Below are 124,135 nucleotides of genomic sequence, written 5' to 3' on the forward strand. Positions count from 1 at the left end.
CAAGTCAATATCTTTATTCGTTTTTTAGTGATTGCCCGGACAAGCTGACCCTCTTAAAATCAGAAAATCGTCCATATCTCATGACCGGAAGTGACGACGTACATATAAAAAAATTCCAATAAGGTTCAGACCAATATCTATAAGATCTGAAAGTTTCGTGAAAATCGGCAGAGCCGTTTCCGAGAATTCGCTTGCACAAAAATCGGTAAGAAAAAAAATAATAATAACTAGATGCGATCTCGTTGCAAGCAACGAGTAGGTCTTCCGTCCGAATTTTCGATAAGATGAGATATGACTTTGACTATGATCTTTGATAATACATCATGGAATAATGCCTATTCTCTTTCGATTAAATCCTTTTGATTTAGATAATATCATCAATGCGTACTTAATTTGCACATTAATTCTTTTCTTTTTTCTACTTTGAGAAACAACCAAAACCAATTAAAGAAAACTTGTAAGGAGACCTTGGATTATGAATGTAGTTTGACACAGAATTGCAACGAACCTACGACGTGACAATCCAAGTATCCCTACACATTTCATTGCTCCTTATGTTACTTTCGTTCAAGCAAACGCTCGGCTGCCTCTGTTAACCGCTATTGCGAAATGTCGGAATTGACAGAGACCGCCGCCATTTAGTTCCCGCTTCAGATTTTTGAATGTTAATATCTCGAGTTTGAATTTATAAATTTACAAACGAATTATATATTCAGCCTAATAAGAAATGTTTCTATCAACTATACTAATATAATTTGAAAATATTGTAAAACAAAAAAGTTAAAGACGAGAGACTTTTGGCCCCTCTTTGCCCCTAATTTGAAGGACTAACCCCTTTTACTTGATATCAAATGAAAGGTCGTACTATATTGCACATTTTTTATTATATATGTCTTAACAAAATATTAACAGGTAAAAAGATATCAAAGAAAACGTGTCAATTTTTGCGAGATGAGTATGAGGCTTTTTTTCGATCCCAGGCGAGCGTCGATGCCTTCTTACCTTGAAAGCTCTATATGCAAAATGTCACATCTACTATCCTTCCTCTACCTTCACTGAATATATCAAGTCGATATCTTAAGTCGTTTAGGAGGAGATCTCAGGACAAGCTGACCCTCTAAAAATCAGTATATCGTCCATATCTCACGACCGGAAGTGACGACGTACTTACGAAAAATTTCCGACAAGGTTCAGATAAATATCTATCAGATCTGAAAATTTGGTGAGAATCGGTCCAGCCGTTTCTGAGAAATCGCGTGCACAAAATCGGTAAGAAAAATAATAATAATAACTAGATGCGATCTCGTTGCAAGCAACGAGTAGGTCTTCCGTCCGATATCTGATGGAATAAGATCCGTGTTGGGATAATTCCACTGATAGGATGAAAAATGTCAAAAAAGCACAAGAATTTTTCAAAATATCTTTAGAAATACAAAAAAATGTAGGATCTATCAAATCCAATCAACTTCTTCTTATTCACTTCCAGTGCGATCGTATGTGCTCAAGACGACTTTCAACTCTACATCAAGCGTGCAGTAATCATCCCTGAAAGTTTCGATGGAAAATACTCATTTTTAGACAATTTCCGATTTGAACAAGCCGTACTTCCGGTGGAAATATTAATATGCTACGCATTCTTTAAATCTCTATAATGAACAATTACATTCATTAGAAAATGACAAAAAATCGCTATACATGTACATGTATTTAAATTACATGTACTTCCCGTTTACAACGGTAGTGTCGACGGAAAAAATGAACAAATTAAAAGTATGTATATTGTTGGGAACATTATTTTGACCATCTTTTGTTCAATATTGCTTATCAAAATATTCACGCTTTTCGAAATACAAAGCGTCAAAGACTCAGCATTCTAGCCCCCTGTGACCCTTTATTACGTAACATATGATCAAGTTTTTAGTATATATTGTTGCCAATAGATAAGTTAAATATCTTTGCTTCAGTAATGTATCACAAAATATTGATCATTAAAGAGTTAAAGACGAGAGACTTTTGGCCCCTCTATGCCCCTAATTTGAAGGGCTAGCCCCATTTTCTTCATATCAAATGAAAGTTCTTACTATATTGCACAAGTTTTATTATATATGTCTTAACAAAATATTAACCAGTAAAAAGATATAAAAGAAAACATATCAATATTTGCGAGATGCGTATGAGCCTATTTTTTGAGCCCAGGCGAGCGCCGATGCCTTTTACCTGGAAAGCTCTATATGCAAAATGTCACATCTAATATCCCTCCTCTACCTTCACTGAAAATCTCAAGTCGATATCTTCGGTCGTTTAGGAGGAGATCTCTGGACAAGCCGACCCTCTAAAAATCAGAAAATCGTCCATATCTCACGACCGGAAGTGACGTCATCAACGACGAAAATTTCCGACAAGTTTCAGATGAATATCTATCAGATCTGAAAGTTTCGTGAAAATCGGGCGAGCCGTTTCCGAAAAATCGCGTGCACAAAATCGGTAAGAAAAATAATAATAGGGAAAAAGAAACCGAACGAAAACAATAAGGTCTTCCGTTGGAGACGGAAGATCTTAATAATAGGGAAAAAGAAACCGAACGAAAACAATAAGGTCTTCCGTTGGAGACGGAAGACCTTAATAATAATAATAGGGAAAAAGAAACCGAACGAAAACAATAAGGTCTTCCGTTGGAAACGGAAGACCTTAATAATCAATCGCAAAGCTTAAACTAAGTTTATTTACTTGCTTGCACTCTCCCCCAAATCTAACTTTCATGACGATAGTCATTCTCGTCTTATTTCCTTATATATTGGCTTCTTTTGGTCTTTGAAGAACAAAGAAGAGATATTAACCTCGTATTTAGTTGTCTGTTATTTACAAGTTAAAATGCCCATTATAATCAAACTTATATACTTTTTGTATTTATCACATGACGCCCTGATGGCATCCTTTAGTTCTTCTCTTGCTTTAGGAGTATATTCTTTTTCAAATTCGCGCTCTTGTTTGGCTTGCTTGATATGATCAATCAGACTGTGTGCGAGTTCCAACTTTGTATCATTGTCAAATTCCCCAACAATATTTTCGAGGATACGGAGGTCCTGGCAGATCTTGTTTGTTTGTTTGTTTGTTTGTTTGGGTTTCATAAACTGTTTGAAAGGCACGCATGAATTCCAGGCTTCTTTGAATGTAGTTAGCTGAATGTACGGACTACTGACTACTGGATTCCAGACAAGCATCTTTATATTTTGCATGAACCACTGCTTTACTTTTTAAATACATAACATGGAAAGGTTTGATAATCCTGCAAAGTGGGAGGGGGTGTTACGCTTTTCAATACATATTTTCAAATGTCAAGGAAAAAGTGTGCTAAAAGGGGGTCAAGATTACTGAGTCTTCGTTAATTTTAAAAGAGCTCACAATCCGCTATGCTAAAATGATCATTGAGAATTTTTTTTAAATGAATAAAATCGCCTGCACAATATCCAACTGTATAACTATCAGTTATGGGAAACGGTGAGAAGTAAAAAAAAAAATTCATTAAATGATCCACCGTTTTGAGCCTCTTTTTCTGTCAATGGGAAGCAACTCGTGTATTTTCGTATTAAGTTGTTATTCGTTCATGTATGTTCCCTTAAAACTAAAAGCCAAATATGAAATAGCTTTTAAAGGAATCATTATCTTGGTCAATATTTTCTAAATAAACAGCAGGAAGGGCAGATATTTTGGAACTATATCGGGTATTAAGTAGATCTATAAATCGTGTCGGTAAACTTTGGTTTTTAAAACTTAATTAAGTTCATTTTTTCGCTTTTGCGTAATTGCTTTCTTTTTTATTTTATTAAATTCGTATATTTTACTATATCCCTAACAAAAAAATACTATAGTTAACTATAGTTAACTATAGTTTACTATAGTTAACTATAGTAAATCAAAGTGTCAAAGTTTTCGTCAAAGTTTTTCAAAGTGTCAAAGTTTTCGCCAAAGTTTTTCAAAGTGTCAAAGTTTTCGCCAAAGTTTTTCAAAGTGTCAAAGTTTTCGACAAAGTTTTTCAAAGTGTCAAAGTTTTCGACAAAGTGTTTCAAAGTGGCAAAGTTTTCGATAAAGTTTTTCAAAGTATCAAAGTTTTCGATAAAGTTTTTCAAAGTGTCAAAGTTTTCGATAAAGTTTTTCAAAGTGTCAAAGTTTTCGCCAAAGTTTATCAAAGTGTCAAAGTTTTCGATAAAGTTTTTCAAAGTGTCAAAGTTTTCGCCAAAGTTTTTCAAAGTGTCAAAGTTTTCGATAAAGTTTTTCAAAGTGTCAAAGTTTTCAATAAACTTTTTCAAAATTTCAAAGTTTTCGATTAAGTTTTTGGAAGTGTTAAATTATCCAAGTTTTCGATAAAGTTTTTCAAAGTGTCAAAGTTTTTGTCAAAGTTATTCAAAGTGTCAAAGTTTTCGTCAAAGTTTTTAAAGTGTCAAAGTTTTCGTCAAAGTTTTTGTCAAAGTTTTTCAAAGAGTTTTTGTCAAAGTTTTTGTCAAAGTTTTTCAAAGTGTCAAAGTTAACTATTTGACCACAACTTTTGAACGGTAGATACTACATTGTAAGACTTTCATATTTGACATATGTATTTTTTGTGGCAAGACGTTTCATTGGATACCATCAACTTTGACCTTTTGACCTTTACGATTTTCGTACTTACAACAAAACCTGAACCTTGGCCATATCTTTGGAACGGTAAGATCTAGTCATTTCATACTTCATTATGCACATGCTCTCCTTGTGAGAAGACCTTTTATAGGATACCAAGAACTTTGACCTTGTAGTTTGAAATATATAAACAAAAACAACCTTGACCATAATTTTTTTAAGGCTCGGAGCTAGGGCTTTCATACTTCACTTATTCAATCCTTTTGACAAGATCGTTCATTTGATATCAAGAACTTTGAACTTGACCTGAAAGTTACAAAAAACTTGTGAAAAACTTTAACCTTGGCGATAACTTTTGAATGGTAAGGGCTAGGCCTTTCATACTTCTCATTTGCAATCCTTGCGAGAAGACCTTTCATTGGAAACCAAGGATTTTGACCTGTACCTTAGAGTTTGACTTATTTTAAAAAACAAACCTTGGCCATAACTTTTGAACGGTAAAAGCCATGACTTTCATACTTCAAATATGCAATCCTTGTGAAAAGACCTTTCTTTAAAAAACGACCTTTACCCTTTGACTTGGACCCTGGAGTTAAACATCACTCTTAAAAACTATCCTTGGCCATAACTTTTGAACAGATGGTGCTAGGGCTTTTATATTTCACAATTATTGTACAGTATTTCTTGTGACAAGACCATACCTTAGGTATACCAACATAATTTAATTTGCATTTATGAAAAGTTTAATCTCCACTATGTTGCCATACGGGGGCATCAGTGTTTCACAAACACATCTTCATCATTGTTCAAAATACCCACGTGTCTTCTGCTGTTTGATAAATAAAAATGGACTCGGTCTTCATTTTGAATCTGTTTAAATTAAGCCATAATTTTAATTTAAACGAGCTGGGTTCTATGAAGGAAAAATTTATTTAAGATTACTATATTATCTGAAAATTATTGCAGCCCGGTGGACTGGGCTGCTCTATACATATAAATTTAAGTTTTGGTACATGGGGAATTGAGGCTGGAGAGATATTCAGAATTAAGGGTTAGCTATACATTAAAAAAATTCTACATAAGAATGTCCTTTCCCTTTTTAAATTACAAGATACACATTATATTAACATCCATAGCGCGCATCTTAAAAAAAATATATTTATTTTTCATTTTTAGTATATAAAGTTGCCTTTCATTTACTACAAAAAAAAGGACAGGTACCCTTTTTTAAAATATTGCATAAAAACATACGTTACACAATTCGTGTTTTACATTCATTAAATCAAATACATTTTTGAAAGTAGATAATGCATGAGTCTGATTTTAATTTATATTTTATGCAGCCAACAATTACTTGAGGAATTGATAAAGTTTATAAGGGTATCGTTTTTGTTTGTTTTTCATCCGACTAAAAAGCTTGTCAAATCTTTTGCATTGTCGTCTCCGTCATTTAAACGCATGACTGTCTTTATCAAGCACAGATCTTTCGAAGCAGTTTGATGTTCAAGACTATTTTCTATTGTTTACTTCATTTATTTCCCGGGCGACAATCGATGATTACATGTACAGCAATGTTATCTTGTTTTAAAACTGTTGAAAATGTTTTGACGATGCTCAATCGTGTTGATTATACGCAGAAAGTGAAAACCGCGTGAAGAAAAAAATGCCGAGAAAACAATTTTTTATGTTATTCGCCTTTCATTTGTTTCTCATTATGACGTTAATACGATAAGGTCGATTTCTATCCGTCGAGACTCAAACATTTTTTTAAATTTTTTTCCAAGGAAGATGAAATCGTGGCTTTTAAGCCTTGTTTCGCTATAGAAATATTCATTCCAAAATATTTTTTTTTGCGTGAAGAAATCGTCCATTTGCAATCGTGAAAGATCGTTTAACATGTAAAATCATGTGCGTGAATGATTGTTCGTGTAACAGGTCTAATCGTGTTGAATTCATAAGCGTCTGAACCGGGGGGGGGGGGGGGGCTCTACTTCTTTTGCAAAGATATACGTATTATATGCAATGGAAATTGGGATTTATCTTTTTTTTTTATCCCCCCACCCACTTTAAATTAACCCCCCCCCACTTTCAAATTGCTCATGCAACGTTCATGCAACGTGATCGTTCGAGTAAGTAGTCCAAAAAAAAAAAAAAAACAATTGCAACTACTACTGTTCTCTTGCTCACCATAACTATATTCCTTTACACCAAGGAGCAGAGACGACAGTTTCAATGAAATGATGTACTTCCACATCAAAATCAATAGAGCACAATCCCTTAAGAACCACTGATCCTCGGGTCATCAACTTCCAAAATTTTGTTAGAGACAGCATTGGCCGAGCTGTTCCAGAGAAGAAGTTAAAAATGATCAAATTGTTTACTGACGACTGCCTTACGACGTACAGCGAATAATGGACGACGCACAATAACGGACAAATGAAAAAAACAAAACATGTCGCCTGAATCTCATAGGTGACCTTAAATCTAAACATAATTTTCAAATTATAAATAATACATATTAAATAACTTACGATTTTCCTTAAACCAAAATTTCCATCCAGATTCAACATATGTCCTATCTTTTAATCTTTTATTCAGGTAACACTTTAAAAGTTTACAAGACAAGAGTCTTTTGTTGTACAACATCCCTGCACATGCAGAATTAAATAGAATGCATTGCAAACCACATTCTATCAAACTGACGTCCTCGTAAAATGTTATATAATAGAAAGTTTGCGAAGGCTTGGTGTTGTCAAAAGGAACATTTCGCACCAGGTGTCCTTCATAGGATAAAGAATACGACAAATTTCTGAAGACGCTAAGAAAAAGGCATAGAACACAAATATTGAACATTTTCTCAAACGAATACTATTTAGAGGTATATGCGTATCTCAGTTTACAATCTAGCCAAGTGAAATTGAGGAATTAAATATTTATAAAGAATAAAAAGAAATTGGTTATATCGACAAGGGATTTTTTTATCTGGATTACATAACAGGGTAACATCAATAAAAATACGCTCAAATAGCAATTTCTTGCACTTTTCTGATGTATTAAAATGGGAAAATTAATAATGCATAAAAGTAATCAAAATATATAAACAACTTTATAATTAATTTTCCACTAAGAGTGTTGGATCAGAAGAGAAAATAACTACTTACAGTTTTCTTGAAAATAAATTAAAAATTAATTACAGAATTTAGAGTAACTAGACACCGATTTCAATTATATGTCTAACAAGATGAGTGTTCTAAGAAATTAGGCTTTAAAAAACTGGCTAAAATGGGTGCAACATATCGGCATTTTAGACTATTGTATTATTTTCTTTACTTGATAGTAAAATATTTCTTTAATTCTTTTTTGTACAAAAAAACCTATATTTTATATTATAAAACAAGCTGCATCAATTCCTTATCAATGTATGACTAAAAAACTTAACTTAAGAGGGCTGAATGGTTGTGGCCACTTTAAGCCATTTTTTAAATTTCCTTTAGAAGAGGAGCTCCATGTAGAGATGTACAAAATTGATCAAATTTAAAGCCTAAAATGTATGAAATTTTCTTTGCCAAATGACAGCTTAGGATACAAATAGCCTATCTAAAAATGTGATTTATATGTGGTTAATTTGCTGACCCCAAAGTCACCCGCGTGGCGCAGTGGTCAGAGCGTCTGCTCTAGAGTCGCAAAGAAAGGAGTCAATCCTTACGTCGCGGGTTCGAATCCCACTGTGGGATGTGAAGACCGGTCCTTCGGATGAGACCGTGTAAACCGAGGTCCCGTGACGCAGTAGGTGCTGGCACGAAAAAGATCCCGCCCTGCTCAATAGCCCTGAGTGCCGGGTATAGGAAAAAAATTTGCAGCTCTCCACCGGCAAGTGGTGGCGTCTCCATATGAGTGAGAAATTATCGAGAGGGACGTTAAACAATATACAATCAATCAATCTACATTAAGTTAAAAAAGTAATGCAAAATAAGTGAAATATGAGAAGATAACAAACAGTATTGGATATCAAAGTCCATAAAACATTACAAAATAGGAGCGAAGCAAACACGGACCTCCAAAACATTAGAGATGTGATCAAATGCGACGGAGGACTGAGCATCCCCTGCTGACCATTCACATCCGTCGTGTGATCCCTGTCAAAATCGGGAAATATCGGGAAAATCCGTCGTCAATTATTTGTGTGTTCTTAATGGATTAACGATTAATATGAATTTGCTGACAAGGTCATTATAACGACCATAGAACTTAAGAAATGAATACTTGACGAGACTGCTGATATAATTTGCATCAGGATGGATGTGTAATGCTGTCTTGATTTTATTTTCAGATGAGCTTTTTTGTAAGGGATTCTCCACCTTGTGGTGACCTATGCTTCATATAGTGATAACTTAATAAAAGATGATACAAAAAATCCCTGGATTGGTGTATATTTTTGTTGCAAATGATGTAAATTGTATTTTCAAAATTCTAAGAAATTGTAATCATAATGTCTCATAATGTTCGACTTTATATCTATCTACAACCATCCCTATTAATCTTTACAAACATTTTTCACTTAAAATCTTATTATTGTGAAAATTTGAACGAAGAATTAAAAACTACGCAGTGAAACTTGTTCAGTTTACTCATTAAAGCATGAATCGAAATGTATCTTTTAAAGTTTTTGACAAGACTTAGTTTGAATCATCCGTCCTTCAATAACACATTATTTTCCCGAGATGTCCGTAACAAACCTATTATTTCCCCACAACTGCGAAATTCACACAGCTGAGTGGTTCAAGAACTACATCATGCATAAATAATTAGCAAATGATTTTTAATACAAGTGATCTTGACAGGAAAAGCCTTGCATTTGCCTGTATATATTTTTTGACGCTTGGCTTACAGTACTTTAAGCAGTTCCAAATAATTTTTATTAAATTATTAAAATTTTGCGAACAGAAATGTTTCTGTTTCTAATGATTCTTTACATAATTGAAGCTTAATGTATTGTCCAAACTGTGAACGAAATAGCGAGATCAAGAACTCCGTCTTTCTTACCGTGCCCAGGCTTTATGTTTACAACCGCAAGCGCTTTAGTGACCTTAATTAACAATAAACACGTGCTATCTTGAGAGTAACGACGTGTGTTGAAACTGTTGTAAGGTATGTATTTTATTAACGATATGTGAATGAAACACTGATGTATCTTCTATCTCATGAAATTTTGGTTTCGTTAAAAATACGACATCACTGTATACAAAGTGCTAATCGAAAATCTACTTGATTTGGATCACTAGCTATATTGATTTGGGTACTCTGATGCATTATGGGTAAAAAAGAAAATTCTGCAGGTAAAATATGGATAAAAGTACATTTAAGAAATTAAAAAAGTTATTAAACCTTTATAGAATCAATGTAAATTTATTTTAGAAAATTTTAAGTTGAAACAAGTTAGAAATTCGATACCATTCTCATTTACTAAGTTAAAATGGGAATTTCGCTCATTTCGCATTATTTCAATTGTTTTTAATTTTTTCAAACTATATTCTGTTGTAAAAGTTATTGTAACTTAGTTTTCGCCTCAATTCATCCACCAAACATCATCTGATTTCTATAAATTACGTTTTTTAGAGAAATTGGACTATTCTTGGTTTGAGTGAATGCTATGCTATGTTTGCAACATATTTTTGCGATGGCTATACTTTTTTCGGATCCTTTTTGTGATTTGCATGAAATTAAGATTTATTGTTTTTTGTTAAAATTATCGCGATTTAAACAGTTTTGTAAAAGGTATTGGCATTTATTATCACAAGAGAAACATTTATCAGTCGAAAGAAGTGAAACAGAAATAAATAAATATAGAATTTGATGAAATGTGCTACCAGTGCTAGTGTTTGTGCGATACTTGATTTGCGTTTTGTCAAGATTGATACAGAAATGCTATGTTTGATTTGAGTAAAATACTTCTTCAAGAATGAAGCCGTATATAGGGGGACTATAATCCAAGACACTGTCTCAAGTTTATTTCATTAAATAACTTATTGATAAATACACGTAAAATATTTTTACTTATGTTTTAAAGGTATGTAAAAAAGGCAAAAAGGGCTTCACAAACTAATCGAATTTTTTCCAAAGCTCATGATAGGCGTAAGACTGAATGCGTTAACCACAATATGCTACGGTGTCTTCTTCTTGTTTGTGTGTCAGTTTGCTTAAAAAAGAAACTAATTTGTTGAGATAGATAAGGTTAAAATAAAAAGATACTAATCTGTTGAGACAAATAAGGGTTTTCAACCTATCATTTAATTTGTCTTGGTTCGGTTTTTTTTTTTTTTTGGCTTACTTCTCTCACCAAACTGTTAGACCTTTGTTTTTATACGTAATTTAATTACGAAATGTATTTAATTTATTTTTTTAAAAGAGCAATAAGTAACGTCAGGTGTGTGTGTTTGTACTCTCCTAAGTAACTTACTAAGAGGTCACACTACTTTTTCTATAATTCATATAAATACATATCTATCACACTCACCGATTGAACATAAAATGCTCAAGATGAGCATATGACACATGGACCTGTAGTCCTACGGACTGGGCCATTGTTGAAATGTAAGAGGAGTGTGGGGAAGAAACTATTGTACAGTACTGCTGTAAACACAACGTAACGTCAATAAATTATTTTACTAATTGCACCAGGCCTAAATGCTATATGTATACTCGAAAAAAGTATAGCTGTCATGACAACAAAGATAGCTTTCTGGATATTTTCTACGCAAACATAATATAGCTCTGGAAAAGTTGGGTAGGTGCATATTTGATGTAATTGCCAGATTATTAAGAAGACCTTGTCGTCGAATTTGATAGCTTACGTTTGATAATGATTCATATTAAACATTACAATAAATGTTTTATTGAAATAATGTCAACAGTCCATTCCAGAGGATGATTAGTCGAAAAATGACCATTAGATGCGTGAAAAACGCGTGCTACCGATGTTTATGGAGGGGTAGATGAAACAAAAATATGATTATCTTTAAATATACCAAGAAGAAGTCTCATATTGTTTGAAGTAGTTTTATTATCAGTAAGAAAACGAATATAAAAGCACATTTTTTGTCTAAATGTGCAGACAGAAACTTCGAATGACCCAAACAAATATAGCTAGTGATCCAAATCAAGTAGATTTTCGATTAGCACTTTGTATACAGTGGACATAAATCCAAAAAAAGAGCAATATTCACAACATCCCATTTTAAGCAGTTCCGAATATTAAGCATGGAAGGGGTTTTCTCTAAAGAACTGGTACAAACGAACAAGAGAAGCATAAACAAAAAGTCAGAAACATGAATTCATTTTACATTCAGAGTTTTATGATAAATTATGTTGATTTGAAAAGGCTGAGAAAGTATTATAGTTTTCAAAGTCTTGGCTTTAACTATCCCCCCTCGAGTCTCTCTCTCGCTCTCTTTCTCTCTCTCTCTCAGTTCAATAAAATTGAAGAAAAAAACTGTATAGAATGAACAATATCATTAAATTAAACAGTTAAGATTGAGTGCATTTATTAATTTTCAGTGTTTGCAGCAATTGCTATATATCAGCCATGGGAAGAAAAAAGAAAACTGTTTCAAATCAAAAGGCAATAAGAATTAGTCCTGCAGCTAAGGCAGCAGAAACTGTCACCAGAAAATATAAAGCTGGTAGAAAATATCCTAAATCTCCATCAAAGAGGACAAAGAGTGAGAAGAGCACTCTATGATATCAAAACAAATAAGGTAACCATTACTCATTCTGCTGCGAAACACAAGTTATCTTATGGGTTTTTAAGAAGAAGAATATCTGGTGAAGTTGAATTAGACAGTAGAGTAGAAATGGACCATCAACAGTGTTCAGTGCAAAGGAGGAAGAAGCTACGGCAAAATGGCTTAGTGAAATGGCTGAGAGGGGCATGGGCTTTAAACCAAGTGAATTTTTGGATTTTGTTGAAACTGTAGTCAGAAGAGAAAATAGAAAGACACCATTTAAAAACAACAGGCCGAGCTATGACTGGTATTACAAATTTATGTCAAGAAATTCTCACATAGTAAAGACTAGAAAAGAAACTCCACTAGAGACATGTAGAGCAAAATTAACAAAGGAGAAAACTGATAATTGGTATTCTAAATTCAAGATTTTTCTTACTGAGAAAGGACTGATTGACAACCCAGGGCGAGTATGGAATGCTGATGAGACTGGTTTTAGTGTAGGCAGCATAGCTGGGAAAATCATAGGCCCTAACAAGAAAAGCCAAGTCCCACATGTGGCTGGTGGACACAGCAAACAGAGGTTTACTGTTATGTTCTGTGGTGCAGCTAATGGGCAAATGATACCACCTTTTATCATTTTTCCGGAACCAAAACCCAATGGGTATAATCCTTTGACAGGGGCTGTGAAAGACAGTGCAATTGCATACACCAAGAAGGGTTTGATGGATTCTGCAACATTCAGAATTTTCCTAGAGCATTTCAACACTTATGCAGGAAGTGAACGACCTGTAGTGCTTTTATTTGATAGTGTTAGTAGTCACATTGACATGGCAACTTTTGAACATGCTAAAAAATGTGGAATAGAGTTATATCGTCTATTGCCAAATGCAACCCATGTCATGCAACCTCTTGACAAGGGTGTGTTTGGCCCATTTAAGGCAAGATGGCATCAAGTAGTGAGAACGCACACTCGTGAAAATCCAGGGTAACCAGTTGGAAAAGACAACTTAGCTGAAAAAAACTTAAAGAAGCATTTCTACTCTTCTACAAGCCCTTAACTGTTATAAACAGTTTTAAATCCTCTGGAATTTATCCTGTAGATGGAAATGTCATCTCAGAGGACCAGCTGAAGAGTGGTTTAACATTTGACAATACAATGACTGATCATACCTCACCTACAACAGCAATACCTGAACAATTGGCAACCCAAGAAAAACAATTCACAACAAAGGAGATTACAGAAGATGAAAAGATGAAGATTTCATTTGAGGCCTTTCAGAGTGTGTTAAACACACCAGTTCGAGAAAAGTATGAAAGACGGATGAAAAAGGGATATGACATACAAGAAAAATCACCAGGTTTTGATGCATATCAGAAATTGTATAAGAAATCACATCTACTTAACAGTCCCAATGAGGAGTCTCATCCTGAGATACTATCAGGACTAGAATTGCTAGTAGTGAGGATCACACAGACCAGTGTTGTACTAGTATTAGTACAAGTACTGGTATATCTCCCGTGTTAAAGGACATGTTAACATTTCCTCATGTTCAGGACTCTAATAAGAGAAAGAGAATATCTATTCAATCCATTTTGCCAGACAATTTAACATCATCTGAATCCCTCCGATTGATGGATTTAAAAGATTTGGAGAAGATTGGAAATTTTGCAACAAAGGGAAAAAAAAGCTAATGCCATTTTCATAAAGAAGAAATTGTCAGTGAAAACAAAAAGCCGTAAAAAGTCTTAGATTTCAAGCAAAATCAAGACTGCAGAAAATGACGATGTCCAATGCATTGGATGCCATATGTCGTGGAAAGAGGATCAGGAAATTGGAGCTGGAAATATCTGGATCCAGTGCGATGTGTGTCAGAGCTGGATACATACTGAATGTTGTGGAACCACCATTTCCGATTCAGAGTCGGTTCTTTTCCTTTGTCCCGCATGTACCTAAATACATAGAATGTTTTTATACCTTCATATACATTTATAAAAACTTAATCTTAATCATGGATAAAACAACATGTATATATCTGCGTGTTTGTTATGAAATGATTGCAAAGTAATTTTTGAAAATTAATTTTTCAGAAGACGATTCCAAAAGAAAGATCAGAAGTGGACGTTAATTTGAATTTATCACAACAATGTAAGGATGTTCAAAGTGAAAAGAAACATTTTTTATTAGAAAACTGTGTGATAAAGGGTTATCATCATTTCCAGATTAGACCACCTGATAGGGATCCTTGCACAATGCTGCCAGTGGACAGAGAGTATACAAATGTCCACGATCCTAATGCATGTCTCATTTGGATACATGTACCACCACTTGATGGTTTCAAGCAAGAACTTTATGAAACCACCACTGATCCCAAAAGAGGGTTGCTACTGAAAGATGTAGCAGGCCTTCCGATAGGTCATGTGCCGAAAGGTTTGTCCACTTCTTTCGGATAATTCTGGATGAAAATGGAGAAATTTATGCAGAGGTTACGGATGATCCAATGCCTAGTTTTACCCCATGGCCAGCTCCATCAGAATGTGGTGGAGGTGTTGTGATTCATTGTACATTTCATATTTATCATGCCAAGAAAACATTTGTAATGAATTTGTTAAGAGAATCATTAATAAATATGCCAGAGGGTGAGTACATAAGAGTACAAGAATTGTAAATTTATTAGCATGAAACCAAACATGGAATCAAACAGAAAATCTCCTTTATTATCCTTATATCTACTAAAGAAAGTTGTTATCTGTTTAATCATATCAAAATATTGTTTTCCACTGCATCACGTAAGCAAATTAAATATTTGATATGAAGATATATGAGCCTCTAATTTTCATTAGTGCACCTCTATGGACAAACTTACATTTTAAATTCCCCATCATAAATATGGCTGGGGCATATTATATGTATAGTTTTATCATGTCCGTCATCTGTCCTCCCGTCTGCATGTCAATCTGTGACACTTTGTGTTTAAAGCTCAGTTTTAAAGAATTTTTTCAAACATTTTTATCAAACTTAATTCATTTGCTGACACATATAGTAATAGGTATTTAACTGCATCATTATACCCCCCGCTTGAAAAGCGGGAGGGTATATAGTAATCGTTAATTCCGTCCGTCCGTCCGTCTGTTACCTGCAAGTGTTATCTGCAACTCCTCTTATACCATTGAATGAAATTTGATGAAACTTTCACAGAATCTTTATTACATACTGACATTGTGCACCTCCTATTTTACTTTTTGATCCGACACATATTTTGGGTTTTCCAGCCACAGCAGAACATGGACTTTACCATTATTACTATATGGAGGCGGGGGGTATCATTTAGTGAGCTCATCGCTCACAGTACCTCTAGTTTTTTTTTACCTTGACCTTTTTTTCTTAAATTTGCAGCTTTCTAATTAACTTTCAAACAAAAAAAACCTATTCAATCAAGATATTTTTATGTAACTTAACATAATTTGGTGAGAATTTTTCAACTGTGTACATTTTTTTTTTACATTGACTTTCCCTATGGGCTTCAATTTTCTCATCTATTGTGTATACAACTGAGTTATATAGAAAGTATTCAAGTTAGACCTTTTTTTAAAACTTAACTCACTATATATTAAAAGCAAAGTTTCATGTTGCATTCAAATACAAGTGCATGAACTTCACTTGTATTTGAATGCAACATGAAACTTTGCTAACTTAACTGATGAACCATGTAAGGGGCATTTTTCTCCTAAGGACATACATATATGTATTTGTATTTTTTTTGTATGAAATGAACAACAATCCTGTGATTATATTTTTTATTGTGATGATTTTTTTCTAGTCTTTTTCAATGCAATTTTTTGATTTTTATTGTGCCAACTGCCAAGATATGGTTTTTCCTATTTTTTTTTAAATTTTAGGTTTTTTTTATCCTTAATAAAGTTGTTGAAATATGATCTTTTCTTCTTTTTAAATAATATTCCATTTTCGAGCTCAGGACTAAGAAATTATTGTCCATATAACTTAGATCTGATTGTTAAAAATGAATTTTGAGACGATCCTTGTTGTTACAACTATAAATAACACCGATAGGTGGCGAAAACTGGAACTACTTGAAATCTTCTAAACTGCTTGAACTCCAGTATATTTTAATTGGAAAACTTTGATAATTAAGTATAACATTTTAAACAAACTATTAATATGGCTTGAAAGAGTAAATAAAGGACTATTTAATTCAGTGTAGAAATCAAACACAATCCTACATAAATAATTTTCCCGTTACAATCCGGAACTGCTTGAATCACTGTATCTAACTTCCAAAGGCGTGGTAAGATTTTTGGAAATATCCCCTCAGAACAAATCCTAGCAATGCCAACATCTCGACTTTGGGCTAGGCAGTGCGATGTCAAATTCCGAGATGATAGACATTAAGGAAATACGCTTGTTGTGTATTGGGACACACTAGTAATGAAGTGTAACAACACGTGTGCAGGAACTATTTTTTTAATTGAATGAACATATAACAGTGAGAACCAATAACGTACACATAATATAGTTCCGGAATACATGGACATAACAACGCTACCCATTGAATACTTAACGAGGTATCACCCTTTGTCTACTTCTCACTATATTTTTGAAACTTTCTAGAAATCAGACAAAAAGTCCGCTCAAACGTTTCCATTTTCGCAACATTGTTCATCAAAATCAAAAACCGATGCACTCGTGTATGAATCTTTGTGTCGTCTACTTTTCTGCCAGTTCATTTACAGTAAAACTCGTGTATTACGAACAAGGATATAGCGAATTCACGGCTATAGCGAAGTTTTTCTGGGTACCCGGCAAAATTTCTTTACAAATCTTTGTAAAATTTTACGGTTATAACGAACTCTGATATAACGAATTCACGGATATAGCGAACTGATTTTGAGTCCCGTTGAGGTTAAATATAATGAAATTTACATCCTTTATAACAAACACCCAAAGATTATAAAAAATTGGTAAATTAAACTGACTCTAGTTCTGTTTAGCATTTGTATATAAAATCCAATTCATAATATAACCTTAGTTATCGAAAATATGTTTTTTAATATTTGCTTTCCTAACATAATTGGTAGTAATACCTGAAGGAAAACATTCATATTGCGAATTCGCTATAATGGTTATACGAATTCGTTATACGGATATAACGAACTATGGATATAGCGAATTAAATTCACAGATCCCCGGGACTTCGCTATAACCGAGTTTTACTGTATAATGTCAATGAAATCAGACCAAAACTGTAGCAGGAGTAGCATTTTAAATGAATTTCACATAAATTTCTTATTTTTTCGTTACCGTGTCAATAAAATTCACCGAAATCAGTTGCACTAGTTTATGAATCATACTGTAATCTACTTGTTTGCCAAATTATATTTAAATCGATGAAAAAAAAGAATATTACAGAAATTTTATTTTTAGGAAGAATGGCAACATCGTTTTTCGAAATTAAAGAAACGATGCGGTGTGTTATGTATCTTAATGTACCCCCCTTTTTTCAAGCGCGGGGCATACTAGTAATCATAGTTACATGTATACATGTACAACCTATAGAAGAAATTGGACAATTTTTATACATAAATGGTACCCCAAGTTATTCTATTTACTTGGATCATTTTACAATGCAGTGTATATAGATGTTCCTATTATTGCAAACACACACACATACACGGAAAAAATCAATTCTTATTTCATATTATGTTAATTAACATTGATATTTATGATTTGATTAAAATAATCTCAATTTCTTTAATTACTTATCATTAAAACACGTTGGGGCTAAAGTTCCGACTTTTAATACGACCTTTCGTAGAACTTTAAAGAATCTTGAAGCACATTGAGATGTATACAATGAAAATTGTTGTAAGACAACAAATTTCAAGCTTCATTTTGATAATTTTTGAGTTAAATTATACAGTTAAGTTATCCTTCCTGGCTGAGGATCGGAATACCTTAATCAACACATGTATGAAAAAGAAATTAAGCTGAATTATCAAATATAATCGGCCCTGTATTGACTCTTCGGTAGATTTGTGATTAATAATTCAGCTGCCCTGAAAATAAAAAAAAAAAAGATAGAAAGAATAATTACCCCCAGGGTTCACAAGCATTTTTATTCCGCTTTATATTCAATGAGTTCAATCAGTCAATATTATTTGATTAATATTTTAACTGCTCTATATCTGAAAAATAAAATTAAAGGATCGACAAACTATGGTTAATAAGCAATTCATCCCTCTAACTACCAATCATGAGTTCCCTCTCTGTTCAGCCTAGGAGCTCAGTATATAGTGTGCCAATGTACCTGTTGTCTATGTTTAGAATGAGGCCTTTGTTCCTAGTCTGTTTATTTCCTTACATGTCGGACTTACTGGGAGCATTACCGTGTCCTCCTTCAGGCTATTGTGAAATCAAATTAGAAAGAGTCATAGACTTCGACAATGCTATCATCACCGAATCCCCCTTTATCAGGGAAGAAATTTTGGACCTCGACCTACCATTATGTGCACAGAAATGTCTCACGTATGGATGTGAATGTTCAGCTATTTTACATAGCAGATTGAAACGATCATGTAAAGTGTTTAGTGTCACGTCGGGTTCACAGTCTCTTGGATCTCTTCCTGTTGAGGAGGAATGGAAATATTATACCACTACAAAGGGTAGAATTCAGATTATTTCTAAGTTTAAAAATTATACATTTTTACCTCACTTGAGCTAAAAGCTTAAGTGAGCTCTTCTGATCATCCCTTTTCGTCGTCCATCTGCCTGTCCGTCCGTTTCTTAACTTTTTCACATTTTCAACTTCTCCTCAATAACTCATGGGACAATTTTTACCAAACTTGTTACACAGCACCATTGAGTAAAGGGGTGTTGAAATTGTTAAAATGAAGAGCCGAATCCCTGTGAAAGGGGAGATAATAAAGAAAAGACAAATATAGGTTGATGTCCTAAAAAATCTTTTTCACAAGAACCACTAGGCCAGAAAAGCGGAAACTTATGTGGAAGCATCCCATGGTAGAGTAGAGTCTACATTTTTTCAAATCATGACCCCAGGCGTTGGGCGGGCCACAAAAGGGAATCAAAGCTTTACAAAGAAATATATAGGGTAAACATTTTAAAAATCTCCTCAAGAACCACTGGGCCAGAAAAGCTGAAACTTATTTGAAAGCATCCTGGGTAGTGTAAATTCTAAATTGTTTAAACCATGACTCCTGGGGGTAGGGCGGGGTCACTATAGGAAACAAAGTTTTACATTGAAATATATAGGGGAATACTTTGAAAATCTTCTTCTCAGGAATCACTAGGCCAGTAGAACTTATTTTGAAGCATCCATGAGTAATGAAGTTCTAAATTGTTAAAAAAAAAATCTTGACCCCCTAATAGAAGGTCGGGGCTACAATAAGGAATCCAAGTTTAAAATTGAAAAATATGAAAAAAAAAATCTTTAAAAATCTTCTTCTCAAGAACTTCTGTGCCAGAAAAGCTAAAACTTATGTGGAAATATTCTGGGGTAGTGTCGATTCTAAGTTGTTAAAATCACGACCCGCGGGGGTAAGACTGGGCCACAATAGGGAATCCAAGATTAACATTGAAAAATACAGGAAAAATCTTTGAAACTCTTCCTCTCAAGAACTATAGGGCTGGAAAAGTGTATACTTATGAAAGCAGCTTGTGGTAGTGTATATTCTATGTCCAAATAACGACCTCTGAGAGAGAAGGGGGGGGGGGGGGTTCACAATCGGTATTACAAGGGGGAAATCTGTTAAATAACAACATGACAAGTTACAAAAAAATGTACTCAGGTAAGCGATGTGGCCCATGGGCCTCTTGTTTTTCAATATAACTTGGCACAAAAGTAAACGACACTAAGAGACATAATTCTTTGTATCGGTTTTTGATTTCAATGAACGATGTTGCCTTGGTTACTTAAATACTAAAATAGAAATACTTTGAAAATGCTAGTCCAAATACAGTTTAAGTCTGATTTTAAAATAATTTGGCATGCAAGTAGACTACACTGAGATTCTTAGTTATCGGTCTTGTGTTTTTTGATTTGGATGATTGATATTGCCATCATGGTAACAAAAATTGTAAATTCTGTAAAGTTTAATTAAATCCTACTATTGTAATCTTATTGCAATCTTCTCATAACAAGAGACTTAATCAAGGATCACTATTTTATTTATTGCTTTTGTAAAGTTCTAAGCCCCAAGTCCCAACTGCTACTTTACTCTTCCTTTATTATAAGTACAAACCAGTGGAGCTACAGTCTCGAAAGAGATTTCTGGTTTGTTTATACGAACATATACGGTTGCAATCCTTATTTAAAAAAAAAATCGCGTAAACTTTATGTTTATTCACTTTATTAAATTTGTATACAATAACTAAATTTATTTCTATGTTTTCCCTGCAATTTTAAAACCAGTCATCTCAATCTGATTAAAATGAGAATTTTAGTACAATTCTCTGTTATCCTTGGACTTGTGTGACTTGTATTCTTGACGTTACATAATTAGCGTCGGAACTTTACACAGCCTTTCATTTTATGTGAAACATACAAAGGATAATATTTCTGGCGAAAGTCAACGAGAGTAGCAAGGATCCAGTGATAGCGTTCGTGTGGCCAAGAGGAACTCACCTCATCGATGTCAATCAACATTGTTGATGTCATTAATTTCTTAATCAATAAGAATCTTTTCTTTATTTGAGAAACGCTAATTACGAAGTGTTGAGAAAGCAACACCCAACTGAAAGTCCAAGGATGAGCAGAGAATTGTACTAGTTATTTTTACATGTAAATAATCACTTACAGGTTGTGAGGCGGGATGGCTGGAATATAGGACTCATTGCTACTTCTTTGGCAACTCGGAGGTCACGTGGATGGAGGCAAAGGTATGACGTCATGTGGAAACAATCAATTGAAAAAGAGGCTTACGAATACATTTTCCGATTTAGGATTTGTGTTAAATTGCATGCTAAGTTGTCAAATCTATAAAAAAAAAGATTTCAATTCAATGTGTTTAATGTTCAAAGAAAAAAAGTATGTAGAACATTTTAAAAATCTAACGATGCGGTAACGTTAACGATATAGGCGAATTGCTAAGCTGTCTGCATAACGCAGTGGTTAGAGCGTCTGCTCTAGAGTCACGGAGTAAAATTGTAATATAAATGTTACCGGGTTCGATTTCGAATCCCCTGTGGATAGTGGACACCAGTTCTTCGGACAAGACCGTATAAACCAACAGGTGCTTGGGACCCCTCCCCCTTCGACTTTTTAAAAAAATAAACTAGAGGTACTCATGAGAGCAATGAGCTCACTAAATGGTACCCCGCCTCCCATATAGATATAATGGCAATGCCTATGTTTTGCTATAGGAAACCCAAAATATGTGTCGGATCAAAAAGTAAAATAGATGTGCACAATGGCAAATATGTAAAAAAGATTCTTTGAAAGTCTCAATAAATTTCATTTAGTCGTATGAGAAGAATTGCGAATAAGCGATGAGTACCACCAAAGCATAACAGACGGACGGAATGTACAGACGGACGGACATCCCGAATACTACATATCCTTACGCTTTCCAAGCGAGGGGGGTGTATGATTATTTTTCTATGACACATTCACGGAATATAACAACTGAAAAAACTCTGTATTTAAGCTAAAATAGTCAGTTTCCATTCCTCATCTTTCATGCTTGTTAATTAATTGTATACTGTTTAACGTCCCTCTCCAGAATATTTCACTGATATGGAGACGTCACCATTGCCAGTGAAGGGCTGCAAATTTAGGCCTATGCTCGGCACTCAGGGCCTTTGAGCAGGGAGGGATCTTTATCGTGCCACACCTGCTGTGACACGGGGCCTCGGTTTATACGGTCTCATCCGAAGGACCGCCCCATTTAGTCGCCTTTTACGACAAGCAAGGGGGTACTGAGGACCTATTCTAACCCGGATCCCCACGGGGTGTCATCCTTGTTAAGGAGCGACTATAAATATTAGTATAGTGTACACTGTATATGTCCATCCGTCATCTCTCTTCTCATTGTTTAAAAGCGATGAACAATACAAGTTGACAGTCGGAAATTTCTAATCTATGACTACCTTTTCAGCCTTTTTATACACAGGTCACGTGCTACCACAAAAGCTTGATTACGCACCCTATATGTACAATGTGATCGGAATCGTAACACCCTCAAGACAGAAATATAATCACGTTCACCATTCATACTTTGTTAATCGTAAAGCCGTTCCTTTTCAAAATTAATGTTTCAGAAGAAAAACCAAAATATCTTTTTAAATTATTGAATAAAACTATAAAAGCAATTAAATGTTTCTTGAAAAGAATATAGATTAGTAGAATATACTGTAAATGCACATATTTTCATGGGATCAAATTTTCGAGGTTTCAGGAACAATATTGGTTCGTTGGGACTTGATAAATTAATAGGTTGAAGAATGTAAAGTAGTAACATTATTTTAGATTTCGTGGTGGTCATAAATTGTGGCTCTCTCCATGCCTCAAAGACAACGAAAATGAAACCATGAAATTAGATATTTCACAGTAAATATTTCATTTCTAGTCTGAATGTGAAGCAAGATGTTCCCATCTGGTGGAAATAGAAAATAAAGAAGAATCTGATTGGCTGGCTGGGACATTTCTCTTGAAAGGTAGGTCAAAGGACACTAAAGAAGAATCCGATTGGCTACCTCAGGCATTTCTATTGAAAAGTAGGTGAAAAACCACTGAAGAAGAATCTGATAGGCTGGCTGAAACATTTCTCTTCAAAAGGTAGGTCAAAGGTCACTAAAGAGGAATCTGTTTGGCTGACTGAGGCAATTCTCTTTAAATGTAAGTCGAAAGCCTTTAAAAATATTGCAAATCCTTTACAGTAAAAATAAATACCAAAAAAGGTACAGCATAAACTGGACAACGCCTGGATCTGAGCTTTCTGCTTTATCTTTACAAATTCCAAAGCTGGGAGCTACAGTTTTGTTATTAGAATTGAGATACTTATCTATTGGGCTGTACTATCCACCCCTACCCAGGGACATAATGTTAATCTTATATGGTGCAACTTTGATGTATCAGATGCGCATTTTGACAAATTTTGTCAATGATATTCATGCTTTGGTTTATTTTGAATATCTCATGAGCATCATGACCATATATTTGAAATAAAAATATAGAGTGCATTGAAATGAAAAACACTTTTTGTTCTCCGTGGGGCGTTTTGACCATGAAGTCATTTGAAAGAAATTAAATAGTTGAGTAGGCCTATCAAATATGAAGTCTCTATTTCTCATTGTTCAAAAATTATGGCGAAGATGAAAATTGACAACAGACTTAGAAACAGACTGACAGGACAAAAACAATATGCACCACATCCATGGGCATAAAACTTGTTTTTATGTTAAACTCTAATGGTAAATGATTTTCCCTATTTTGTTCGTTGTTTTCATCTCGTAATTGGTGTTTAAAGTCTTTGAAGATAAGCACTTTACGTAAGTATTGCGCACCATGGTCGAATTTAAAAATAATGGCAAAACTTTATACTATGAAAAAGACTACCTTGGAATATCGAAAACTGGGTTTAATTTTATTATTGATAAATTTTTACAGCCATGTTACATTGTTCATATATTCTAGACACGTGTGAACCAGATATAAAGCTTAGCTGCGTGGCTTGGACCGGAGGACACGATTTAACAGTTGAGGGGAGATACCATTGGAGCCATTCTAACACGTCCATCACCTTCACAAACTGGACACCAATGGAACCTTACGCTCCAGAGAAGGAAGATTGTATTCAACTTCTTAGAAATGGCGAATGGAACGACGGGAGATGCTCTAAAGATAAAATTCAATTCATTTGTGAGAAGTCTGAAGCAAAGCTCAATTAAGAAATAACGTTTCACTATAATATAAATGTGTTTTGGGTTTTAAATAAAAAGACGTGTTACGATGGTACAGATGTCACTGTGAGTTTGAGAGTTACAACTTTGCTAATAATAGACGTGTGATCGTGAAAATTATGAGTTTGGAAGATTGATCGATTTTATATTTTAAGCTCACCTGAGTTGAAAGCTCACGTGAGCTTTTCTCGTTGTCTGACGTCCATCTGTAAACTTTTCAAATTTTCAACTTCTCAAGAACCACATGACCAATCTTAACCAAAGTTTTCATTGAAATATATAGGAAAAATCTGTAAAAATCTTCCCAAGAACCACTGTGCAAGAAAAACTGGAACGTGGAATCATCCTGGGGTGGTGCAGATATTAAATCTAATCCTGACCCTTTAGGATACGGTGGGATCACAAAAGGTATTACAGACAGGGAAATCTGTTAAAGAAGAGATTGGCCAAAGTTACAAAGGTGAGCGATGGGTCTCCTGTTTAAGGTGGAATGCCACACCATTTTTTTTTATTTTATAGATCTTTGAGTCATCCTTTTTAAACAATGGTTTCAGCATTGAAAGGCCGATATTAGCTCTTAATTATTTTATATGAATTTTTTTGTATTTTTTCAAAGAAAACGAAAAAAATTATTTACATCCAAATTAGATGCTTTCTTGAAAATTTTTTGCTGTAAATGAATGCATCACATGAATACCTAATAAAATATGTAAAGAAAGTCTGGTTAGACTTTTTAATTTTTTTTTAATAAAAAATTATTTATGAAAATAAAACACATTATTTGTGAATACCTATGGCCATTGAACAGTTGGGATCTTTGCGTGCCTTTCTACTGTAACACGGGGCCTCGGTTTATAGGACCAATCTCCACGTCCCATATCGGGACTCAAACATGCGACGTAAGGATCAACTCTTTACTTTGCAACTTTACAGCAGACCGTGAACAGGGTTATTTTCCCCTCTTATTTGTGGTCGGTTATAATTACATATGAAAGTGTCATTGCTCGAAATACTTTGATGGCATTGGAGATAGTTTTTGGGGATCTAATTATAGTTTTCAATAGTAAAAACAAACAATGGAAAATAGCACGAAATAAATTTCAATAATTCTTTAATATTTTAACCCATTCATTAAAAAAGGTTAAATTGCTGTTACCCTGGTCACAATATTTGTCTTCCTAAAAGCTCCTCTTTTATTTTTACCAGTCTTTTGGAATATGATCGTGGTGCCCTGTGAATGACCAATAATCTTTTGAACTATTGGGTTACACGGGTTGAAATCTTTTTTTAAACAAAACACTCCATCTTCGAACTCCTCTTATATTTTGCACATTAGCCTTATGATCTCAGGGATACATCTGGAAATTGGGGTTGTTAGGCCAATGGCGACCCAACAACCCCAAACATAAACAAGCAAAATAATGATAAACATTTATTAACATCCAACAATTGCAAATCAGCGGAGAGCAAAAAACAAATTTTCAATTCATTTTTTACATGTGTAATTCAGGATTCCAATAATGGGGTTCTTTTTCAAAAGAAGTCATGGATAAATCCAGGAATTAGATTGAAAAAGAATCCTTGTTTTTAATTTTCTCCACACATCAAGAGCCTCGTCAAAATCAAAGTCATTTATTTCAGGTCCATTGATCATTATGTTCATTAACTGTTCACAATGTTCACTGCTGATATGATTTCGGATCGGAGTGATTCTGTTTTGGTACGAGAAAGATCTTGCGCAGTCAGTTGTATGAATGGGGTATGTCAGGGCCAAGGCTGCCAACTTTAACAAAGATTGGAATTCTTCCTTGTGAAACTCTGCCAGAATATGCCACAGTTTACTTGTGTTGTCTCTTGTGTACTGCTGAGAATGAACCACTTATTTCACTGCCTGCCATTTTTCCTAGCAGTTTAAGGTCACACCAATTTAATTTCTTGTTCGTCGGATATTTGATGTTAAAAGTACGAGCGGGCAAGCGGTTAAATAATAATATTATTACTTTATTGTAGGCAAAATTTTTAGGCGGGGCGTGAAAAAATTTTCTAATTTGAAGAGTAAGTAAATTAAAACTACCATAAATAGAGCGGAAATTGTACAGAAAACAGCACAGAATTCCCATGGTGCGGGGATTTTAAATTAATATTATTTGTATAGTTTTGTATAAATACAAGCGCGCGGGTACGACGAAAAAAAATTTTTATTGGTGTGGCCTAAAGGAAAATTATTAAAATAGATGACCAAATTGTATCCAAAAAGAATTTAATCAAGTTAATTTTTTAAACATTCAATTAGTGATGATTACTTGTTACACTGTACCTTTTTGATAGGTTCAACAATAGGGTGTGAAGTAAACGTTTCATCTTGTTTAGTTTCAGAATTTTTGTAGGAGTGTGTTTGCTCATTGCCGTAGTAATCTGCAAGTTTCTCTATTGATTCATTTCCCCAGCTTTCTAATTCCTTGATGCTCAAAAATGAAATTGGCCGCATGGACAGAACAGAGAATGCTGTCATCAAATCTGAGTCTGGAAAACCGAGAATGAAGATATATGTAATAAAAAAATCACTAGGTGTATAAAATACCTGACACAGTTTTTAGCCGGGCTTATTGCTCAAAGAGCAATTGCCTGCTTATGTCATCCTGTTCAAAACAGGAAGTCAACCCCATAGTCGCCATTTTAAAGTTATGTGCAAAAATATAGTTCTTACTCTCAACCGCTTTTGAAATAATACAAACGCTAAATAAAGCAACAAAATAAAACGAAGTTTTATCTAAATAAACTAGAGGTACTGTGAGCAATGAGCTCACTAAATGATAACCCCCGCCTCCCATAATGTCCATGTGTTGCTATACATTGTTTGACGGTAATGTGTAATAAAGAGGTATAACCGTCCTATCAAATGTTATCCAGAAGCTTCTATTATGTGACGTCATAGGTAAACATACGAGGGACATTTCAAAAGTCCTGAGAACTGTGTATTAAAAAATTAACCGTTGGACGGAAATTATTGAGTTTGATATCATTGGAAAGATCAGAAAAATATACACATATCGTGACGCTACCTTGTAGTTTTTATGACGTAATATCTGCGAAAATGACGTCATAGTATAGATTGTTTAGCATACTGAAAAGTCGCGTTTTTATCCACATTAGACAATTTTAAAAGTTCTTATTTGAAAAAATACTTCGAAGAAAATTTTTATTTTCAAAGAAGTAGTGTAGGACTATGGAACCGTCTATCAAGAATTCCACATTTCATTGTATGGTTTGTTTACTAGCACGGTTTATGCCCGGTTATGCTATCATCGGCATTCATTTAAGATTTTAAGTTACATGATACGACTGGATTTTCGGTCGTTTATAAAGTTCTCTACTGTATGAAATTAAACATTTCCTATATAAAACTGATGTATATTAATGCAGTTTTCAACAATTATATTTTGAGTAACAGCACTCTTACCGTTTACAAATAAAATGGTCAAAAGTCTTGCCCCTGACTTGTTTCTTTGCGTATTTTTTCTAATTGATTCAAATTCGGCGCCCAAGAACTCACTACTGCTTTTAATTTTTTGACTCCAAAATAGGTTTATAAGTTACACAGACATGTAAAATATTATTTAATTTCCATGAATTAAAATTTGCGAATATGTGGAGGTACGGTGGGGTTACAACTGCGCCCGCACCATTTTGGATTTTTTCGAGAAAATATGGAGCACACTAAACCTAACTTCTCTTGAGCTTTCATCAATCTATCAAATCTCGTTAAAACACTTGACGAATTGATGCCATCAAAGTTTGTAACACGATCGTCTATTTTTCTTTGATTGTCAACTTTGCCTTTTTCTCAAAATGAGGTCTGTTTTACGCAATATTTTTAGCGAAATTCGATAAAAACATGCGATGTTTGACAATCGCCTAAACCATTTCAGAACAAGAAGATCTGCTAAATAGAACACCAAATGATAGATTGTAGTCTATGTAAACATTCCACCAACTTGCATTTGCGTCCGATAGCTTGCACCCGAGTAATGAGCAAAAGTTGTTCTCAAACTTTTAATTTAATCAAATTGTGTCTTTTGTTACGTCATTTTTATGGCCAGTATCATGAGCATACGGAAATATGACGTCATTTTCGGAGTTATCACGTGATAAAAATTATAAAATGACGTCAAAATTTGTGTATATTTTTCTGATCTTTCCAATGATATGAAACTCAATAATTTCCGTGAAACGGTTAATTTTTAATTACACAGTTCTCAGAACTTTTGAAATGTCCCTCGTATAATGGCAATGTCTATGTTTTGATATGGGAAACCTAAAATACGTGTCAAATAAAAAAGTAAAATAGGAGGTGCACAATGGTAATATGTAATAAAGATTCTGTGAAAGTTTCATTAAATTTCACTCTGTAGTATAAGAGGAGTTGCGGATAAGAGATAAAGCGTAACAGACGGACGGACGTACAGACGGACGGACAGAAATCCCGATTACTAAATATCCTCCCACTTTTCAAGCGGGGGGTATAATAAACATTAGTAGTAATGACTTTGAAAAAGGTCGAAGAACATGATAGTTCATTAGCGTAAGGATCTTTGATAATCAGTGTTATCGTAGCGCTCTACACATACGAGGAAAAGCAGGAGGGGGGGGGGCAGACTGGCCTGTTTGTTTACATTCAGCTGCGGTACCAGATTAATTCTCATTCTGACAAAATCGGACCGTGGTATTAGGATCGAAAATTCACTGTCAGTGTCTTATGATTTATATTGATAGTTGTAAAATAACTTTTCCATCGGAATTTTTATACCCCCGCTTGAAAAGTGGGAGGGTATATAGTAATCGGTATTTCCGTCCGTCTGTACGTCCGTCCGTCTGTTACGCTTTATCTCTTATCCACAACTCCTCTTATACTACTGAGTGAAATTTAATGAAACTTTCACAGAATCTTTACTACATATTGCCATTGTGCACCTCCTATTTTATTTTTTTATTCGAGACATATTTTAAGTTTCCCATAGCAAAACATGGACATTGCTATTATATGTTTACCTATGACGTCACATATAGAAGCTTCTGGATAACATTTGATAGGACGAGTTATTCCTCTTTACACATTATCGTAACACAATATAGCAAAACATGGACATTATGGTAGGCGGAGGGTATCATTTAGTGAGCTCAATGATCACAGTACCTCTAGTTAATCTGAGATTTTTTATCTGTTAATACAATATATACGCATGATTTATGTACGAAATTCATTCTTCTCTGTAAATGAGCCGGCCCGGCTCTCTGTACTTCTGAGTACTTTGATTAACTTATCAGCAGTAAAATTTTCTCTGCACAAAACAATCATGTTAATAAACCAACCTTTTCTGAATGACAGCATTTATGAATGCAGTCTTTACATTCTTGAAGTGTGTTGACCTGGTCATTTTGTCCACCTTGTGTTGATCCTTAAAACATGCACCCTTCAGATCTTTTTTCAGTATATCCAAAAACCTGGATTTTCCTAATGAATTCACATCATTTCTGAGATTTTCTAACTCAGTCACACAATGGTTAACTGAAATCTATATTCAAGAATGCATTTTAATTTCAGAAATTAATAATTTATTACAATATAAATTCAAATGACAATTTATAGGTACTTGCATTTTGTATATTATTGTCAAAATAAAAAAAAAATAATGGTAAATGTTCATATGAAAAAAAAATGATAGAGTAGTGGACACTCTTTAAAGCTGTAAAGACACACAAATACAATATCAAGTACGTGAAAGCAATTTAGCAATTTAGCAACGCATATTGAAATATGGTTAATTTACATAATGTACAGGTAAAGATTACAAAGGTGTGAACCAAGTAGATATTGACACCAGAAGAGGAGAAATACAGAAACAACCAACCACAACTAGCTGACGGTATGATTTTGAATGACTATAAATACCTAAAATCTGCTTTCAATGACTGAAAAGTAAAAGAAAAACTTAGATAACTTCCTTAATCAAACTAATCACTTAATAAAATGCATCTACATATTTTTTATCCAGTGAATTGCCTGAACAATGCCAATATCCAGATCATGTGTTTGTAGAATCAAGCTCAGCGTCATGGTTGGTTCAAGAATGTCAAGCACTGCATATGAGAGAGAGATAAATATTTCAGACCAAACTTTCTTTTTAAGGCCTGCTGCCACTGGATCAGTCTTTGAGATTTCGGACAGGTAACAAAGAAAGGAATCCAGAGTTCTTTGGATAGCTCTCAATGCCTCATAAAAACTCAGCCAACGAACTTGATGTACTTCCTTATACTTCAGCTGTGTCATCCAGGACTTTCTCCTTAGCCCCTACCATAGCTGACGCGCCGTTTGTGCCCAGGCCCATCACTTGAGTAATAGGAATTTTTCTACTGTCTTACTGATTCTTTATCTCTTCAAACATGTCTTTTTCTGTAGATGATATTAGACGCACGTCGCTGACAAAAAGTGTGGCAGGTTTAAGTGTTTTTGAATCAACTATTCGTGCATCAATGCACAGCTTGTGCTTGACGGTTATATCTGTACTTTCATCAACAATTAATGTAATGTAAGGCGAATCTTCTAACTTAATTTTTCGTAACATGGCTGCTTACTGCACTCGACAGACATTCTAGAAATCCAGTGGCAGAAATAAATGAACTGTAATTGACCCTGTTGTTTACTGTCAATGTTTCTATATTTGGTGCTTCAATTTGTCTGACAAAGCTAATAAAAGTTGAATATTTTGATAATGGAATTCCCTCTTTACTTATCCAATACACAGATTGGAGAGCTAGTTTAGCTCCGCTTTCTTCGTTACTGGAATTTTCTTCACGGAAGCCTGCATGTTTTCAGTTTCCTTCGGTGCTATCAGCGCTTGTTTATGTTCCTTATTTTCCAAGTGCCTTGTTAGAGCTGATGTTCTGAAGTTATTTGTACCTATAGACAAGGTGTTTTTAAAACAGAATTTCCGACACAGTTCACAAAACATGATATTGTTCTCAGGATCATGACGAAGCCATGATCTGTGAATCATGAGCCATTTCTGCTAAAATTTGCGTTCATTTCCTGTACTCTCTGTATCAGTCTGTAGAGTTTGATTGTCTGTTTCTACCGTACTGTCTGTTGTTTCACGATGTTCCGTCTCACCTTGTTTACTCAGAAAATTGAAAAGTGAAGATTCCCGTGGTTTCTTGCTCGATGAGACCATTGCGATCAATGTCCATGCATACACATGATTGTAAACATTGAAAATCCTAATTTAAAGCGTTCTTATGACGTTCTTTTAACCAATCTTTTAACCAATCATTGTGTGTGTTACAAAGTTATTTCATACTGAGTAGCGAACGATAAGTGTGTATGGCTTTAAAACATGTGAAAGAGAGCTAGGACCGATGGTAGGGTAGACTGTGCGTCATTTTCTTTTAACTGCGCCACTTTTGCCCTGACATTTTGTCAAAGTGCGTCATTTGATTAAAGTGTGCGTAAAAATTGCGATGGCGCGGTTTAGATCAATCCCTGATTATTCTTTTGCAAGAGGATTGGTTGTGTCTGTGGTTGTGTAAAATTTATTTTTTAAAAATTGTGAATTTTCGGTCCGATGGTCAGGGGTTCTAGAAAGTAGGGCAGGGCTATAAAATATATGGATAACGAAGAGTATTCAAACTCAAAGGTAGGGTCAGGTGCCATGGAAGAGTGACCATCCCCTGTCGACCGCACTCACACCCGTTGTATTCACCTAGTCAAGATCTGTGTATAAATAATGGACCAACAATTCGTATGGAAACGTCAGTCAGCATTTGACACAATGATAAATTGAATTTTTGACAAGGTCATTGTATCGACCGTAGAACAACAAGTGCCTGTGCGTAGAACTAACGAAATGATGACTTAAAACGAGACTGCTTGATATTTTTGTTTCATCAGCGTGTTTGTCAATAATTAACCCCGTTTAAAAATTAAACATACTTAAAGTATGCTCTTGCGTATTAAATCAACTGTCTTCTGCAAAATTGAAGTAAGCTTCAACTGCCTTTTGATATTATTACAGTTAAAAACAACAGGCCCATAGGTCACAACGCTCACCTGCAAAATTTGAATGTTCAAAGTTTCAAAATGGCTCAGCAATCAAAGTTAGAACATATTAAGACAGGATCGAAATTGTTCAAAAAAGGTACGTTTTCGGAATAGGTGGAGCATTGATAAAATTCTGCGTAGACATCGGAAAAACACCTACATTTTGTAGACAATACATTCTGTAAACAATCCGGAAAACATAGTAAAATAAGTCATTCACTAGTATTTAGGTGGCATATAATATTTTCGGACGGAATGAACAGTTTACGGGATGACATTCGTGAAGGAAAACCATTATTCCGAGATTGCAGTGCTGTAAAAAATGAATTTCGTAAGGTGATCATGACTTTGCCGTAAATAAAGTCGTCTTTACACGGACAGAGGTTGGATGATCGCAGGATATAAGACAGGCATTGTTAAATATTATTTTACGAATGAAACCTGAACATTTTGTGCACATTTTTATGACTGGTTAAATCGACATAACAAATGTTTTGAGTCAAACAGTTACTATGTAGAGAAATTTCACATGTGCTCGTATTAAGCTTTTGATCGGGTAACGTAAAGAATTTTCGATTTAGTGCTCCGGGTATGAGTATTTGTCTTTTTTGTGTCTAATAAAAATATAACTATTTGTGCTTTGTTTTAGTTGAAAACTTGCATATGTATAAAATAAAACATGAATTTAATGAAAATAATAGTTTCATATATTTTGTCAATGTTTGTCAGTTATTATCAACGTTGTCCACGAATTTTACGGACAACCCTCAGTGGATACGATGACTTGAAGTTAATGAATTGTTTCATGTTTCTGCTACTGATTTTTGCATCTAAATTCAAAATAATTAAAGATGAACAAATTAAAATAAATGTATTTTACTCAGGAATATACATAAACATGCTTGGATCTCATACATTATATATGCTAAAACCATGAAAATAAATGCAGCTCGCATTTCATACATTCTAGTGTATAACACGAGTGCAGCTCAATGCTATTTAATCTTTCATCGTTACATGAGCATGTGAGATTAAATTATATTCATTTAAAATTCCATTTATAATCTTGATGCAACACTTTTCATATTGTGAAGTTTTCGAAAAATAATTATTGAACTTTAAAAAGAAATGCTTATATACTTTATATAGAATTTTCTCGAGAGCATATTTTTCTACGATAATTTCTATTTGTCAACTATATTTATTAAGTCAGAATATACAGAGCGCACTTAATCAAATACTGATAAATCACTTCGAAACTAAAATTATTTTATATATTTTTTTTTTCCTTTCTAAAATGAAACTTTAGTAAACGTAAAAAAATACATACGGATTATTTACATGTTTTATTATATCGATATATACATAATACCAAAGATTTTTCCTCCATCACTGCTTCAGTGTAAATTTATTTTTAAAGTGAAACCGAGACATACATGTAGCATACATTACAAGACAATGATAAACACAATTACATAATAAAAACATTTAAACTTCCTAATGAAGAGAAACTCATTGAAACTTAATAAGTTTATATGAACAATCAATAAATTACATTTGTTGATAACGGAAATATAATAATGTACGAGCACTAAATACTTCAAAAGTCGTTAACAATGGACAAACTTTTAGCAGCCAGTCAAGGACTACATGTATAGCTAATAGACTCCGCCCACTTAGTTTGCATACCGTTCCTCAAAGCGTACCGTTCACAAAACGAACCGTTCCGTGCAAGAAACGAAACGTACCGTCCACAAAGCGTTTCCAACCGTAGGCGTTCTGAAAGCGAACCGTTCCGTTCACATAGCGTACCGTACCGTTCTCAAAGCGAACCGTTCTGTGCACAAAGCGTACCATACTGTTTACAAAACGAACTGTTCCTTTCACAAAGCGTACGGTACCGTTCACAAAGCGTCCCGAACCGTACTGTTCAAGTGGTCTAGTAGCACGGTTTAGGGTCTGTATATGTACAAATATATTTAGTTCAAAGTCTTCTAATAGTATATTCTGGTTAAAATAATAGACTCGTGCACGTAATTAATCAAAACTCCAAAGACACTGTTGGTCAGGTTTTTTTTTCTCTAATTTTGAAAAAGCCAAAATGATTAAAATGCTTGAGATATGTATAAAATTCCTGGTTCGGATAAGCAAGATATGAAAAATTGAATTTTTGCTATTGATATCCGTTGTTGTCCATCGGCGTCCGTCGTTTGAACATTTACAGCGTCTTCTCTGAAACTGTTGATCAATATCGGTACAAAACTTCTATGCGTGAAGGTAAAAAAAATTGTAAATTTCATCGTCCCTGCCCTCCTGGGGCCTACACATGTAAATTGTGGGGCCAAACCCACTAAAAAATGCGATCTTTGAAAATCTTCTTCTTTACTCTAGGACATAAAGCAGTCAAACTGTTTGCATGATTGTAATTTAATCAACATTGAGTCTTCTAAAATAAATGTGAAATTCATGGCCATGGGGTTAGGGGTTCTAGTGCTAGGGCGGGGCTACTAGATTATAAAATAAAAGTGCAATATTTTTGAAAATCTTTTCCTCTGCTCCTGGGCATTAAATAAACTAAATAAGTTTATTGTTATTTCGTATAAGATTGCCTCTTTCAAAACTGTGAATTCCATGGCCCCAGAATCAGGGGTTCTGGTACATGTATTAGGGCGGGGCTCTATTAATTATATAGTGAAACTGCATAAATTCTTTGAAAATCTTCTCTGCTCCTGGGTATTAAACAAACTAACCAAGTACATGTACATAGTTATGATAAGCAAGAATGCCTCCCAGGTTTAGTCTCTTCAAAAATTGTGAATTACATGGCCCCTGGGTTGGAGTTTCTGGGGTTACATGTAGGAAGGGACTCTATTGATTATATAGTGAAAATACATTAATTCTTTAAAAATCTTCTTCTCTGTTCCTTGGTATTAAATAAAGTACATATAAATTAGTACATAGTTATGTTGAATAAAAGTACCTCTACCAGAATTGTGAACCTGTATGGCCCAACGGTCAGGGGTTTTGGTGTAAGGGTGGGGCTCTAATGATTATAATGTGAAAATACATTAATTCTAAACAAATCTTCTCCTCTCCTCCTTATCTACAAAACAAAAAACGATGTACAGAGTTATGGTAAGGAAGGATGCCTCTTCCAGATTTGTAAATTTCAGGGCCGCAGGATCAGGGGTTTTGGTGTTAGGGTGGGACTGTGGAAATGCATGAATTCTTTTTTAGAAATGTTCGTATCCTTTGCTTCTGGGTATTATGCCATTGCTCTTAGTACATATTAATAATGCTGAAAGGTGCCTCATCCAAAATTGTGAATTTCAGGGCCCCTGGGTCAGGGGTACTTAGAGGGTTAAATTGTCTGAAAATAAATTATTGCTTTGAAATCTGATTTTTTGGTATTAATCAACTATTTATGATGGAGTAAATTTTAGGATAAATTTTCCAGAATTTTGAAATATGTGCCCCCAGGGTCAGTGGTTCCTGTGGGGTGGGATGCACCACTGATTATAAAGTAGAAATGCATTTTCTCTTTATTACTCTGATCTATCCCTGGGTATTAAGTAACCAAAGTAAGCAAACTAAGTGTATAGTTATGATAAGCAATAGTGCCTCTTTCAAAATTTTGGATTTCATTTCCTTTGATTTAAACCAAGAACAAATTGAACTGTTGGAAAGTTGTTACATGATACTCATGACATATCAGCGTAAATCTACTTCCGTTCGCAATCCAGCGCCACTATAAGCAAGTTAAATAACTCCACTTGTTATTTTAAAAATGTGCAACTGGAAATCCCTGAGTCTCTTAATGCTACTTTAGTGCAATGCTGTGTTACGCGCATTTCTAGTAATATGAGGTAATTAGTAAGGTAAATAAATATTCCACAATTAGTAGATAAGAGCAGTTCTTATCATGCTCTTCTCTATACATTATACACAAATCATGTCGACACACATTACTTTTGTAACATATAGCTAACAATTGCTGCATAAATGGCGCTAATACTTAATCAAAAGCAGTTTATTATTTATCATGTACATGTAATATAGTGATTTAATAAGTACATAATTGAAAACTCGAATGGGATTTTAATAATTAAGTTGTAAATCTCAAACTGGAAGCAAGTTACTAGTGTTCAGTAAAAACACTCTACGTACTACTTACATAATATGGTGTGTTCTATTTAACTTATATCCATATAAACTATTATTTTTTTCTTCTAGACCCTTACTTCAGGCAATGTAACTAGTACAAGCCTTCCTATTAACTCTTTACAACTTACTGAACTGTTATGCCACATACACTTAATGTTCACGTCATAGAAATAGAAATGTACCATTTCCCCGCAAGCACTTTTTAGCGTGGTACACGTTTCTCTAAAGTAAAACGCAAATAATAGTATGACGTAATATTTTTATACAAAATTAACTTTTCTTGTTTCTTAAGATTTTTGCAAGTATAAAATAGAAGGGAAATTGCCATTAAATTTAAGATTAAATGAACTTTTTAAAGTGCGTGAAAATGCGTGATTGCGGGGAAACGGTATATGCGTGATTTTGCGTTAGAAATAGGAAATGGTATATGCGTTAAAATGCGTGACTGCGGGGAAGGGGGTTAACATCTTGCACCATGCTGAGAGCTATCAGTGAAGTTGATTTTCGCATCTAAGTATCAATTAGTAACAGACTACAATGCATCCATGGACTGTCTTTTTAATGTCTTTACTTGTGTAAGTGTTGTACCCTATACTTGTATCATATGGGTAAAACATATTATGTAAATAATTCGAAAGGAAAGACAGTTTGTGGCTGTACATACATGTAGGATATGTGGTGGTTGTGTTTTCAAGGAATCCATTCAAATAGTGAAACTTATTTCTTGAAAAATTGTGCTTTAAAATCGTGTGTGTAGTGAGCAGGATATGGCGAAAGATGCAAAAACCTTAACTAACGTTCTTAGCAATGGACAGGAATATGGCTAGTAAAATGTTGAGCAAACAGTTTAATAAATGAAATAGGAAACTAAGGAAGAAATAGTTTATTAGGGCCCCGCTTGGCGGGCGCCCTATAGTGATCAGTCTGTCCGTCCGTCCGTCAGTCCGTCCGATATCTCTTGTCCGGAGCATATCTTCTCTCTCCTTGGCCCAATCTGGCTCATACTTCACCCACAGAGTGCCTTTGGTTCCCCGTACGCAGTGACCCTGAAACATGTTTCTAGGTCAAAGGTCAAGGTCATAGACTTATATGAAAAATCCTTGTCCGGAGCATATCTTCTCTTTCCTTGGCCCAAACTGGCTCATACTTCACCCACAGAGTGCCTTTGGGTACCCGGTATGCAGTGACCTTGAACCATGTTCCTAGGTTAAAGGTCAAGGTCATAGCAGACATATGAAAAATCCTTGTCCGGAGCATATCTTCTCTCTCCTTGGCCCAATCTGACTCATACTTCACCCACATAGTGCCTTTGTGTACCCAGTGTGCAGTGATCTTGAACCATGTTTCTGAAAGGTCAAGGTCATAGCAGACTTATATGAAAAATCCTTGTCCGGAGCATATCTTCTCTCTCCTTGGCCCAATCTGACTCATACTTCACACACAGAGTGCCTTTGGGTACCCGGTGTGCAGTGACCTTAAACCATGTTTCTGAAAGGTCAAGGTCATAGCAGACTTATATGAAAAATCCTTGTCCGGAGCATATCTTCTCTCTCCTTGGCCCAATCTGACTCATACTTCACACACAGAGTGCCTTTGGGTACCCGGTGTGCAGTGACCTTAAACCATGTTTCTAGGTCAAGGTCATAGCAGAATTATATGAAAAATCCTTGTCTGGAGCATATCTTCTCTCTCCTTGGCCCAACATGGCTTATACTTCACCCACAGAGTGCCTTTAGGTAACTGGTGTGCAGAGACCTTGAACCATGTTTCTAGGTCAAAGGTCAAGGTCAAAGCAAACTTTTATGATAAGTCCTTGTATGGAGCATATCTTCTCTGTCCTTGGCCCAATTTGGCTATTACTTCACTCAAAGAGTTCCACTGGTCAATGAATGTGCGGTGACCTTGGTCGAAGTTTCTAGGTCATTGTCAGAATTAACCTCTATTATGTTTGGTGCATAATTTTTCCCTTTAATTCTAGTAAATTTATATAACTGAAGGTACATTTACAAGATAACTTTGATATATTTTTGTAAATTCGCAATATCTGTGAAGTCGTACTAAATGACTTTTACTGTATTACACAAATGTTCCTCTTCAAAATAAACCCTTTTAAACTACCTTACATTTTCATGTTCATTGTTGAAAGCGGGGCCCTTTGAGATGGCCACCATCTCAATGACAACCGCGCACCCCATCCAAGATCCAAGAGAGATAACTCTAATTAAAATATACGACTCCACTACATTCCCCCACCTTAAGATATAAAGAATGCATGACTATATCATCAATATATTAAAACAATAAATATGCAAATAAATACATCACTCAAGTCTCTCTCTCAAAAATATGAAGAGTACTTATGTAATTATACATATACATACTGCCTATATACTGCAGATACTCGCTCCAATAGTTAAAACAATCAACAATTTAAAGTTAATCCGCAACAATAAAACAACAGATATCTATGTAATAAATTATATCACATAAGGTTAAACTCTATAACAATATGCACATATATCATATCTCTGTATCAACTATCAACACATTGTCGCATAATAATACACATAATTGTATACTATTTATCTGTATATATATATTCAGATATACATGCAATAGAAAATAATACTAATCACAACATTGTCTTTAAATTTTAAGCACAAATTCAAATGACAAATAAATAATTTGTTAAAACTATCACTATAGTTCTCTACACAACCCCGTGCAAACTGTCCATGCACATATAGACACGGTACGACTGTCTAAATCAGAATCACCGGAAATAAAGTCACTGACACACTGGCGGAATTAAGGCAGAAAAACGTGAATAACGTGAAATTTGGAACGAGAAAAGTCCGGCCAACATCAAGGTAAATATGAAATGATAATGCAATGGGAATATATAATTCTATGGCCTTAAATATAATTTCAAAAAATTAAAAATATAAATACTTTATTATAAAGCTGCCAGGACCCAGTAGTATGAAAATTTCCAGAAGACGAAACGGTAAAGCTAATAAAGACACAGATCCTGAGCATTCGTCAAATTCAAGTGAGGATGACAGTTCAGTTGGATCAGAAGATGATGGAAGTGAAATTGAATCTTTGAAATGTAAGTTAGAAACATGTTCATCTAGTTTTATCTTTTGAATACAGGAATTTGATTAATTCAGGTAATATATATTGGTTAGATATTTGGTATAAACATTGATGGAATCTTATGAAAATACAGAGTGGACAACTTGGGATGTTCCTTTGAAAGATTGACATTTAACTTATTACTTTCTTAAACTTGGAAGATAAGTAAATGTTAACTATTATAAGGTCGTAATAATTGTTCAGTTTTATCCAAAAATTTTATAAATAAAGATATCTGTTCATCTAGCAGTCTGTGTAGCTGTCTGTCCATCTGTCTGGAAACAATTATTCAAAATGCTATTCCTCCTACAGTTTGGGTCTGATTTCACTATAACTAGGCAGACAAGTAGATTACAATAAGATACATTACTCTCTTTTTCAGTTTTTGATCTCCTTTAAAAATGTTGTCGTAGTTACTAAAAATAGAAATTTCTGTGAAATACTTTAGAAATGCTACCCCTCCTATATTTTAGTCTAATTTCAATACATATGTATATTGATTGATTGATTGTATATTGTTCCTCTCAAGAATTTTTCGCTCACATGGAGACGCCACCACTTGCCGGTGGAAGTCTACAAATTTTGTCCTGTGCTCGGCACTTAGGGCCTTTGAGCAGTGAGGGATCTTTTTCGTGCCAGCACCTACTGCGACACGGGGCTTCAGTTTGTACTGTATCAACAGAAGGACATTGGTGTCCACGTCCCACAGTGGGATTCATCAGAAATGTACAACTTTAAATAGAAATGGTAAAGTGCGTTTGAAAACTAGCAGGGACTATATTTTTGGCTGAATGGTGGTGTATGAAAATATCTTATTTCCTGCCTCTCAAAATTATAATAAAACAATGAATTTAGCTTTAATTTTTACACAATGGAAAACTTGGAAAAATTTTCAAATGTAAGTTAAATTAATTATAATGGACTGAACTTTCAAATTATATCAAACAAATATGCTTTTTCCAACAAACTAGAACTTTGTTAGCTGTTAAACGCTTCCTGTCAAAGTGCACATTTGAGCTAAAAATCCATAAAAAGTATTTTTTCTCTCTTAGTAAATGATCAAAACCTTTTGTTTTTGTATCATTTTGTACATTTATAGGACTACTTTATTATATGTGAAAATAAGAAAAAGTTAGATATAGGAAGCATATGAAAATAACTAATATATCCTAAAAAATTAAGAAAAACAGAGAAAATTCGGATTAGACAATACCAAGTTAAGTAAAATTATTTATGTAAATTTGGTAATATCATGCTATAGACGCGATATAGTAATTTGTGTTTATGCAAAAAGAACAATCATTAAACTTTTGAAATAGAAGTAGGCATCACATGATTGACAACAGTCTTTTTCTTTCATAATGTCAAGGAAAAAGATAATGACCTTGACCTGACCTTGCCTCTAATATGAAATGGTCAAATTTAATTTCACTGATATAATCACTCACTGATATTGTCTTGTTGATTCTGTGAAAATTTCTTTAATTTTTAGATATTAGAAATATGAGAAGAATCCTTCCTTATGTAAACTACACTAAGATACAATTATAATCAGTTTTTGATTTCACTGAATAGTGCTGCCTTGGTTACAGTGTACTAGAAATAGATGTTTTTTACTTATATACTTTCAAAATGCTTCTGCTCCTACAATTTTTGTCTGATTTCAATATAATTTGGCATACAAGTAAACTACACAAGATGCATAATTCTTTACATTGTTTTTTTTATAAAAGACATTTCAATGAACTATGTCGTTGTGGGTTCTAAAAGTAGTTTAAGAAATTTCTGTGATATACTTTTAAAAATGATACTCCTCCTACAGTTTTGGTCTGATTTCAGTATAACTTGGCACACAAGTAGACTACACTAAGATACATAATTCTGTTTGTTTTTTTTTTTTTTTTATTTCAATGAATAGTGTTGCTGTGGTTACTAAATAAAGTTCTAAATTCTTGCAAAATATTCTCAAAACGCTACTCCAAATGCAGTTTTATTCTGACCATCAGCGGCGTATATTCCTTCCTGTTCATGTGTAGGCTAATGTGAATCGGAGATTCACCTGAGGCGCGAAGCACCGAATGGGGGTAGGTACGGGAGGGAGTCGCCCCCTCTCGTTGGTGGGGGGTTCGGGAAATTTTGAATATTTGATACAAAATTATATGCGATTTTACAATAAAAAGATTTTTAAAATAATATTTTAAATATTATTAAATATGATATTAATATATAAAAAACTTAATAGGATTATAAATTATTGTAGTACCACAGAAAAAAAAAAAACCAAATATTGTTCTGTAGGAAAATTTGTATTTTTAGCTCACCTCAACGAAGTTGGGGGAGCTTATGTAATACCCTCGGTGTCGGCGTCGGCGTCGGCGTCTGCGTCGGTGTCGGTGTCGGCGTCCCAGGTTAAGTTTTTTGGAGCAGTTTTCTTTTTAAATACTTCTGTGTCCTATGTTGAATAGACATGCATGGAAGATCCTTCTAGTGTGTTTCATTGTACCAGTCAAAGTTTCAGATGCTGCAATTTCAGCAGAGGAATGACCAGGTTAATGTTTTTGGAGCAGGTTAACATTTTTGGTGCACTTTTTGGTGTAGGTCTCATTTCCAAGGAACTATAAACCCTCTGTTGACCAAACTTGCATGGATGATACATCTAAGGATGCACACTACCGGGCTTGCTTCGGATGCTGAATCTGACCTACATTTTCCGGTTGAGTGAACAGGTTAAAGTTTTTGGTGAAGGTCTCATTTCCAAGTAACTATGAGCACTATAATGACCAAACTTGCATGGACGATACATCTTAGGATACACACTAATGGACTTGCTTTGGATGCTGAATCTGACCTACATTTTCCGGTTGAGTGAATAGGTTAAAGTTTTTGGTGAAGGTCTCATTTCCAAGTAACTATGAGCACTATAATGACCAAACTTGCATGGATGATACATCTAAGGATGCATACTACCAGGGTTGTTTCGGATGCTGAATCTGACCTACATTTTCCGGTTGAGTGAACAGGTTAAAGTTTTTGGTGCAGGTTTCATTTCCAAGTAACTATAAGCCCTAATTTGACCAAACTTGCATGGATGATACATCTAAGGATGCATACTACCAGGCTTGCTTCGGATGCTGAATCTGACCTACGTTTTCGGGTTGAGTAAACAGGTTACAGTTTTTGGTGCAGGTCTCATTTCTAATATACTATGAGCCCTATGATGACTTAACTTGCATGGATGATACGTCTAAGGATGCATCCTACTAGGCTTGCTTCAGATGCTGAATCTGACCTACATTTTCTGGTTGAGTGAACAGGTTAAAGTTTTTGGTGCATGATTCATTTCCAAGTAACTATGAGTTCTTTAATGACCAGACTTGCATGGACGATACATCTTAGGATGCACACTAATGGACTTGCTTCGGATGTTGAATTCAACATACATTTTTCAGATAATGGACCAGGTAAAAGTTATGGGTGCAGGTCAATTACCAAAATGCTTTAAGGCTTATATAACATTGTATAAACCAAACTTGCACAAATGATGCATCAAGGGATGAAAACTCTCAAATTTGCTTCAGATGCTGGATTTTAGTTACATTTTCATGAAGAAGAACTAGTTTGAATTTTTTATATAGGTCTATTTCAAAGTATCAGATCAAAATTGCATGAATATTTTCATTTTTGTACACTTTTTGTTGGTTAATTGTGTGACTTTGCCTTACTTAAAGACAACATTCGTTGAGGTGAGCTCTGTAATCTCTGATTACCTATGTTTTAAAATCTTTTTTTATATTATTGCGTGATATAATCACCTTTGGTTTCACTCTGGTTTTTTTTTTGGCTGTCCTGTTCATAATTAAATGTAACTGATTTTTTTTTTTACTATTCTACTATAGACTTTTTAGTAAATTTTGAAATTTCACCTTGTATGACTTAACCCACACATCGGAATCAGACCGTCGGATAAAGTAAAATCCAGTTTGCTATTAGAATAAATACGACCTTTTTGCTATTTGACTTGAAATAAAATCAAAAAGAAAAGACCTATAATTTTGAAGCAACTTTATTAATAACTATTACTTTCAGAGATATTTATGTTTGCCTTATATATTTTTGCAATCCGTGAGAAAATGATGTGTAGGCTACAGCCTTTTAGCCTATATGGAATATACGCCACTGACCATGCTGACTGAGATACCAATTGTCTTAGTTTATTGTTTTTTTAGATCACATGAGTAAGGTAACTTATTGCTTTCCTTTTTCATATGTTGTGGTACATCGTTCATAAACTTTGGAACATTTTTTAACAACTTCTTCTCTGGAACTAATGAACCAATTTCAACCAAATTTTATATACAGCATCTATGAGTGAAGGGTAACAAATATTGGGAATTTTAGGGTCCCTGCTCATTTGGAACTTGAGTTGTGGGGCCAAAATCACTCAAATTAATGCAATCTTTAAAAATCTTCTTTACTCCTGGACATCAAACAGTCAAACTTGTCATTATTTTAATGAGCATTGATACCTCTACCAAAATTTTGAAATTCATGGCCCCTGGGTCAGGGGTTTTGGTGTTAGGGCCGGGCTCTATTGATTATATAGTGATAAGTTGCTGTTCTTTAAAAAATGACTGCAATACTTGGACCATATGCATGTTTTTCTAACTGAAATTCAATTAAGAAAATTTCTAGGTGTAGGAAATATTCATGTATTAGGTTTCTTCACATTTTCCGCAATGATCTGCCTACTTATGACTGAAAGTAGTCTTAAAGCAAAATTGTTAAATTTGATCTCTGATTAGCAGTCTTTACTTTTGTCAGTTTAAAAAATCGGCTATTTTGATGTATGTAACCAATACTGGCCTGGACTTGACACCTGTTCTTGATTTATAACGAAGAATGTATCATGGGAAAAATAGAGATCAGATGGTTTACGAGAAGTATAGCTATGTAGAACGCAGATTTTTTTGTCCCCCCCCCCAAAAAAAAAAACACACACACACATTCAAGTTACATGTATCTATAAACTGCAAGTTCTTGTACCTGCATAGAATCAGTATTTAGTTTGTAAATAAAAGTATTAGTAAAGGAGAGAAAATCGGATTCGCCAAATATGTAAATGCGATATGCAGATTTAAAAGTCTTAGAGCGATTTGCCAATGAATGGCATTTTTTAAAGAATGAATCGTTTAAACGTCCACATTTGGCCCCCCGATAATTTGCAAAAAATAAGTTTGAAGATTTCCAACTGGTTTTGTCTCAATCTTTCCATCAAACATTGCAGTTTATTAATTTTATTTTCAATTTTCACTTCCTTGCACTGTAATTGGGTATTTATCTGATTAATATAGCAGGGGTACGTTGTTTACATCGATTTCCCATAGACTTTAGGCCACACCCCCACTTTGCAAGCCCATTTTTTACATGAGCGCATAGATGTTTCAAGTTGTAGTAAATAGGGTCAATGTAAAGAGTTAAACTTGTCATTTTAATTCATGAAAGAAATTGAAACAGTCGTGCGCTCACATGTTATTTTCCAAAAAGGTGCAAATTCACGGGTATCTGTCCCTATAGTAAAGGCACCTTGTTTACAAATTTCAACCCACCTTTGACCTCATGAATAACAAAGCATTGAACACGTGACTCAAATCTATTCACTTTCATGCTTTGAGCAGATCAATGCGACATCGTGTCCGGTGTTGCGAGTTATCAATGGTCAAATCATATTCAAATGAGTAATGTACCCTGGAATAATTTTTTTTACCTGTTTATTTTAGATGTGTTAACATTTTTGATTTACTTGTTATTAAACGAAATTTCAGTTGATTATGTTTGATTTGTTTTCGGTGTATATAAATATATTTTGGAAGCTTGTTGTACAAACCTAGCACTTACTGCTTGTATCTCATCAATACAGAATTTAAAAAAAATACTGTGAATATATATATTATAATTTTTCCTTTGTTCCTAAGTATACATTGTATGTAGTCTATGTACATCACATTGAACAATGGGACGTTAAAAAGACCTGTATATCGGACGAAAAGTCACTGGACGAATACATTGTACAGAATGCACCCCTAATATTGAATAGAGGGAAACTCCGGATTTCTTCTGACAACACTACAAATGTTATAACATTTTGTATCGGCACAAAATCTAACAACAATTAAAGATTTGAATATAGTTATTCGTAACAAAATCGAATGAAAAGGGGCGTAAAAATTATTTGAAATTATTTATTATTTATTTCAGAACAGGACGAGAGTTTGTAAAAATCAAAATGTACACGAGTGGATTTCTACAAATAATAATTCCTAAAAAGGGAAGATCATATAAGTTGTCATGTTTTAAATTTTGTATTTACTGCCACCCGGTTAATTCAAAATTTACAACATGACAATCATATCACAGTAACTTGTCTGTGCATGACATGGATTAATAATGCAATCTGGGGACTGTACTTGTCTAACTCTGATTTTTTTTTTATATTTAGCAGCGATAATATTGACGTTAAATTTTTCAGTTTTGTGCGATTTTATTCCTTATGCAAAAAAAAATCAAACTTTTATACATTATGTTTTATATCATAATTCAACCATTTTTTTTTTGTAGCACACGAATTTTGCAAAGTTATATATGTATATACTATGAAATAATTATTTACGAAACAGTAATAAGCTTTAATGAATCATCTGTAAGCCCTAGTGGATTAATTATCATCGCTATAAAAAATAATGTTTTAAAGTATGAAAAAGTGTGTCTTGCGTTATATGCTCTTTTCATAAAATCCATTGTTTATTTTTATATATAAATAATTTGAGGAATTTCTAATAAATCACTGCAAATGAAACTGGTAATTTAAGCAGAAAAAACAAAGTTAAGCCTGACAAATGAAAAAAAGAAGATGCTTATACATGTATTTGGTCGGTCTCTACCAATAAGAAAAGAGGGTTTTTAGGTGTCACTTAATTATAAAACTTCGTACACTTCGAACACTCGCTAATGTATTCACACTAATCGCACGCTTGATAGACGCCCCGCCTTCTTATTCAAATACTAGTACTGCAATGACCTACATAGCCGTAATGGCGAAGTTTTACAGTGAAATATGCCACTTTCTTTATTTGATATCATGTAAATATTGAAAGCTTTTTTTCTTAAAAAATCTTGAATTAGTATCTACATACACTCTACTTGAAGACTTTAGCTATAAGATAACAATGTTGTGATTCAAAACGGTAAAATTCTGAATTTAAAAAGGGGCGAGATTGCAGCCTTAAGAGGACTCATTCTTTGAATAGGGCAAATTATTTTAGGGACAAGTTACTAAGGGAGCATACTCGCTCATGCGTAGCCCAGGGCATCTGGTTTAACCTCGCTTATCTATATTAACTTCGTGGACCTGTCTGCCTCAGGGTCCACACAAAAATAGATTATTTCTTCAAAGATCTTCTTCGGCTTTGACATCAGCGTCTGTGTTAGCGTCAGCATTCTGGTTAAAGTAACTATTATTCATAGTGTTATTTAGTTTAGGTCATTTTACCTTTTCTGGTTAAGTGAACAGGTTAAAGTTTTTGGTGCAGTTTTCATTTCAAAGATACTATGAACCCTAAAATTACCAAACTTGCTTGAATGGTACATCTTAGGATGCAAACTACCGATTTGATTTGGATGCTGAATCTCACCTACATTTTCTAGTTGAGTGAAAAGGTTACAGTTTTTGATGCAGTTTTCATTTCAAAGATACTATGAGCCCTATTATAAATGACCAGACTTACATGGATACATGTTGTACATCTCAGGATGCATACTACCAGTCTTGATTCGAATGCTGAATCTGAACTACATTTTCCAGTTAAGTGAACATTTTAAAGTTTTTGATGCAGTTTTCATTTCAAAAATACTATGAGCCCTATAATGTGTAAACTTGTATGGATGGAACATCTTTAGATGCATACAACTGACTTGTTTGAGACTGACTAACATTTTCCAGTTGAGTGAACAGGTTCAAGAAACTTTGAGCTCTTTAGTAACCAAAATCGCATGGATTGTAATTCTAAAGGTGCAAATCAGCATTCTACCAGTCTGGCTTCAGATGCTGAATTTGACCTACATTTTCTGGATTAGTAAAAAGGTTATTTTTTATACAGGTTTTATTTCCAAATAACTTTGAGCGATATTTTAAGCAGACTTGCATGGATGATACATCTTAGGATGCACACTCAAATTCAGATGCTGATTTTCAAGATAATGGACCTGGTTAAAGTTATGGGTGCAGGTCTATTACCAAGAAACTCCAAGGTTAATATAAACCAAACTTGCACAAATAGTGCATCAAGAGATGAAAACTCTCAAAGTTGCTTCAGATGCTGGATTTTAATTAGGTTTCACGCTGAAGAACTAGTTTGAAGTTTTTATATAGGCCTATTCCAAAGTATCAAAACAAAATTTCATAAAATTTGCATTTTTGGGTGTACACTATTTGTTGCTTAATTGTGGGACTTTGCCCTACTTAAAGACAACATTCATTTAGATGAGCTCTGTAATCTTTGATTACCAATTTTCAACGTAGTTCCTTGCTTTTGTACTTCAAATGGATTAATTTGATTTAAAATTGTATGCCCTATGATGTAGGAGGTCAACCTAAAAATGCTAGGTTTTTCATCTCTTATAGCTTAATCATAGCTATCAAATTACAGCTACTATTCCCCTAACATTGTAGGTTTCCTAAGATTTCCAAACCTTTTCTTTGATTTGAACGAATTCTCTTTGACAGCTGCATCAAGGAAAGTCAAGAGACACAGCTGGCTACCAGAGGAGGATAAAGCCATACAATCATATTTCAAGGAAGATATCAACGATTTCGAAAACGAGGGGAATGCAGGACCATTACACGGTAATATTTACAAGTGTAATTAACAGTTGATATTTTCAAATTGCCTCTTCAATTTGATTAAAAGTTGATATAACTTTCTTCACTTTTATCCAGGCTGTTTGCATTTTGATCAAAATATCTGCACTTTTCCTTATACCATTCATGTTTTTTGGGTAATGGCTTCCATTTTGAGACCCTGGCTGACAGTAAACGACTAGACAAGTTTACATACCGTAACCTAATCTAAAAAGAATAATTATTCTTACCATGCTGACTTATATTTAGCTCACCAGAGCAGAAGGCTCAAGTGAGGTTTTCTGATCACATTGCTTCCGTCGTTTGTTCGTAAACTTTTCACATTCTTGACTTCTTCTCAGAGGAACCACTGGGCCAATTTTGAGCAAACTTGGTACAAAGCATCCTTGGGTGAGAGGAATTTAAATTGTTAAAATGAAGGGCCAAATCCCTTCGCAAGGGGAGATTATCAAGAAAAGACAACAATAGGGTGGTTTCATTTGAAAATCTTCTTCTCAAGAACCACTGGGCCAGAAAAGCTGAAACTTATGTGGAAGCAACCAAGGGTTGTGTAGATTCTAAATTGTTCAAACCATGTCCCCCGGGGATTTGGCGGGGCCACAATTGGGAATCAAAGTTTTACATAGAAATATAAAGAAAAAAACTTTAGAAATCTTCTAAAGAACCACTGGGCCAGAAAAGCTGACACTTACCGTGTATACTCGCCTATAAGTCGGTCCGCCTATAAGTCAGTTGTAATTTTTGAAGTCATTTTGGTGGGATTTGCTATTGACCCGCTTATAAGTCTGTGCAACTTTTTTGCAAAATCTGGTGACAATTTCAAGTAAATCCACTGATATTTTAACCTGGTTTCAATTAATATTTTTCAAAATGACACTGATATTTAATCTTTAATTATCAAACAAAATGGCAATGTCACTTAAAATGCAAATAAAATTATTAAAAATTGTATATACTTGCACTTTATATGTATAAACTAAGAATACATAAGTTATCTTATATATTCAGACAATTTCTTTGATAATCATCAGAAATGCAAATAGAATGCTCTACCTTTTACCTCCCAGAAAAATATCTGTCTTTTTATGACTCGCCTATAAGTCGGACATAGAGTTTTAGACCAATATTTAACTCCCAAAATACCGACTTATAGGCGAGTATATACGGTATGTGGAAGCATCCTGGGGTAGTGTAGATTCTAAATTGTACAAATCATGACACCCGGGGGTTAGGCAAGGCCACAATGAGGAATCAAAGTTTTACATAAAAATACACAGGAAAAATCTTCTTCTTAATAACCACTGGGCCTGAAAAGCTGTAACGTATGTGGAAGCATCCTGGGGTAGTGTAGATTGTAAATTGTTCAAATCATGACTTGAGGGGGGGGGGGGGGGTGTTAGGGCGGTGCCACAATGGGGAATTAAAGTTTTACATAGTAATATATTGGACAATCTTTGTTAAGCTGAAACTTATGTAGAAGCATCCTGGCGTAGTGTAGATTTCAGATTGTCTAAATTATGATCAGTGGGGTAGAGTGGGGTCACAGTATGTATTACAAAGGGGAAATCTAGTAAAGAACAGAATGGTCAAAGCTTCTCAGGTGAGCAATGTGGCCCATGGGCCTCTTGTTTTCTTAAACTTTACAGTGGCAAATAAAATAAAAAAATTCCTTACCAAGAATCCAAACATTCTAAGGGATTATCCAACTGGGGAGAAAACCAAGAAGATCAGGACAAAAGTGATTAATCTGAGGAGACAAAGGAGGCTGAAATACAAGAAGGGAGTACAAAAGCTTTCAGTTTGATTTTTTTCTGTCAAGGAAGTTTTAAAAATATACTGACACGCAAAAGAAATGCAACAAGCAGTTAACAACAAATGAATTTTTCATTGAATGGTCTCTAAAAAATGAATTCAATTTGTTAAAATGTACACTCAAAAACATCAGAGATTTGTTTTATTCGTTGAAACCTTTGAAAAAAACACATGACTCTTTACCCCTCCGGCCAACCACTCATTTACAGTATGCAAGTCTACCATGCACAACAACAGCTTATTTGTATAATGCATAAATTAAGTTTATAAATCTATTGATTTGAGCAATAAAAATATTCTTTTGATTTTTTAAGTTCCCCTTTTCCTGAAGCTGAGGTCGGGTTTTCCTTGCTCTGGCACAATGTAGTAACCCTTGGAATTCTAGTCCCAGGATCATGAAAAAAACTTAAGTTCAACATTATACACACAGGCTTGATGAGTCATGATTCTATCTATACCTTTATTTTGAGAATTTCCATATTAAGTGATTTGCAATTTGTAAAAAAATGTTCTTACTTTTTAGATCAGAGCTATACTTTATTTAGTTTTTTTCCCATAAAATAAGAGGTGTTTCTTTTGTGTTTCAGTATTGACGCATGTACATCAAACTTAATGTATGATAATCAATTTATTATTAAGTTATTTTAATGCTGACACATAACATTTTAAATTGGAAAATGAAATGTTGAGAATTAATTGGAGTATGATGTATTTTTATGACCATTACTTGTTTCACTACAGCAGAAGATTTCAAATAACTTTTGTTTGTAGATCAAGCTTTCATAGCAGGAAATTTAATTGCCTTGCAGTTGAGAATCCATATGCATGGCAATGAGAGATCTTACAAGGGGCATCACTGTTTTACAAACACATTTTTTTCAGATATTGTATCAGTTTCCTTCTTTTTTTTTTGGTAGAACCCTATTATCTTGTCCTGTAGGACCAGAAATTGTAAATGGACATGGAAACAGAATAATTTGAAGATATTATGTCCTTCTGTTCAGATCATGAATATAATTAAACTTGTTTCATATCCTATTTTAATATATCAGTATATCTCTTGCTTGTAGAGTAGAAATTGATACCTGTGTGTGACAACTGTATATAAAATGAGAAAAATTTGTACAGAATACAAAGCCTAAAAACATAAAAAAAAAATTGAAAATCCTTATATATATAATAAATTTCATTAATGAGAATTCTCAATCATTCTCTAATTTAAAAGATGAGAATTAAAGACTCATTTTTTATTTCTTCATTTTACATATACAGTACACATATACTCACTTGGGGGGCTCATGTAATATAGAAGACAGAAGCATTACATGGAGACTTGTTAAGTGGGCCACAATGACTCCGGTGGCTCCGGAGGATACCCCTGCCTTTGAGCAGATAATACAATTAATGGATACTTGAACTGACACCTTATACAGTTTATTTCTTTTGAATAAAAGTGTGTTCAATGATTACAATATTAACAATAAAATGTTACACAGGAAAGGGATTTTCCACTTTTTTCATGTATACATAAGGCCTGGCCACTAGAAATTGGAAACATCTACTGGGAAATTCTGTTACCTCGAAATTTTAAGAAAATTAACAAATTTTAAATAATTTTGAACTTAAATTTAACTACCCCTCAGAGGAAAGATCTATTTTGACCAAATTTTTGTCATCAAGAAGACTTGATGTTTTTAAAGTCTTTTTTTGTTCATTTGCTTTAAACCAACACTATGCTTGATTTATGCAAAAGCATGATTTTGTTTTTATATATTTGAAAATTGAACACACTGTCGAAATTTGCTAAAAATTTATTTACAGTAAAAATTTCCAGATTTACGGTAGATCATTCTATTGTGTTCAAATATGGAATTTTCTTTCTACAGTAAAACTTGTTTATTACAAACACGGATATTGCAAATTTACGGATATAGTGAAGTCATTTTGGATCCCCAGCTATATAAATTTAATGAATTTCTCATAAGGTTATAACGAACTATGGATATAACGAAGTAATTTCAAAAGTCCCAGTGACTTCATCATAACCGAGTTTTGCTGTATGTATTCAGGATGTCGAATTTCCTAGCTAACATCTTAATTTTCAGAAAATTAAATTGTCATTTCAAAGAACTTCAATGACCCCCTCTCCAAAGGTGTCAGTTTAATATATCTTGCAAATTGGGGGACCCACAGCCTAGAGTTTGTAAGCCATGTATTGCTATTTTTATCCAATGAGCTTTCTGATCAAAGTGTCTGGTGCCCCTCTGCTTTATACAGTCAAGCCATCATAGACAACTTCAACCAAATTTCTTTGGATAAACTAGATTCAGCATTGTTCAAAAGAATATACCATTTGGAGAACTGTGACTTTATTCAAAGTGATATGTATTGATGAAAATTTTGAAGTTTCAAAAGAATGAACTCAAGGTCAGACAAGACGTTATTCAAAATCTGTTTAGTATATCTTCGTAATGTATGAAAAATATTCAAAATTTTAATAACATCCTGATTTCTAAACCAGTTTCTAACTGTTTTTAGGTCACCTGAGTAAACTCAGGTGACTTATTGTTATCTGTTTTTGTCCGTCGTCGTACATTAACATTTGAACAATTTAAGCATCTCTGCCACTGAACCAATTTCAACCAAATTTGGCATATAGCATGTATGGGTGAAGGGGGACAAAAATTGTGAATTTCATGGTCCCAGCCCCCCTTGGGCCTGCGGGGTGGGGCAAAAACCACTAAAATTAGTGCAATCTTTAAAAATCTTCTTCTTTACTCCTAGACATCGAGCAGTTAAACTGTTGGTATGATTGTAATCAGCATTGAGTCCTCTAGCAAAACTGTGAAATTCATGACCCCAGAGTCAGGAGTTCTAGTGCTAGGGCGGAGCTAAACAGGTTATAAAGTGAAAATGCATTATTTTTTTTTAAATTCTTTTCCGTTTGTGGGCATTAAATAAATTAACCAAGTGCATAGGTAAGCTGAAAATGACCGCCTTATCCAAAATTGTGACTTTTATGGTCCCAGGGTCAGGGGTTCTAGTGCTAGGGTGGGGCTATAGTGAAATGCATCAATTCTTTGAAATTCTTCTTTTCTGTTTGTGGGCATTTGAAATAAACTAACCAAGTGCATAGTTATGTTGAATAAGACTGCCTCTTCTGAAATTGTGAATTTAATGGCGCCAGGGTCAGGGGTTCTAGTGGTAGGGTGGGGCTATATAAATAATATTATAGTGAAAATGCAAAAATTCTTTGAAATTCTTCTTCTATTTTCATGGGCATTAAATATACTAGCCAAGTGCATGGCTATGTTGAATAAGGCTGCCTCTTCCAAAGTAGTGAAATTCATGGCCCCAGGGTCAGGGGTTCTAGTGCTAGGGCGGGGTTATATAGATTATGTAGTAAAAATGAATTATTTTTTTGAAAATCTTCTTCTTTGCTCCTGAGTATTGAATAAACTAACCAAGTACAAAGTTATGTTGAATTAGGCTACCTCTTCCAAAATTGTGAATTTCATGGCCCCGGGGTTGGGGTTTCTGGTGTTAGGGCGGGGCTTTATTGAATATATAGTTAAAATGCATAAATTCTGTAAAACTCTTCTTTTCTGCACCTGAGTATTTAACCAATGAATTATGTACATAGTTATGAGGAGGAAGGATGCCTCTTTGAGATTTTTGAATTTCAGGGTCCCTGGGTTAGAGATTCTTGTGTTGGGGGAGGGGCGGGGGGCTCTAATGTTTATATAGTGAAAATGCTTGAATTCTTTGAACATCTTTTCCTTTGTTATTGGGTATAGTGCCAATGATCTTAGTATATATTTATGACAAAAAAACTGCTTCTTCCAAAAATGTTTAATTTCCTTTCCCCTGGGACAGAGGTACTTTGAGGGGGGGGGGGGGGTAACATAGTCTGAAATAATTTAATGATTTGAAGTCTGCACTTTGTTATTAATCAACAGCATGATGAAATAAAATTTTTAAAAATTTCCAAAATTTTGAAAGATGTGGCCCCAGGGTCAGTGGTTCCTGTGGGATGGGGAGCTCAACTGTGGACCCGCCCTAACAGAAGAAGCCCTGACCCAGGGGCCTTGAAATTCACTAAAAGTGGAAATGCATTTTCTCCTTGTTACTCTAATCTACCTCTGGTTCTGATCTACCTTAGGGTATTAAGTAAATAGCGTAGGCATGCCAAGTTTATAATTATGATAATTAAGCAATGGTGCCTCTTTTAAAATTGTGAATTTCATGGCCTCTGGTTTAAAACACGAGCCAAATTCAATTTTTGGAAAGTTGTTACATGATACTAAGGTGATCTATAAGGCCCGTGGGCCTCTTGTTAAAAAATCCAAACACTTAAACATTTGAAATTGGAAAATTATTTTTCTTCCCCAAAGGATTATATAAGAAAAACTACCCCTGGTATCTTGCAGAAATGCCTGGTAAGGTACCCCAATTTTTTGTGAGTAAACATGTTTAAGTAGCAATACTTCAATGACAAACTCTTAGAAAAATTTATCTATTAGTAAGGAACATCTCCTCTGTCCTTAAAGGCTTCAGTCTATAATTAAGAAAAAAAATAATAAAGCCCCTTGGGCAATGATTGTACTGCAATAATAAATGTATCAAGCAATAGCAAAGTACTTTTTAGCTCACCTCAGCTGAAGGCTCAAGTGAGCTTTTCTGATCACATTTTGTTGGTCATCCATCCATCTTACTAGCTGTCTGTCTGTAAACTTTTCACATTTTCAACTTCTTCTTGAGAACCACTGGGCCACTTTTAACCAAGCTTGGTACAAAGCACCCTTGGGTAAAGGGGAATTTAAATTTTAAAAATGAAGGGCCAGCTCCTCTCACAAGGGGAGATAATTAAGAAAAGACAAAAATAGGTTGGGGTCATTAAATTAAAAATCTTCTCCTCAAGAACCACTGGGCCAGAAAAGCTGAAACTTATGTGGAAGCATCCTGGGGTAGTGTAGATTCTAAATTGTTCAATATTTCCTAGTATCTACCATTTTAAAATTAGGGTCCAAGTAAAAGTTTGTATTTTTTTGTGTAAAAAATGATCAAACTCCGAGGTCAAAGTCAAAGGGTCAAAGTTTTTGGTATCCAATGAAAGGTCTTCTCACAAGAATTACATACATGAAGAATGAAAGCCAAAGCTCTTATCATTCAAAAGTTATGGCCTAGGTTAAATTTTTTTCATAAGTACAAAAATTTCCAAAGTTGTTGGTATTCCATGAAAGGACTTTTTACAAGAAATACATATGTGAAGTACAAAAGTCCTGGTATCTACTGTTTAAAAGATATGGCCAAAGTGAAAGTTAAGATTGGTTGTATATTGTTTAACGCCCCTCTCGCGAATTTTTCACTCATATGGAGATGCCACCGTATGCCGGTGAAGGGCTTCAAATTTTGACCTTTACTCGGCACTTAGGGCCATTGAGCAGTGAGGGATCTTTATCATGCCAACTCCTGCCGCTGACACGGGGCCTCGGTTTTTAAGGTCTCATCGGAAGGACCCGCAACTTTCACTTCAAAGGGCCGAGCCATGGCGAAGGAACAGTTGCTACCTATTTTATCGACTAGGTCAGTCTCGGCAGAGATACAAACTCACGACCTCCCAATCATGGAGCGAGCACTCTACTGACTGAGCTACCATGAAAGTTAAGAATTTTTGTGTAAAATGTCTAACTCCAATAGTCATAGCTTCACTAAATCAAAAGTTATTGGCAAGGATAAGTTTTTGCGGACAAACAGACAGACAGCTAGACGGAGGGACATGACAAAAACTATATACCCAGAAACTTCGTTTACGGAGGCATAAAAAGCACATGGGAAACTTACTCGTAGACTGCATCAAGATTAATAATATGAAAAACTACTGTATAGTACTTTTTATGCCCTCGTAAATGAAGATTAGGGGATATATAGTTGTTGTCATGTCCTTCCATCTCTCTGTTATTGTCTGTTTTTCTTTTTGTCCACAAAAACTTTAACCTGTGTATGTGTATTCCTTGTGACAAGACCTTTCTTTGGGCACCACCAAATTTGACCCTTTGACTTTGACCTTGGAGTTTGACCCACTTTTACACAAAAATTCCAAACTTTTACTTTGACCATATTTTTGGAACAGCTGATACCAGGACATGCATACTTCGCATATGTATCCTTTCATTGGATACCAACAATCTTTTGACCTTGACCTTGGAGATTTCCGTACTCATGAAAAAATTTCAACCTTGGCTACTTTCATATTTCAAAATTGTATTTCCAGTGAGTTTGCATTCAACACTGTTTAATTAAGAAAAGTTTAATCATTGCTATGTTGCCATCAGTGTTTCACAAACATATCTTGTTACTTGCTAGCTTCTTTCCATACATATTCTTTATTATTATGTTATAGCACCAGTGTATCCGGCAGTATATATATGTAATGCATACGTCAATAAAGATACTGGGAAGATAAAGAAATGAAGAAATTGGGACCAAATTAGGAGCATTTCGTAATTAGCGTTTGTTGCAAATCAAAGAAACGCCGCGCTTGTGTTAGTTTAACAATAATTGTTTATACACATGTATTCCCAATAAGAGAAGCCACAGTCCATTCCAAATGTTATAAAACCACAAAGATATTCTTGAAAAAAATCTAAAAAATTAACGTTCCTCCTCATCGTTATTTCATTTTTCCTACATTATACATTAGGGCCTATTAATATAAAATAATTCTTTACTAAAATAAAACGTTGTGTACGAGCTGTGTACGAGCTGACTTTTTGTGTACGACTGGGTTTGTGTACGAGACGGTTTGTGTACGAGTTGACTGAACACCGCCGAGAGGATTGTGGGAAAGCAATGGCTGAACACGAAAATGTTTCGTTACGGTTACACAAAGGTATTTTCCTGGCAATACCTCATTTGCATAAAATGAAATTTGCAGTTTTGGAAATAGGAAAATGTAATGCAACAGAGAGTAGATCATTTACTGATGCAGATTGTAAGTTTGACATGATAAAGATGGAGAGGGAAGAAGAAGAGTTGAAACATGAAGTGAGGTCATTGAACGTTAACTTCTCTACCTTGTTTCGACCTGGACTCGAATTTTTAACCTTATGCCACGATAAAAATATTGAAGATATCAAAAAGATGGACAAAGCCCAAATGGAGGCAATGTTTCTCCTAAACAACTATTTTCAAAGTATAGGTGAGTCGTATTTACCAGTAGTCCTAGACGGTTAGACCTTACAAATTTTTGTCCATAATCCCGCTGATACTAAAACAAGTCCCACAGAGAAAATAAGTCCCACATGAGTCCTACGTGAGTCCCACAGCAAAAGAGCCAATAAATACATATAATAAAGGGTTATTTTGAAAGAATATTTTATTTATATGACCATATATCAAAAAAAGTTTTAATAAAATGTTTTAAGTGTGTTAAATAGACGATTGTAAATTTCAGACCACAGTCAAGAACGATAACTCTGTTCAAATGTAAACAATGGCCAAAAACTATACTGAAAATGTTTAATTACTGCTGATAGCTACATGTAACTTTTTTTCTGAAAAAAAAAAATTAGATATTTGTAAAATATTTTTTTAATAAGGAAGTTAATTTAATACAACTAAAAGTACGTTTTATTTTAGTATAATGATTTTATATAATTACTTTGTTTCTTACAAACTAAAATAGTTTTACTGTGTTTTTATGTTATTTAACAATAACTTGGTAAGTTTTCCTGACACCGATGTTTATTGTGTATATACACAGACACCTGTGGAGGTACGCCCCTGGTATACCTGTACACAACACCTTGGGGATGTTATTCACACCTTTCAATCTCCCTGTTGTTTGTATACCTATTACAATAACTTTTGAACAAGGCTGGGGCTAAGTTACACCATTTGGATTTCAAATAAAATATTTAATTAAATGTAGAAATAGAATTATTGAAATTATATTTCTGCGCTTGGTATAAATCACTTCCAATTTCATCCAATTGTTATGAATGAGTAAACTAGTTCACTTTCTATATCTTTAAAACAATACTTGTAGGTCTGTATAATTTCCTAGGACTGTATAGTCGTAATTTTCAAAAGAAAGAATGGCTTTAGATTATTGAGCTAGTACATTGCACATATTAATTAAAAATCTCTTTCTCATATGCTTGATAAATACAAGACTAGCATTGAAAAAATTCATTGAATTTCCCAAGTTTTGATATTGTAAAATTGTTAAATTTATTTAAAAAAAATTGATTGAAAATGTCTGGTTTTGGTAGTAGTTTTTTTTGGTCGTTAGAACTGCTACAGAAGGCATATAAACCAAGGAACATTGTGAAAGTTTCATAAAATCTTTAAAATTAAAATTTGGATGGCTTGTTACTTTAATACTTGAGGCAGATGTAAGAGTTATTGCTCTTAGATTATACACAATCTTTAGAAAACATCTTAGAACTTCCTGACTTTCTAAAATATAATTAATTTAATAATGAAATTATAATATCTATTAATATTTGTTTTCAAAAACTACTAAAATGTTATCATTATTGTTGGGATTAGGAAACACTATTATAGTTATATGAGGATATAGGAGTTATCGTTCTTTGTTTTTGTAACTCATCGTTGTAACCGGCTTCTAAAACATTTTTGTGACAAAATTTTATTCATAATATATCTAAACAATGATACTCTATAAAAATATGTTGTTAAATATTAATAAAATATCATATTTACTGGTGGGACTCATTATTTTTCTGTGGGACTCATGTGGGACTTATTTTCCCCGTGGGACTTGTTTTAGTATGTCCCCATAATCCTGGCGTATAATTTAGTTCCAGTACAATCACCAAATTTAGCTACGTAGCTAGAATTACTTATGTAGCATTATATAGTTAATTCAAGTAGCTTTATTTCACGATTTCTATGCAACTTTCAAAATTTTGCTTTTTATTAACTAATCTGCATCCAGGAAGACAGCATAACGTTATTCACTTGGTTTCGGGATGGTGTTTTTTTGAGTATTATATCATATGTTTTTCTAGGTGTGTCTGAATACCCTCATTAAAATGAAAATAAAAATTTGCAGAAATAAGCATGTTTTAAAAATGTCAAATTTACCATGTTTACAGGGTTCTCATTAAGTGCCGGCGACCGGCGATTTCGCCGTCTACTTGTACACTGACGCCGGTTACTTCACTTTCAAAAATCAGTAAAGAAAATCTGTGCTTCAGAGAAGAATTTTGGTTATCCCGTTTGTCTTGTTCACGTAGTGAATAAAAAACGTAAACATATAAAAATCATTGTTATTTGACGCTTTCCTTGTAAGATTACGACCCCCTATTTTTAAAAACGTGGTGATGCTACAGGAATCGTGATCGAAACACGGGTGATAACTCGAACTCAGTGCATCCACAAAGATTCCAGAGAGTTCCGAAAGCAATCATGGCGTGTCAGGAAAAAAAACCCGTTGAGAATATTAGTTGAATTATCGTCTTTATTTGGATTAAAATTTAGGTTTATAAGCATACGCAACCTCAAAAAAATTTGTTGTAATTAATTTTGAGGTTATTTCAAGTGCAAATCCCTATGACTTTGTATACTTAAAATTCGTTTCGGAACAATTCTGTGGTGAGGCCTTGTCCCGACCGAGACACAGTAAGATTATTCTAACTACCGATAGAAATACAGGCGCATCACTATTTTCTGACAAAGAATTGTAAGGTGACTTTCTGTATGGATTTCAATGATACTTGCATATTTTTTTTTATAACTGTGAAAATACAGCGTACATTTATCTAGTTAATAAGCTGCAGACACTCGGACTCTTTAGTATCCCATAGATCTACATCTAAACAATGTAAATGATTGCTACAAAAAGCAACTTTTTTTTTGAAAATCTTTATTCATAACATACATATATTACAAAAATCAAGGAAGTTTTATAGATCATCATAGGCTGTGTGCTACTCCTGTGATTTTTTAATTTTTTTTTTTTTTTTATCAAAATGGGCTCCTAAAAATGTCATATTGAGAACAAATGAAACAAGTCAAAATATGCCCAGATAGGTCCCAGAATCCACCTCCTGCAATGCAAGAATTAAAAATTTTGCGGGGGAGGACCCCCGAACCCCCCCTTTTAACCGAAAGGGGGAAACCCCCCTCTCGGACTCACCCCCCTCGGGCCGGTGGCCCTCGGTTCGGGCCTTCGGCCCTCAAGTCTGAAGTGCCCCCTACTTTTTCTTTTTCTCCACCTACTGTAAAAATTAATGAGAACCCTGTGTTTACTGGATATAAAAAGAGGAAAGGAGCACCACTCTCCATCTTGAAAATCAGGGTGTGACTCGGTTCACACTTAATTTTCATCTATATCTACACCTTTCCTACCGGTGTCTGGTGAGATCTAGCTTCAAAAATGATCAAATAACGCCTTTCATACATCTGTTGATTTGAACTTGTTGAATAAAACATGCAGTAAACCCAAAACGTTCTTGATACCAAGCGCAGAAATCAAAAGCAACAGAAGTACAGATATCGATTGTTGAAAAATGTAAAGGCGTCCCGAAATTGCATGGAAAATCTAGAGAGGTCAGAAATTTTCCATGTAATTCTGGGACGCCTCTACATTTTTCATCATTAGAAATCGGTACTTGTGTTGCTTTGGATAAACAGGTGCAAGAATCAAAGACGTTTTGGTTTACTGCATGATTTAACATGTAGGTCAACAGATGATAAGGAGTAGTCATTGAACTATTTTTGAAGCTAGATCTCACCTGACACCTGTAGGGGATGCGTATCATTACCGCTACATTTTCAAAATTTTCATTACCGCTACATAGTCATTACCGCTACATAAGAAAGTATACATTACCGCTACATTGTCTCTTTTGTTAGCCAGCCACATTTGCATGTACAACCTATAAATGCATAAGACACTGAGCCAGAAAAGCTGAAACTTATGTGGAAGCATCCAGGGATAGTGTAGATTCTAAATTGTTCAAATCATGACCCCCGGGGGTTGTGCGGGGCCACAATGGGGAATCAAAGTTTTACATAGAAATATAAAGGAAAAATCATTAAAAATCTTCTTCTAAAGAACCACTGGGCCAGAAAAGCTGTAACTTATGTGGAATCATTCTGGGGTAGAGTAGATTCTAAATTGTTCAAATCATGACCCCCGGGGGTTGGGCGGGGCCACAATGGGGAATCAAAGTTTTACATAGAAATATAAAGGAAAAAACTTTAAAAATCATAATCACAAGAACCACTGGGCCAGAAAAGCTGTAACTTATGTGGAAACATTCTGGGTTAGTGTAGATTCTAAATTGTTCAAATCATGATCTCGGGGGTTGTGCGGGGCCACAATGGGGAATCAAAGTTTTACATAGAATGTAAATTTGAATTTGAATTTTTCACATATTTTCTTTTCAAGATCCGCCATCTTCGTACTCAGCCCAAACTACACTTTTAAAGGAGTTATTTCATTGGACAGTCTATTTTTAGCCGGGCTTATTGCTCAAAGAGCAATTGCCGGCTTATGTGATCCTGTTCAAGGCAGGATGTTGACCCCATAGTCGCCATTTTAAAGTTACGTGCAAAAATATAGTTCTTACTCTCAACCGCTTTTGAGATAATACAAACGCTAAAAAAAGCAACAAAAGTAAACGAAGTTTTATCTATATAAAATAAACATTAGTAGTAATGACTTTGAAAACTTCATAAGTCAAAGAACATAGTTCATTATCGTAAGGATTTTTGATAATCAGTGTTACCGTAGTTCTCTACACATACGAGGTAAAGCAGGAGAGGGAACCAGACTGGCCTGTTTGTTTACATACAGCTGCGGTACCAGATTAATTCTGATTCTGACAAAATCGGACCGTGGTATTAGGATTGAAAAACTCACTGTCAGTGTCTTATCGTTTATATTGATAGTTTTAAAATAATTTTTTCATCAGAATATAAAAGTGAGTCATGTAAGAAATCCATTCTACTCTGTAAATAAGCCCGGCTCTCTGTACTTCTGAGTACTTTGATTAGCTCTTCTGAGCCAAAGGCTCAAAGAGCTAATGCTATGGCCATTTGTGCGGTGTGCGTAAACTTTTTAGAATGTGGGCCATAACTCAAGAACCCCTTGGCCAATCAGTACCAAATTTGTCATAGGGTATCCTTGGCCCAAGGGCTACCATTTATAATAAAATAACTATGAAAGTTATTTTAATCAAATTCATATACTTAATACGTTTCTATGTTGCATCCATGTCTTATGGACATGTTTTTAGGTCAAGAAGAGAGTTGTAGTATTGGGTGAATATTTTGGCGCTTTGTTTGTGCATGTATAATGTAGATTGAAATGTTTTATGGAGAGACTTCACTAAATACCCCATTCATACGACCTGAATTGCATACCTCAGTATATTTTACACATGAATGAATTTACTCACATGTGTAATTTTTATCATATGAATTGATATACTCAGATGCAAATTCTGCACAGTTGAGTAAATTTACACCTGGTCAGGACTAGGTGCAAATTAACTTTTGCATATACTGTAGCAAATTATTAGGCTTAAAATAAATATAAGCTTGTTTGCAGTTGCCTACCGACCCTCTAAAAATGCACCCGACCCAAACTTTATTTTAGCTATTTTGTGATTTTATTTTTTTTTTTAAATTTTTCAGAATATTGAAACTGATTCATTTTTAAATTTTGACATTTGTTTTTATCAGTCAGTGGTTTATAACAAGAGTTTGGCTTATTCATGTCTAGTAGGTCTATGAAAACCTCTTTTATTTGTTATCTAACGAAAATTGATTTTTTTCCAAAAAAAAAAAGAAGAATGCCTATCTACCTACCCAGTTTAAAAATTATAGGTCGGCAACTGCAAACAAAGAATTTTTTAAGCTTGACCTTAGTTCATGTGTGTAAATTGTATCGTACTATGAACATGCAGCAAATTTACATATATATGTATGTAATTTGTTTTGTTTATTTTATTAATTTCAAGTGCTGTTTCGATTCTGTATGAATTGGCATGTAAAATAGTCTGTAAACATGGTGGCTAGATTGATACATTTGTTTAACGTCCCTCTCGAGAATTTTTCACTCATCAATTTTTACCAGTGGAGAGCTGCAAATTCTGTCCTATACTTAGCATTCAGGGCCATTGAGCAGGGAGAGGTCTTTTTCATGCCTGCGCCTACTGCGACATGGGAGCTCGATTTATATACGGTCTCTTCCAAAGGACCGGTCTCCACGTCCAACAATGGGATTCGAACTGGCGATGTAAGGATCAACTCCTTACTTTGCGACTCTATAGCAGACGCTTTAACCACTGCGCCACACAAGCGACTTGCTGGCTAGAAAGTATTCTGTATTTAATTCAGACAAGCTACTCATGTAAAAGTTAATGTTTCGGGAATTTCAATAAACTAGCTAGTGAAAATAAGCATTCGTAAGTAACCTACTTGGCACCAGCTGATCTCAACATGAATGTCCAGGGGTTCATGTTAATTTCCTTTTAACATAGATTTGTATTGTTCAAAGATTTTTGAGATCAATCACTGTTCGATTTTTTTCATCCTTTTCATCATACTGAAAAGAATAATTATTATTTAATATTCAAGCAGATGTTTTATAATGGCCTTGCACACTTGATGTACTGTAGATTTCCCAACAGCAAACAAATTTTAAATTGGTCCTTATTCTGCCAAAGACGTCAACTAGTAGATGGCAATTCCCGTTTTCTTTACACCCAATGGCTCTTTTACAATCTTTGGGACGGAAGCTAAGATATTTTCCAACAATAAAGCAATATATGAGCTGTGTTTTTGAGAAAATTATTTTGCTATTAAAATGTGTTATTATGATTAATTTGTTTATATATTTTAAAACCTTATGATAAAACCAAAATAAAAGTTTCAAAATATTTCAAAAGAAATGTTTCTGTACAATCGAATATATAGCATTATGTAAGAAATCAATAATGCAAAGGACGACAATAATGTCATTTTGTTTCAATTGAAGCTTGTAAAAAGTTCTTTCGTCACAAATATGAACAATTGTAGTTTATTAATGTTAAATGTTCTATTTTTCTATCATAGAAAAAGTTGACTACAAATTTGCAACAAAATTTCGCCATGTCAATCTTGCAGCTCTTATTAATAATTTTAATAAGTTTTCCAACTTTGTGTGTATATTCCTATATCTACAATTCTTTCTCCTTAAAGTCATTAATTAAGTTGTACCAAGAAATCAGTGGAATGGACACCCCCCCCCCCCTAGTTTTTTGAGGAAGATTTAAAAGATAGTCTTATACCCAAACAACAAACAATAAGGAAATACCCCTTTTCTATAAAAAATCACAATTGTGAATCTGTCCATCTCCTTAGTTTATTTGAAAATATGAGGATTTACTGTCAGCATCTTATACCCCATTCATACAACATGATTTGCATACCTCAGTATATTTTACTCATATGTAAATTTACTCACATGTGCAATTTTTGTCGTATGAACTGATATGCTCATATGTAAATTCTGCACAGTTGAGTAAATTTACACCTGGTCAGGACTAGGTGCAAATTAACTTTTGCATACATGTTGTCGCAAATTATTAGTTCTTGTGAGTAAATTTTGTCGTATGAACACGCAGCAAATTTACTTATGTATGTATTTTGTTTTGTTTATTGCATAAATCTACATTTTAAATCTTGTTTCGGTTGTTTATGCATTGTAAAGTGCATAATATCAGTCTGTTAACATGGTAACTAGAAAGCAAAAGAAAAAAACTTGATTTTTTATGGTCATCTTTGCTGTACATGTACTTCAAGGACAGCTGAAAGTAAAAACTTAGAGTTTTGATAAGGATACTGCTTTAAAGACTTTAAAGGATACACCGGGAAGTACTAGCAAAGATCTTTCAACAAATGACTTTTTCAACTCTGAAAACAAGGATCCACAGTACATCTCCAGTCTCCCCTGAGATTAATTTGAATTTGCAAAAACGTGTGCATCTTGCACCCTTTCTGGCAAACCTATGATTATGCCTCTAAATTATAAAAATATAGCTGTGGTCTCGCAAACATGTGTCCTGCAGGATCAATAAGTAGTCTCCTTACTATTCAAGTACAGTACTGAGTAGTCTTCATGGGAATCCTCCGGAGATGTGATAGGTATAGGTATTGCATCAATCGGGCGGACCCCATTACAGATTGACTTTCTTCTACCTTTCTTTGATTATAAACCAAGGTAAGCTACTGACATATAAATTGATGTTACAGGAATTTCAACAACACTGTTGAAAATACGCATTTTTAAGTATTCCATGATTCATGGGGATTCGTATTTATTTCTAATTCACATACTGCAGTATTTGTTTTAATTTTTTTTAAATCGATTGTCCATTTCATACACCTGGAAAATATATGTAACATTCAAGCAGATACTTTATAGTGAACTCTCAAACTTGATGTACTGTGGATTTCCAAACACCCAAAAAATTATTCTGCTGAAGACGCCAACCAGTAGTCAGCCATCTTTTTCTTAACACCCAACGGCTCTTCTACAGTCTTAAGGACCGAGACCAAAGCATTATCTAACTTTAAACAATGATTTTAATTAATAATCCTTTTTTCCTGTTAAAACTTTTCTTAAAAGTTCGCTTTTATCCGTACCAAAAAATAAATATACTCAACAAAAAAAAAACGCATATTGCTTTACTCGTCAAAGAAATTTTTAAAATGTACAAGTAACAACTATTTTTTAAATCATTGGAACCTGACCTATTAAAGGACAACATGAGGTTTTAAAACCCAAGTCTTGAATTATCTCCCTTGATTAAACATGTTTATGAAAGCAGTGTTTTTCATGATTTCTTCTAAATCGGATGTCTATTTTCGTTGATATTTTGGATTTAGAGAAACTATTAACACTCCTATTAAACCCATATTTAAGATTTGATTGAAGTGTTGCTGCTGCAATGCCACGCCGAAACAAAGATGAACACAAACAGACTAACGATGATACTAAACGGAGCTACGCAACAGAAAGTTGCAACTGTAATGGAATAAATCAATGGGCTTTGCAACCGTTAAACTAACGTCTGAAGACCATTATCTGGCCATCCGTAGGTAACCACAACCAGGCAGGACCGTCAGAACCCCCCCCCCCCCCCTTCAGCACCTCATGCTATTCAGAACTTGCTGTAAAAATTTCTGCTACAATTGCTGGATGAAAAAACCAGCATAATAGTGCATAAATTGTTCGCAAGAGACTGAAAAGAGGTGGTATTCCTCCACGATATCCGTACATTGGAAACCCACTAGCATTGAGACGTTGCACAGTACATATTGTTATGCCCCTTGAATTTGGGGGCGATGAAAATGACATCAACTTGACTTTTCAATTTGCAACATAGGACATGTTTGATTTTTATCAGAACACACGCTTTAATCACTTAAATAAAATAAGGCTAAACTGAAAACTTAGATTTTCATATTATTCTGAATATGCAGTTCTTTTTTTGTTGAGTATATATAGGATTACCCTCTAGTTTCTTTGAGGAACATTCAAAAGTCAGTCTTATACCAAAATAGTAAAAAAATAACCTTTTTTCTATAAAAATCCACAATTCTGAATCTGTGGATCTTATTTTATAGGAAAATACAAGGATTTACTTACAGTACATAAATCTCGTCTGAACGCATAGCAAATTAACTTTTACTTACGTGTGTATATTTACTCAAATGTAAATTTGCACACATAAGCAAATTTTCGCCGTATGAATGGGGTATTAGCATTGTCGCAAATGCACAAAATGTACGATCCTCTCCCATTCTGGCCGTGGTTGAACGAGAAGAGAATTCTTCATAGCTCATTAAATAATTGACTAATGTGAGTAAAGCATAGTCAGATGATGAACTTTATTGCGACCTTTCAATGTCCAATCCCAGTACAGGAAATATTTCTTGTATACTGTTGACGTCAGTTGCTGATTTCAATTGCGATGGAAACAAAACATGCCACTGACTGAATATGACGTCACAGTAGAGAGGCGTAAATATTCAAGATTACGACACCTTTTGTGATCAAGCAGCCACGGGTAGGAGAGAGCACTATATGCAGACTCCGGACCGTGGCTTGAGATGATGGGGGTATTAGATAGTCAATGAGAAACTTATCCATAATATTGACAAACTTGTTTTGCTTCATCATCTTTAATGTTTCTGAATCATTTCAGGTTTGCATGAAGAAAGTCTGATCAAAGTGTTCAATTACAAAGAGTCTGAAGAAGGAGAAAGTCAGAGTCGTACTAAACAAACAGCCCCAACGGAAACAGATATCACTGTTGCATTTGCCGAACACCTTCTTGGAAGACTTGCTCCAGGGCAATCATATATCATTGATTACAAAGCAAAAAAGAAAGGAAAATGCAAATGTGGATGCAATGTGGACCCAAAATTTGGAAGTACAGGCATTGGTATGATAAATTTCTTTATTAAAGTAGCATAATGGATGAATTTAAAAAAATACCAAAAGCTATTTATCAATCTGCGATAGTCATCCATGACAAGTAGGTCTATGCTTACTCAAGGATTTCGACGAAGGCAGTAGGGAAAATGTACGAATACACAAGATAATCCGTAACTTATCGTAAACCCCGCACATTTTCATACATGTCCAACAACGAATTCAATGTCGATATTGACGATATCGACAATATAATGTCGATATCGTATCAATATCGATCATATTCAGCACTATTAATTGGAAATATTTGGTGCCATATTTGAGACTCTCTATTGTGTCGATGTCGTCGATATCGACAATATCATGACGATATCGTATCGATATCGATCCTATTTGCACTATTTATTTTCACAGTGAGGTATAACATAATTTTACAAAGTCACAAGTGAAGTCAAAATTGATTCATTATTGGCATGAATATGAAAATAAATTATGATTAAGAATGTATTAGGGTTGTTATTGTTTAAGATTAGATTTAGAGTAAGATGGTGGGTTAGGGTGACAATTCTTGAAAATGTTTTAACAAGGATGATTCGATATCGATACGATATCGACGATATCGACAGTAAAGTAAACTTATTAAACACAGAAGTGTTGTAAAAATAAAGTTTTTGTATTTAGGGTGAAGGTTGGTAAAGTTATATGCTTTTAACAATCATGATTCGATATCGATACGATATCGTCGATATCGACGATATCTAAGGCAGGTAAAATCTTTGTAAAAGTAAAGTAATTAAATATAAACACATTCAAAGTAACAGGGAAGGTATTTACCATGGGCTGAGCAAACATGATTCGATATCGAAGCGATATCGTCGATATCGACGATATCGACACTTCAGGGAAAGATTTATAAAGTTTAAAGTAACAGTTGTTAGAAACACGATATTAAGGATTGAAACCACAATTCTTGGAACAACCATAATACGATATCGGCATGATATCGAAAATATTGAACAGTATTGAAATAGTCCTAAAACAGGAAGTATTGTAATAAACACAATAGAATAGAGAAATATAATAGAAAACTATAAAAAAGTAATGTGTCGATATCGTAACTACATCGTCTCTTGGACATAACTCCACATTTTGTCTCGGTTGTACCTAGTAGGAAAGCGACAAGGAAACAATACAGAGACTCATGAATAATGGCTGGGCGAACCGTTTTTTCTTACGTTGTAATTACGACAGCAGTAAGGGTTTTGACGTCTTATCACATGTTTTAACGGCAATTTTACGGTTGGATACGATAGCTTACGATTTAAAACTTGATAATTTAAATAAGGATAATGTATTATGTCTTTATTATATCATAGATTACTTATTACTGTGACTATAAAAATTTGCTAGGTTGAATGAAATATTTTTATTGAATGCACGTACCCTTATGGTTGTACAGAAGAACACAAGTAATCTGATTACAGAAATAAAATTTTATCAAATGAAAATACAAGCTTGACAGCTGTTGAGACAGGATTTAGCCTGCTTTTTGTCATGTTTACTTACTACTACGTACCTAACCCATTACACAGTCATTATAAATGCCGCCAAAACACTCTTTATTAGCATGATAATACAATCATGATTCATTATGATATGCAAGCAATTGATCAAATGCTTCAATAACAAGGTTGGATCTTAAAAAGTGTATGAAGTTTGGATGCCATTCTATCAGGAACATTATTTGTCCACGTCTCTGGTTCAGGTTCTATCAAACTTTGTACAGCATGCCATGCTGTCATAACATTACATGATCTAAGTCCATGCAACGCTTTGTAAAGTGTATTTAAGTATATGTCTTCAAACATTTTCTTGATAGAGAATCTTTACAAATGAAAATTCGATCCTGATCTTAAAAATTGGACGTTTCCAGCCCAAATTTTCTCAGTCGCGAAAATGCGAATGTGTTTTCATTTTTAGTCGCAGAATCAATTTTTGGGTAGCAAATGCGACTATTTTAGTCGCAACTTGGAGCACTGTTTTGTCATTGTTAACTCTTGTTTATGACTGTACATATGACCATGAGCACAGGATTCGGCTTCTAAATCTGCATCTGTAGTTGAAAAGACAGAAAGCACAGAACTACATTGTTGTGGCACATGTTTTTTTATACCACGGAAGTCGGAAAATAAAGAGAATGTGTCTACCCATCAACCCAAATGAATGTAAAACTATTGCTAATGGACCTTCGTCTTGATAGCTGTTAAACCACATGCATTGTATTGTTGCGCTTTCATTGATGACAAATATGTAGCAGTTACTATGGGCAAGCGGTATATCTAGTCTTCCCGACTCCCGACGCCCGACTCCCGACGGTCCCGGATTTGGGATTTTTAGCGATTTCTTTTTTACCTGTGCACAGATTTTATTTAAACTTTTCAGGCACATTTTCTGGGTTTATATGAATTCATTAGTGCATAAAAACTTTAGGTAACATGTCTTTTTATTACTGAACCAGATGTTTCACCTGCCAAAAAGCGGTAAATCTAGTACTCTGTTATAAATGTTAAAACCAAAAACGGACACCGATGTTTTCGTAGAATCGCGATTAAAAACAACAAAATGAATAATAATTTTTTCAACAAATAAGCGGAAAACCTCATTTACATACCAGATAATTTGTACGCCTAAAAACACCTATATAATTTCTTTTTTTTTCGTGTATAAATCGTTCATTGCCACATTATGTTCACAGGTACGACATTGACATATATGCGTCGGGCCCCCCCCCCTTTATTAATTAATTTATTTTTATTTGACTTTACTTTTTGTTAACTGATTTTAAGTTAACTCTAAATTCTACTTATCGTATGAAAACCTACACAATGACAAAAATGTTATCAGATTACCAGTAATATTTTAAGGACCATGGTTTGTCCCCGGTTACATGTTATGTTAACAAGTCATGGTTAATACTAATAGCTTTGATTTAGAAGCAGTTAACAATACATAATTACTTTTTTTTAATTTGACAGAATATCTCTCCACTTTCATTGTATCAGCCAGGTGATTTGAAAATTAATTATTTTACCCAAGCTAACACTGCTTTAATAAAGCTTTTATAATAAGTGATTATCTTCTTCATTAACAGGTTTAAAAGGAATTAACAGGTTTAAGAGTCATTTTGATGTTGGAATCTATAAAATTAAATTGTTCATACTTTTCTAACACCTTCAATTTCACTGAAACACTTATTCTATCTTTTTAAAAGAAGAAATATCTTCCCAAATAATATCAATAGTATGATCTACGAAACCTCACGTCTCCGCTCATCGCTATGTATCGATAATTAATAAGCATAACTCTTAATTTAAAAAAAATAAAATATGTGAGTTTCAGTGCGCACAAAAATAAAATATGTGAGTTTCAGTGCGTACAAATTATCTGGTATGTAAATGAGGTTTTCCAGTTACTTGTTTAAAAAATATATTCTTCATTTTGTTGTTTTAATCGCGATTCTACGAAAACATCAGTGTCCGTTTTTGGTTTTAACATTTATAACAGAGTACTAGATTTACCGCTTTTTGGCAGGTGATACTGCTGATTCAGTAATAAAAAGACAAGTTTCCTAAAGTTTTTATGCACTAATGAATTTATATAAACCCAGAAAATGTGCCTGAAAAGTTTGAATAAAATCTGTGCACAGGTAAAAAAGAAATCGCTAAAAATCCCAAAGCCGGGACCGTAGGGAGTCGGGCGTCGGGAGTCGGGAAGACTAGATATACCGCTTGCCGTTACTATGACAGTCTAATTAAAATTAGATGTTAGATCCGCTCGCACATTCGCTACACGAACAATCTAATTAAAAGTACATGTTAGATCCGCTCGTATACTCGCTACACTGACAGTGTAGCGAGTAAACGAGCAGATCTAAAATCTATTTTAATTAGAATATCAACAGTCTTGTTTAAAGTCATAATTTCCTAAGTTCTCTAGTCAAAACAATGACCTTGTCAGAAAATTCAATCTATCATTTAGTCAAAAGCTGACTGACATTTTTTATACTTACTGTGAGACCATTATTTACACATCCAATTTTCGACGGATTTTCCGTTATTTCCCAATTAAATCAAGGAGCACACGGCGGGTGTGAACTGTCGGTGCATGGCGGTTGCTCACTCCACTAGTGATGAAACGATTGTCGCCGACGATCGATTGTCGATCGTTTTTGGGTGTTCGATTCTGATTATCGATTACCTTTTTCATAATCGATTGTCGCCCAAATAAATTCACCCAAATAAACTTGACTGTATGATTTGAACGAAACTAATACATACACATTTACAATACATGTAAAACCAAAGGAAGTCAACAAAAATGGCGTCCGAAGGCAAAGTTAACAACAATCAAGTAGAAATTTACACATATCCAGGGAATGCATTGATAGAACATTCATCGTTAAAATGATATTTTCCTACGGACCCGGTTTAATGATAGAATTCGTTCCGTGTATTCGTATAATGTAGCAAAAGAAGCACGAGCAATAAATCATACTCAGTGCATTTACTACGGACAATCTAGAGAGTTCCGAATGTAAACATAGCAGGTAAATTTGAAGCGAGAGAAAATCGTTGAGAACATTAATTGGATTTACATCTTTATATGGATTACATTTTGGGATAAAATGCATAAGCAATCTCCAAAAAGATTATTTTGATTTATTTGGAAGTTATTTCCAGTGCAGATCCTTTTATAATCTTCAAAATTGTGTCGGAGCGTATCCGCTCCAATTTTCTACATTGCAAGTATATGGGACGTATTCTAACTGTGGTGAGGGCTTGTACCGAGACACAGTTAGATTATTCCAACTTGGGAATGCAAAATCTGATGTCGTTACAAACATTATTAGTTTTATGAGCAAATAAGTAAAAAAAGAAAAAAAAATCTGTTTCTTTGTTACTTAAACAACAAAAAAGTTGTATTTAGAATAAACTTGATAAAATTTTATTTTTAGTTTGTTCCATAAATGATAAATGCAGTAAAGAAATAGAATTTTGTATTTGAATTACCAATTAAGTCGATGATTGATCGATTAAGCTTCTCCCATTTTGACCGATTATCGATTATGAAAATTTCCCGATTAACCCATTTCCTTCGTGGTACGACTGTTATCGTCATGTGTGCTATCTTCGGCGTACCACTACAGTCGTTGTTTTCATACAAGCGTCTTAGAGGCCCTTGAATTACTATGTAAAAGCCCCGTATGAATAAAACGTTTGCATGATTTAGACAGTGGGAATTTCCCTTGCTCATGCGCATTAAAAATGAAACTAGATACCTCTTTTTTGGGGGAAATTTTGGTTAAAACAAAGGAAATCCGAGTCACTGACGCGATCGTAGTTTCAAAATGGCGGACAGAGAAGAAGGACTGAGCGATGGTAGTGATATTGAGGGAGATTATGAGGAACAAGAGGAGAATATTGCAGATGTAGAAAGAGAGATCATTCGTGGAGATGTTGATGATTGGATACACAACATTTTTCAGGAGGACAGCAATGACGAAGCCGATTTTTTAGGCTTTCAGAGCGAGTGGACGTCTGAAAATTTTCATCCACGTATTGGAAATGTCTTCAGAAAAATCGGTGGCGCAACAGTTGAACATCCGGAAGAGGCGTCAGCCGGCCAGTACTTCGAGTTATTTTGGACTAACGAACTTCTAGACAGGTTAGTTCAAGAAACGAACAATTATGCACAACAAGAGCGCGAGAAAACCCCACCCCCTCCATTTGCTCCAAAATGGACGCCCGTTGACAAGTCAGACATCAAGGCGTTTTTAGCCCTATGTTTTGCTATGGGCATCCTCAGATTGCCAGACAAAGCTGACTACTGGAGGCAAAACAAATGGATGTTTGTAACAAATTTCAACAGAGTGATGTCCAGGGACAGATTTTTTTTGATCTGGAGATACCTCCATGTACAGAATAACGAAATTCAGCCAGACACACCCGACAAATTGTGGAAGATCCGTTATTTATTGGACTTTCTAAATAAAAAGTTTGAAGAAATGTATGTGCCCTATGGGAATGCGACGGTAGATGAAAGTATGATCAAATTTAAGGGCAGATTATCGTTTCGGCAATACCTACCCGCAAAGCCAGTAAAATGGGGAGTGAAAGTCTGGGCACTTGCTGAAAGCGATACCGGATACTTGAGCAAGTTTCAAGTATACACAGGGAAAGAAAATAACCAAGAAAAAGGACTTACTCATAGAGTTGTAATGGACCTGTGCCATCATTATTTTGGATCCAACTTGTGTGTCTACATGGACAATTTTTACACAAGTCCGGAACTTCTGAACGACCTTCACATCAGGGGAATCATGGCTTGTGGAACGGTACGTGTGAATAGAAAAGGTCTTCCTAAACACCTACTACCAAGCAAAGTTGGTCTTCAGAAACATGAATTCAAGGTTGCCCAGAAAGACAACCTGACTTACTGTGTATGGCAGGACACTAAACCAGTGACGGTACTTTCCAACTTCCATGATCCAACCCACCGTGGTCAAGTTTCAAGGAGAGCAGCTGAGAATCGTGTCGTTCAAGTCCCACTCATGCTGGCTGATTATCAAAAGAACATGAAAGGAGTGGATCTCTGTGATCAAATGGTGGGGTATTACCAGCTAAACCACAGGTCAAAGAAATGGTGGCGCCGCATATTTTTTTACTTGATGATGGCATCGGCCCATAACGCATACATTGTCGCCAAGGACATTCACACCCACGCCGCGAGGGAGAGGTGGCCAGGATTCCAGGACTTTATCGAGGAACTGGTGGAAGATCTGATTGGTGACACCAGGGCTAGAAGGGAGCCACCAAAAGTTGACTGTGGGGGCAGGGCTACTGCCCACGACATTGTGAAAATGTTCCCAAAGAACAAGGTGTGTCGTGAGTGTTCACTTTCTGGGCCGCAGGGACAGAGAAAAGGAGTAACAAAATTTGGGTGCCAGCAGTGTGGTGTTCCAGTGCACAGAGTGCAGCTCAAAACATATTATGAGAATGTTGAACAAGTGAATTGTGCTTAGGAATGTTTGTTCAAATGGATAATTCTGAGGACTTAGTGTTGGTTTTTTTTTTCATAAATTTTATGTAAGTACATTGAAGTTTGAACTTTTTAAAATAGATATTTCTTTTTATTCATTATCTTACAATATAAATACTTTAAAAACAGATTGTTATAGTTAAAATTTGTTGTTAAAATAATTTTTTTTCTTGGCTATAGTAAATTTTAAGCAAAGCAAATAAATGATGTTTATGTCAAGAAATACTCCATTTTCAAGAAATGTAATAACTTTTTTATTTTTCAAGATATTTTTATTCTGTGAACTGTATTTGAAGCAGAAATATTTGTTTTATGAATTTATGCAAAAAAAATGTGCTGTTTACATTCACTTTATTTGAGTAAAATGCATGTAAATAAAAATAATTTAAAACAAAAAATTGTGTTTACAAATTTTCTTTTATTTACTCTAAGTATTATTGAGGATAATATTGCTTCTGCATTCTGAAAATTATACTGTAAGATGCAGAATTTTAAGAGCTTTTAGAAAATATATACTTAATTATGTCTCTAGACAGTAGTTATCTAATTATCCGGCAGAATGTAAGCATGGTGCTAATTGACTTAGCATTCTCAGCAGCAGCTCTGTTATCCTCCGTATTACTGATAAGCCCAGCTGAATTGGCTGCAGAAGGAAATGGGTTAATCAACACTACACTCCACCAGATCCCACCTCTGATATTTAATGGTCCGTTTGCTTTGCCCCTGGTTTGTATGTTAGAATGGACTTTTGATAATAAAAACTGTTCATTACATGTATTTCCATATCTTTCATCCGTTGCATCATTTCTAGATTCTTGAGAGATTACCAAATTTTGGTATAGGCAGATAATGCATAGAAGTGGTAACCGCCTTCTGCGGACCAGTTAAATATAAATTGAGTATATACCAGGACCCTGGCTACTACACTCAATTACAGGAAGAGTGTCTTGGGAACGTAACTTAATCTGAATAATTACTAGTAACAAGAATATTGAATGAAAACACATTGTAAATGATTTTTATTGTAAAAGTGAATAAACTAAAACGTAAAAATTAATATAGAATTGATCTAGAAAAATTGAATGAATTTCCATAGCTTTTAACATATCTGCATGTATTTCTCATATATAACAGTTATCTGAAAATAAGTCAACTTTTATAAGGATGTAAAAATTAAGAATGAGCCACTTGTATTCTAAAATAAGAACTGAAATAGTAACATTTGATTTCTCAATGATTCCTCTTTATAACGGTATTTTTGAAAACTGTTAATGCTGGTGTCCATATACAGAGAACCATAATTTCGATTACATTTTCCCCAAATGTCTTTTACTTGCTTAGACGTAAGACGTCTTAAAAAATCTTCATCATTTTGGGCATTCTCGTACAAAAGAGGTGGGGTGCTGTAGCATTAACTTGATTGGCCATAACCGTAGCTTAGCAATCACTAGTGAGACCGTCGCATTACAAGATATTACTACGGGATACTGTGGTTATCCGTAAGAGTGCCCGTGGTGTGAATGGCATGGTCCTTAATGAAGCCGTGTCCAAACCTTGTTGAACCGTTCAATAATCTTGGAACAACCGTTTCGTTTGTCGTTCGTATTAGCATTATGATTTCATACGGTTTATAAAATCAGGGTGAATCATTGCAATCTGTGTTTATTACCGTGACAGTGTGACCTAGGCTTAAGTCTCAGGATATATCTTTAGGTATTGTCTAGGTAAATGCCAGGTATCTCATAAATATCAATACACGAAAGAGAACAACATTTTTGATCAGAGCTTTTTAGCTCCCCTGAAAACTAAATATAAATTATTATACCCCCCGCAAACGAAGTTTGGGGGGGTATATAGGAATCACCTTGTCCATCTGTCTGTCCAGCTGTCTGTCTGTCTGTGTCCGGTCCATATCTTTCTTACAGAGGGACATTAGAATCTACTACTCCACACTAAGATTGCTCATGACCTAAGGGTGTGTCATGACCTTGACCCAAGGTCATTTGGGGAAGTTCAAGGTCACTTGAAGAAAAAATTTATAATTAGTGTCCGGTAGAGTTGGGTATTGCGAGTGGAAACCATATTGCGATATATTGCAATATTTTACGTTGAATATTACAATATATTGCGATATATTATAATTAATTATCATTAATAAATTCGTGCAGAAAGTTTAAAATTCTGTCAAGTTCAAAGACTATTTGAATTTATCTGTGAATTTTAAAGGGGGCGAGGGGGATAAGACATACATTGCGCACATAATTATAATAACACTTTAATTCTAATCAAATACCAAGTAAAATAATAAAATAAAAAGAACTCTCTTGAAGTATTTTCAAATTGAAAAAAAAAATGTTTATACAGAGCATATATATCTACCAGGTACATGTAATCTTTTTACATTTTTTGGGGGGAGGGTGTTTTATTGAAATAGCATAAAATGTAACTTAACGATTAAAACAATACATACTACATGTATATGGAAATTTTATGTGGTCACGGAATAAGATGAAAGCCAAAAAGAAATTGTGATTTATTTTCGGGCCTTTGGTGTTTTAGTCAAACCCGACCTAATTTCACATTATGACATACGATCAGGAACTACACTGGCCTATTTCTACTGTTTTAAGGTATACTGTAAACGTGGAAATTTTGACGATGTGCTAATTTTGACTATTTTGACAATTTTTCTTTTCTCATCAAAATTTACACTCGTCAAACTTCGCATCATATTTATAGCGTCACAACATACAAAGACTATTGTACAACATTACGCTTAATTTTCTCGGCTTTCCCCTATTAAATCTAGATCAAAGTTACTGTTAATTTCTTTGTAATTAGTTATGAAAACATACTGATGTGTAATCACATTTTTAAAAAAACATCAAATCTAAACTAGTTGCTTGTGTAACTTAATTATCATGCCGTGTTTGATCTAGTTTGTCACCTCAGGCAATTGACCACTTATAATGAAAATAAATAACAAGAGGTCAATTTATTTAATCAAATCTTACACACTTAGATAGTTTGTACAATCTTACACACTGTATTTATACTAGTAGTCTGTACAAAAATTAAATTTAAGTGATTCCGACGCTGCCTTTGTGTCCCCGTGAATTCAAAGATACATGACTGTTGATTAAATATTTCGTCAAAATTAACACTCGTCAATTTTCTTAAACAAGAAATCGTCAATTTTTCAACTCGTCAATTTAACCACGTTTACAGTATCATGAAGGTGTAAAAAATGGCATGAAACTTAATAAAAAAAAATAATAAAAGCAACAATTTATCAAGTGAAAACATAGAGGGCCATTTACTTATAATATGTTTCTTGAACTTAGATCTAACATTCATCATCGCGATGTCGATCGTATATTCAAGATTTTGAGTACCACAGTAAACATGGTATACACCCTGTAAATTTTTTTAAAAAATAATTTTATTTAAGCGTCTTTCTATTAATCATTAATTTATTTTAAAGTAAGATATTTGAAATTGCGACAGTGAATGAAAAGATTAAGCTCTCTCTCTCGCCTCTGAAAGCTAACGAAGTATTTTTTCAACTAGATTGAAAAGGCCTTGGGAAGTTACAAGTATTATTTCAGCAGTTTCTACAATAAGGGAGGTTTTTTATATATTTTTATAAATATCGTGAAATACTGGTATCTGGCTTTCATATCGCGATACATTGTCGTGGTGGATAATACCGCAATATACCGATATACCGGTAATATTGCACAGCCCTAGTGTCCGGTCCATATCTTTCTTATGGATAAACTTGGTAAAAGGTTCTCATTTCACACAAAGATTGCCCATGACCCAAGGGTGTGTTATGACCTTGACCCAAGGTCATTTGGGAAGTTCAAGGTCACTGGAAGAAAAATTTTGTAATTTGTGTCCGGTCCATATCTTTCTTATGGATAAATTTACTTCATAAAAATCCAGCGGGGGGTATTTTGTCCTGTTTGGACAGTTCTAGTTTATTCAGAAGGAAACTTTCAACTAGGTTGTCTTCCTTTATTTAGTATATTATCTTGAGATATTCAATTTTTATGCCCCCCGATCAAAAGATCGCAGGGGTATAATGTTTTTGTCCTGTCTGTCTGTCTAGTTGTTTGTCTGTGTGTCTCGATCTCTCTCTGTCGTCACCTTTACCTAGCCCATAACAGGGTTCGACGTTCACGCTAATCATCTTGTCATTTCCACCCAGAAATGATTTGGACGACCTGATTTTCAGCCTGTCTCACCCAAATGATGACCTGGGACAAGTCGGGATTATTTAATAACGATGTTTAATATTTTAAGATTGACTTCATAAGCTGGCCGTGAAAACATATTTTTCTGTAACCAAACCAACACATTCAACATGTTCAAATTGCAGCCGCGTAAATTTTCTTTCTGCTAAATCTATGTTCAATCAATCAGCTGATGCAATTTTTAGCTCTACTGGTCAGAGACCAGAAGAGCTTATGCGATAGTAATGCGTCCGGCGTCCGTCCGTCTGTCTGTCTGTCTGTCTGTCTGTCTGTCTGTCTGTCCGTCTGTCTGTAAACAATTTTTCAAAACGCTACTCCTCCTACAATTTTAGTCTGATTTCAATATTACTTGGCACACAAGTAGACTACACTAAGATACAAAGAATAGTGCATTGGTTTTTGATTTCGATGAACGGTGTTGCCATGGTTACTAAAAATAGAATTTTATGTGAAATTCCTTTAAAACGCTACTCCTTCTACAGTTTTGGTCTGATTTCAATATAACTTGGCACACAGGTAGACTACACTAAGATACATAGAATAGTGCATTGGTTTTTGATTTTGTTGAACGGTGTTGCCATGGTTACTAAAAATAGAATTCTCTGTGAAATTCCTTTAAAACGCTACTCCTTCTACAGTTTTGGTCTGATTTCAATATAACTTGGCACACAGGTAGACTGCACTAAGATACATAGTATAGTGCATCAGTTTTTGATTTCGATGAACAGTGTTGCCATGGTTACTAAAAATAGAATTTTCTATAAAATTCTTTTAAAACGCTACTCCTTCTACAGTTTTGGTCTGATTTCAATATAACTTGGCACACAGGTAGCATCGGTTTTGATTTTCGGTGAACAGTGTTGCCATGGTTACTAAAAATAGAATTCTCTGTGAAATTCCTTTAAAACGCTACTCCTTCTACAGTTTTGTTCTGATTTCAATATATTTTGGCACACAGGTAAACTATACTAAGATACATAGATTTTTTTTATCGGTTTTTGATTTCGATGAACAGTGTTGCCATGGTTACTAAAAATAGAATTTTCGATGAAATTCCTTTAAAACGCTACTTCTTCTACAGTTTTGGTCTGATTTCAATATAACTTGGCACACAGGTAGACTACACTAAGATACGTAGAATAGTGCATCAGTTTTTGATTTCGGTGATCGGTGTTGCCATGGTTACTAAAAATAGAATTCTCTGTGAAATTCCTTTAAAATGTTACTCCTTCTACAGTTTTGGTCTGATTTCATTATAACTTGGCACACAAGTAGACTACACTAAGATACATAGAATAGTGCATCGGTTTTTGATTTCGATGAATGGTGTTGCCATGGTTACTAAAAATAGAATTTTCTATGAAATTCCTTTAAAACGCTACTCCTTCTACAGTTTTGGTCTGATTTCAATATAACTTGGCACACAAGTAGACTACACTAAGATACATAGATTAGTGCATCGGTTTTTGATTTCAATGAACGGTGTTGCCATGGTTACTAAAAATAGAATTCTCTGTGAAATTCCTTTAAAACACTACTCCTTCTACAGTTTTGGTCTGATTTCAATATAACTTGGCACACAAGTAGACTACACTAAGATACATAGAATAGTGCATCGGTTTATGATTTCGGTGAACGGTGTTGCCATGGTTACTAAAAATAGAATTCTCTGTGAAATTCCTTTAAAACGCTACTCCTTCTACAGTTTTGGTCTGATTTCAATATAACTTGGCACACAAGTAGACTACACTAAGATCATAAGATACATAGAATAGTGCATCGGTTTTTAATTTCGATGAACGTTGTTACCATGGTTACTAAAAATAGAAATCTGTGAAATTCCTATAAAACGCTACTCCTTCTACAGTTTTAGTTTGATTTCAAAATAAGTTGGCACACAAGTAGACTACACAAAGATACATAAAATAGTGCAATGGTTTTTGATAAGTACAAACCAGTAGAGCTACAGTCTCGACAGAGACTTCTGGTTACCAAAGTCTTTAATAAAATTTTATTTGAGATATAAAATATGTCAACTTTGTCAACAATCACCTTAAATATAAAGAGAAATAATCATCTTTTATTTCCCTATACAACTTTCTTGAGTCTCAATTTTTAATTATATGTTACTTTAGTTGGATCCCTTCTTTAAGCAAAGTTTGGCAAAATTTTCATGAAAAAAAAGACCAAATAACTTTTACAAATAGACAGTACATGTAACATCTACAGACATATATCTGATTCAGTGATTGCCTCCATTTCTTGTAACTCACCACTAATATCTGCAGTTATGAAGTAAATTGATCCCCAGGATACTGATTCTCGTATTCTGTTATTTTCTCCAAAGGTTGACAAATAATGACCATCCTAATTATCCTCCACTCAACCAATTCACATTTCTAACTTCACGCATGTTTCAAGTTTGTGCCTTTTCAAAAGTGTAATGCAGAGCTATATTTAGAAATAGTTTAAAATTTCTTAGATTTTTGTTTTAAAAAAAATAAACATATCTGAATAATTTTTCACTGAAATTAAAATTTTTAAAATTAATTAATATAAGTTTAATCAATTAATGAATTTGTTTTTTTTTTTACAACATCAATTACACAATCATGTAGATCTAGCTTCTTGGTTTTGTATTATCATACCAAGTATGACGGCCGCCATAACCAGAGGACAACAAATATCTCTTGGTACTAACTCGCCCCTCAAACTAAGTATTCTGAGCTATGAAGACATATGTACAGAAGAAAAGACTACAAAATACGAATGTGGATCATGTCATAGATACATCACAACCATGTAGTTTGTGCTGTATCATTTACACATGATGCACAGAAAAATGTGACTTTTTTTAGCTGCATCAAAATATAAAGCGTTTCAACCCAAGAATAAATTTAATGCTTGATTGCAAATTAATTTGCTCAGTTAAGTTTTTCCATCCATTGGATCCATCCCTCACTTCCAGCGACCAAAAGTCCTCCAACTTTTTATCAGCGATCTTCAGACATGTTTCTTGTGTCTTTTCAGCATTGATTATCAATTTGCACAAATAAAAATATTCCCAGACAACAATCTTTTCAATAGTACTGATCACAGGTAGCTATTCAAAATATTTTCTTCGAAATAGAATCCTTCGCCTGATGAATTCGATTGGCATTACCGCCAATCAAGCCAATTTTAACCTTGCGTCATTTTTCAAAATCTACGACGTACGGTTAGTGTAATAATTAATATTTATAACTATTGTCTTCTGAGAAGGCTTTCGGCCTTCACAGGATTTGATCACGTGACCGACCCACTTTAATTCCCATTGAACATGTTGAAGATTTTAAACTTGTTATTTATTTCTTAATTATTGCTATTGAAAAGTTCAAGGTCAAACTGCTACTATTCCTTTGTTATAAGTACAAACCAGTAGAGCTACATTCTCTTCAGAGACTTCTGGTTATTCTTCTAAGAGCTGTAATATACGACTGATCAATTTCTTTGAGAAATGAATTAGGTTTTACTTCAAACTAAACACAATATATTTAGATAAAATAGAAACAGCTTATATCGTATTAACTCTGTATTTGTATATATTCACAATAAGTTATTAATCTGTTGCCCTCTTTTAATTGTGACATTTAATAATTGTGTTCAGTTTGGACTAAGGAAACAAACTTCTTTTTTTCCAGGCCATGAGGAGGTATGGCATGGCCACATTGATATTATATTTTCATCATATAACCTTGAAGAAGATCAGTGCATTGCAAACTGTGAGAAGGATCTAGTTGTTGCAGATTGTAGTACCAGTACATTTACCCCTTTGAAAAAAAAGGAAAGAAGATGGTATGTTGGATTTTACTGTCATTTGTTTTTAATTAATATTCATGTCTGTTTGTCTGTCTATTAGCTTTTTCATATCCTCTAATACTACCTGCCACCTTATCAAGTTATCTAAGTTCAACAGTACTATTAATTTTAAGAGGTAGTCAGATAGTATCCACATTTTACCATTTCGGAAAAAAGTTCTTACCATAAATAAAGAAGAATAGGATTAGAGAAAGAGAGAGACAATTCATCTCTTGGGATTAAGGAGGCTGAGTCTAATTCAAGTGCACATAAATGCAACAGTGCAGTGCACTTTCCCAAATACCGTATTTGGCCGAGTATAATACGCATTGATGTAAAATATGACCCCCTTTTTGAGTCTGAAACTGGGGAAAAAACGCAGTTAGGATGTATTATACGCAACATAAAAATTTACCAAGTGATGTTCTGAACTTTGCAAATTGCGGTAGTTTGTTACGAAAATCGGCGCGAGAATTAAGTGTCAAAAATTTATTGAACACACCTATTTTAAAATACACACTTTACAACTTTCTCTTAATCCTGACATTCCATATCGCGGCAATCTGGAGAAAATTATTTATTCATTTATTTCAACAAAGCACAAGATAATTTTGCATAAAAGTATTAACAGAATTTTTTTCAGCATAATTATGGTGATTTTGAAATTATGTGTCGCCATATTCTTAGATGAAATAATTTTATTTCAACAAAGCATGAAGTATTGTTGAAAGTTTTAACAGTTGTCATATTTACTTTTGGTTCTAGGTAATCATGCTGAAAATTATGTTACAATACTTTAACAGGATACGAAATTGAAACATCAAAGTATTTTTTTTAAAAAGAAGACTACCATTTTCCTTCTAAATCTTCGCGGATATATCTTGTTTTCTAAAGAGCACGATTAAATGATAACACTAAAGTTTTAGCATAATTCATATTTCATTTGTTAACTCTAAATCATTTTAATAAAGAGGCCGATAAGTATAAGATAAGGCAAAATAACATTTAACAAGTGTTTAATTGTTTAATGTGTCGTAATCAACACATGCTCACACATACAATAGGTCATAAACCAACCCCCAATTTTTAACAAAGAAATTAATCAAAGCAATTAACATGACAGTAAATAATCAGTGCTCTAACAGTAAAAACATTGCTTTAGAGTCGGTAGACAATTAATTGCCCGGAGGAGTGTTGATAGGTAATTATTATTTGACCAGTGCACGTGTGTTACAACATTGGCTTCCTTTCATTTGGACGTATGGAGGGGTGTTTATGTTGCAGCAGATTTTCATTGAGTTACAGTCCCTGAAACGTTCTACTTTCCCACCTGAACGGTGAAGGAACGCTGAACGAACGGTGAACAAACACAAAGCGAATGGTGAGTGAACGATGTGCGAATGCTGAACGCAACTTGGTGAATGATATGTGAACGGTGATCGGTGAGTGAACGCAGAACGCGAACGGAGCGCAAATGCGAGCGCAAAGTGAACGGTGAACGAACGGTGAACGCAAGATGAACGATTTATTCGGAATGCCTCTGATCTTTTCCTTGCATTGAAATTATTCTATTATTCTATAATTCTAATTTCAGGTGCTTTAAAATAAAAATTAACAATAGATTAATTAAAAAAAAATGAAAAAAATAAATAATAAAAACATTTTTTTCTGTACAGATATATACCTATGTTTTATTTTATAACACGATTTTAATTGCCGTAAAACATGTGTATTTGTTACCGAACGTGTGTAGTTTGAATATGAAAATAAATTAATTAATCTATTTATATATTAAAGATGCTTATTCTTTTAACTAATAAAATAATGTGGACTTCAGAAGATAAAACTACTACTTATAGAATGAATTAATTACATTGTACGCGGTACATACATGAACGAACTAATTATCGCTTGTATACAAACAATATAGTAAGTCGTACAGTATTATGTTCTCGTCAAATAGTGTGCCCTATTGTGATAAACCGTACAGTTTAGATGTTTAACCTTTTTTTTTTCTCTGATGTTCATTCTTGTTTACTGGTTTTTGTGGTCAAGATACTTTGAAAATTTTTAAATACACCAAAACGATTTTTTTTTTTTTTTTTTTTTTATACAAATAAGCATTTCTTAAAAGCTTCACATAAATATTTCGTCGGCGAATGTACATGCACACGACATAATTTTCGGGAATTTGTTTATCAGTATTTAGCTCTGGAGCTTAATTTTTAAAATTTCTGCAAATGAAAAATTGATAAATAATTGGTAAAATCATTTTTAGAGATTTTGCAAGCATTGAATCAATGGAAACATGGATATAACTTGTAATTTAAGTCATTTCATGCTGCGTTTTTTTCCAATCGTATTCCACTTTCTGCATATTATGAAATCCAATTCAATCAAATTTTACGGTCTATCTACTACTATCTTCTGATAGAACAAAAAAATCTGTTTTCTTATGTCAGAGAATTATTAAATAATTATTTATAATCTAAAATAATAAAATAAGTCTTACATGTATTTAGTTCCAGAAAAAGTCAATGAATAATATTGATAATTCTTTGAAATCTTAAATCAGTATTGCATGTAAGCCGTATTTCGTTTTGAAAATACTACTGTTGGCACAAATTTATTCTAAAATAATATTGTTTAATGACTGTTTGATGTTGGTTTTAAAACTGATTTTCTTGAGTTACAATACATATTTGATATTAAGTAAAATGTACTGAAAATACTAAGAATTTTATATTGGGAGAAAAGGCACCAGGGGTGGGGGGGGGGGGGGCTTAATTATACTGAATGGCAAACATATATTTTGGTATGGTGGAGGAAGGAATTTTCCATCTCTAATAAAAGATTATTTTAAAAAGTTGGCGTTTTCTTAAATTTAAAACCACACTATCAAAATAGCTGTAAAAATATTTATTCAACTGACTATTTGCAGTACTGTTCATAATTCTAAGACCTACGAGTAGTTTGAAACATGTGTTACTGTAGGAATAATTTTTTGTGTATTCATTTCTTGTAAAAGACTTGCATTAATTATTATACATCCATTGGTGATTTGTCGTCTTTAACATTACAACAAATTCTTGCCGTGTGTAAAGCATTTGTACATTGCCTTTTTTTTTTAATTTAATATCTTAGCATCGTTCTGCATACATGTAGAGTAGGTACTTAATGTATTATTTTCCAGGGAAATTTCATGAATAAAGTAACAGCTGAGTTATGACAATAAAAATTTAAATACCATAGATAATTTTTGCAATGAAATAATTATTCTTCAGACACGATATCTAAGTTATTTAATTAATAAATGTGTGAATCCTTACCATCAAAAAGATAAGTCCTTTCACTTCGGAGTTCCAAATGACAATAAAGACTGAATGATAAGTGAATGGTGAACGCAAGGTGAACACAAAGTAAACGGAACGAAGAGCGAACGGTGAATGTTTTGTGAACGGTGAACGCGAGCGCACGGTGAACGGTGAACGCAATACTGTGAACGGAGAGCGAACAGTGAACGCACGCTGAACGAACGGCGAGCGAACGGGAAAATGGGAAAGTAGAACGTTACAGGGACTGTATTTAAAACCTAAAATAATTTTTTATTTTTAATTATTGTATTTCATTAAAAAATGCCTTATTACTTTGTCTGGCAGATAAGGTGCATGTGCACTATCATTACAGAAGCACGTGGCATAGCCATGAGTGAATGTCTAAAAATAAAATTGGCAATGGCGGCCTTCTCGGAGACAATCAACATGCAGCTCAAATTACTTTAAACTTGCTTTTTTATGTTATTATGGTATCAAAAGCTTATGAAAGTGACATTTTTAACAAGCATACCTTCCAACAATAACTTTCCGAAGTTTAAAATATGGTGATAAACAAAAGAAATTGCATATGTCTCTAGGTAATACTACGGTATGTACATATGATAGCTGTGTTTTACCTGAATGAAAAACTTATCAAAATCCCATTGTGATGTAAAATACGCATCCCTTTCTCACAGAAATTTATTTTAGGAAAAAAGTGTGTATTATATTCCCCGAAATACGGTTTTGTAATTTTAAATTAAAATAACATTATCTGTAACACCTACTGGTCCGAAGATGTGAGTTAATGACAACAATTTGGAAATGAACCCACTGAATTAACTCTTACGATGTCATGTTTTCCAATTTTGTAAGCAATACATGACGCTGAAGAATGACATATGACTCGCTTATATGTTTGTAGACATTCATGGATATAAAATACTAAAACTGATGACAACAAAAGAAACATACTAGCAATCTTATAAATTCAGTGAAACTTCTCCAAACCGTCCCTCCTGGAAGCCAGTTCCCCTAATCTCTATTGAGTTTCTGCTGGGCTAGATATTTGGACTGACACCCGCAGAATTTCTAGACAGCCACTCATAATTCATGTAACTATGGAAATCAAGCCCCAAATTCGGCTGACAAGCAACCTAGGCCACGCTGTCGTTCTTTTCAGTTAAGTCATTTGGTTGTTTATTTGACTCTCTGTCACTATTATTCCTACATTGCTTACCATTTAGGCATGTAAATCCCAACATAAAAAATATTCACTGAATTCTCCATTCGAAATATGGCTCCCGTGATGAAATTGTTTACCTCCTCGCTGAAAAGAGTTCCTATAGTCTGTTTTCTTATATGTGATTTTCAATAGCCATAATAGACATAAGTTCATTTAGTTAAACATCGGCTGAATTTATAAGTCCTGGCAAAATTCTTAACATTTCTTTACACATAAACTCTCATAAAACAGGCCATCCTTGAACACCGGCCACTTTTCCAAGAACAAAAGTTACGAAACAGAAAAATTTTCCCTCACCATGCTGGCCACTATTTAGCTTTTCTGATCACATTTTGTCCGGAGTCCTTCTGTCTGTCTGTAAACTGTTCATATTTTCGACTTCTTCTCAAGAACTGCTGGACCAATTTCAACCAAACTTGCCACAAAGTATCCTTGGGTGAAGGGGATTCAAATTTGTTCAAATGAAGGGCCACACCCTAATTCAAGGGGAGATAATTGGGAATTAATGAAAATTTGGTGGCATATTTTAAAAATCTTCTTCTCAAGAACCACTGTGCCAGTAAGATGAAACTTATGGGTAAACATCCTCAGGTAGTGTAGATTCAAGTTTTACATAGAAATATATAGGAAAATTCTTTAAAAATCTTCTTCTCAAGAATGACAAAGCCATAACTCATCATATTTAGATGGAAGCATGCTCAGGTAGTGTAGATTCAAATTTGTTCAAATCTTAACCCCTGGGACAGGGCGGAGCCTAAATGGCCGACCAAACTTTTACATAGAAATATATAGGAAAATTTTTTAAAAATCTTCTTCTCAAGAATGACAAAGCCATAGTTCATCATATTTAGATGGAAGCATGCTCAGGTAGTGTAGATTCAAATTACGCAAGTGAGTTAAGGCTACATATGGAGGTTTCTATGCAAAATATCTAATTAAATTCCATAATTGCTCTACCTTAGGCGCAGAAAATGTTAAGACTTGTTTTCTTATACATTCTTGGTACTCACGACATGCGATAGGAAGTACATATTATGACGTCATGTTATGACGTCATCGACCTCTACTAAAGAAGTTTATAAGAAACATCAACAAAATCGCTTCGGCGCAAGGGCATACCTTACTTTGTTTTACAGAAACTAGGTATAAAAAGACGCACAATATTCCAAGGATTTCAGATATTGCTGCACAAATGTCGGCACTGCAATTGCTTAGTTACTGTTTGTGCAGTTTTAAGTTTAAACAGAGTAAAAATTCACAGTCCAGTGTAAGTTTCCTAAAATTTTTATCGATTGAGTAAGTGCATAGGATTTGTGCAGCAATTTTATTAATTTTAAGAATATTCTCTGTCATATTATACATTATTTATTTTAAATTAGATAGGATATGCCCTTGCGCCGACGTGATTTTGTTGATGTGTTTGATTACCTTGAATGGGAGAGAACAATGACGTCATTATATGATGTCATAATGTGCACTTGCATTAAAAGACTGTGGGCACTACGTATGTATAAGAAAATTAATTTGAACTCTCTTTGTACATAAAATACACAGCTTATGAATTTTTATTAGCTAATTTGCATAGAAACATCCACCTTTAGCCTTAACTCACATGCGTAGTTCAAATCTTAACCCCCCGGGCAGGGCGGAGCCAAAATGGCCGACCAAACTTTTACATAGAAATATATAGGAAAATTCTTTAAAAATCTTCTTCTCAAGAATGACAAAGCCATAGTTCATCATATTTAGATGGAAGCATGCTCAGGTAGTGTTGATTCAAATTTGTTCAAATCATGACCACCGGGGTAGGGCGGGGCCAAAATGGCCGACCAAAGTTTTACATAGAAATATATAGGAAAATTCTTTAAAAATCTACTTCTTAAGAATGACAAAGCCATAGTTCATCATATTTATATGGAAGCATGCTCAGGTAGTGTAGATTAAAATTTGTTCAAATCATGACCCCCCTGGGTAGGACGGGGCCAAAATGTCTGACCAAAGTGGAAAATTCTTTAAAACTTCTTCTTCTATAGCCATATTTATCAAATTTATATGGAAGCATGCTCAAGTAGTGTTGATTCAAATTTGTTCAAATCATGACCCCCAGGGGTAGGGTGGGGCCAAAATGGCCGACCAGAGTTTTTTTTAAAGATATATATAGGAAAATTCTTTAAAAATCATTTTCTAAAAAAATAGCAAATCAATGATTGGTCATGGGACCACTTTTGGATTTAAACTTTACAATACAAAGCCATTTTCTACTTTTCCCTACCCTTAGTGCTCAGGTGAGTGATGTGGCCCCCGGGCCTCTTGTTGATTGTTAGGAATAGAACTGTCATTGGCCAGTGAGGGGTAGTAATGACCAGCTGGAGGTGTGAAAAATACCCACCAGAAGTCAGAGGTGTGAAAAACTGGAATGGCCTCATAATGTTTTAAGCTCAGCTGAGCCTTCCGAAGGCTCAAGTGAGCTTTTTGTCCCCCACTTGAAAATCAGGGGATATTAATTTGGGTTTGTCCGTCTGTCCATCCATCTTTCTTTCTGTCTGTAACGCTTTCGTTTCTACATGATATCTTGAGAACCCTTTAAGCTTTTGCAATGAAATTTAGCATAGCAGCTCCCTATGGACTAAAGAAGAACCCTATTGATTTTGAGGTCAAGGGTCAAAGTTCAAGGTCATCAATAAGCAAATTCTGCCTGTTATAACACTTTTGTTTCCACTTGATATCTCTAGAACCATTTGAGCTATTGCAATGAAATTTTACATATGAACTCCCTGTGGCGTAATGAAGACCCCAATGGTTTTGAGGTCTAAAGGTCAAAGTTCAAGGTAGTAAATTAATACATTCTGTCTGTGTATAACACTATCATTTCCGGGCGATATTTCAAGAAGATTTTGAGCTTATGCAATGTAATTTTGTACCAAAACTCCCTAGGACATCTCTCACCCCTCTTAAAGCGCCCCGCCCCGTTTGTTTTATTAGTATTTATAGTAGTACATGTCGCTATTTTTAGCACAGGGGCATGAGGAGAAATATTGTGTATAAAACAGGTTCTCGGCAGACTTAATGTTCTTATGACATCTATTAGAACTGTTTAATAAAGGCTAAAAAAATCAAACACCAGGGATTGTGTAAAATTTTGACAATACCGAACATGAATATATACATGTTTACATGTGACTTCAATTCTGCATATACAGGGTGTCCCAAAACATATGTTACACTTTTAATCATATACAACTTTATCAAACCAAAAGCATTCACAAAGATATTTTGTCAACATGAAGTGTATTAGTATACATTTTATCTCACTTCTTTAAGATCAATTTTTGCTATTGAAGTTTTAGAAGTATGTACTCTGAGACATGTTGTATGAAAATTCACCTGCAAAGATATATCTTTTATGGGTGTTTTAGTTAGTTTATGACTTACCGAAGGTATTAAAATGAAAAAATTATTAGTTTGACAGAAAATTTTGAAAGTACGGACCTACCTTAATAAAGGCTAAAAAAAATCAAACACCATGGATTGTGTAAAATTTTACATGTTTATCTGACAAACTTTGGAGAAATTCAATTAAGAATTAAGGTAATTATGATGTCCTTATGATGATATCATATTTTTTAATGTGAACAGCTGGAATAATTTGGAAAACTTTACTATGGGTCTAAATCTTCCACTTTAGTCATTAGAACCATGGGAAAACAACATCCTGTAATGAAATTACTCAACAGAATACTCATTTACAAATTTGTGAAAGAGTTTGAAGTTAAATGCACCATAAATGACACATGACTTAAGACCAAGGAAGCCCGTACCATAGAGAACATTAATCTAATTGATAAACTTATTGCTGAAACTTAAAAAAAAAACCTCAGACGGGTTCTGTATTTACAATATAGCACCTTTCATAAATTTAGTGTCCATAAAATACTCGAATTTTATTAAAATTGATTCCTAACAAGATAAGTATAATCATGATAATGCAGCATTTGAAAGAGACAGATATTAGAAGTCATTTTGGGTTTGCCCATTGGATTTTAATTAGACTCGACCCTGAAAAATTAACAGAATTATGGTTTTCTGATAAAGCCTTTGTTCCTTTTTAACAGTGTTTTTAAAGAAAATCTTAAACTCTGTTGTTTGGTGAAATCCAGTTTTAATGTGGAAAACCATTCAAACTGTTAGAATGTTACATTTAAATTGTGTTCAAACAGTGTAAATTTAATAGGACCTCATTTAGAAGATGTTGTCAAATGACATGTTATTCTTAAGGCCAGCATTTTTTTATTTTTAGGTTTACAAACCCGCCGCTCAGGTTTTTGAATTTTCAGAAAAAAAATAAAATTGAGAAAAACAGAATTTTTTCTTTCCGATGTCAAATTTGAGTCGGGATCGAGATTTCAAATTTACGAACTCGTACTTCCGGTTTTAAATGAACATGGCGGATAATGAAGGGAGATTGTGTCAAGTCCATAGCAGCACTAAAGCTTGGTTAATGTAAATATTTATCGATAGGAGTGCCATTCAAAACGTTTCACCCGTTCAGAGAACAATAAAATGCTGACGACTTTGTTGCAAAGTGACATGTTGGTGAAATAATTATGTATCCGTATTCAAAAGTAACTGTTTTTAATTGTAAATTATTTTCCTCCCACAGGTTTAAAACTGCTCATGGTAGCTATTGTCAGAGACATTGTTTAGGTTTCTGTCATAACTTACAGTCTTAGCATCATTCTTTAGAAAAGGGTCGCTTATGCATCAGATGTAATGAATAAATCTATGGGAGAAGTTAAGTCCATTTGAGGAAGAAATAATTAAACAATAGCCTAAAGAAATAAAATATTTCAACTATTTAAAAAAAAAGAATATACAAATATATACAGGCATGTAGTATCATTTATGGCAGCCAGAAAAATTATTTTACACTTAATTGAAAAAAAATTCCACCCTACTCCTCAATACTCCTTGGGAATACTCCCTGTCTGTTTCATGAAAGGAATTATTACTTTTATAGGTCTTGAGTATATTAATATTTTAGAATAATTTCTACCTAACACACATTAAAAACAAAAATGAAGATATATTAAAAGAGATTTAAAAAATTGATTTTTTTTTAAAAAATCTGTATTTTGTTGAACATCAAAAGGTTTATATCACTGCCCCCAACTGGTAGATAATGAAATAAACAATTAAAGGTTGTATTTTCTCCTTTATAACCCTTATGCATCCAGTGGCAAGAAGCCTGTTAGGAGAGCATAAAAAAAGAAGCAAAAATTAATGTAGAAAAGTCGATAATGTATCCAAAATATAATTTTTTTTTTTTATTTCCTCCTCCTACAGGACTTTTTCATTCTGATGTTCGTAAACCTAAAAATAAAAAAATGCTGGCCTAACAAAAAATAATGATTACAAATAAGGAAACTGTGTGTAAACCTATAGGGTTTAGCACAGACATATTGTTTGAACATTTTAAACTTAGACATAATATCATAATCATTTTTAGTTATTAGCAGTGAAAGTAAAATGATATAAAATTTTATTAAATCAGAATGTCACTGAATGTGTATTATTGGTGACGCAAATTCGGTGACTTTATCATTGGAAAAAGGACTTAAATTTTGTAAACAATTAGTATCTTGTCAGAACAAATTGGATTTTGTTGTTGTTCCAATGCACTATAATTTGGTAGATCATTTTGTAATGAAATTGATTCGAATAGACCAATCAAGCCCATCGATAGTAAGTAATAAAAGAGCAAGAGCCATCTTATGCATAAAATGGCCCTGTACTTATATCAATTAATTAACTATCACCCTCTTTCCATTTTCATATATCAAAATAAAGTAGGTGCTTTCATGTTCTATAATGAAATTTCGTTTTTAGAATCCAAATATTTGAAAAAAGGCTTTGAGAAATTGCAATGTTCTTGAAATTTGCAGAAAATATGCGTATTTGATTACCTTCAGCAAAGAATTAAAATATGAGCACAGCCCACGATCCAAAAAATAAAACATGTTTTACGATCTTCAGAAATAGGCGTTTCATTATGTATTGGCATATTTTGGATCAGAGGTTGTGCTCTATATAAAATATTGAAAAAATGCTTTAACTTTAGGTCATTTTCAAAGGAATTTACAGGATATGAGGAAAATGACGCATTTTATGACGTCATAATGCAGTGACTAGATGTGAAATTAAGTCACAATTAATAGATACGTGGTCACCAACAGTCCAAGTGATAAATACTGCATATGCATTTTAAACTTAGCGGTTTTGAATTTTCAGAAATTCTCAGGGCCAAATAAGGCCCAAAGTGGCTCTACCTCTTTGAACGGAAATACAATGGTATTATTTAGAACATTAGTAACATGTATTTACCTGTATTTGAGGGTGGTGCCATGTTGGGGTTCATAGGTCAACGGACAGACCTCAGTGATTCATTTTGCCCTGCGTATTGCGTAATTTACGCATTAAATTCAATAAATACCCATTGGCTTTTGTCCAGTGCGTCTCGAATACGCATAAGTGATAACCCGCATAAAATAGAATCAAAGTTTCCAGTTTTTATTTTTATCGTTCATTCTGTTTTTCGGAACAACTGCAACACGTTTTAGCATACTTCATATTTCATTTGTCTTCTATAAATCATTTAAACAAAAGGCTTAAAATATAAGATACGGTAAAATTACATTTAACAAGAGTTTAATTGTTTGATATGTCGTAATTAACACGCGCTTAGCAGCTGACACAGTATACGAAAGCTGGTCATACACCGTCCCGATTTTTAACAAAGAAAATATTAATAATCAAAGCAAATTATAAGGACAGTAAAAAATCAGTGCTCAAACTGTAAAAACATTGCTTTGGAGTTGGTAGACAATTAATTGCCTGGAGGTTTGTTGGGAGATAATTATCAAGTGACCAGCGCACGTGTTTAAAACATTGGCTTCCTTTCATTGGTACGTAGAGAGGGTGTTTATGTTGCAGTGAATTTTCACTGAGTTATTTGCAACCTAAAATATTTTTTTAATTTTATTATTGTATTTCATTAAAAAAAAAGACATTGTCATTGCTTTGTCTGATTATTACGGAAGGAGTGAACGTCTAAAAATAACATCGGTAATGGCGGCCTACACGGAGAGTCGGGGAGACAATAAACATGCAGCTCAAATTAATTTTAACTTGCTTTTTCATGTCATTATAGTATCAAAAGGTTATGAAAATGACATTTTTAACAAGCATACTTTCCAACAATAAATTACTAAGTTTATATTAAAATATGCCGATAAACAAAAGAAGATACACATCTCTATAGGTAATACTACGGTATGTACGTATGATAGCCATGTTTCACCTGAAAGAAAAACATATGAAAATCCCATTTTCATGTAAAGTATGTGCTCCTTTCTTACAGAAATTTATTTTAGGAAAAAAGTGCGTATTATATTCCACCAAATACGGTAACTGAAGAAAAAAAAACTTGGCTTGATATCACATTCATAGTTGTTAAAATTCTGACCCATTGATTTTGAGTTCTGACCCATTGCTTTCTGACAGAGGGGTACACTGTACCCATTCATTCAATTTTCAAAATGAATCACTGAGACCTACGGACAAAGCGTAGGTGGTTGTTGATGGTGAATTAGCCAATGAAATGTATTTTTATATCCGGGATCATGGATACCCACTGAGCACAAAATATCCTGTTTTAGTGAGAAAAGAGCATTCCCGGTTTTATTCTCAAATTATTACACCTCTTTGGCATTTATTATTTTGGGAATCATTATTTCAGACTTTTGATAAATTTTGCTATTTGGAGTTCAGTCTTAAAACTCTTTACATTCTGGGATGGATATAGTGAACATTATTGTGCATTGGTCTTTACGAATCACTTTTCAAATTCGAAAACTATTCGATCACGGAAAATTGTAACTTGGATTAATTTAATAAACTTTCGAAATTGACAAAAGAGTTATCATTGGCTTACATGTGACACATGTTTGCTTGACAAAAAATTCATAACAATTTTATTATGTATATTAAATTTCATTCATATAGCTTGAGGCATAAAATTTTTATAACAATATAATAGAATAACATATGTTTTAGGACAACCTGTACTTGACATCATATTCAGCGATTCCGTAGTTTAGTGGTATGTTTCTCGCTTCCCATGTGAGAGTTCAAATCCCGGAAGGACCTTTTTTTAGGTCACCTGTGTAAACTCAGGTGACCTATTGCTATCTGTTTGAACATTTTCAGCCTTCTCTCTGAAACCACTGAACCAATTTCAACCAAGTTTGGCACAAAGCATCTATGGGTGAAGGGGAACAAAAATTGTGAAATTCATGATCCCTGCCCCCCTGGGGCCTTAGGAGTGGGGCCAAAACCACTAAAATTAATGCAGTCTTTAAAAATCGTTTTCTTTACTTCTGGACATCAAGCAGTCAAATTTGTGAATTTCATGGCTCCGTAGTCAGGGGTTCTCAGTGTTTGGGCAGGGCTCTATAATGAATTTATAGTGAAAATACATTAAATCTTTGAAAATCTTATTCTCTGTTCCTGGATATTAAGCAGATGAACTACCTACAGCTTACTCCACTTATATTGAACTCGCTTATTTTTAAATTCCGCTTATTTTGAAATATAAATAAATCCCCAGTTTTTGACTCTTAAATTCTTTGCATTAAAATAACGGTTATATTGAAATATCACTTATAAGGAAGCCACTATTCGGTCCCCACAGGTGATAATGAGTTGTTTTCATAGTGGTTATATTGAAGTACTCCCTTGCCGCTGATGTTACGGTTGGTGACAGAAATTATGCCTGACTGACCAGTAGATTTACAAAGGTGTGAATAATTAAGTTTTCACCTTATGAGTTTTAATACTTCATGCTCTGACAAAATAAAACTATTCACTGCAAGGACCCTTTATCCAGAATTGTGAATTTCAAGGCCCCAGGGTCAGGGGGTACCATAGGAGGGATCTACTTATATACTGAAAATGAATTGTTTGAAAGCTGTTTCTTAGTATTTATCAAACATATTTTCTCAGCAGGGATGCCTTTTTAATCTTGTGCAATGTGTGGACCTTGGGTCAGGAATTTATGTGTGGTAGGAGCACCAATGATTATTGCTGAATATTACTGATTAGTTGAAATGCATTTTTGTTCCCCTATCCTGTCTATGGGTATTAAGTAACCAAACTAAGTAAATGCTAAGTGTATAGTTATGATGAGCAATGGTGCCTCTTTCAAAATTTTGAATGCCACAGCATCTATCTTAAAACATAAACCAAATTCAATCACTGGAAATTTGTTGCATGATGCTCAGGTGACCTCTAAGGCCCATGGGCCTCTTGTTTTTTAGCTCCGGTGTCCGGCGTCCCTCCATGTGTCTGTCTGTCAGTCTGTCTGTCTGTTTTTAGAAAGCAAAATATATGCTATGTCTCAATAATTTTCGAACATCCTTTGTATAATAAAGGTTTAAAACTAATAGGGTTTGAAAATAAATAACAACTGGGAAGCAAATCGGAGTTCAGTTGTTGTTAAACAACCAGAAACCCATGACGCACGGATACTAACATTTCTAAAATTGAAAAAAAAAATATTTTCCCTACCTACCGACCAAAACATTATAAGACTGAGTTGGCAATGCCAAACCAACAATATTTAATTGTGGCCTTCCTGATTAAAGCTGAACACTACTCGTAAATGGGCATAGTCTGCCATATTTCTCGTTCTTCAACGCTCTCTCTACAACTCTTATATAAGAGCAGATCGCTAGTCAGTTCAATGTATTTTACTATAGAGATTCGACGAGTGCAGACGTATATTTTTACAAAGCGTGCTACTCAATATCGATGAAATTATCAAATTTTACATATTTTTTCCAAAACAGGACAGAAGTATCATGGAAAATACAGGTCAATACATTATTTACAAACAGAAAATGCACATAAAAACAAGAAATACACACACAAAATCTAAGAACACGATAGGAGTACTACATGTCGGTCACGAGTTTCAAGTGTGCATCGGGTGTAACGAAAGGGAACGGTTTATATATTGTTTGACAGTGCCTATTTATGAGAAGCATTCAGCTTTAATCAGTGCTTTGGATCAGGAAAGTTAAGTGATTCTGGGTACAAACTGGGGGCATAGAGGCCCCACTTGGGGTTGGGGCCACAAGGGCACATAAATTTGAGGGCATGTGTGGTAACCCCTCTATTAATTGTGTCCTAGCTTGAACACTGGTTGAGAGTTGTGGTCCATGGACCTTAGTTGAATGATATTATGAACATTTTTACGTACATGATAAAAAACAGGTTTCTGCACTTGTATTCAAAGGAAGGTAAAAAGTAAAAGTTTGTTCTAATGTCATTTCAGTTGATGAGAAAGAGGAGGTCTCTCCTGGAGGTAAAACGATTACAGAAGTGAAAGGAACAGCTGTTGGAACAAGTGAACAAGCCATAGCTCAGACCATTGTATTTTCCTTACTTCAGAGACAGCGACATCCTAATTTTCCTAATTGTATGATACCAAATATACTTGTTTCACCAGAATATATTCAAATTATCATGTATGATGCAGTGAATGACGTCCTGCTGTGCAGCAATTTTATTGATTTATTTAATGTAAATGCAGATGGCTGTCTCTCAAGTGAAGCTGTTGTTATTCTTTGGCTTGTTTTACACTACAGAATTTTTTGTTGTGGATTAGTTTTTGAGGACACTGTGGAAGCTGACATTTATAAATCAAATTTTCAAATCTTGGCCAAGGAAAAGTGGAATATTTATACAAATCAGTTAAAAAGCTGTGTTCCAGGATTCCCTATTTTAGAGAAAGAAATCAAAGTTGATACATGGAACAGAAAAGTTCTCCAAGGAACAGAGTATTGTAAGGGCATGAAGAAAAAAAAATAAAAGAAATTTTACTGCTGCCTAAATACAAACAAATCAATCCTAATACTGTAAACCATTTTTTTTCGTGTGTGAGAAATATCAGCAATTTCGTGAATAACTTTAACTTGCAAATATTTATCCCCACAAACCGTTTATTTTCCTGTGTTTTAGTGTCTTGGATTGATTAAGAAATCGTGAATAAAAGATAATGTAAGTAATAGTTGGTTTACAGTATTAGTGTCAACTAATTGAAGAAGAATAGAAAACAATTATTGCAAGCAATTTACGTTCTCAGTTTTAATGATGAATTCAACTTCCTAGACTTGGAATTCACAGAATGAGACAGTTCTAAGTATATAATAATAATTGAAATACCAAGTTTTGTGTTGCATTCTATTTGTAATGCTGCACAAAATTCATAGTGAATCTACTAAAGGCAGGCAGAAACCTAAGGGTTAAAATATATGTAAATACAATGTTTTAAGCTCACCCAAGCCAAAGGCTCAAGTTAGCTTTTCTGATAGAAATTTTATCTGTTGTTTTCGTAAACTTTTTACATTTTCGTCTTCGCAAGAAGTGAACCATTTTCAACCAAAACTTTCCACATAGTATCCTCTGGTACATGGATTTTTTGGCCCCACCTTCTTCCAAGGGGAGACCATTATGATTTCATGAAAAATTAATGGCATCATTTTAAATATTCTCAATTACCACATTGCTAGAAATTATGAAACTTATGTGGAATTATTGTGAAGTAGTAATAGATTCAAATCATAACCCATTGAGGTAGGGTGGGCCCCAATGGAGGATCAATTGCTTTTCTATTCTTGATTAGTTTAAATGCATATTTTGGTTCCCATACTCTGCCTATGGATAATAATTAATTAAAGCAATATGAGCTGTATCTTGAAAACTTTATTTTGATTGTAAAATGTGCTGTTATGATTAATTTGTATGTAATTTAAATTCTTATGACCAATAAGTCCAAAATAAAGTTTTAAAATGTTATATAAGAAATATTTCTTTACAACCAAATATACAGTTTTATATTAGAAATCATAATTGCACAGGACGACAATAATTCGATTTTGCTTCAAACAAGGCTAATGAAAAGATTTCCATCGCAAATATGAACAACAGAAGTTTATAAATGATTTATTTTTCTGTCTTTAAATTACTTAATTACAAATTTGCAGTAAAAATTTCCGATGTCAAACATGCAGCTCATATTGCTTTAAACTAAGTGTATAGTTATGATGAGCAATGGTGCTTCTTTCATAATTTGGAATGTCGTGGTCTCTAGTTTAAAACACAAACCAAATTCAATTGTTGGAAAGTTGTTACATGATGCTCAAGGGACCTTTAAGGCCCATGGGCCTCTTGTTCCTTGTGAAAAACTTTTTGTTTTCATGAATCCCATTTGAACAAAATTTTGATTACACTTTAATGTTCAAACTTGAAAATATCTTGGATTTTATTTAAAGAATGCTTTATGTTTGATATGAAATTGTTGAAAAATACTATTTATGAACTTTTTTATCTTATCATCTCTGTGATTTTTTTACCTGATTGACTTTATGACATAAAATTTTTACGTGTGAAAAATTTTTAGCACAAATTTATTATTCATTATATGTGATGAGCAATGCCATGACATTCTATTATTTGTGAATCTTTCTATAAATCATTGCGACATTATCAATAAACAGCTTAAAATTCCTGTTTCTTTAATTTTCATTTACAGTGTAATCTTAGAGATTGTCACTGTTTAGCATGTTTAATAACCATAATATGAGTTGGCTTTTTGGGCAAGAAAAGTTTCCAAGAGAGTCTCAGCATTAACAGATGTCACTGGGTTTGAAATGTTCTAAAAATGAGTGAATATGTGCATTAAAATGACCATTTCTTTATTTAAAACAACGGGAAATATCCCTTTAGTTCAAATTTAACAATTTTTGTTTTTCAATGAATTTTCATGTCAGGAATTACAGACTTCAATTGTAAAGACCATTTGATAATCAACTCAATCGAATCTGTTCTGTTATAGAGTTTAGTTTCTATTACCATGCAGTATTTTCATTAATTATTTATAACATTTACCTAAAACATTTATTTTTAGTTCCTTCAAACGGTGTAAATTGAGATATTTCCATCTCTTAACATATAAGTCATTGTGAATTGTTACAGAATTTTCAGATGGAGTATTTTTACAAACATGTAGTTAATTCTTTGTTTTACTGAAATACTGATAATGGACAGATAACTCTTGTTGATGGATGCGTATTATTTAAGCACATGAAACAATTGAATATTCTTCAGTATGTTTTATCTTGAGATAAAAAAAATTGATCCTTCTATTTATTTACCAAATCAAATTTTCTTCAAATCATGATTTGATATACTAGAATCAATTTTTTCTTTAAAAAAAGTAACCAACGCCTCATGCTTCAAACTATTTTTTATCTTAATCTGATGAAAATCAATGTTTGAAATTGAAAAAAAAAATTGGTGAAATTTTGAGCAGAGGAATATTTTACCTTATATTCCGAATATTGATTTTCATCTGATCTAAATCTAAATATTCATATCTTTTTCATTACAATATGATTTAACTATTTGTTATTGATGTTTAACATTTAACTTTTACCCATTCAAAACTTAAAAAAAAAACCATTCGTCTATCTCTAAAGAGAAACTGCAATAAAGAAGGTGTTTAAAATTATATTATTTCAAGCAAATCCAAAGATGTTGGATACTTTTTAAAGGTAATCAATATATTGTTTTGTATCCGCTTGAAAAGCGGGAGGGTATATAGTAATGGGTATAATGTCCGTCCGTTCCTCTGTCTGTCACGCTTTAGGGTACACATATCTTATTCGCAACTTTTCTTACATCACTGAGTGAAATTTGATGAAACTTTCACAGAATCTTTATTACAAACTGTTATTGTTCACCTTCTATATTACATTTTTGATCCGACACATATTTTGGGTTTCCCGGCCACAGCAAAACATGGACTTTGCCATTAGAATTATATGGGAGGCGGGGCGGGGTATCATTTCGTGAGCTCATTGCTTACAATACCTCTGGTTTCTATTAATGTTTAGAGATTTATGTATATATAATCTAACAAAACTCGTCTATTCTTTTTTGTTAATTCTGTGGAAGAATTACTAATTGCTTCTCCATCACATGCTAATTTTCATCGCAGATATATTATTGTTTACATGCTTTTTATACCCTATAGAACTATTTTTGAACAAAACGTACCGATAATGCCACAACGTGCCCACTCAGATGATATGCCGCTAAGTGCTTGCATTTTACGACATAACTATATATAACTATATATAAATGTAAATATATAAATGTAAATGCTCACATTCATTTTATTTCAATGGGAATAAACTATTCGTTTTTATTCTGGTACCTTTAACTTTACCCATTTTAAATTTGTTAAAAAAAATAAATTTTCTCTCAATTTACCGTCATATAAAACATTTTGAAAATTTCTCTGTAGAGAGAGGGCAATACGGAATGTTTTTGAATTATGATATTTCTAGCAACGCAAAGAATCCTGGATGCTTGAAAGTGTTACTGACATTTTATTTAAGGAAACTCGTCCATTCTTTTTTCAATCTTAAATAATATTAAAAAAAAATTATTTTATTTTTCTCCATTTTTACAATAATACATTTTTTATCGCAGATGAATAAAAAGGTATGTTAACTTATTTAAATCAGAAGATTGCCACAAAGTACCCACACAGCCGATATACCGCTAAGTGCTTCCATTCCATGACATAACTAGATATGAATTTAAAAGCTCACATTTCTTTTTTACAATAAGAATAAATTACATGTATTCGTTTTTGATGTGGTACCATTAATTTTAACCCATTTAAAATTAAAAAAAAAACATCAATCGTCATTCAACTTTACAATTTTTTAAAACAAATACATTTTCTTTAAAAAAAATACATTCCGACATTTTCTCTGTGGAGAAACGGCAATAAAGAAAGTGTTAAGAAAAATATTATTTTAAGCAAAGCCAAGAACTTTGGATACTTTTTAAAGGTTAACACCATACTGTATTCGTATCAACATTATTTCTATGAAGGATTAGTGGTTATTGATATATTATCTAACGTTATAACTCTTTCCTTATAACAATAATGCAAATTTTCATCGCAGATATATTATTGACTGCATGCTTTTCCAACCAACAGAATTTTAATTGAATAATAGAGTAAATTATCAATTTAATTTAGAAAGAACTATTATGCCACAAAGTGTTCACACAGACGATGTGCCTCTAAGTGCTTGCATTCCATGACATAACTATATATAAATCTATATTCTCACATTTTTTATTACAATATTGAATAACTTTTCATTATTGATGTGTAACCTTTAACTTTGTCCCATTTGAAATTTTGAAGAAAATATATCGTCTCTCAACTCGACCGTTTTTCACAAATTCACATTTTCTTTAAAAAAAAATCTTGATCTATATTTTATGTAGAGAGATGACAATAAAGAAATTGTATAATATATAATATATTTAAAGAAAGCCAAATATCTTGAATTCTTTTTAACTTTAAGAAATGCAGCATTTTTGTATCCACTTTTTTTTCTTTTCAGGTTCAAAGGGTAACTGAAATTTTTGTATAGTCTAACAAAAGTCATCCGTTCTTTTTTTTTGTAGTTAATTTTTGTAGAAAAATTACAACTATTCATTCCTTCTCCATTACACCAAGAATATGAATTTTCATCGCAGAATTATTTTTTTTTTCCATGTTTAAGTCTTAGAGGGTTAATAATATATAAATATAACAAAACTTGTCTATTCCTTTTTGCTGTTAAATTCTATGGAAGAATTATTTATTACTTCTCATCATGACAATAATGCAAATTTTCATCGATGATGTGTTTTTTAAGCCGGAGATAAAAAGGTATGTTATTAATATAATAAAAAAGATCTATTATGCCACAAAGTACCCACATGAGGATATGCCGCTAAGTGCCTGCATTCCATGACATAAAAAATACATTAAAAGCTCACTTTTTTTTATTACATGTACAATATGAGTTAAAAGTTTGCTACTGATCTGTAACCTTTTACTTTTATGCATTTAAAAATTTGGGGAAAAAATCAATCGTCTTTTAACTTTGCATTTTTTAAAAACATATACATTTTCTTCAAAAACATCCCGACATTTGCTCTGTAGAGAAACGGTAATGGAGAAAATGTTTAGAATTATAATATTTCAAGCAAAGCCAGAATTTTGGATACTTTTTAAAGGTAATCACTATACTGTATTCGTATCAACATTATTTCTATTCAATCTTAGAGGGTTATTGATATTTTATCCAACGAAACTCGTCAAATTTTTGTTGTTGTCAAATTCTATAGAAAAATAATTTATTACTCTTCCCTTATAATATAATGCGAATTTTCATCGCAGATATATTATTGTTTACATGCTTTTCCCTCAAGTAGAATTTTATTTGAATAATGAATTAAATTATCAATTTTATTTAAATACTCATTATGCCACAAAGTGCTCACACAGACGATATGCAGCTAAGTGATTGTATTCCATGACATAACTTTATCTAAGATAATAACATTAATTCAGTATTCATTATTGTTGTGCTAACTTTTACTTATACTTATTTAAATATACAAAAAATATCAACCATTTCTTCAGTCATAAAACTTAAATATTTTCTTTGAAAATATCCTGAAATTTTCTCTGTAGAGAAACGGCAATAAAGAATGTATATGAATTGTAATATTTCAAGCAAAGCCAAGAATCTTGGATACTTTTTAAAGGTAATCTATGAACTGTTTTCGCATCAACGTTTCTTCTTTTTAGTCTTGGAGGGTTATTGATAGATTATCTAACGAATCTTGTCTATTCTTTTTGTTGTTAAATTCTATGGAAGAATTATTTATTACTTCTCATTATGACAATAATGCGAATTTTCAGCGGAGATGTGTATTTTATGCCGTAGAACTGTTTTCGAATATAATAAGATATGTTATTAATAGAATTAAAAAGGCCTATTATGCCACAAAGTGCCCACATAGACGATATGCCGCTAAGTGCTTGCATTTCATGACATAAATAAAATACATTTAACGCTCACTTTTTTTAAAATCACAATATGAGTTAATAGTTCGCTACTGAGGTGTTACCTTTAACTTTATGCATTTAAAAATTTTCATCGGAGATGTGTTTTTAAGCCGGAGAACTGTTTTCGAAGATAATAAGGTATGTTATAAATATAATTAAAATATCTATTATGCCACAAAGTACCCACACAGACGATATGCCGCTAAGTGCCTGCATTCCATGACATAAATAAAATACATTAAAAGCTCACTTTTTTTATTACAATATGAGTTGAAAGTTTGCTACTGATCTGTAACCTTTTACTTTTATGCATTTGAAAATTTAGGGGGAAAATCAATCGTCTTTTAACTTTGCCATTTTTTAAAAACATATGCATTTTCTTCTAAAACATCCCGACATTTGCTCTGTAGAGAAACGGTAATGGAGAAAATGTTAAGAATTATAATATTTCAAGCAAAGCCAGAATTTGGGATACTTTTTAAAGGTAATCACTATACTGTATTCGTATCAACATTATTTTTATTCAAGCTTAGAGGGTTATTGATGTTTTATCCAACAAAACTCGTCAAATTTTTGTTGTAGTCAAAGTCTATAGAGAAATAATTTATTACTCTTCCCTTATAACAATAATGCGAATTTTCATCCCAGATATATTATTATTTACATGCTTTTCCCTCACGTAGAATTTTACTTAAATAATGAATGAAATTATCAATTTTATTTAAATACTCATTATGCCACAAAGTGCTCACACAGACGATATGCCGCTAAGTAATTGTATTCCATGACATAACTTTATATAAGTTGAAAATTCTCGCAGCATTCTGAGTTTAACATTAATTCAGTATTCATTATTGTTGTGCTAACTTTTACTTAAACCCATTTAAAAATACAAAAAAATATCAACCAAAACAATATCAACCATTTCTTAAGTCATAAAACATAAATATTTTCTTTAAAAATATCCTGAAATTTTCTCTGTAGAGAAACGGCAATAAAGAATGTATTTGAATTGTAATATTTCAAGCAAAGCCAAGAATCTTGGATACTTTTTAAAGGTAATCTATGAACTGTTTTCGCATCAACGTTTCTTCTTTTTAGTCTTGGAGGGTTATTGATAGATTATCTAACGAATCTTGTCTATCCTTTTTGTTGTTAAATTCTATGGAAGAAATATTTATTTCTTCTCAATATGACAATAATGCGAATTTTCAGCGGAGATGTGTATTTTATGCCGTAGAACTGTTTTCGAATATAATAAGATATGTTATTAATAGAATTAAAAAGGCCTATTATGCCACAAAGTGCCCACATAGACGATATGCCGCTAAGTGCTTGCATTTCATGACATAAATAAAATACATTTAACGCTCACTTTTTTTAAAATCACAATATGAGTTAATAGTTCGCTACTGAGGTGTTACCTTTAACTTTATGCATTTAAAAATTTTCATCGGAGATGTGTTTTTAAGCCGGAGAACTGTTTTCGAATATAATAAGGTATGTTATAAATATAATTAAAATATCTATTATGCCACAAAGTACCCACATAGACGATATGCCGCTAAGTGCCTGCATTCCATGACATAAATAAAATACATTAAACGCTCACTTTTTTTAAATTGCAATATGAGTTAAAAGTTTGCTACTGATCTGTAACCTTTTACTTTTATGCATTTGAAAATTTAGGGGGAAAATCAATCGTCTTTTAACTTTGCCATTTTTTAAAAACATATGCATTTTCTTCTAAAACATCCCGACATTTGCTCTGTAGAGAAACGGTAATGGAGAAAATGTTAAGAATTATAATATTTCAAGCAAAGCCAGAATTTGGGATACTTTTTAAAGGTAATCACTATACTGTATTCGTATCAACATTATTTTTATTCAAGCTTAGAGGGTTATTGATGTTTTATCCAACAAAACTCGTCAAATTTTTGTTGTAGTCAAAGTCTATAGAGAAATAATTTATTACTCTTCCCTTATAACAATAATGCGAATTTTCATCCCAGATATATTATTATTTACATGCTTTTCCCTCACGTAGAATTTTACTTAAATAATGAATGAAATTATCAATTTTATTTAAATACTCATTATGCCACAAAGTTCTCACACAGACGATATGCCGCTAAGTGATTGTATTCCATGACATAACTTTATATAAGTTGAAAATTCTCGCAGTATTCTGAGTTTAACATTAATTCTGTATTCATTATTGTTGTGCTAACTTTTACTTAAACCCATTTAAAAATACAAAAAAATATCAACCATTTCTTCAGTCATAAAACATAAATATTTTCTTTAAAAAGATCTTGAAATTTTCTCAGTAGAGAAACGGCAATAAAGAATGTATTTGAATTGTAATATTTCAAGCAAAGCCAAGAATCTTGGATACTTTTTAAAGGTAATCTATGAACTGTTTTCGCATCAACGTTTCTTCTTTTTAGTCTTGGAGGGTTATTGATAGATTATCTAACGAATCTTGTCTATTCTTTTTGTTGTTAAATTCTATGGAAGAATTATTTATTACTTCTCATTATGACAATAATGCGAATTTTCAGCGGAGATGTGTATTTTATGCCGTAGAACTGTTTTCGAATATAATAAGATATGTTATTAATAGAATTAAAAAGGCCTATTATGCCACAAAGTGCCCACATAGACGATATGCCGCTAAGTGCTTGCATTTCATGACATAAATAAAATACATTTAACGCTCACTTTTTTCAAAATCACAATATGAGTTAATAGTTCGCTACTGAGGTGTTACCTTTAACTTTATGCATTTAAAAATTTTCATCGGAGATGTGTTTTTAAGCCGGAGAACTGTTTTCGAAGATAATAAGGTATGTTATAAATATAATTAAAATATCTATTATGCCACAAAGTACCCACACAGACGATATGCCGCTAAGTGCCTGCATTCAATGACATAAATAAAATACATTAAAAGCTCACTTTTTTTATTACAATATGAGTTGAAAGTTTGCTACTTATCTGTAACCTTTTACTTTTATGCATTTGAAGATTTGGGGGGAAAATCAATCGTCTTTTAACTTTGCCATTTTTTAAAAACATATGCATTTTCTTCTAAAACATCCCGACATTTGCTTTGTAGAGAAACGGTAATGGAGAAAATGTTAAGAATTGTAATATTTCAAGCAAAGCCAGAATTTTGGATACTTTTTAAAGGTAATCATTATATTGTATTCGTATCAACATTATTTCTATTCAACCTTAGAGGGTTATTGATATTTTATCCAACGAAACTCGTCAAATTTTTGTTGTAGTCAAAGTCTATAGAGAAATAATTTATTATTCTTCCCTTATAACAATAATGCGAATTTTCATCGCAGATATATTATTGTTTACATGCTTTTCCCTCACGTAGAATTTTATTTAAATAATGAATGAAATTATCAATTTTATTTAAATACTCATTATGCCACAATGAGCTCACACAGACGATATGCCGCTAAGTGATTGTATTCCATGACATAACTTTATATAAGTTGAAAATTCTCGCAGTATTCTGAGTTTAACATTAATTCAGTATTCATTATTGTTGTGCTAACTTTTACTTAAACCCATTTAAAAATACAAAAAAATATCAATCATTTCTTAAGTCATAAAACATAAATATTTTCTTTAAAAATATTCTGGAATTTTCTCTGTAGAGAAACGGCAATAAAGAATGTATTTGAATTGTAATATTTCAAGCAAAGCCAAGAATCTTGGATACTTTTTAAAGGTAATCTATGAACTGTTTCCGCATCAATGTTTCTTCTTTTTAGTCTTGGAGGGTTATTGATAGATTATCTAACGAATCTTGTCTATTCTTTTTGTTGTTAAATTCTATGGAAGAATTATTTATTACTTCTCATTATGACAATAATGCGAATTTTCAGCGGAGATGTGTATTTTATGCCGTAGAACTGTTTTCGAATATAATAAGATATGTTATTAATAGAATTAAAAAGGCCTATTATGCCACAAAGTGCCCACATAGACGATATGCCGCTAAGTGCTTGCATTTCATGACATAAATAAAATACATTTAACGCTCACTTTTTTTAAAATCACAATATGAGTTAATAGTTCGCTACTGAGGTGTTACCTTTAACTTTATGCATTTAAAAATTTTCATCGGAGATGTGTTTTTAAGCCGGAGAACTGTTTTCGAATATAATAAGGTATGTTATAAATATAATTAAAATATCTATTATGCCACAAAGTACCCACATAGACAATATGCCGCTAAGTGCCTGCATTCCATGACATAAATAAAATACATTAAAAGCTCACTTTTTTCATTACAATATGAGTTGAAAGTTTGCTACTGATCTGTAACCTTTAACTTTTATGCATTTGAAAATTTGGGGGGGGGGGGGGGAAATCAATCGTCTTTTAACTTTGCCATTTTTTAAAAAAAAATGCATTTTCTTCTAAAAAATCCCGACATTTGCTCTGTAGAGAAACGGTAATGGAGAAAATGTTAAGAATTATGATATTTCAAGCAAAGCCAGAATTTTGGATATTTTTAAAGGTAATCACTATACTGTATTCGTATCAACATTATTTTCATTCAAGCTTAGAGGGTTATTGATATTTTATCCAACGAAACTCGTCAAATTTTTGTTGTTCTCAAATTCTATAGAAAAATAATTTATTACTCTTCCCTTATAACAATAATGCGAATTTTCATCGCAGATATATTATTGTTTACATGCTTTTCCCTCACGTAGAATTTTATTTAAATAATGAATGAAATTATCAATTTTATTTAAATACTCATTATGCCACAATGAGCTCACACAGACGATATGCCGCTAAGTGATTGTATTCCATGACATAACTTTATATAAGTTGAAAATTCTCGCAGTATTCTGAGTTTAACATTAATTCAGTATTCATTATTGTTGTGCTAACTTTTACTTAAACCCATTTAAAAATACAAAAAAATTTCAACCATTTCTTCAGTCATAAAACATAAATATTTTCTTTAAAAAGATCCTGAAACTTTCTCTGTAGAGAAACGGCAATAAAGAATGTATTTGAATTGTTATATTTCAAGCAAAGCCAAGAATCTTGGATACTTTTTAAAGGTAATCTATGAACTGTTTTTGCATCAACGTTTCTTCTTTTAAGTCTTAGAGGGTTAATGATATATTATCTAACGAAACTTGTCTATTCTTTTTGTTGTGAAATTCTATGGAAGGATTATTTATTACTTCTCATTCTGACAATCATGCGAACTTTAATCGGAGATTGGTATTTTATGCCGTAGAACTGTTTTCGAATATAATAAGATATGTTATTAATAGAATTAAAAAGGCCTATTCTGCCACAAAGTGCCCACATAGACGATATGCCGCTAAGTGCTTGCATTTCATGACATAAATAAAATACATTTAACGCTCACTTCTTTTAAAATTACAATATGAGTTAATAGTTCGTTATTGATCTGTTACCTTTAACTTTATGCATTTCAAGGTTTGGGGAAAAAATCAATCGTCTTTTAACTTTGTCATTTTTTTTAAAAAAGATATACATTTTCTGCAAAAACATCCCGACATTTTCTCTGTAGAGAAACGTTAATAAAGAAAATGATTAGAATTATAATATTTCAAGCAAAGGCAGAATCTTGGATACTCTTTTAAAGGTAATCACTATACTTTGTTCGTATCAACATTATTGTTATTAAGGCTTAGAGGGTTATTGATATTTTATCTAACAAAACTCGTCAAATTTTTGTTGTTGTCAAATTCTGTAGAAAAATAATTTATTACTTTTCCCTTATAACAATAATGCGAATTTTCATCGCAGATATATTATTGTTTAATTGTTTTTCCCTCACGTAGAATTTTATTTAAATAATGAATTAAATTATCAATTTTATTTAAATACTCATCAAGCCACAATGAGCTCACACAGACGATATGCCGCTAAGTGAATGTATTCCATGACACAACTTTATATAAGTTTAAAATTCTCGCAGCATTCTGAGTTTAACATTAATTCAGTATATTCATTATTGCTGTGCAAACTTTTACTTAAACCCATCTAAAAATACAAAAAAATATCAACCATTTCTTAAGTCATAAAACAAATATTTTCTTTAAAAATATCCTGAAATTTTCTCTGTAGAGAAACGGCAATAAAGAATGAAACTTGTCTATTCTTTTTGTTGTTAAATTCTATGGAAGGATTATTTATTTTTCTCATTATGACAGTAATGAAAATGTTCATCGGAGATGTGTATTTTATGCCGTAGAACTGTTTTCGAATATAATAAGATATGTTATTAATAGAATTAAAAAGGTCTATTATGCCACAAGGTGCCAACATAGATGATATGCCGCTAAGTGCTTGCATTTTATGACATAAATAAAATACATTTAACGCTCACTTTTTTTTTATTACAGTATGAATTAATAGTTCGCTATTGATCTGTTACCTTTATCTTTTATGCATTTAAAAATTTGGGGAAAAAATCAATCGTCTTTTAACTTTGCCATTTTCAAAACAAAAAAAGGTATATACATTTTCTTTAAAAACATCCCGACATTTTCTCTGTAGAGAAACGGTAATAGAGAAAATGATTAGAATTATAATATTTCAAGCAAAGGCAGAATCTTGGATGCTTTTTAAAAGGTAATCACTGTACTGTGTTCGTATCAACATTATTGTTATCAATACTTAGAGGGTTATTGATATTTTATCTAAGAAATCTCGTCAAATTTTTGTTGTCATCAAATTCTATAGAAAAATAATTTATTACTCTTCCCTTATAACAATAATGCGAATTTTCATCCCAGATATATTATTGTTTACATGCTTTTCCCTCACGTAGAATTTTATTTAAATAATGAATTCAATTATCAATTTTATTTAAATACTCATTATGCCACAAAGTGCTCACACAGACGATATGCCGCTAAGTGATTGTATTCCATGACATAACTTTATATAAGTTGAAAATTCTCGCAGTATTCTGAGTTTAACATTAATTCAGTATTCATTATTGTTGTGCTAACTTTTACTTAAACCCATTTAAAAATACCAAAAAATATCAACCATTTCTTCAGTCATAAAACATAAATATTTTCTTTAAAAAGATCCTGAAATTTTCTCTGAAGAGAAACGGCAATAAAGAATGTATTTGAATTGTAATATTTCAAGCAAAGCCAAGAATCTTGGATACTTTTTAAAGGTAATCTATGAACTGTTTTCGCATCAACGTTTCTTCTTTTTAGACTTAGAGGGTTAATGATATATTATCTAACGAAACTTGTCTATTCTTTTTGTTGTTAAATTCTATGGAAGGATTATTTATTACTTCTCATTATGACAATAATGCGAATTTTAATCGGAGATTGGTATTTTATGCCGTAGAACTGTTTTCGAATATAATAAGATATGTTATTAATAGAATTAAAAAGGCCTATTCTGCCACAAAGTGCCCACATAGACGATATGCCGCTAAGTGCTTGCATTTCATGACATAAATAAAATACATTTAACGCTCACTTCTTTTAAAATTACAATATGAGTTAATAGTTCGTTATTGATCTGTTACCTTTAACTTTATGCATTTCAAAGTTTGGGAAAAAAATCAATCGTCTTTTAACTTTGCCATTTTTTTTTAAAAAAGATATACATTTTCTGCAAAAACATCCCGACATTTTCTCTGTAGAGAAACGGTAATAGAGAAAATGATTAGAATTATAATATTTCAAGCAAAGGCAGAATCTTGGATGCTTTTTAAAAGGTAATCACTGTACTGTGTTCGTATCAACATTATTTCTATTCAATCTTAGAGGGTTATTGATATTTTATCCAACGAAACTCGTCGAATTTTTGTTGTTGTCAAATTCTATAGAAAAATAATTTATTACTCTTCCCTTATAACAATAATGCGAATTTTCATCCCAGATATATTATTGTTTACATGCTTTTCCCTCACGTAGAATTTTATTTAAATAATGAATTAAATTATCAATTTTATTTAAATACTCATTAAGCCACAATGAGCTCACACAGACGATATGCCGCTAAGTGATTGTATTCCATGACATAACTTTATATAAGTTGAAAATTCTCGCAGCATTCTGAGTTTAACATTAATTCAGTATATTCATTATTGCTGTGCAAACTTTTACTTAAACCCATTTAAAAATACAAAAAAATATCAACCATTTCTTCAGTCATAAAACAAATATTTTCTTTAAAAATATCCTGAAATTTTCTCTGTAGAGAAACGGCAATAAAGAATGAAACTTGTCTATTCTTTTTGTTGTTAAATTCTATGGAAGGATTATTTATTTTTCTCATTATCACCCCTACTAATGTGTTCGGAACCTTTCATTTTTCGGTGTTCTGCTCATTATAAAACCCGATGAGTTCAGAGTAGCTCTGACAGTGGCTCTGGCGAGAGCTAGCGAGACTTCAGCGAGATAGGGTAAATTATTCAAGGAAATGTGGCTAGGAATTGACTAGCACGTGGAGACATGGTAAACAGAAAAGTTATGTTGTGTTTTAGTTCACACCACCCTATAATACCATTCTGTAGAAATGTACTTCAATTAATCTTTCTTGAATTCATTCAAGTTTAAATTATTTTTAAGTATTCTCTTTGATACAATTTTCTGCTGTCATGAATTAAAATTTCTTTTTGGACAGATATTTTGCATGGGAACCGGGACTATATTTTTTGGCGTCAGATTAGCAAATAGGGCACCAATGTGACTTTAACTGACAAATCAGATGAATGAGAATTGCATTATGGGTTACTATACGAATACTACAGGAATTTTACGCTTGATAAATTCCTTTATTGTACTATCGGTGAATACAATTGCCAGGTGGATTCCCTGGCCAACACACGTGATCACGAGTATAGTTATGTAAAAAAAAATGTTTTGTCCATTTAAATGAGTACGAGATGCTGCTCGTTTTCCTTTGAAATGCTGGTGTTCTGAACTTGACACGAACTATGTATACGTTTTATTAAACATATTTTTCTCTAGTAAACAACAAGTTAAAAACGCCCCTGATATTTTTACAATGAAGCGCATTGAAGTGGTAAAATTTTCCTTTCGAATGGAACGTTTTGAGCTATCTTTAGAGTGTTTATTGTCATCTAATGACACGCCCATTTCTTTTGAAATGGATAAGTTGTTTCTTCAAATACCTGTAGAACAGGTTTTCCATAAATATAATAGCCAATCAAATTGAGGGTCTAAATAAACACCGAGTAAACACGTGTTCGACCGAAACATGTGTTGTTGGTAACTTCAATAGACATGATAAGTTCAAAAATATGTACATATTCGTTGCAATTTGTGTTTTACAGAAGTGGTTAGTCTCTAACTCTCTTTTCTAATTTTTTTAATGCTCCAGTTCAGTGTAACTCATGATGCTTGTCGCGAAGAATGGGGTGTCGTAAAACTACGACGAATATTTCTTTCTCGATTCTAAAAATATGGGCGTGTCATTATGTTATAATTGACGTTCAAAACATGACTCAGAACTTTTCATTCAAACGGAAAATTTTACCACTTCAAGGCGCTTCATTGTAATAGTTTCTAATGTTTGCATTTTGTTCATAAGAACATTTTTTTTTTATTTTGCACTCCACTGACATGATCATAGATTGACCTGAACCACGTGTTCGAAGTAACACGTAATCATGTATTTGGCGTAAACGTATACAATCAACAATTGGTCAGTTGCTCTTGGTAAGATGCTCTGTGCGCATTAATAGCAATAGCCATATAAGGCAAACAAAGGTTTGTCAGTGTAGATGATATTACACATTTTTTTTTACCAGCGTATCGGTAGCTAGTGAGCTGTAATTTTTGAAGTAAAAAATAAGATGTATTAATTGTTATTTAACCCCCCCCCCCCACCTTAATCCACCCATTTCTGTTGAAAATCATGAAAGTCTTTCAGAAAGGTGTGGAAACACACATTTTTCACAGGACATGTTTCAGAAGAAACAGACTATAGCAATTTCCTGTTTACTGCCAATTTTATTTATAAAACCGGATCTACCCTATAACCTTTGAATAGGTAAAAATAAACCACGTGCCTTGAATTTAAATCACAATAACATTAGTAGGGGTGATTATGACAGTAATGAAAATGTTCATCGGAGATGTGTATTTTATGCCGTAGAACTGTTTTCAAATATAATAAGATATGTTATTAATAGAATTAAAAAGGTCTATTATGCCACAAGGTGCCCACATAGATGATATGCCGCTAAGTGCTTGCATTTTATGACATAAATAAAATACATTTAACGCTCACTTTTTTTTTATTACAGTATGAGTTAATAGTTCGCTATTGATCTGTTACCTTTATCTTTTATGCATTTAAAAATTTGGGGAAGAAATCAATCGTCTTTTAACTTTGCCATTTAAAAAAAAAAATATATACATTTTCTTCAAAAACATCCCGACATTTTCTCTGTAGAGAAACGGTAATAAAGAAAATGATTAGAATTATAATATTTCAAGCAAAGGCAGAATCTTGGAAACTTTTTAAAAGGTTATCAGTATACTGTATTCGTATCAACATTATTGTTATCAATACTTAGAGGGTTATTGATATTTTATCTAACAAATCTCGTCAAATTTTTGTTGTCGTCAAATTCTATAGAAAAATATTTTATTACTCTTCCCTTATAACAATAATGCGAATTTTCATCGCAGATATATTATTGTTTACATGCTTTTCCCTCACGTAGAATTTTATTTGAATAATAAAGTAAATTATCAATTTTATTTAAAATACTAATTATGCCACAAAGTGCTCACACAGACGATATGCTGCTGAGTGCTTGCATTCCGTGACATTACTTTACATCAATTTAAATTTTCGCAGTTTTCTGAGTAGAACATTAATTCATTATTCATTATTGTTGTGTTAACGTTTACTGTAACCAATATAAATATGTATTGCTTCTTTATTAGATGTATAATAAAAATGCGAGATATCATCGGATTTATGTTCTTTTTTTACATGGCTTTTCCAAAACATTTTAACTTCATTGTGGTAAGTAATTAAGTTAATTGAAAATGCCTCCTACATGTATGCTGCAAAGTGCCTTTACAGACGATTCGCCGCTAAGTGCTTGTATTCCCCGTTACATAACTGTAATTATAAAAAAATTAATTCTCAATGACAAGGAGCATACGGTGGGTGTAAGCAGTTGGCAGGGGATGCTCATTACTCCATGAGACCCGATCCCACCTCTGATGTTTCGGAGGTCCGTGTTTGCTCTGCTCCTGTTTTGTATTGTTTTATGGATTTTTGATCTTGAATTTGCCTACGCTTACGTCTTGGTTAAGAAGTCCCTCAGGACCTTAGATCACATCATAATATTTTATTCAAAGCCAAGAATCGTGGATACTTATTTTTATTTTTATAAATGTACGATTTTCGTATTCATATTTGTTTTTTAAAGATGTTTTCCAAAGTTACTAAAACATCTTACAACATTAAAAAAAAAGTCTTCTTTTGTTAATTTCTGCAGAAATAAATATTTATTCCTTTTCCTTTAAAATAAAAATAATTAAGATTTTTTTAAATCTCAGATACTTTATTTTTACATGGCTTTTCCAAAACATTAACATGAAAAATGTGGCAAATGGATAAGTGAATGAAGAGGCGATATACCGCTAGGTACTAGCATTGCATTACATATCTATATTTAAATCTCGTAGTTTTTTGTTTACAAAATGAATTCCTATAAGAACACATAAAAAATTACCTTCCAAAAAATTAAATAAATAATATAATAATAAATATTAATATATTTCGATAAAAAATATTACATGGGATAAATTTCTTTAAACACTATAAATATGAAAGTTTAAACTAATCTTACATTTATATTATTATTATTATTTTCATTTTCTATGAAAATATGAAATAGGATATGCACCTTAATGTTCCCGAGGCCTCAATAATGTTCTCTATTATTCATCTTTTATTTCATACATTCCTTTATATTCTACTAGGTTTATGTCAGCGGTTTAGATGTTACCGAATACAATTACTTTTACTTTGCATATACACCTAGTTAAATCCGCTCCTTTTCTTAATTCGTAACGGGCCGTAACTCAGGTTTGTTTTGGTTTATTTTTAGAATAGGAGAGCCATGTAAACAAGAAGTATATCAGCAAAGAAAAATACTTTTCTTCATACAATGTGTCACTATAACTGCGTACATGTATTGATAGATAATTGTTCAAACATTTCTTATCAGAATATGAATAGAGAGGTAGTTCTATGTCATTTAATTAATTATTTTTAGAAAATATATCTGTATAAACGTAAAGCTATACGCTCTTAAAAATAATGTTGGTAAAAGAACGCTGCATTCGTAATCGATCAAAAGAATCAAAGATTGCTGGCCTTACTATTATATTACTATTATTTTATTGAATTTAAACAACGTCTTTATTTATTTTTATCTTCCCACGGGAAGGATATCAATTAAGATTAAAAAAAATCAGTGTAATTTATTAGAGTTGAGATATAGTGTTTTTTTTTTCTTTTTTAACACTTTTATGAGTAAAGGTTTAAGCTATGACAACACAAACTAATTGTTAATTAACATTATATAATCAGATAACTCTAAATTCAATGAATATTTATTGAGTTTCAAAGAAGATTGGAGAAGTTTCGTCCCTTTCTTATTTCTCAGTGCCAGTAAGTGCTGCAAAAATTTAGGGGCATCAAGTTTAAAAACACCTCATAGCACTTAGTGGCAAACAAACAATGTATATGATGAATAATTTTTAACTGCTTTACTTATTTATTTCACAAATGCTTTCTAATTCTTCGAAATAAAAATATCTAATCATACAACCTGATAAAAGCTTGAACTTTTACTTTACTTCATAGAAAAAGGCGGTGTAACCAGCAAGTGTCAACAGTAACGATATGCCGCTAACAGCTCAAAGTCGGTTATATATATATATATATATATATATATATATATATATATATATATATATATATATATATATATATATATATATATATATATATATATATATATATATATATATATATATATATATATATATATATATATATATATATATATATACTATGTATAATTATAAGCATCTTCACTATGTCAACCAACTGAAGAACGTCGGAAACGGGTAGTATACATACTAGGCCCTCTGACTCGCACGAACTTTCGTACTATGGAATGCATGAGCGCACGAGCACCGCACGTCCAATCGTATTGTCACACGTTCAATCGTCCGATTAGCTGATCAGTCGTGCAATCCTATCACATTATTTTACAACACTCGCTTTCATTCTACAACAGTCGTATATAGATGCAAGATATATCGCAGGATTAAATGCACAACAGTCTCTCTAGATCGCGCGAATTTCGTACGAACACTTTTTTCATATGCGATTATTTTTGCCACAGTTTACGATCCTAAACAAAATTACTCGGTCGCACGAATATTTTGTCGCTTCTGCTTGTGCGCCAATTGTGAAAGGGGCTTTACTATTCATTTATAATGCAGTGTCTCGAAAAGCCCGTGTTTCCCAGCTTCTCACAATGAAACTATGTGATGAAAAATTGTCACATGAACTGTTATAAATTCATTTAAATTAAGTTCAGAGAGAAAGCCAATTTTAATGTCATATGATATCTGTATTGTATGTCATACAGTTCAGGACATTTTTTATTGAACAGCCCACGTATATAAAAATGACATGGTCGGCCGGACTTACAAAGGCCCAGAGAAGTTTTTTAAAAATAATCTTTTTTTGCGTCAGTTCAAGTGTTAAGTATCTATCACATTGTCCAGTGATGGGGAATACGATGAGAAACCGATATTTTCTTTGATAAAAAATATCGTGGTTCTCGACCTTAGGATATAATAAAATGATTATAGCCTCATTATTTGTGTTACATATAATTTTTATTAAGCTTTGACCTGTTATACATAAAAAATAATCATTTTCATCCAAACACTTTAATTCAAAGTTTGTGGCATTTTAACTTTGGTCCATGCGCACTATCCGCGATCTTTAAAGACGATTTTTACGAAAAATATAAAGTTACATCACTAAAAATGAAATCTGCCTGACTTGGTTTTTCATGAGAAAGGTTTTGGTATGCAAATGATATATATAGAACCATTAATTTTAACAAAAACGTCATTGCTTACGAACTTTTTGACAAGCTTTGTACATAGGGAAAATCAAAAACGATAAGCAATAATCAGAACGATATTCATATCCTAGAAATTTGATTCTGTATTTGATCACCAAGTTATGGGATCAATAAATTCAGTTTGACTATCACTCGTAACTTTCCAGTCGGTACAATTAATTGGGGCTCTAATTCTTTCAGGAGACACATAATTCAAATTTCTTTGGAATTTTAACCCTCTACCCAGAATTAGGTCGCACACAAATAAAAATATGCACCACATTACAGATCATGCATGGTAAGAAATGTTCTTGAGTGCTTTAAATGAGTCATGGGTGTGTTAAACTCATAAACCTGTCATGTAGTTTAATTTCAAATGTACTAACGTTTCATAAAAAAATACATCAATAAGCATTTTTTTTTAAAATCAATTACATTCTTATAATTCAAAGCAAATAAAAAAATATCCATGCATTTTGAAAAGAAAATTATCATAAAGAGGGTTTGGAGAAACTTTGATTAGTCCTTAGATATCGAGAAGGACATTTAAATACCCCTGTTATGTATAAATATAGATACAGCTACGTAGATGACTATGTTTACGGCGGGTATTTTCTGCTTTATACAGCAAAATACATGGACTTTCGTCATTTTGCACGAAAAAAGTTGGAACAACAAAACGCACAATGGCTAAAGCAGCATTTGGAAAGATATACAACTGTAGACATCAAACGAAATATTTTTCATGCTGTTAGTGCTATATCCGAAACATTTCATTTAATTCAATTCAAATTTTGGCTACTAAGAACACTTAACTTTATTTTCCAGGACAAAACTAAATAAAGGATAAGTTTTAGGTCACAGCATCTCAAAGAAAACAAGTTAATCCTGCATTTGTAATATATAGTTATTACTCAATATACATCTTGACACACTCTCTTTCTCCCCCCTCTCTTTCAAAAATATATATAATTTCATTGACTTCTATTACATATGAAAAAAAAAAATAAAGAAAAAATATGAAAAATAATCCATAACAGCACTCGAACCCATTCTCTAGTAAAAGTACTGGTTAGGAGCCCACCAGTTTTTTTTTTAATTATCTTTTATTGATAATCATCATTATATACATTTCATTTGTTTAAAAACATTCATGACACAAATACTAGAAAAACAAAAACGGAAATATTATAAAATAAATAATAACACCCCCTCTGTTTCTTATACTAGAGGGTTCTTGTATAAAAATAATTTAGACAATACATCCTTTCTTTTTACTTGAAACACAATGGATAATAATTATATGAAATAAACTGACTTAATGTGTATTTGCAAAATTTTGTGATATCCAACTTTTGTTGACTGTAAATGAACATTTGTCTTCTTTTAAAAATACTAAGTCTACACAGAAATAAAAAGAAATTAAAAAAAAGTATTAACATTCTTTACGCCCTTTGACAAAGAGGAAATTTTTTTTGTATCAAATTCTTAAGTATTAAATATTTTAACATCTACATGTTTCATTAAAGTTTCTAAATAATAAACAACAAAACTGCGTTTAAAATCCTTCAATTCCGTTCAGTCAATAAAAAGGTGTGTTATATCTTCAACTTCTGACAAATAAATAAGACAAAGACTTGATTCAGTTTTACCAATGTGATTCTGAACCAAGACTACTGTGGCTATTGAACATCACATAGGGTGAAAACAGACTATAGGAACTCTTTTATTCGAGGAGGTAAACAATTTCGTCACGGGAGTCGTATTTGGAACGCAGATTTCAGTGAATATTTTTATGTTGGGATGTACATGCCTAAACGGTAAGTTATGTAGAAATAATAGTGATAGGCAATCAAATAAACAGCTAAATGACTTAATTGAAGCGAACGGGAGTGTGGTCTAGGTGAATAATTCTTGCTATAGTCGACCGAAGTTGGGACTTAATCTCCAGACATGAATTATTAATGGTCGTCCAGGGATTCTGCGACGGCGTCAGTCCAAATATCTAGCCTAGCAGATTCTCAACAGGGATTACCTCTCGTTGTGATCTATTCTCGCGATCGTCCTCCCTATTCACCTCTTCTGACGGTCTATCGTCTGCGTCTGATTCGTGATTACTCAACCCGTACAACACTCGTCACCCTATTCAAGGTAATTAGGACACCTTCTCAAAGTGCAGGTTCTAGCGTAATTATCTTGTTTTTTACATTGAAAACAAATAAATTCAGGACACTCTCTGAATAGATGATCGCTTGAATAGCACAAACTACACACTTTCATCTGCCCATTGTGAATAACTCTGTAATATTCTTTTCTGAATTTTATGGTATATGGAAAAGAAGGAATATTTGGTGGTAATTTTACTTTCACATACTTAGTACCATCTGCTTTATTTGTTCCCGGGTAGTAACGCCTTTTGATTGGAGATAGAATTTCTATTTTCATAGACGATAATATGTCTTCTATTTCTTGTTCCTCGATGTATGCAGGAAGATAAAGAAAACAAACCAATATGGAATTTTGCACTATTTCTCATGACTGAAATGTTTTATTTCCAATCTTAAAGGTACTTAGACACAGATTTGAAGTTAATATTTTCTGTATAATATCATGAATTATATAGGTTAAAAGCATTTCACACAAAAATTAGTTAAAAATATTTTTTCATTTGAAAGTTATTAAAACTTTCAATTTTTTGGCGGGTTTGATTGACACATCCTTGTACCTTCACAAATTTTAACTTTATTCTTAATCCTTCGGTAAAGTGGCAATCTTTTTAATGTATTAATGAGAAATATTAAAACTTTAATCCATAAAAATATTTTTTTTTTCAGAGTAGAAATGTTACAAAGCAAAATTCCTTCACAAGTATTGTCATTCCGAACTAAATCTTGTTCTTGTGTACAAATCGATCACACTCGTGTTATGTACACAGTTTTTGTAAACGGGGCAGGAGCTCTGTTATTGTTGATGGTTTACAATTCACCGGTTGCGTTCAGCCGTCAAAGTCTGCTCACCACAACTGCACGGACTGAGAATATATTGTGTGTTTGTTTTGTTTTCGAACATGTCTACTCTGATTTTTCTGGATTATAGTATTTAAATTTTTCTTTTATACACAACAAGATTGCCTCTTTCACCAAGTATTACGAGTAAACTTAAAATTTGTGAAAGTGCAAGGATGTGTCAATCAAACCCGCCAAAAAATTTAAAGTTTTAATAACTTTTAAAGGAAAAAAGATTTTTAATTAATTTTTGTGTGAAATGCTATTAAAATATACAAGTCGTAATATTATACAGAAAAAATTACCCCCAAATCTGTGTCCAAGTACCTTTAATATCTTCCAAGAGATATTGTATAGTAGCCCTTCTGTCCAGTGTGATTTCTTACAAGTTCCCAGATCTAGGAACACAAGCGAACATTGACCCCACTCCACAATGCTCATACACAAATTTGATAATATTATCAGGTTAAATCTGTCCATTATCTAAAACATCTACAGTTATTGTGTTTTTACGACAGTAAAATTTTTTCACTTTGTGTTATTTTGAGATCCGCCCTCATGGCCGCCACTCAACGTGGCAGCCATCCTGCGTTTATTGACTCACAGTTAAAGAAAATAATAGAATTAAACAGCTTGCAATGTCTTATATGTACAGTAAATTATATACACCAAATCATCTGAGCTCCTCTTTAGAAGCTTACTACTTACATTTAAACAAAAAAAAACTTACTATCAGCTCCATGAAATCAATCCCTGCAGCTGACAGCAAACCGGAAGTCCCGGGAGCCCACCAGTATATCCACTAGACCATCTCGGACACGATGGTTTTACGGTGTTGTTTAATGTACACATTTAGCTTTTCGGTAGGAGAGTTTTTCAAAAGTGTGCCCTCTTTGAAACAAAAATCGGAAATGGCTGTTTTGAAGAAAATTCCTGCCTCTTTGTGTAAATATCAAAATTACCTTTTTAAAAAAACGGAACATTTGATATATTAATTTTGCATTTAAAAAAATATTACGAGTTTCTGCAACATAAAAATTCTTCTTTTAATCTGCTACACTTTTAGGGAAATAAAAAAAGAACTGAACATCCTCTTTATTCAATGTTCTGATCCAATATTGTTTTCCCATGAGTCGTTGTTTGATTTAATGTCAGTTTTGAGAAGTTCTTTGAGAGGCCTTCATTATAATTTATTTACTGCCTGATTGTAGGGAAAATATCAAGATTTATCCAGCCACGTAAATTCATTTTCCCAGAGGAAAATTATCACTTTCATATTTTTTTTCAGAAAATGATCATATATCTAACATTCTTTCTTTCCTGTCACCCCACTGTTTTACAATGGGACAGAATAGCATTTTTATTCAATGAATAAATTACAGTATTTCTTTCGAGCTTCTCAGACCCAAAATACTGGTGATTTTACTAGGATGATAAGTAGATCAAAGTCATACTAAACCCAATAAACCCTCTTGAATTCAAGTTAGTGTAAGCAATGTATTATGCAATGAAAAAGGCAAATTAAAATAAAAAAAAAAACTTGATGTCATTTTTTAAAACAACACAACTCCAATAAAGGTTTATAAAATGCTGACCCTAGAAATTCCAGAGATGAAACAGGGGTCTAAGAGGAGAAGTCAGCCTTTGTTAACCAGTCACACCCTCCGCCAGCCTAAGCATCAGGAGATTAAATTTACTACGCAAAAATATTCTAAATGAGACCAAGTACATTTGGAAGAAAAATAATTGAAAACATTTTTACCCAGAAATTCTTTGAAGATATTGAATTTTTCTGCTGAGTCTAACTTGATGATATCCGCGCCCTCCAGTTGACATGCTTTGGCTGCGTCGTCATACTGGGCCGGTGCCTCCTCATAGCGCAGACATCTAGTGATATCTAATGGCATGTACACGGAGTACCCTCTAGGACAGAAACCTGTAATATTAGTGATGTGAAGAAAGTAAGGACAGATGATACAAACAAATGTTCCTAAAAAATCCTAAAAAGAAACTAAGTTAATTATATATTTTATATATGTACAAAGATAGCCACAGGGTCAAGTCTCCATTCTTTGTTAACGCTTACATGTGTAACTGATGGAAACGTAAATGTGTTAGAAACTATTTCATTCGACCAAAAAATGGAATCAGAACCCATTGTTTATGAAAATCGAAATTTTCTGAAAAAATTTACGCTTCAACAAACCCGTTCATTTAAATCACAAAGACAGACGTCGATAATGCATATGCTTCATAGCGTAGTAGTTAA

At 33.3% G+C, this 124,135-nt stretch overlaps 3 protein-coding genes across 3 annotated transcripts; all 3 read left to right on the forward strand.

The window, feature by feature from the left end:
- Positions 1–12,193: 12,193 nt before the first annotated feature.
- Positions 12,194–13,860, forward strand: LOC134237890 (uncharacterized). Its single transcript, XM_062720045.1, has 3 exons — positions 12,194–12,329; positions 12,477–13,253; positions 13,436–13,860. Exons 1-3 carry the CDS (start codon positions 12,194–12,196, stop codon positions 13,858–13,860), a joined length of 1,338 nt encoding a protein of 445 aa, XP_062576029.1.
- A 25,638-nt stretch (positions 13,861–39,498) lies between these two features.
- LOC134237856 (uncharacterized) lies at positions 39,499–50,935 on the forward strand. The gene is made up of 3 exons (XM_062720003.1): positions 39,499–39,638; positions 48,444–48,563; positions 50,225–50,935. Exons 1-3 carry the CDS (start codon positions 39,509–39,511, stop codon positions 50,380–50,382), a joined length of 408 nt encoding a protein of 135 aa, XP_062575987.1. The 5' UTR covers positions 39,499–39,508; the 3' UTR covers positions 50,383–50,935.
- A 6,303-nt stretch (positions 50,936–57,238) lies between these two features.
- Positions 57,239–99,529, forward strand: LOC134237870 (uncharacterized). The gene is made up of 4 exons (XM_062720024.1): positions 57,239–57,591; positions 67,625–67,864; positions 82,892–83,049; positions 98,016–99,529. Exons 1-4 carry the CDS (start codon positions 57,243–57,245, stop codon positions 98,535–98,537), a joined length of 1,269 nt encoding a protein of 422 aa, XP_062576008.1. The 5' UTR covers positions 57,239–57,242; the 3' UTR covers positions 98,538–99,529.
- The last annotated feature ends 24,606 nt before the right edge of the window (positions 99,530–124,135 follow it).

This window comes from Saccostrea cucullata, unplaced genomic scaffold (genome assembly GCF_032062105.1).
Source record: "Saccostrea cucullata isolate Sc308-1 unplaced genomic scaffold, CSIRO_AGI_Scuc_v1 ctg2936, whole genome shotgun sequence".
NCBI lineage: Eukaryota > Metazoa > Mollusca > Bivalvia > Ostreida > Ostreidae > Saccostrea > Saccostrea cuccullata.

What these genes read in the sequence shown, in the direction of transcription:
- LOC134237890 (XM_062720045.1), top strand. Translation starts at nt 12,194, where the DNA reads ATGGGAAGAAAAAAGAAAACTGTTTCAAATCAAAAGGCAATAAGAATT. An exon ending in TCCATCAAAGAGGACAAAGA is followed by an intron (nt 12,330 to 12,476) that starts GTGAGAAGAGCA and finishes GACCATCAACAG; the next exon opens with TGTTCAGTGCAAAGGAGGAA. An exon ending in CATGCAACCTCTTGACAAGG is followed by an intron (nt 13,254 to 13,435) that starts GTGTGTTTGGCC and finishes TTTATCCTGTAG; the next exon opens with ATGGAAATGTCATCTCAGAG.
- LOC134237856 (XM_062720003.1), top strand. Translation starts at nt 39,509, where the DNA reads ATGAAAATTTCCAGAAGACGAAACGGTAAAGCTAATAAAGACACAGAT. An exon ending in TGAAATTGAATCTTTGAAAT is followed by an intron (nt 39,639 to 48,443) that starts GTAAGTTAGAAA and finishes TCTCTTTGACAG; the next exon opens with CTGCATCAAGGAAAGTCAAG. An exon ending in GAATGCAGGACCATTACACG is followed by an intron (nt 48,564 to 50,224) that starts GTAATATTTACA and finishes TAAACTTTACAG; the next exon opens with TGGCAAATAAAATAAAAAAA.
- LOC134237870 (XM_062720024.1), top strand. Translation starts at nt 57,243, where the DNA reads ATGGCTGAACACGAAAATGTTTCGTTACGGTTACACAAAGGTATTTTC. An exon ending in ATTTGGAAGTACAGGCATTG is followed by an intron (nt 67,865 to 82,891) that starts GTATGATAAATT and finishes CTTTTTTTCCAG; the next exon opens with GCCATGAGGAGGTATGGCAT. An exon ending in AAAAGGAAAGAAGATGGTAT is followed by an intron (nt 83,050 to 98,015) that starts GTTGGATTTTAC and finishes GATGAGAAAGAG; the next exon opens with GAGGTCTCTCCTGGAGGTAA.